The following is a 144,179-nucleotide window of genomic DNA, read 5'->3' as shown; positions in this document are numbered from 1 at the left end:
TGTTGTCGGCCTTTCTGTGTGGTCTCTATTGCGCCACATGGGTTGTGAGGCGGTTTCATTATTCGCACTCCGTATTGAGATCCTGTATAGTTTGTGGTGTTATATGAGCAGGATGGCTCTCGAGATGCAGGTCATTTATTGCACCTTAATCATGCTTGACTTTTGTAGGGTAATGGCGCTATCTGTCTCTCCAGGGATGGTATTGTGCAGTTGGCGTGCTTGTGGTTGACATTCGGGTATTTTGTAGGTATAAGAGTTTTGGCTTGATGGGTACTTCCCTATTTATTGTCATGTGTGGATCGGGTGGCACGTCGCCACGAGTATGTTGTTTGGATCGGGTTGCACGCCGCAATGGTATCATGTGTGGATTGGGGTGCACACCGCAACAGTATGATGTTGAGTACAGTTCCCCATACCTATTTCTGCATGTCTTATTTCTCATGTTCTGAGAAAGATTCATAACACCTTTTCGCTTGTTTAAATTGCCACGTGGGTTGAGTAGTTCTTTCCAGAGTTCGTTTTTCCTTATGTATCACAATTGAGTTTGTGGCTTATTGTCACATGGTGGCATTATATGAAACTTTTTGTAGTGATTGTGGTGGCTTATTACCGGAACGACTTGTACTGGGTGAGGCGAGATTTTTGGACCTGGGATAAGTGCGATCAGAATTATATGAGGCATATTAAAGAGCAAATATCGTTATTTGGTTCATAATGAGGTAATGGTTCCTGTCAGGAGGAGGGACTAAATGATTTGTTGATTATACAGTTGGTTATGAATTTCTACACATCTCTTCCGTCGTGGCAGTACTGCAAGAGTTGGAATAGGACTTATATGTGTCATGAGGTGTGTTGTGAGCATCAGATTCATGGAATTTTGGCTATTATTGTTAGAGGATGTTATTGCGGTCATGTGAATAACGCGGTGCATGGTGTGAATTTAGTGAGATATACAATCAGTAGTGGTACATCGTGTAGTGATTGAAATAGTGTTTGTATGTTGGAAACAGGCCTAGTAGAGAATTTCGGATTTTGGAATTTGGCTCTAAGGCTTATTTGCCTAAATAAAAGGGAGGATCTTCAGATTTACTCGAGCTAATGTGCTCAACTGAGTTGTGGTAGCATGGGTAGGTGCACAAGGGTTAAACAATAATTTTGGATAACTCCAGAGCAGTTCTAAGCACGTTCGAGGACGAATGTATGTTTAAGTGGGAGAGAATATAACGACTCGACCGATCGTTTTGAGTTCTAGCACGTCATTCGGCAGTTTGAGGCCATGAGTAGCTTCATTTCAGGTATTATGACTTGTACGTGTCGTCGGAATTGAAATTCCAGAAGTTCAGAGTTGATTTGGAGACAAAACAAATTTCTAATTTCGGAAGCCTTAAGTTGGAGGAATTGACTAAAGTATGAGTTTTGAGTAAACGACCTCAGAATCGGTATTTGAAGGTTCCAACAGGTTTGTATGATGATTTTGGACTTGGGCGTATGTCCGTAGCGGGTTTTGGATGACCTGGGAGCGTTTTGGCGCGTATTATGGAAGTTGGCATTTTGGAAGAATTTTCTCAGATTTGAGTTGAAGTGCATTTCAATGTTATCAATGTCCGTTTGGGATTCCGAGCCTGGGAATAGCTCTGTATGGTGATTCTGGTCTTAGGAGTGTGTCCAGAAATTTATTTGGACGTCCGTAGGTCATCTCGGCGTCAATTGGCGAAAGTTGGAAATTTGGATAATTTTTTAGAAGTTTGACCATGAGTGGACTTTTTGATATCGGGGTCGTATTCCGATTCCGGAAGTTGGAGTAGGTCCATAATGTCATTTAAGACTTGCACACAAAATGGCGTCATTCCGAGTAGTTTAAGTACATTTCGGTGCATTGGGAGTAAATTGAAGAACTTGAAGTTGTTAAGTTTGATTCAATTGGTTTTGGGGTGTGATTTTTAGTTTTAATTTATTTCGGGCTTTCCGAGAGTTCGAGCAAGTCCGTTTTATGATTTCAAACTTGTTGGTATGTTCGGGAGGGGACCCGGGGGCCCCGAGTGTCAATCGGGCGAGACTCAGACCGAGTTGGAAATTTGGAGCCAAAGCTGAAGCTCCCAGCTGCTGTCAGAATCGCACCTGTGCTTGGCCAGCCGCAGGTGCGAGCCACGATCTGCAGGAGCGAAGAAGAGGAGCGGTTGCTGGGCACCGCAGATGCATGAAGGGAACCGCACCTGCGAAGGCGAAGGTGAGAAAGGGGTGTAACCCAGGTGCGGAGGAATGCGCAGGTGCGGCTTATCGACCGCAAAAGCGGTCTCGCAGAAGCGAGCCGATGACCGCTGGTGCGAGCGAAGCCGGCTAAGGGAAAACCACATCTGTGAGGGCATTTTCGCAGATGCGGAGACGCAGAAGCGGCTTGAGAGCCGCAGGTGCGAAAATGTTGTCTGGGCAGAACGTTAAAATGGGCGAGGCTCAACCATATTTTGCCCATTTCTCTCCATTCTTGGGCAATTTTGGAGCTTTTTGAGAGGGGATTCCAACTAGCAACTAGAAGGTAAGTTAAGTCTACACACTTTGAGTTAAATACATAGATTGTGGGTAGATTATAACCTGTAAATCTTGGAAATCAAGGGTTTAGATGAAAAAACTAGATTTTTACCAAAATGAGATTTTAACCACGAAAATAGTTATGGAAATGAATGAAAATTATATATTTGAGTTCTTGAGATTATGGGTAACGTTTTCCTCCGAAAATTTCCAGAATCCGGGCAAGTGGGCCCGGAGTGAATTTTAGGAATTTACCATTTTGGATAAGGTAATTTATTTAATAGTCTAATTTCGAATTTTCGAATATGTATAAATTATTTTATATTACATTTGGATAGTTTCTGATTTTTCGACACCGAATTGGGATTTTTTTATGCGACGTGGTGATCGGGAAGTGGACTTTCAGACAAGGTAAGTCTCTTGTCTAACCTTGTAAGAGAAAATTTACCCCATAGGTGATTTAAATTAATAAGTATTGCTAATTGTGGGGGGCTACGTACGTACGAGGTGACGAGGGTCTGTGTGTAGCTACTAATATTGCTAAAGTCCAGGTAGTTTAGGACTCAAATCATGAATTTTTTGTGATAATTGTATCCTTATTTAATTAAAGCAATAGAATTATGTTGCAAATTGTTAGAGGAAGTGGTAAAAGAGTGAAATCTCACATACTTGAAATTTTATTCAGAATATTTAACTGTTGTAGAAATTTGTACATCCTCCTGCGTTAATCTCAAAAAAATATGTGTGTATATATAATATAATATAATATATATATATATATATATATATATATATATGTATATGTATATCATTCTGGAGGTTCATAAGAAAATGTCCTCCTTTCTTGTGGAGCGGGCCGAACGCCTCGGCAGTATAGATGCATCTATGGATCGCTCTGCACGTCCCTCGGCAGTGTACACGACACTCTGGATCGGGCCAAACGACCTCGGCAGACATCGTACCTAATAATAATAATTACCCTATAGCTTGATATTTTATTGCAACTTGTGAAGCAATTTGATAAATGGGAAATTATTGGAATTTAATGAATTAATTATTTCTGCTGGTTAAGGAACATTATTTTCATTTCAATAAATCATGTTGATTTAAATATTTCCATTCTAATATTATTGACCCTTAGTGAGTGTCAAAATCGACCTCTCGTCACTACTTCTTCGAGATTAGGCTTGATACTTACTGGGTACACGTTGTTTACGTACTCATGCTACACTTGCTGCACATTTTTGTGCAGGTACGGATATGTCTAGAGGCCTTGTGATCGTAGAGGTGTGGTTAAAATGCGGGGACTTAGGTGAGCTGCATTCTATATTATGATCCGCAGCAAATAGAGCCTCCTTCAGAGTTATTTATATTTTCCTGTCTAATTTGTATTCCGGACAGATGTTGTATTTTATTTTACTCTCTAGTTAATGCTCATACACTCGTGACACCGGATTTTGGGAGTGGTTATGGGTTGTTTAGTAATTTAGTTGCTAAAATATTTATCACTTACTCTAGGAATTCTATCTTTACTATTTAATTGAAGAAAATTTTGATTCAAAAATACTAAAATGAGTAATTAAATTAATTAGTCAAGGTTGGCTGGCCTGACAGCGGTGTTAGGCGCCATCACGACCTTTAATGGATTTTGGGTCGTGACACCTTTGAGCGAGGTAAGTGTCGTGGTTAACCTTGACTTGAGGGAATATGGCTTGTTTGTCTATTTGCTACATGTTTAAATGTTGGGGAACAACGTATATGTGAGGTGGCGAGTATTTATGCGTTGTAGTCGGGTTAAAGCATGCGGGCGGGGCTTGGTTTCTTGCAATTATAGCTTCCTTTGTTCATGTTATTCATGTTTAGACTAGTATTGTTAAATTGATCATTCTTATCATGTTTATGGATCTTCTGGTGATAATTGAGTATTGATTCCGAAGTTAAGGTTGATATTGTGGAACCAAATATTGATCTAAGGCTTGTACTTGTTATTCTATATCCATGTTGTTATTTGTTCATTGCATTATGATAAGGGAGTGTTAATGCATGAAGGATGATTTCGTGCCATATTATGAGTGTTAATGAACGAAGGGGGATATCGTGCCATATTGTGAGTGTTAATGCACGAAGGGTGATGCCGTGCTATATTGTGAGTGTTAATGCACGAAGGGTGATGTCGTGCCATATTATGAGTGTTAATGCACGAAGGGTGATACCGTGCCATGTTATGAGAGTTAATGCACGAAGGTTGATGTCGTGTCGTTTCTATTGATTTTATGGTGAGGTTGACAGTAAAACCATGAAGGGTGATGTCGTGCATTGTTTCCTTTACTGTGTTTACTTGTTCTTATTGATTCATAGTATATTGACTGTTCAAGTTACCATTCTGCTGTAGTTCTCTATCTCGTATTCCCCTCATCATGTTTCCCCTCCCAATAGTATATGTCTAGCTGTTATTTGTACATATACTGTTAAATTGCACAGGTTTGTTATGTCGGTGTCTTGTCATAGCCTCGTCACTACTTCATCGAGGTTAGGCTCGACACTTATCAGTACATGGGGTCGGTTGTACTGATACTGCACTCTGCACTTCTTGTGCAGATTTTGGTACCGGCCCTAGCTGATCGTGAGGCTTAGTAGCTTGGATTTGCTGTTAGGAAACCCAAGGTAGATCTGTTGGTGTCCACAGACCCTGGAGTCTCTTCCTAGTTTTATAATTTACTATTTCCTCACTTCAAAATAGTGTATTTTCCATTTTCAGACTCTGTTTGTAGTAAATCATAGTAGCTCGTGAGTTGTGACTCCAAATCAGGGTGGTAGTAAATAATGAAGATGTTATATTATTCTGCACTCGCTGTATTTCATTTTAGCTTCCTTGTTGTAATTTACTGAATTGAATAAGGATTAGCTTAATAATTCTCTAACGTCGGATTGCCTAGCAAGTGGAATGTTAGGCGTCATCATGGTCCCGACAGTGGGGATTCCGGGTCGTGACATCAACTGGTGCAAAGCATAAGCATTCACTCTACCTTCCTGCATTAAGACACACCCAATACCGATCTGTGAAGCATCACAATGCACTGTGTAAGACCCTGAAGCTGAAGGCAAAACTAGAACTAGAGTTGTGGTCAAGGCACTCTTGAGCTTCTGGAAGCTCTTTTCACACTCATCCGACCACTTAAATGGAGCACCTTTCTGGTTCAATTTAGTCATAGGCACCGCGATAGACGAGAAGCCCTCCACAAAGTGACGATAATACCCGGCCAAGCCGAGAAAACTCTGAATCTCAGTAGATGAAGATGGCCTGGGCCACCTCTGAACTGCCTCTATCTTTTTCGGATCTACCTGAATGCCCTCACTGGACACCATGTGCCCTAAGAATGCCACCGAACTAAGCCAAAACTCACACTTGGAGAACTTGGCATAAAGTTTCTCCTCTCTTAGCCTCTGCAATACAATACCCAAGTGTTGTGCATGCTCCTCCTAGATACGTGAGTACACCAGGATATCCTCAATAAATACCATGACAAATGAGTCAAGATACGGTTGAAATACGATATTCATCATGTGCATAAATTATGCTGGGTATTGGTTAACCCAAAATACATCACAAGAAATTCATAGTGACCATATAACGGGTCCTGAATGTCGTCTTTAGAATATCCGAATCCTGAATTTTTAACTGGTGATACCCAGACCTCAAATCAATCTTAGAGAACACCCTCACTCCCTGAAGCTGGTCAAATAAATCATCAATACGTGGCAAAGTATACTTGTTCTTGATTGTTACTTTGTTCAACTGCCTGTAGTCGATGCACATCCGCATAGTACCGTCTTTCATTTTCACAAATAGAATTGGTGCACCCCAAGGCGACACACTAGGCCTAATAAACCCTTTATCAAGAAGTTCCTGATGTTGCTCTTTCAATTCCTTCAACTCAGTTGGTGCCATATGATATGGAGGATTAGAAATGGGCTGAGTACCCGGCACCAAATCAATACCAAAGTCAATATCCCTGTCGAGTGGCATACCCGACAGGCCTGCAGGAAATACATCCGAAAAGTCTCATACTACCGGTACAGAGTCAATAGTAAGAGTGTCCGCATCAACATCTCTCACAAAGTCCAAATATGACAAACACCCCTTCCCAACCATCCGTTGGGCCCTCAAGTAAGAAATTACCCTACTGGGAACATAATCTAGAGAACCTCTCCACTCGACCTTCGGCAATCCTGTTATCGCCAACGTCACGATTTTTGTGTGACAGTCCATAATAGAATGACATGGAGACAACCAATCCATACCCAAGATTACGTCGAAATCCACCATAATAAGCAATAAGAGATCAACTCTAGTCTCCAGTCACCCAATAGTTACCAAACATAACCGATACACATGGTCCACAATAATAGTATCTCCCACCGGCGTAGATACACGAACAAGTGAAACTAAGTACTCATGGGGCACATCTAGATAATGAGCAAAATATGATGATACATACGACTATGTGGAACCAGGATCAAATAATATAGAAGCTTCCATGTGGCATACTGAGACAATACCTGTGATTACTACATCTGAAGAAACGACATCCAGCCTGGAAGGAATAGCATAGAATCGGGCCTGACCGCCACCTGATTAGCCTCCCCCTCTTAGGCAACCCCTAGCTGATTGAGCCCTTCCCCGAGCTGACTGGGTGGGTGGTGGAACCGCCGGTGCTGGTACCATCAGTCGAGAACTCTGTTGTGGAGTCCCACTCAATAATCTAGGGCAATCTCTTTTGATATGATCCAAGTCCTCGCACTCGAAACAACCCCTCCTCTGATGGAGCTGCTGGTCCTTATAACTTGAGGTACTACCTGTAAAATCCTGAGCAGACGAGGCATGGTGAGAAATCTATGATGGTAGTGCACTGAATGAGGACTGGCTTGAGCAAGCACTGTAAGAACTGTGGCTATCTGATACACCACGCTGGGCTGAACGAGCCATTTGAGCGGGCCTATAAGGACGACCCCTGCTGTGATAGTTTTGTCCCCCAGAAGGAACACTGTTAGAATTACCCGGACCATGAGACCTCTTGGCCTCCCTCTCCTTAATACGGACCATCTCTAGTTATCAAGCACTGTCAACCACCACATCAAATTTAGCACCTACTACATTTCCTAGAGTCATAACAAAATAGAACTACTGGTTGAGGCCATTAATGAACCTCCTTATCTTCTCACTCTCAGTGGGAACCAACCAAATTGCATGACGAGCCAATTCTGAAAACTGAATCTCATACTGGGTCACTGACAAGTCCTTCTATCGTAAATGCTCGAACTACATGCGTAGTTCCTCTGTGCGGGTCTGTGGCACAAACTTCTCCAGGAATAATACGGAAAACTCATGCTATGATAGTGGTGTTGCACCAACTAATCTACTATTCTCATAAGTCTCCCACCATCTAAAGGCTTCTCCAGTTAGCTGAAAAGTAGTAAATGAGACCCCACTGGTCTCCAGAATACTCGTTGTACGAAGAATCCGCTGGCATCGGTCAAAGAAATCCTGAGCATCCTCTGACTCAGTTCCATTGAATGATGGAGGACGGAGTCTCCCAAACCTCTCTAGTCGCTTCTGCTCCTCATCATTCAAAATAGGACCCACCTGGGCCTGAGCAGTTACAACCGGCTGGACTAGTAGTGCCCCTGGTATCTGAAGTCTTTGCACTACTTGCTTTGTAGTATGGGCGACAGGGGTATGAGTGTCTCCTGTAGCCATAGAAGTGGTTGGTGCGGCTTGAGCCAAAACCACCTGAGCAAGGCCAGTGCAAATAGTCAATATCTGGGCTAACGTCTCCTGAAGGCCCGAAATCATAATAGGCATAGTTGGTGCCTGAGCTGGTCCCGATGGACAAACTATATCCGGAACCTGCTCCTGAGCTGGAGCAACTGTGGTTCTACAAATGCTGCTCTAACTATTGTGCGAGCTACACCTCGACCTTTACCACGGCCCCAGCCTCTCGTGGCCCTAACTGGTGGAACTGGTGGCTGGTCGTCCGATCCGGTAGTACGTGTCCTCACCATCTGTGAGAGAATAGAATAATAGAATTTTAGTTTCCGAAATCAACAAATTCGCATGACAGAATACAAGAAAGTGAAATTTTTCCTAAGGGTTCGACAGCTTCTCGAAGAAAAGTACAGACGTCTCCGTACCGATCCGCAAGACTCTACTAAACCTGCTCATGACTCGTGAGACTTATGTAACCTAGGCTCTGATACCAACTTGTCACAACCCAAAATCACACCTGTCGTGATGGCGCCTATCTTAATACTAGGAAAGCTGACAACCTCAATAAATCACAAATTTCTTTAAGTTTGGAAACATAATATTTAAATTTAATAGAAAATTCCATAAATACTGATATAAATATACTCCCAAAATCCGGTGTCACTGAGTACATGAGCATCTAAATGATAACATAGTCTTATTGATTAAGAATATTGTCTGAAAATATAGAACAACACAAATAACTGAAAAGGAAGAGAGTCATGGTCTGCGGACGCCAAGCAGCTACCTCGATAGTGTTCAATAGATGAATCCTCGAATCTAGCAACCACCGTATCCGAAAGTACATAGATCTGCACACGAGGTGCATGGTGTAGTGTGAGTACAACCAACTCAATAAGTATCGCAAATAAACAAGGAAAGTGAAGAGAAGCTTAATTTGTTGAACTCACTATTTAAATCAATACAACTATATCCTGCTCAACAGTATTTTGGCATGTAGGGGAAAGAAAAAAGGTAAATCGGATAAAGATCAAGAAAACACAAGTTTCACACATTGCACGGACAACTCACGTGCAACATGAATAACTCACGTGCCAATAATATAATATATAGATCTGCACGAACAACTCACATCCCAAAGTATCATACAATAGCAATAAAGCAAGGGTACAAGTATATAATGAATGAAATAAGATTCTCATGTCCCTGGACTGGTATAAATGACATGCTAAAGTGTAGGCATGTGCAAAGTGTGCTATAGTAACTAATCCGGGAATTTCATCAATGAAAACTTTTTATCAAGTTTGTCCCAGGATTTAAACCTCTGAGTAATCACATCATGGTTTAATCAAATCGCATAAAATGTTACCACATATTTGTTATTGAAGCTAAAAGATTAACAGTCGTTTCAGGGCTTATAGGAGCCCAAGCACAACCCAAACATAAATACACAACCCCGATGCCTGCACATGGGACCATCCCCACACATGTGCGCACCCAAAAGTATGTGGCTATCACAACAATTCAGGCAACTAGTGTCTTAACCGAGATTAAATACGATACTTACCTCAAGCAACTCAAATCACTCCCCTAGCAAGCCCTTGGCTCACGAATCGGCCTCCGAACACCTCGAATCTAGTCACAATAATTCAATACAATCAACACAAATTATAGGAATCAATTCCATATGAAATTACTAAATTTTCCGACAAAATCTAAAATTTAACTCAAAATTTATTAGTGGGGCCCACATATTGGAACCCAACAAAAGTTATAAAATATGAATGCTCATTCAACCACGAGTCTAACCATACCAAATTTACCAAATTCCAATATCAACTCGACCTTCAAATTCTCAAAATTTTATTTTCAAATCCCTAGGCCCAAATCCTCGAACTTCACCTCAAAAATACGTAATCAAGTCGAAATACTCAATGATAATTCAATATTATTGTCTAACAATGATCACAAGTTACCTCAAGCTCAGGTGGATCTCCGCTGATTTTTGTGACTGTTCGGACTAATTTTCAGATTGTTTCTAAACAGATTTTCGGATTTGTTTGGCGTTAGTTTTTTTTTTTTTGGACAGTTTTTGAGTCGATTTTAGTGGTTATTTTGTGCTGTTTTTTGGGGCTGCTTTTTGACTGATTTGAGCTGTTTCACAACAGATTTTTGTGGCTGCTTTGGAGGAGTTTTTGGTAGTGTTTTTTGTATTGTTTTGGAGCTGGTTTTAGGTGACGAAACAGTGAGGTTTAAAAGCTGATCTATGGATAAAAAACATGAGCTATCATTGCCTTCACATGATGAAGAGTTAAGCATGAGAATGGCGATGAAAACAAAATGTTATTTGGGTGGAAAACAGTGCTCACTATTTTATTATTGCCCGGCTCTCAATTCTCTCTTTTCGTTTTTTATTTCGTCCCCCCTCCCCCCTAATGTTAAAAGCCAATTATATAATATAGTATGATGTGTGAGTTGTTAGAGAGGAAGAGTGGGGAGGTGGAAAGTGAGGTGTGTGTTATGAGGAGACGTGAGGGAAATGGACGTGAAAGGTTGGAAGTTAGGCTAAAAAATGGGAATTATCAAAACTCTATTCCGGAGTCGTTTACACATAAGTCAACATCTGATCAACTATTTCAACTTAAGCTTTCATCCTTGAGACTAAGTGTCTCAATTCATTCCGAAACCTCACCGGACCCGAACCAATTACCCTGGAAAGTCACATAACAAGTGTAAAGCACAAAATGAGCAGTAAATGGGGGAACGAGGCTGTAATACCCAAAACGACCGGCCAGGTCGTTACAGATTATCATTTGTAGATGCCTTCGCCGGAATCGAAATAATATTCATATGTCATGCATTACTTTCAAATGCCAGATCCAATAGGCATGATACTGTTAATAATAATAACAAGTGGTGTATCATCATCAATTTTATTATGAGGTCGTATAACTCTCTTTAGATTTGATATACCTCTTCAAACAACTGAAATAACCATCACAAATATATCAAAGTATATCAATAGCGCTAAACTTTATAAGGAAATCCAAATTGATAATATGTGATGAAGCATTTATGGCTAAGCGTCAAAAGATCAAAATAATTTTCTAGAATTCTAGAGATATATTGGATATCAATGAACCGTTTGGTGAAAAAGTAATAGTTTAAAAGGTGATTTTTGTCAAGTACTATCAATAGTTCCAAAATCGACGAAAGCAGAGACCGTAAAAGCTAGCTTGCCAAATTTATACTTATGGCCTCAAGTGAAAAAGATTCAAATGACAAGAAATATAAAAGTAAGAACAGATCCAACATTCAGTGACTAATTGCTTCCAGTCAGAATGAAGAAAAACATCCAACAAAAGATGATTTGGTTCTTCTAGAACACTTGGTTATCAACCCCAAGGGTAATAGTAGTGCATTTAATAAGGAAAATATTTCCGTCATTAGATTAAAACACAATTTGTGCAAATTACATGATAGAAATTAAAGAGTTAACTTAGCTAGCAGAAATGAAAATGTGTTGATAACTAAATAAAAGGTTGATTGCTAAGTTTTATGGTAAAAATACAATATTTTTTAGTTTTGACTCAGCAGAAGATGATTGATACCAACAATTACTAACAAGAAGAATACTTAAATACTTTAATATCAAATGGCCTTCTACCATTCATGTTTATTGTCAAGTTCATTATTTCTTACGTATATTAGTGTCACGACCCAAAATCATAACCTATCATGATGGTGCCTATCTCGATACTAGGCAAGCCGACAACCAAAATAAACCACGATTTCTTTTTAAGTTTGAAAATATAATATTTAAACACAATCTACAAGCCTCGCAAATACCGATACAAACACTCCCAAAACCCAGTGTCACTGAGTACATGAGCATCTATGTATTACAAGTCTGGGAAACCCGGTCAATAATAATCCAAGACCAAATGCCAATAAATAAAAGGATAGGGAAGGAGAGACAAGGTCTGCGAAACATAGCAGCTACCTCTGAATCTCCAAAAAATCAACTGTGTGAAAGAATCAACACCCACTGTGTCGGGGATCACCTGGATCTGCACACGAAGTGCAGGGTGTAGTATGAGTAAAACTAACTCAGTAAGTAACAATAATAAATAAAGAACTGAAAGTAGTGATGAGCTTCTCAACTAAGTCCAAACACAGTACTTTCCAACATAAAAAGGTAGGCATGCTTTCAAGTTTACCATTTAAAACTCCACAGAAATTTTATAACAACTTCGAATGGAATAGAAGAGGATGTCTTTTAGAAATTTTCCAAAACAGTGATATATGACAGCTGATATGCAGCAATAATGAAATCAATGCATCCTCTCAGAGTAACAGTCAGTCAGTTCTCCCATTCACTCCAACCTCACAGTCACTCTTTCCTCACAGTCACCCATTCCTCACAGTCACTCATCACTCGGCACTCGGCACTCGGCCTCAGTAGGTACCTGCGCTCACTGGGGGGTGTGTACAGACTCCGGAGGGGCTCCTTCAGCCCAAGCGCTATATCAAGCCAATCATGGCATAAATCAATGAAACATACTGCGGCGCGCAGCTTGATACCATAAATATCCTTACAATTAGGCCCTCAGCCTCACTCAGTCATCAACCTCTCCAGTCTCTCGGGCTCAAGATGTCATGAAAATCATCCCAAAATGATAATATGATGTATTAATAAATAGCAACAGAAACTGAGATATGATATGAAATAAATGAACAGGACTGAGTGTGAAATTATAATTTGAACATATAATTCAACCACAGAAATGACCCCAATGGGTACCAATAATAGCAGCATATGTCTAAGCATGATTTTTAATACGAGTCTCAGCTCAATTTTCCCTAACACGTAGAGAATGTACAGATATCAACAGATAATTCAACTACACAGTCTCATGGAATTTGACCAAGTCACAATTCCTACGGTGCACACCCACACGCCCGTCACCTAGTTGTGCGCCGCCTCAAAATCAATCACATAACACATAATCTAGGGTGGCATACCCTCAGGACCAAATTTAAAACTGTTACTTACTTCAAACCATGTAGTTCTTTATTCTGCAATGTCTTTGCCTCGTGAACTGGCCTCCAAACGCCTCGAATCTAGCCACAAATAATTCGATTCAGCCAATAAAATTTATTGGAATTAATTCCATAAAAAATTATTAATTTTCCATCAAAATCCGAAATTTAACTCAAACATCGCCCGTGGGGCCCACGTCTTGGAACCCGACAAAAGTTACAAAATCCGGAAGCCCATTCAACCACGAGTCTAACCTTACCAATTTTACCAAAATTCGACCTCAACTCGACCTCCAAATCTTCAAATCTTATTTTCAAATCCCTAAGTTCAAACCCCCAATTTACACCTCGAATACACGTAATCTAGTCGGATTATTCGATGATAATTCAATATTATGGAGTAGAAATGATCACAAGTGACTTACCTCAAGATTTCCCGTGAAAACATCGCTCACAATTGCCCAGCCTGAGCTTGAAATGCCCAAAAATGACAAAAGCTCGGAACCCCTCTATTTTTGTACTACCCAGGGGTTTCCGCTTCTGCGGGAATTTGTGCGCATCTGCGGACACGCTTCTGCGAGGAGCTGTCCGCTTTTGCGAAGCTGCCTCACCAAGCTCCCTTGCGCTTCTGCGATCGCACGCCCGCAGGTGCGGGGCCGCTTCTGCGGCTACCTGTCGCTTCTGCGATCGAAGCCTCAGTCACTCCTGGACGCATCTGCGATGGAAGGCTCGCTTCTGCGAGCTCGCACCTGCGATGCAAATTCCACATGTGCGATTATATCAGATGGCAGAAACCTTCAGATTTTCTTCTAAGTCCGAATTCGATATGTTAACATTCCGAAACTCACCCGAGGCCCCCGAGACCTCAACCAACTATACCAACAAGTCCTAAAACACCATACGAACTTAGTCGAACCCTCAAACAACGCTAAAACCACGAATCATACCCCAATTTAAGCCTAATGAACTTTGAAATTTCAAGTTTTCCACAAACGACGCCGGAACCTATCAAATCAAGTCCGATTGACCTCAAATATTGCACACAATTCATAAATGACATAACGAACCTATTAAAAGTTTCAGAATTGGATTTTGACCCCGATATCAAAAAGTCAACCCCCCGGACAAACTTCCCCAAAAAAATTAACTTTTGCCATTTCAAGCCTAATTCCACTACGGACTTCCAAATAATTTTTTGGACACGCTCGTAAGTCCAAAATCACCATACGGAGCTATTGGAATCATCAAAATTCGAATCCAAGGTCGTTTACACATAAGTCATTATCTGGTCAACTTTTCCAACTTAAGTTTTCAATTATGAGACTAAGTGTCTCATTTCACTCTGAAATTCTTCCGGACCCGAACCAACTAACACGGTAAGTCATAAAATAACTGTAAAGCATAACTTGAGCAGTAAATAGGGAAACAGGGTTATAGTACTTAAAACAACTGGTCGGGTCGTTAGATTCTCCCCCTCTTAAACAAACGTTCATCCTCGAACGGATTTAGAATCATACCTGGAGTCTCAAATAGGTGTGGATATTTGCTCCGCATCTCCTGCTCAATCTCCCAAGTAGCTTCTCCAACTGACTGTCCTCTCCATTGTATCTCAATGATGCTATGTTCTTTGACCTCAGCTTTCAAACTTGCCGATCTAAAATAGCCACCGGCTCCACATCATAAGTCAAATTACCGTCCAGTTGCACTGTACTGAAATCCAGATTATGAGACGGATCCCCAACATACTTTTGGAGCATGGACACATGGAACACTGGATGAACACCTGATAGACTAGGTGGCAAAGCAAGTTCATAAGACACCTCTCCAATTGTCTTAAGTATCTCAAAAGGCCCAATATATCGAGGGCTCAACTTTCCCTTCTTCCCGAACCTCAACATACCCTTCATGGGTGAAATATTGAGCAGAACCTTCTCCCCAACCATGTAAGCAACATCACGGACCTTCCGGTCAGCATAACTCTTCTGTCTAGACTGCGCCGTGCAAAGTCGCTCCTGAATCGATTTAACCTTCTCCAAAGCATCCTAAACCAAACTAGAACCCAATAGTCTAGTCTCACCAGACTCAAACCAATCCACCGGAGACCGACACCGTCTCCCATACAAATCCTCATACGGAGCCATATGAATGCTCGATTGGTAGTTGTTATTGTAAGCAAACTCTGCCAATGGCAGAAATTGATCCCAAGAACCTCCAAGCTCAATGACACAAGCGCGTAGCATATCTTCCAATATCTGAATAGTGCACTCAGATTGTCCGTCCGTCTGAGGGTGAAATGATGTACTCAACTGAACCTGTGTGCCCAATTCTCGCTGCACTGCTCTCCAAAACTGTGATGTAAACTGCGTGCCTCGATCTGAAATGACGGACACTGGCACACCGTGTAGGCGAACAATCTCGCGGATATAAATTTCAGCCAACCGTTCCGAAGAATAAGTAGTACCAACTGGAATAAAATGCATGGACTTAGTCAATCGATCCACAATCACCCAAACAACATCAAACTTTCTCAAAGTTTGTGGAAACCCAACTACGAAATCTATGATAATACGCTCCCATTTCCACTCCAGAATTTCAAGTCTCTGAAGCAATCCTCCCGGTCTCTGATGCTCGTACTTTACCCATTGACAATTTAAACACCGGACTACAAACCCAACTATATCTTTCTTCATTCGCCTCCACCAATAGTGCTGCCTCAAATCCTGATACATATTTGCGACACCTGGATAAATGGAGTACCGCGAACTGTGAGCTTCCTGGAGAATCAAATCACGCAAACCATCTACATTAGGCACACATAGCCTACCATGCATCCGTAATACACCGTCATCTCCAATAGTGACTTCCTTGGCATCACCGTGTTGAACTGTGTCCTTAAGGACAAGAAGATGGGGATCATCATACTGGCGCTCTCTGATGCGGTCATATAAAGAAGACCGAGAAACCACACAAGCCAAAACTCGATTCGGCTCGGAAACATCCAATCTAACAAACTGGTTGGACAAGGCCTGAACATCCAAGACTAAAGGCCTCTCTGCTACTTGTAAATATGCTAAGCTGCCCAAACTCTCCGCCTTACGACTCAAGGCATCGTCCACCACATTCGCCTTTCCGGGATTATAGAGAATGGTGATGTCATAATCCTTAAGCAACTCCAACCACCTCCGCTGCCGCAAATTAATATCCTTTTATTTAAACAGATATTGTAGACTCCGGTGATTGGTATAAACCTCACAATGGACACCGTACAAATAATGCTGCCAAATTTTCAAGGCATGAACAATAGCTGCTAACTCAAGGTCGTGGACCGGATAATTCTTCTCATGTACATTTAACTGTCTGGACGCATAGACAATCACCCTACCGTCTTGTATCAGCACTGCGCTGAGACCAATACGTGATGCGTCATAATACACAGTATAAGACTCTGAACCTGTAGGCAACACCAATACTGGGGATGTAGTCAAAGCCGTCTTGAGCTTCTGAAAGCTCACTTCACACTCATCTGACCACCTGAACCGAGCACCTTTTTCTGTAAATTTAGTCATAGGAGCTACAATAGATGAGAAACCCTCCACGAAGCGACGATAATAACCAGCCAAGCCGAGAAAACTCCGAATCTCAGTAACTGAAGATGGCCTGGTCAAACTCTAGACTGCCTCTATTTTCTTTGGATCCACCTTAATCCCTTCATTGGACACTATGTGTCCCAAGAATGCCACTGAACTAAGCTAGAATTCATATTTAGAGAATTTGGCATATAGTTTCTCCTCTCTCAGCCTCTGCAATACAATACCCAAGTGTTGTGCATGCTCCTCCTGGATACGTGAGTACACCATGATATCATCAATAAATACCACGACAAATGAGTCAAGATACGGTTGAAATACGCTATTCATCAGGTGCATAAATTATGCTAGGCATTGGTTAGCCCAAATGACATCACAAGAAATTCATAGTGACCATAACGAGTCCTGAATGCCGTCTTTAGAATATCCGAATCCCAAATTTTTAACTTGTGATACCCGAATCTCAAATCAATTTTGGAGAATACCCTCGCTCCCTGAAGCTGGTCAAATAAGTCATCAATACGCGGCAAAGGATATTTATTCTTGATTGTAACTTTATTCAATTGCCTGTAATCAATGCACATCTGCATAGTACCATCTTTCTTTTTCACAAACAGAACTGGTGCACCCCAAGGCGACACACTAAGCCTAATAAACCCCTTATCAAGAAGTTTCAGAAGTTGCTCTTTCAATTCTTTTAACTAAGCTAGTGCCATACGATACGGACGAATAGAAATGGGTTGAGTGCCCTACACTAAATCAATACCGAAATCAATATCCCTATCGGGTGACATACCCGGCAGGTCTGTAGGAAATACATCCGAAAAGTCTCTCACTACCGGTACTGAATCAATAGTAGGAGTATCTAGATCAACATCTCTCACAAAAGCCAAATATGACAAACACCCCTTCCCAACCATACGTTGGCCTTTCAAATAAGAAATTACCCTGCTGGGAACATAATCTAGAGAACCTCTCCATTAGACCTTCGGCAGTCCCGGTATCGCCAACGTCACGGTTTTTACATGACAGTCCAGAATAGCATGACATGGAGACAACCAATCCATACCCAGGATTACATCGAAATCAACCATACTGAGCAATAAGAGATCAACTCTAGTCTCCAGTCCCCCAATGATTACCACACAAGACCGATATATAAGGTGCACAATAATAGTATCGCCCACCGGCGTAGATACACGAACAGGTGAAATTAAGGACTCACGGGGCATATCCAGATAATGAGTAAAATAAGATGATAAATATGAATAAGTAGAACCAGGGTCAAATAATATAAAAGCTTCCCTGTGGCACACTAAGACAATACCTGTGATCACTGAATCTGAGGCAACGGCATCTGGCCTGGCAGGAAAAGCATAGAATCGATCTTGACCGCCACATGATCGGCCTCCCCCTCTTGGGCGACCCCTAGCTGACTGACCCCCACCCCACGCTTGTTGGACAGGTGGTGAAGTAACTGGTGCTGAAGTCGTAGTCTGACTCCTCTGTTGCACTGGACCTCCCGAGCGGCGAGGACACTACCTCCACATATGCCCAAATTCACCGCACTCAAAGCAGCTCCCTGGTACTGGTGGTGGTGCAGACTAAATCGGGCCCCGATAACTAGAATAACTGCTAGAAGCACCCGGTGCAAATGAACCCTGAACTAAAAAGGCACGGGACGAACTCTGGGCTGGGAGGGCACTGAGAGATGACTGGCCCTGATGAGAACTATATGAAACATGGCTGGATGACGCACCACGGTGAACTGTATGACCCGTCTGAGCGTGTCTGTAAGCAAGACCCCCACCGCGGTAAAACTGACCCCAGGGTAAGAACTATGTGTCTAAGCATGATTTTTAATACGAGTCTCAGCTCACTTTTCCCTAACACGCAAAGAATGTACGGATATCAACAGATAATTCAACTACACAGTCCCATGGAATTAGACCAAGTCATAATTCCTACGGTGCACACCCACACGCCCGTCACCTATCATGTGCGTCACCTCAAAACCACTCACATAACACATAATCCGGAGTTTCATACCCTCAAGACCAAATTTAAAATTATTACTTATTTCAAACCGTGTAATTCTTTATTCAGCAATGTCTTTGCCTCGTGAATTGGCCTCCAAACGCCTCGAATCTAGCCACAAATAATTCGATTCAGTCAATAAAATTTATTGGAATTAATTCAATAAGAAAATATTAATTTTCCATCAAAATCTGAAATTTAGCTCAAATATCGCCTGTGGGGACCACGTCTCAGAACCTGACAAAAGTTACAAAATCCGGAAGCCCATTCAACCACGAGTCTAACCATATCAATTTTACCAAATCCGACCTCAACTCGACCTCCAAATCTTCAAATCTTATTTTCAAATCCCTAAGTTCAAACCCCCGATTTACACCTCGAATACACGTAATCTAGTCGGATTATTCGATAATAATTCAATATTATGGAGTAGAAATGATCACAAGTGACTTACCTCAAGATTTTCCGTGAAAACCTCGCTCAAAATCGCCCAGCCCGAGCTTGAAATGCCCAAAAATGGCAAAAGCTCGGAACCCCTCTGTTTTTGTACTGCCCAGGGGTTTCCGCTTCTGCGGTATTTTGTGCGCATCCGCGGACATATTTCTGCGAGGAGCTTTCCGCTTCTGCGAAGCTGTCTCACCAAGCGCCCTTGCGCTTCTGCGATCACACGCCCGCAGGTGCGGAGTCGCTTCTGGAGCTACATGCCACTTCTGCGATCGAAGCCCCAGCCACGCCTGGACGAATCTGTGACGGAAGGCTCGCTTCTGCGAGCTCGCACCTGCGATGGAAATTTCGTAGGTGCAATTACATCATATGGCAGAAACCTTCAAATTTTCTTCAAAGTCTGAATACAAGTAATCTGGCCCTGATTAGAACTATATGAACCATGGCCGGATGAAGCACCACGGTGAACTAGACGACCCGTCTGAGCGTGTCTGTAAGAACGACCCCTACAACGGTAAATCTGAACCCCGGGAGTAAGAACTATATGTCTAAGCATGATTTTTAATACGAGTCTCAGCTCAATTTTCCCTAACACGTAGAGAATGTACGGATATCAACAGATAATTCAACTACACATTCCCATGGAATTTGACAAAGACACAATTCCTACGGTGCACGCCCATACGCCCGTCACCTAGCATGTTAGAGAATGTACGGATATCAACAAATAATTCAACTACATATTCCATGGAATTTGACCAAGTCATAATTCCTACGGTGCACGCCCACACACCCGTCACCTAGCATGTGTGTCACCTCAAAACCAATCACATAACACATAATCCGGGGTTTCATACCCTCAGGACCAAATTTAAAATGGTTACTTACTTCAAACCGTGTAATTCTTTATTTGGCAATGTCTTTGCCTCGTGAATTGGCCTCCAAACGCCTCGAATCTAGCCAGAAATAATTCGATTCAGTCAATAAAATTTATTGAAATTAATTCCATAAGAAAATATTCATTTTCCATCAAAATCCGAAATTTAGCTCAAAATTCGCCTGTGGTGCCCACATCTCGGAACCCGACAAAAGTTACAAAATTCGGAAGCCCATTCAACCACGAGTCTAACCATACCAATTTTATCAAAATTTGACCTCAACTCGACCTCCAAATCTTCAAATCTTATTTTCAAATCCCTAAATTCAAAGTTCAAACCCCCGATTTACACCTCGAATACACGTAATCTAATCGGATTATTCGATGATAATTCAATATTATGGAGTAGAAATGATCACAAGTGACATACCTCAAGATTTTTAGTAAAAACCTCGCTCAAAATCGCCCATCCCGAGCTTGAAATGCCCAAAAATGGCAAAAGCTTGGAACCCCTCTGTTTTTGTACTTCCCAGGGGTTTCCGCTTCAGCGGGATTTTGTGCGCATCTGTGGACACGCTTCTGCGATGAGCTGTCCGCTTCTACGAAGCTGCCTCACCAAGCGCCCTTGCGAGTCTGCGATCACACGCCCGCAGGTGCGGGGCCGCTTCTACGGCTACCTGCCGCTTCTGCGATCGAAGCCCCAGCCACGCCTGGACGCATCTGCGATGGAAGGATCTCTTTTGTGAGCTCGCACCTACGATGGAAATTCCACAGGTGCGATTACATCAGATGGCAGAAACCTTCAGATTTTCTTCTAAGTCCGAATTCGATCTGTTAACCATCCGAAACTTACCCGAGGCCCCCAGGACCTCAACCAAATATACCAACAAGTCCTAAAACACCATGTGAACTTAGTTGAACCCTCAAATCACCTCAAACAACGCTAAAACCACGAATCATATCCCAATTCAAGCCTAATGAACTTTGAAATTTCAAGTTTTCCACAAACGACGCCGGAACCTATGACCTCAAACTTTGCACACAAGTCATAAATGACATAACGAACCTATTAAAATTTTCAGAATTGGATTTCGACCCCGTTATCAAAAAGTCAACCCCCGGTCAAACTTCCCAAAAAATTCGACTTTTGCCATTTCATGCCTAATTCCACTACGGACCTCCAAATAATTTTCCAGACACTCTCCTTAAGTCCAAAATCACCATACATAGCTATTGGAATCATCAAAATTCGAATCCGAGGTCGTTTACACATAAGTCAATATCTGGTCAACTTTTCCAACTTAAGTTTTCAATTATGAGACTAAGTGTCTTATTTCACTCTGAAATCCTTCCGGACCCGAACCAACTAACACGGTAAGTAATAAAATAACTGTAAAGCATAACTTGAGCAGTAAATGGGGAAACATGGTTATAATACTCAAAACGACCAGAAAGTAAGAATATCTACAGGAATGGGCAGGTCTGTAGGAAATACATCCGGAAAGTCTCTCACTACCAGTACTGAATCAATATTAAGAGTATCTACATCAACATCTCACAAAAGCCAAATATGACAAACACCCCTTCCCAACCATACGTTGGGCTTTCAAATAAGAAATTACCCTACTGGGAACATAATCTAGAGAACCTCTCCATTCGACCTTCGGCAACCCTGGTATCACCAACGTCACAGTTTTTGCATGACGGTCCAGAATAGCATGACAAGGAGACAAACAATCCATACCCAGGATAACATCGAAATCAACCATACTGAGCAATAAGAGAGCAACTCTAGTCTCCAGTCCCCCGATGGTTACCACACAAGACCGATATACACGGTCCACAATAATAGTATCACCCACTGACGTAGATACACGAACAGGTGAAACTAAGGACTCACGGGGCATATCCAGATAATGAGTAAAGTACGATGATACATACGAATAAGTAGAATCAGGGTCAAATAATATAGAAGCTTCCCTGTAGCACACTGAGACAATACATGTGATCACTGCATCTGAAGCAATGGCATTTGGCCTGGTAGGAAAAGCATAGAATTGGACCTAATCGCCACCTGATCGGCCTCCCGCTCTTGGGCGAACCCTAGCTGACTAACCCCCACCCCGTGCTGGCTGGGTGGGTGGTGAAGTAACTGGTGCTGAAGTCATAGTTTGACTCCTTTGTTGCACTGGACCTCCCGAGCGACAAGGACACTACCTCCACATATGCCCAAATTCAACACACTCAAAGCAACTCCCTGGTACTGGTGGTGGTATGGATTGAATCGGGCCCTGAGAACCAGAATAACTGCTAGAAGCACCCGGTGCAAATGAACCCTGAACTGAAGAGACACGGGACTAACTCTGGGCTGGGAGGGCACTGAGAGATGACTGGCCCCGATGAGAACTATATGAACCATGGCCGGATGACGCACCACAGGAAACTAGATGACCCGTCTAAGCGTGTCTGTAAGAACGACCCCTACCACGGTAAAACTGACCCCCTGAAGGAACACCGCTGAAATCACCTGGGCCACGAGACCTCTTGGCCTCCCTCTCTCCACGTTCCTGACTACGGACCATCTCTATCTGCCGAGCAATGTCAACTACCTCATCAAAAGTAGCACCAGATACTATCTCCCGAGTCATAAGTAATCGTAGCTCATATGTGAGGCCATCAATGAACCTCTTAATCCTCTCCCTATCAGTGGGAACCAACCAAACTGCATGACGATCCAACTCAAAAAATCTCATCTCGTACTCCGTCACAGACATGTCATCCTGACGTAACTGCTCAAATTGTCTGTGCAGCTCCTCTCTGCGAGACTGCGGCATGAACTTCTCCAAAAAGAGAATAGAGAACTCCTTCCATGTAAGTGGTACTGCACCAACCGGCCTGCGCCTCTCATAAGCCTCCCACCATCCATAGGCAGCTCCAGAAAATTGAAAAGTAGTGAACAAGACCCCACTGGTCTCCAGAATACCCGTTGTCTGAAGAATCCGTTGGCACTTATCCAGAAAACCCTGAGCATCCTTTGACTCAGCACCGCAAAATAGTGGAGGTCGAAGCCTCCCAAATCTCTCAAGTCTCCTTTACTCATCATCTTCTATAACAGGGATTACCGGGGCCTGAGCAGTTACAACTGGCTGGGCTGGTAGTACCCCCGGTATCTGAAGACCCTATACTACCTGATCTAGAGTATGGGCTACAGGGGTATGAGTACCTCCCCCCAGCCTGAGAAGTGGCAGGTGCGGCCTAAGCTGAAACCACCTGAGCAAGGCCAGTGCAAATTGTCAATATCTAGGCCAAAGTTTCCTGAAGGCCTGGAATCGCAATGGGCACAGCTTGTCCTGTCGACTCAGCTAAATCTGGAATCTGCTCTTGAGCTGGAGAAACTGGTGGTACTACTGGTGCTGGTCCAACTGTGGTACGAGCTACACCTCGGCCCCGGTCTCTACCACGGCTCCGGCCTCTCGCAGCCCTAGCTAGTGGCACGGGTGGCTGACCGTCCGATACGATAGTACGTGTTCTCACCATCTGTGAGAGAATAGAATAACAGAACTTTAGTTTCCGGAATCAACAAATTCGCACGACAGAGTACAAGAAATTAAAAAATTTCTAAGGGTCCGGCAGCCTCTTGAAGATAAGTACAGATGTCTCTGTACCGATCCACAAGACTCTACTATGCCTGCTCATGACTCGTGAGACCTATGTAACCTAGGCTCTGATACCAACTTGTCACGACCCAAAATTTTAACTTGTCGACATGGCATCTATATGGATACTAGGCAAGCCGACAACCTTAATAAACCACGATTTCTTTTAAGTTTGAAAATATAATATTTAAACACAATCCACAAGTCTCGCAAATACCGATACAAATACTCCCAAAATCCGGTATCACTGAGTACATGAGCATCTATGCATTACAAGTCTAGGAAACCCGATCAATAATAATCCAAGACCAAATACCATAAATTAAAGGATAGGAAGGAAAGACAAAGTCTGCGAAACATAGCAGCTACCTCTGAATCTCCGAAAAATTAACTGTGTGAAAGAATCAACACCCATTGTGTCCGGGATCACCTGGATCAGCACACGAAGTGCAGGGTGTAGTATGAGTACAACTAACTCAGTAAGTAACAATAATAAATAAAGAACTGAAAGTAGTGACGAGCATCTCATCTAAGTCCAAACACAGTACTTTCCAATATAAAAAGGTAGGCATGCTTTCAAGTTTAACATTTAAAACTTCACAGAAATTTTATAACAACTTCGAATGGAACAGAAGAGGATGTCTTTTAGAAATTTTCCAAAATAGTGATATATGGCAGCTGATATGCAGCAATAATGAAATCAATGCATCATCTCAGAGTAACAGTCACTCAGTTCTCCCATTCACTCCAACCTCACAGTCACTCTTTACTCACAGTCACCCATTCCTCACAGTCTCTCATTACTCGGCACTCGCACTCAGTAGGTACATGTGCTCACTAGGGGTATGTACAGACTCCGGAGGGGCTCCTTCAGCCCAAGCGCTATATCAAGCCAATCATGGCATAAATCAATGAAACATACTGCGGCGCGCAGCTCGATACCATAAATATCCTTACAATTAGGCCCTCAGCCTCACTCAGTCGTCAACCTCTCCAGTCTCTCGGGCTCAAGATGTCATGAAAATCATCCCAAAAATGATAATATGATGTATTAATAAATAGCAACAGAAACTGAGATATGATATGAAATAAATGAACAGGACTGAGTGTGAAATTATAATTTGAACATATAATTCAACCATAGAAATGACCCCAGTGGGTACCAATAATAGCAGCATATGTCTAAGCATGATTTTTAATACGAGTCTCAGCTCAATTTTACCTAACACGTAGAGAATGTACGGATATCAATAGATAATTCAACTACACAGTCTCATGGAATTTGACCAAGTCACAATTCCTACGGTGCACGCCCACACGCCCATCACCTAGCATATGCGTCACCTCAAAATCAATCACATAACACATAATCCAGGGTTTCATACCCTCAGGACAAAATTTAAAACTGTTACATACTTCAAACCGTGTAATTCTTCAATTTGCAATGTCTTTGCCTCGTGAATTGGCCTCCAAACGCCTCGAATCTAGCCACAAATAATTGGATTCAGTCAATAAAATTTATTGGAATTAATTCCATTAGAAAATATTAATTTTCCATCAAAATCAGAAATTTAGCTCAAAAATCCCTCGTGGGGCCCACTTCTCGGAACCCGACAAAAGTTACAAAATCCGGAAGCCCATTCAACCATGAGTCTAACCATACCAATTTTATCAAAATCGGATCTCAACTTGACCTCCAAATCTTCAAATCTTATTTTCAAATCCCTAAGTTCAAAGTTCAAACCCCCGATTTACACCTCGAATACACGTAATCTAGTCGGATTATTCGATGATAATACAATATTATGGAGTAGAAATGATCACAAGTGACTTACCTCAAGATTTCCCGTGAAAACCTCGCTCAAAATCACCCAGCCCGAGCTTAAAATGCCCAAAAATGATAAAAGTTCGGAACCCCTCTGTTTTTGTACTACCCAAAGGTTTCCGCTTCTGCGGGATTTTGTGCGCATCTGCACGCTTCTTCGAGGAGTTGTCCACTTTTGCGAAGCTGCCTCACCAAGTGCCCTTGCACTTCTGCGATCACACGCCCGCAGGTGCGGGGCCGCTTCTGCTATAGAAGCCCCAGCCACGCCTGGACGCATCTGCGATGGAAGGCTCGCTTCTGCGAGCTCGCACCTACGAAACATCAGATGGAAGAAACCTTCGGATTTTCTTTTAAGTCCGAACTCGATCTGCTAACCATCTAAAACTCACTCGAGGCCCCCGGGACCTCAACCAAATATACCAACAAGTCCTAAATCATCATACGAACTAAGTCGAACCCTCAAATCACCTCAAACAACGCTAAAACCACGAATCATACCCCAATTCAAGCCTAATGAACTTTGAAATTTTAAGTTTTCCACAAACGACGCCGGAACCTATCAAATCAAGTCCGATTAGCCTCAAACTTTGCACACAAGTCATAAATGACATAACGGACCTATTAAAATTTTCAGAATCGGATTTCGACCCCGATATCAAAAAGTCAACCCCCGGTCAAATTTTCCAAAAATTTGACTTTCGCCATTTAAAGCCTAATTTCACTACGGACCTCCAAATAATTTTTCGGACACGCTCCTAAGTCCAAAATTACCATACGGAGCTATTGAAATCATCAGAATTCAAATCCGAGGTCGTTTACACATAAGTCAATATCTGGTCAACTTTTCCAACTTAAGTTTTCAATTATGAAACTAAGTGTCTCATTTCACTCCGAAATCCTTCCGGACCCGAACCAACTAATATGGTAAGTCATAAAATAACTGTAAAGCATAACTTGAGCAGTAAATGGGAAAACAGAGTTATAATACTCAAAACGACCGGCCGGGTTGTTACAATTAGTGTCACCATATATATAATAGACTAGGTTAAAATTGATCTTCCATTGCATATAGGTTGATTTTGAAAAAAAAATATGCTCGTCATGCTACTGAAAATTTTAGATCCCCGAATAGCTTATGTAATAGTATACATATAGTATATAGAAGTTTTGACAATAACGTAATACATGCAGAAATTATGATACTGGTCAATGTGCTTCTAAGTATGTGTTTATCCCCGAAATCAACTTTCGTCTTCCGAAATTAAAGAATTGCTTTTTAAATTTGTGTAAAGATATTAATATCGACAACAAGAGTTCTGGCTATGGCAGAACAACCAAAGTATTAGAAGAAAATATACACAAAAAAATATCGTCTACAAAGAAGTGTTCGGTAAGATACAATCACATTAGATACCTTTAAACTATAATTATCTGATTAACATGACTAAATTAACCATTTGTGCAAGTTCTGATGATGTCTTTTCATTTTGAATTCACGTATTATGCTAATGTAATAATATTTTTCAGCATTTAGATGATTGTTATATTATTATATATAAAATTTCTCTCATTAATTAATTTTTTTTCATCGTTCATATAAATAAATATTTAAACCATCATGTGCCATTATTAACGTGCAACGCACGTTTATAGATACTAGTATATTATTATAAAAGCATGAATATAAAATTGGTGTACAAAAATATCCTTTAAAACTAAATTAATCTTCAATTATAAGTTGGATAAAATTGTAATATTCAAAGTCCTTCCCCAAATTTAGGAGTTTGGTAACTTCATAATTCCTTAACGAGAACTTGAGTTTTAAAATGAAACTAACCAAAAGAAAAAGTCAATATTAGACGCTCTTTTAGTTCTCTCTCATTGCATATTCCATATCGTCAATTTCTTCTCTGCCACTTTCAATCCTTTCTATAAGTGTAATACACACATTTTACCCAAAAATTTAGTTCTCCTAGGCCAAAAGCACTTTATTTTTTATTTTTTTTTAAATTTGAAGTTTTGGCCAAGCTTTTAAGAAAAAAGTAATTTTAAATAGAAGCAATTGTAATTTTGGAGAAGGAGAAAAAAGTAATTTCCCTCCAAAAGCATTTTTTTTAAAGCACCTTTTGAGAAAATACATTTAGAAGTATTTTTTAAAAGATTGGTCAAACACTAATTACTACTCAGAAGAGAAGCAGAAAAGGTAGTTTTTCTCCAAAAGCACTTTTTGAAAAATATCTTTTGAGAAAATACACTTAAAAATACTTTTTAAAAGCTTGGCCAAATACTAAAAGAGTGTTTGACTAAGCTTATAAGTTAGTCAAACCAGCTTATAAGCATTTTTCGGCTTATCTACGCGTTTGGTAAAGTTAAAAGTATTTATAAGTCAAGTGCTTATAAGTCAAAAATAAGCCAAAAGCCCTAAACTGGTCACCCCAGCTTATGAATTTTTAGCTTATAAGCACTTTAAGTTTGACCGAGATTTTTACTATTTTATCTCTAAAATATTCCTTTTTAGAAAAGAATTCCCATAGGCCACATCAATACTCACTGCCTCACGAATGTTTTCAACCTAAACCCGCTGCTTCTTCAAGTATGCAATTCTCATTGACTGTTTGAGGTAAGCAAATTTTCTATTCCTTTGCATATTTGTATCTATGTGATTGTGTATTAATCTTTAAACTGTATGTAATAAACGGGGATATATCAAATTTGTCTACACTATTAGGACTTTAAAGTCAATTTAATAATAAAATCTCTTTAAATTCATAATTGAATATGAAATTCCAATCGTTGTAATTGGACAATTACACTGGATAAACAAAGTGAGACTCAGATCCCAATTGGATAATTAACCGGATTAACAAAGTGAGAATCAAATTTTTATCACGACGACAAACGTGAAGAGCAAAGAAATTAGAACTAGCTTGATTCAGAAATGAAGTATGAAGGAACGGTAAATAGAAACATAAATATATTTCCTTCTCAATCCATACTCCTCCTGCTAATTCTAATTTTTTAAAGCAATATGACCGGCTCATGAATGATTGAATGAGCATTTTTTTTTCAAATGACTTTTATTATTTATTTTTGGAAAATATTGCGTAATAAAATCCAAGAGGAATTTTAGTAAGGGTTTACTGAAAAATAAAGATAGATAAAATATGACATGAATAGCAGGTAGAGTCAAATTAGGAGTCCACATTTTGTACTTGTGTGAGTCTTGCACAACACTGTCCGTTTATAAATAAATATAAATAGTCTAGAATCCTAGAATTTGTCTACGTTAGTTTTAGATAGTTTGGGCGAAGGGCGGTGTAACGATCCGGCAGGTCGTTTTAAGAGTTGTAACCTTGTTCCCCCATTTACTGTTCATGTTGTACTTTATAATAGTTACGAGACTTGTCGGGGTAGTCGGTTCAGGTCCGGTGAGATTTCACAATGAAATGAGACACTTAGTCTCAAAATTGAAAGCTTAAGTTAGAATGATTGACCAGATGTTGATCTTTGAGTAAGCGACTCCGGAACGGAGTTTTGATGATTCTATTAGCTCCGTTAGATGATTTTGGATTTAGTAGTGTGTCCGGATTTTGGTTTGTAGGTTCATAGTAGAATTAGGCTTGACGGCGAAAGTCGGAATTTTTGGAAAGTTTGACCGGGACTGGACTTTTTAATATCGGGGTCGAATTCCGATTCCGGAAGTTGAAAAAAGTCTGAAATGTCAAATGTGACTTGTGTGCAAAATTTGGGATCAAACGGACATGTTTTGATAGGTTTTGGCACCGTTTGTAGAAATTAAAAGTTCAAAGTTTATTAGACTTGAATCTATGTGTGATTAGTATTTTTGATGATGTTCGAGGTGATTTGAGGGCTCGACTAAGTTCGCATCGTATTTTAGGACTTGATGGTATGTCTGGTTGAGGTCCCGAGGGCCTCGAGTTGATTTCGGATGGTTGTCGGATCGATTTGAAGTTAGAGGGAATGCTGAAGCTCACCAACTTATAGTGTAATCACACTTGTGGAGTGGGGATCACAGGTGCGTTCTCGCAGAAGCGGCCAAGGAGGAAGTGAGCAGAGGTCGCAGGTGCAGGGTTATTTCCACACCTGCGTGATCGCAGATACAGCGTTAAGGGCGCAGAAGCGGAGGGCTCGCGGGTGCGATGGGAATTTCCGCACCTGCGGTTGCGCAGATGCGAGGCGAGGACCGCAGAAGCGGAGGCCCAGCTCCAGTGGTTCACCGCAAAAGCGGAATTGTGTTTGCTTCTGTGACACCGCAGATGCGGTTAAGTGTCCGCAGAAGCGGAAAGGCTGGGCAGAAAGTTAAATACAAGGGTTCACGATTTTGGCTTCATTTCAATCACGGTTTAGGCGATTTGTGAGAGGGTTTTCGAGGGGATTCTTGAGGTAAGTCCCTTGTGCTCATTTTTTATCAATAATATTGCTTCTGTAACGACCCGACTTATCATTTTAAGAATTTACGCCTAGTTTAGTGACTTAAGGTTTCGAGCAGCCTCGCAATATGTATTACGGCCCGCGTGTGTGGTCGAGTTTGATTTACTGATAATTCGGGGTGATTTGTAACACATAGTCCCTAAAACGGAAGCTTAAGTCTTAGGATTTTGACCGTAATTAGAACTATGTGAAGACGACTCCAGAATGGAGTTCCGTCGATTCCGTCAGCTCCGTTGGGTCATTTTGGACTTAGGAGCATGTCCGGACTGTGAATCTGAGGTTTGTAGCCAATTTAGGCTTAAAATGGCGAAAGTCAAATTTTTTTGAAGTTTGACCGAGGGGTTGACTTTTTGATATCAGGGTCGGAATGCGATTCCGAGAGTTGGAACAGCTCTGTTATGTTATTTGGGACTTGCCTGCAAAATTTGACGTCATTTCCGGGTTGGTTTGATAGATTTCGGCACGAGTTTTAGAAGTTGGAAGTTTTTGAAATTCATAAGTTTGACTTGTGGTGCGATTTGTATTTTCGGCATAATTTGATGTGATTTGAAACCTCGATCGAGTCTATGATATGTTATGGGACTGGTTGGTATGATTGGACGGAGTCCCGAGGGGCTCGGGTGTGTTTCGGGGTGGTTTCGGACCAAATTGGAGATGTTTGGACTGCTGTTGTTGAAATCTGGTTTCCTTCTTTGCGAACGCGAAGGGAGTCCCGCGTTCGCGTAGAAGAATTTGAGGGGCTGATGGTATGGCCTTCACGAACGCGAAGCGTGGAACGCGAATGCGAAGGAGTTGGTCAGATGGTCATCGCGAACGCGACGAGGAGTTCGCGAACGCGAAGAGGAAATGATGGGGCAGAAATAGTTTGCCTTCGTGAACGCGATGAGTAGGTCGCAAATGCGATGAAGGATTTGAGGCAGTTGGGTTTTGGCCTTCGCGACGCGAAGCAGTGGTCGCGAACGCGAAGAAGGCCTATCTGGGCAGAATTACAAGTCCCAAAAATGGGGGTTTGAGTTCATAACTCAAAGATCAAATTAGGAGCTCGGTAGAAGGCGATTTTTGGAGAGATTCTTGCGTGGGTGTTTGGGGTAAGTGATTCTTATCTAGTTTTGATTAATTTCCATGATTATGTCTTTGAATCCATCATTTAATTCGGATTTAATAGAGGAAAAATCAAGATTTTTGTAAAATCTTCCAAAATCCAAACTTTAAGATTTGGAGGTCGATTTGTTATTGGAATTCGATAAAATTGGTATGGTTCAATTCGTATTGGAATGGGTGTTCGGATTTTATGAAAATTATGTCGGGTTCCGAGAGGCGAATCCCGCGTTGACTTTTGTTAAATTTTGGAATAAAATTTTAAGTCGACGTATTACTATCCGGAATTATTTCTGATAAATTTTAATGAAGTTGTACAATTAATTTGGATAGATTTGAGCGGTCCAGAGGTCAATTCAAGCAAGAAGGCTATTTTGGAATATCGGCCTAACTTCAAAAAGGTAAGTATCTTGCCTAAACTTGTGGGGGGAACTACCCCTTAGGATTTGAGTCATCTATGCTGATTGTAGTCTGTGTACGCGAAGTGACGAGTGTGTGCTCAGACTTATTTGTGGAAAGTTGGCCTTTTAGGGTTCTTATGTCCGTACATTCACCGTGTATGATGTTGATCTTGATACGCTTGAATTTCTATTTGCTAGTTTCACCTTTACATACTTTGATTAGAGATAATTGCTTTAGGATTCACTCTTACTACTTATCTGACCCTTATTCGACGTAACCAAAGATTTTACCTCTTCTATCGTCGTGCTATATTTTTCATAACTGCTTATCTTTAATTGAAATTATTATTTTCTCATCCTATAATTGTTTAGTCTTAATTAGAGTTATGATTATCTTCCGTTGCATATCCTTACTTGAATTGTGAATATTTCCCGTAATTGCTCAACCTCAAAAGGAGTTTAGATAATCTATATCTTAGTTGACTTGCCATTATTTGGAACTATTTGACTCGTGTCGGCTTCTTATCGTTGACTTGAATATTGTGGAATCGTTGCTATATTTTGTTTTGTTTTCCCTTGTTAAGATATTCTCCTTATGCCTAGCATTCTTCACTGTGGTTATTCCTCGTGAATGAGTTCTACCATTCTTGTGATTTAAGCTCTCGAGTTGATTTGCTCGCCGTACCTTGCATCTTTGTCATTGTTGCTTTTGTACTTGTTGTGGTGATGTACGAGGTTTCTGTCGTGCTATAGTTGTTATCTCTGTTGTTTGCTCTGCATATTTAAATTGGGACTACGGATATATTTCGGGAGATCTCCCAGCACTGCATATTTAAATTGGGACTACGGATGTATTCAGTGAGATCCCCCAGCACTGCATATTTAAATTGGGACTATGGACGTATTCCGGGAGATCCCCCCTGTCTTGCATATTTACTTTGGGACTACGGACGTATTCCGAAAGTTCTCCCAGTACTGCATATTTAAATTGGGAGTACGGACGTATTCCGGGAGATCCCCTTGTCTTGCATATTTAATTCGGGACTACGGGACGGTATCCCGGTAGATTCTCTTGTGGTTATATCTGTGTTCGGAGCTGCTAATATTCCATGCTTAGGTGTCACAGGGTGACTTATACTCGAAAGTTATTACTGGAAAGTTTATATTTGAAAGGTTCTTATCTTGAAAGAACTATATTTGAAAGATATTTATTTGAAGGAAAAATATTTTTAAAAAAAATCTTATTGGAAGGGATTATATTCTAAAGACCTCAATTTAAAAACTTACGGGTGAAAGCTTACACTTGAAGGATTTGACTAATTTATTGGGGTTTGTTAGCTGAGTCCTGATGTGAAAACTATTGCAGTTGCTGAGTTACTACTTGCCTTTACTGTATTGTGATTTTTGGATTTGGGTTGTGCTTTCGTTCACTCTTCTGTGTTTTATTCTGGTGTTTCGATGTTACTTGCTGTTTTTCCTTCCTTATTGCAGTTGTTAAGTCGTTGGCCATATCGTGGGGTCCTTAGATAGAGGTCATGTTATGTCATCCCTATACTTATGCTTGTTCAGTTTATTAGACCAATGGGTGTCTTGACTAGTCCTCGTCACTACTTCACCGAGGTTAGTCTTGATACTTACTGGGCACCGCTGTGGTGTGTTCATGCTACTCTTATACACATTTTTGTGCAGATCCAGGTATCGATCGTTAGTAGTTGTGTGGATCCTTGATGAGGAGACTCAAGGTAAACTTGCCGCTGCATTCGCAGGTTTCGGAGTCACCTTCCTATTTTGTATTTACAGTGTTTTTACTTACTTCCGAACAGTTGTATTTAGAAGTGATAGCAAACTTTGTAGAGATTATGACTTGTACTACCAGTTTTGGAAAATTGTAAATTTTGTAAAGATTTCTATATCGAGACTGTTAAATTTCCTTTGTTATTGTTACTACTCAGTAAATGTTAGGCTTACCTAGTCCCTAAGACTAGGTGCCATCACGATACCCAACAGAGGGGAAATTGGGTCATGACAGTTGGTATCAGAGCTCTAGGTTCATAGGTGCTACAAGTCATAAGCGAGTTTAGTAGAATCTTGCGGATCGGTACGGAGGCGTCTGTACTTATCTTTGACAGGCTACAGAACTATTAGGATAATCTCACTTCTTTTATTCCATCGGGCGACTTCATTGATCTCGAAGTTCGAACTTTTATCATTTCATTCTCTCACAGATGGTGAGGACACGAGCTGCAGTTGCTGATAACGTTGCCCCGGAGCGGATGTCGCTAAAGGCAGAGGTAGAGGCCGACGAGGAGCATGTGCCGCATCCAGAGTAACTCCAGAGCAGCAAGTTCACATTGGTCAGGTTCCGGGTATAGTACCAATATAACCCGTTATTCTGGTTCAGCCTGAGGTCAGGCTAGAGGCATCAGAAAAAGAACAAAAGAGGCTTGAGAGGTTTAAGAAGTATAACCCACCTACTTTCAGTGGAACAACTTCAGAGGATGCCCAAGGATTTCTAGAAAAAGTGTCACCATATTCTCCGCACCATGGGTATTGTGGAAGTGAGCGAAGTTGCCTTTACCACATTTTAACTGTCAGGCGCAGCATATCGGTGTTGGCAAATCTATGAAGAAGGTAGACCAGCCGATGCAACACCACCAACTTGTCTCAATTTTCGGAAATGTTCTTGAACGAGTTTGTTCCCCAGACTCTTCGAGATGCGTGACGCACAGAGTTTGAACAGTTGCGTCAGGGCACTATGGCAGTGTCGGAGTATGCTATCAGGTTCAGTGAGTTAGCCCATCATGTACCTATCTTAGTTCCTACAATCAGAGAACGGGTCCGCAGATTCATTGAGGGGCTTGATTATGATATTAAAATATGCATGGCTCGAGAATTGCAAACTGATGCTTTATTTCAGCAAGTATTGGAGATTGCAAGGAAGATTGATGGTGTTTTAGACGAGGAAAGGGATTCTAAAGAGGCCAAAAGGTCTCGAAGATCTGGAGGGTACAATGGATTTTACTCTTCAGCTAGAATCAATTATAGCGGGGGCTCGAGCAGTCGGGCAGCTTAGTCCACACATCAGATTACACGGGGTGCTCCAGTTTATAGTGCACAACCGACATGAGATTCTTAATGTGGTTATTCCAGTTATCCGTCACAGACTCAGTACGAGCAGCCGCGACCTCAGAGGGGTTGTTATGAGTGTGGTGATACTAGGCATATCATGAGAGATTGTCCCAGACTTGGGAGGGGTGGATTTCATCAGAACACTCAAGCTACAAGCTTTATTCCAGTTGATACTCTACATGCACAGTCAGCTAGAGGTGGAGGACATGCGGGTAGTGGGAGCCTAAGAGGTGGAGGCCCGACCCGTTGATTTAATCACTATGATTTGGCTGAGGCCAATACAACAGATGGTGTCGTCAGAGGTACGATCCTGATTTCTATTATAAAAGGATATTTTTCCTTTAATTTGATTCGGTTCTGAATATTGAGGTGAATCCTCCTATTATGCTCCACTTATGGGTGAGCTTCGTAAATTTGTGACCCACTTATATGCGTATCCCTGTTGGGAGATTTAAAGATGTGAGCTTGTGTCTGACACTTTATTTTTGTGCACCATTGAGGGCTATAAGTCCAAAAGCAAAAATTTATTATTTAATACAGTGGGTTTAATGTGTTTCAAAATAATTGATTCCAATTTTTATGAATTGTATGCCCTACCGGTATGAGGGCTCATTATATGTTGTGAAAATTGTTTATGAAATATATTAAAAAGAAGAAATAAAGGAAATTGAAAATTCCAGTCGGCACAATGTGCAACAAAATTGTGATTCGGATTTGAGGACGAGATCCTCACATTTTTACATGATGTGAAATATTTAAACTGGGCTACAAGTCGCGGTGGAAGTTATGTAAGGACGAGGTCCTTGTGGTAAAATATTTATGAGCTTAAAACTTTTCCCTTTGTGAAATTAATTTGTACAATAATATTAATAGAGAGTCATGCCTGTTAGGCTTATTTGATAATTCTTGTATATTTTTCTGTTCATATTTAGCCATTTTCGTGCTGTAAACATTGAGTTTTAGCCTATGAGGTGAGTGCCCAGGTGGCGTTAAATATGACTCATTAATCCGAGTAAGTAATCATGAGGTCTTTATGCCTCACATTCTGTTGTCAGTATTGTGAAAATTTGAAATGAGGTGATGGCTAATATGAGATTAATTGATGATGCTGGAATTAATTATGAACAACTTTTAAGACCAGAGATATGGTGATGAGCATACATATGATGTGCTTTATGTCCTGATATCATTATGATAAGGCAATGCTGAGATTAATGTTATTGATATATACCCTGTGGTATTTTATTGGGCTGTGGATATGTTGTTAGGAGTTGTTTGGGTGTTACTCTAGTAGGTGGATAGGCCCAATTACAGGGGAGACTCTGCCGAAATTTCTAAAAAAATTGGGAGTTAGTAAAAATTTGGGGGATTGAGATTTGCAAAGGAAGAGATAAATTATGTTATGTGTTTGAGGGCGAATGATCCTAAGTGGGGAATAATGTAGCACCCCCGAAAAAATTTTGAATTACTTCAACACTATTGAGAAAATTTATATGTGCATAGGCACGACTTGCTATAGCCAGTTGAGACTAATATTGTGCGTTGTTGTGAGAAATCAAGCATTATGGAAATGATTGGAGAGTTAGGGACTTTGCTTTAAAGCTTATAAGAATGGAGAAAAAAATAATCTCAATTGAGATGGTGTTGTCGGACCCGTGTTAAATTGCGGGAATGTAAAATCACTCACAAGTATGTGTGCAAGAATATACTCAGTAATTTAAAGTCCTCAGAAAGATTCTTAGCACGTTCGAGGATGAACATTTGTTTAAGAGGTGGAGAATGTAACGACCCGACTTGTCATTTTAAGAATTTACGCCATGTTCAGTGACTTAAGGTTTCGAGCAGCCTCGCAATATGTGTTACGACCCACGTGTGTGGTCGAGTTTGATTTACGGATGATTCGGAGTGATTTGGGACACTTAGTCCCTAAAACGGAAGCTAAAGTCTCAGGATTTTAACCGTAGTCGGAACTGTGTGAAGACGACTCCGGATTGGAGTTCCATCGGTTCTGTTAGCTCTGTTGGGTAATTTTGGACTTAGAAGCGTGTCCAGACTGTGAATCTGAGGTCTGTAGCCAATTTAGGCTTAAAATGGCGAAAGTCAAATTTTTGGAAAGTTTGACCGGGGGATTGACTTTCTGATATCGGGGTCGGAATGCGATTCCGAGAGTTGGAACAGCTCCGTTATGTTATTTGGGACTTGCCTGCAAAATTTGACATCATTTCCGGGTTGGTTTGATAGGTTTCGGCAAGAGTTTTAGAAGTTGGAAGTTTTTGAAATTCATAAGTTCGACTTGTAGTGCGATTTATATTTTCAGCGTAATTTGATGTGATTTGAAACCTCGAGCGAGTCCGTGATACGTTATGGGACTGGTTGGTATGGTTGGATAGGGGCCCGAGGGGCTCGGGTGTGTTTCGGGGTGGTTTCGGACCAAATTGGAGTTGTTTGGACTGTTGTTGCTGAAGTCTGGTTTCCTTCTTCGCGAACGCGAAGGGAATCACGCGTTCACGAAGAGGAATTCGAGGAGCTGATGGTATGGCCTTCGCGAACGCGAAGCTGTGGACGCGAACACAAAGAAGGAGCAGGGCAAGCCTTCGCGAACGCGGCCAAGGCAACGTGAACGCGAAGAAGAAAGGAAGATTTGGGCATGGGGTCATTTGGCCTTCGCTTACGCGAAGCATGGAACGCGAACGTGAAGGAGTTGATCAGATGGTCATCGCGAATGTGCTTGAGTATGCGAACGCGAAGAGGAAATGATGGGGCAGAAATAGTTGGTCTTCACGAACGTGACGAGTAGGTTACGAACGCGATGAAGGATTTGAGGCAGTTGGGTTTTGGCCTTCGCGAACGCGAAGCAATGGTAGCGAACGCTAAGAAGGCCTATCTGTGCAGAATTAAAAGTCCCAAAAACGGGGGTTTGAGTTCATAACTCAAAAATCAAATTAGGAGCTCGGTAGAAGGCGATTTTTGGAGAGATTCTTGCATGGGTGTTTGGGGTAAGTGATTCTTATCCAGTTTTGATTAATTTCCATGATTATGTCTTTGAATCCATCATTTAATTCGGATTTAATGGAGGAAAAATCAAGATTTTTTGTAAAATCTTCCAAAATCGAAAGTTTAAGATTTGGAGGTCGATTTGTTATTGGAATTCGATAAAATTGGTATGGTTGAACTCGTATCGGAATGGGTGTTCGGAATTTATGAAAATTATGTCAGGTACTGAGAGACGAGTCCCGCGTTGACTTTTGTTGACTTTTTGGAATAAAATTTTAAGTCGACGTATTACTATTCGGAATTATTTCTGATGAATTTTAATGAAGTTGTACAATTAATTTGGATAGATTGGAGCAGTATAAAGGTCAATTCAAGCAAGAAGGCTATTTTGGAATATCGGCCTAACTTCAAAAAGGTAAGTATCTTGCCTAACCTTGTGTGGGGGAACTACCCCTTAGGATTTGAGTCATCTATGTTGATTGTAGTCTGTGTACGCGAGGTGACGAGTGCGTGCTCAAACTTATTTGTGGAAAGTTGGCCTTTTAGGGTTCTTATATCCGTATATTCACCGTGTATGATGTTGCTCTTGATACACTTGAATTCCTATTTGCTAGTTTCACCTTTACATACTTTGATTAGAGATAATTGCTTTAGGATTCACTCTTACTACTTATCTGACCCTTATTCGACGTAACCAAAGATTTTACCTTTTCTATCGTCGTGCTATATTTTTCATAACTGCTTATCTTTAATTGAAATCATTATTTTCTCATCCTATAATTGTTTAGTCTTAATTGGAGTTATGATTATCTTCCGTTGCATATCCTTACTTGAATTGTGAATATTTCCCGTAATTGCTCAACCTCAAAAGGAGTTTAGATAACCTATATCTTAGTTGACTTGCCATTATTTGGAACTATTTGACTCGTGTCGGCTTCTTATCGTTGACTTGAATATTGTGGAATCGTTGCTATATTTTGTTTTGTTTTTCCTTGTTAAGATGTTCTCCTTGTGCCTAGCATTCTTCACTATGGTTATTCCTAGTGAATGAGTTCTATTGTTCTTGTGATTTAAGTTCTCGAGTTGATTTGCTCGCCGTACCTTGCATCTTTGTCATTGTTGCTTTTGTACTTGTTGTGGTGATGTACGAGGTTTCTTTCGTGTTATAGTTGTTATCTCTGTTGTTTGCGCTGCATATTTAAATTGGGACTACGAACGTATTCCGGGAGATCCCCCAGCACTACATATTTAAATTGGGACTACGGATATATTTCGGGAGATCCCCCAGCACTACATATTTAAATTGGGACTACGGACGTATTCTGGGAGATCCCTTCTGTCTTGCATATTTACTTTGGGACTACGGACGTATTCCGGGAGTTTCCCCAGCATCGCATATTTAAATTGGGACTACGAACGTATTCCTGGAGATCCCCCTGTCTTGCATATTTAATTCGGGACTACGGGACGGTATCGCGGTAGATTCCTGATGTTGGGCATATTTCGATATGTGTTGATGTTACTTTACCCATGTTTTAACCGCTTTTTGATGCTATTTGATCTTTAAAATGCCCAACATGGTTTAATTATTGGTTTTATGACTAATTGAGTTGTGTGTGGTGAATTAGGGTGTTTGGAGTGCAAAAATATGAAGAAAAGGTGCTCTAGGTAGAGGAAGAGAGATTGGATGCGTCGCATCCAATCTAGAAAAAGATCAGTTCGCGCACCCTTAGCAGTGAAGTCAGCCCATAGCATCCGCCATAGCATCCGCACCTGGGCAAAGCTGAGATGGAGGAACTAGGGGTGGATGCGTCGCATCCACCCTCGCATGCAAAGCTGAGAAATAGAGGACAAGGTGGATGCGTCGCATCCACCTTCGCAGGCAAAATTGAAATGGAGGACGAGGTGGATGCGTCGCATCCACCTTAGCATCAATCCCTGAAGCCGATTTGGACTAGGAATAGGAGAGCTTTGGCCCACGACTTTTGTACGCAATATATAAGCCAAAAACGCCTCCTTTAGGTAATCTAACATATTGGGAAGGGGGAAAAAAGCCACGAAAAAGCTGTGGAGGCCGGAATTCATCAAGTTTCTTCTTTCTCCCACCAAACTTAGTAATTTTTATGTTTCTTTGTATGATTTGTTGTTTGGCTACCATGTCTATATGGAGCTAAACTTCACGTTCTAGGGTTGTGGTTCTTTCATGACTATTGTTATTCGGATATTGATTTTGACTTCTTGATTTATCATATTAGTTTATTTATTCAATCTTGCGCTTAATTATTTAATTGCTTGATCACCAATTGAATATGATCTACGAATCTAGAATTGAACTCGAAAGTGAGAATTCTAGATTGCATATAGGATTGAGTAGAGCAAGTTCTTGAACTCGGGCATCGGGGAACGGATTCGTGGTTAGGATAGACATATACCTAATTGCCTTGCTTGGTTGATTTACAGGAATTATAAATGCGTTCTTGTTGATTCTAACTCCATAGACATATAGGCGTTAGGTTAGCTTGAATAGGCGAGTAAGAACTCGACAGATTCTTATGAGCAATATTAACCCTGTCAACCAATAAGCTAGATAAATTAGTCGGTCAATTCAATTGAAGAATACAATAGGATTGTTAGATAGCCCATAACCCTAGATCGTTTTCATTACATTGATATCATAAAAATCTGCTCTTTCTCTGTTCAAAGTTCATTATTTATATTTTTCTTATTTAATTAGCTTAGAATAAAATATTTTTAGATTTATTTCTTGTTTAGATAATTGGGATAGTCTAATTTAGTTAATAGTTAATCATAAGTCCTCGTGGGTTCGACATCCGACTTTTAGTCACTTTATTACTTGACGACCGCGTATACTTGCGTGAGTGTGTTTGGTCGCAACAAGTTTTTAGCGCCGTTGCCGGGGACTTAGAAATTTGCTATTTTTCTAGATTAGACATTTTTTTTATCTATTCATGTTTTTTTTTATTATTTTATTTTAGTTAGTATTTTTTATTTATTTTAGCATGGCATCTTGGAATAAAAATTGTTCGAATGATGGTTATTCTTATTTTGATGATCCTTGTCCATATTGTGGAGGACCCCACTGGTGGAAAAATTGTCAGAATGTTCCCAGGAGCGAGTTGTGCGCACAATCTCAATCCTTTGAGTGGAATATTTGTAATATGTGTGGTGGTCAAGATGGCCATTGGGATGGTTGTCCTAATTTTGTTCATCCTTCTCTGAGCCCTTATTATGATCTTTCTAATGATATTTCTGAGTTTGATAGGGGCAATGAAGTGCAGGATATGGAGCCTGATGCATATATTAGGGATATTCTGAGGCAAGTAGCAGAGCAACAGGATGAACTCAAAAAAGATATGAAAAGAATGAGGGCAGCAATCACAAGAATGAAGGCCAATATGGAAGAATTGAATGAAGAGAGCGAGTACCAGCAAGAGAAAATTTTTGAAAAAGAGGAGATTTTGAGCCAAACTTGGCTGGCAGAACAGGCTGAAAAGTTAGAAATATATGAAGCTCAACATGAGGAACTTACTGATGGGATGAGACACTTTATAGAGGGAAGATCTAAACTGGGACAAGGGATCTATAAATTTGTCACTACTATTCACGACTTGCAAGATAAATTAAATGCAAAGGTTGTTGCGTCTATCGCCCAACAAAATAGTAATGAGTTGTCAGAAGCTGAAAAGGAGCTTATACGCCAAATTGAGGAGCTAAAAGTGGAGAGCCAATCATTCGAGCATATTTCTGTTGATGATGCCCATGTTGAGAAAAGTACACTAGAGCCATGCGAGGTAGCAGATAATGTTATATTTGAAGACTCTAATGTGTGCACATATGAGGATATAAATAGTAATACAATTCTAAAGTTGGGGCGTGTTGGTCCTCATTCTAAACATTTTTCGACATTGTATTTGGATGATGACATGGAAATCGAGTCATCTAAGCCTTTGGAGGAGTCAATGGAAGAGGAACATGATGCCTATATTTTTGAATTTGTCATGCCAAAAAGCAAAAAATACATTCCTCATCTAAAGGCCGAGAAGTATAGAGTGAAAAATTTATTACTTGGCCTGGTTATCATTGTAGCCCCACCACTGGAGCATAGCCGCAAACTGGATGCCATGTTAGGGGCTCAATTCATAAGTTCGAGGTGGAGGCAAAAAGTGGTTCACGTCGTGCCACTACGTTAAATCAGGCGCTTGTTGGGAGGCAACCCAGATTTACTGCTTTCTTTTATTTTTGTTTACTTTTTATTTTATTTTATTTTTATTATTTTGTAGTATTTATTTTTGTTTTGTAGGATTATGAGCATAGGAAGCAAAGCCATTAGAAGAGTGCAAAAGCGAGCTAGATGGTGAGGACTAAGTGTGGGGTGCCCACACAAAGGACGATGCCTGGGGAAGTCTGAGTACCTCGTGAGCCGCTATTGCTTCGGCCTTTGGCCTACCAGGGAGTCTCGTTTACCCTCTTATTATTTATAGTGTGCATTGAGGACATTGCAAAATTTTAAGTGTGGGGTGAGGAGATTGTTTGGATGAGTTTCTGTGCTATTTTAGCTTAGTTGTAGTACTCATTCTTAAGTGTAGTAGCTTTTGTGAAGGAAAAAAAATGAAAAATTAGAAAAATTGGACTTTTCCCGACGATTGATCTCCTAGACAGTTTTCTTGAGGGATTAAAGTCTAAACAAAAATTCAAAATATGTCTTTTAGCTTTCTTTAGGTAGTAATAATCCCCTGTGATTTTTCTTTGTGCCTCGGTTCTTTTCCATGGGATGTAGTTTGAACCGGGTAATTTTTTTCTTTCCGAGTAGATTAGGAATTTAGGGAATAAAAGGAGCAAGAATGATGAACCTAGGTGCCCTTGACTTGTTTGATAGTAACATATTTATACTTTCGCATGTGTAGTATCTTCTGTATGATTTGAATTTATTGATGATGCCTTGTTAAATTGGATAGCATGTTTTGTGGTGCCTATGTCTCGTTTTCTTGACTTGTGTTCACCTTGTGTTTAATACTTAATATCTCGTGGCTCCGTGAATACTTGCATTATTTAAGAGTCGGAATGTGATCGTCCTTAGTGAGTCATGTGCCATGTGTGGTAAGGTTTTTGTGTAGTCCATGTAGTGTACTTGTGTCTAGAACTTGCCCGGTATGTGAGTTGAAGCGAAATTTTAGGTGATGCTCGATTTGAAAAATGATTTTAGGCTTTCTTTGATCTTTTTGAGCTTATTGCTTATCACAAATAAAATCTATCCCTAGTTAACCCTTTTGAGCCTGTAGACCTTTTATTTGCTACCCACATTACAAGCCTATACCCTTTTTATTCTTAATTGACATTATTTTGATCCTTTTACCTCTTAAAGCACTTTAATTGTTAGATGAGCGCTAAAAGAAGTAAGAAGGGACTAAGTGTGGGGTGACTTTTGAGTGGAACCAATGAAAGAAAGAAGGGTGCACTTATTTTGTAAAATAATACACCACTAGCGGAAATTGAAAGAAAAAAAAAGAAGAGAAAAATCTGGAAAAAAAAGAAAGAAAAATATAAATGAATAAATTGTTGTCTTGTTCTTGCTAGTGGGTATGAATTAAAGTAGTGCTTAAAGAAAGAGGAAATATTGTTTGGAGTGATATTATTGGTGAAATTGAAAGGGTGTTGAAGAATTCGCGCTTAAGTTATTTGATAATGTGTTAAAGTGCTTAGGAGGGTGAGTCACTATTCCTTAAATATATCCTACCCGTCCCTTAGCCCACATTACAACCATGAAAAAGTCCTAATTGATTTTAGATCGAGCGAGCTTACATTAGTAGAGATTTACATTAAGGGCAAGCCTATGGTACCAATTACATGCATGTGACTTCTTTTGTGAGAGTGAGCAATTTTCTTTGTGAGCATGAGATTCGAATGTGTGGATTGATTTTACTCTCTCTGCTTTTGTTGTGAGGGCACATGGTTTCACGAGGGATAGGTAACGTTATTAGACTTCTCTATGATGTTGGGTGTTCAAGCCATGAGTGCATTGTGACATTGAGTTAGTTTTTGAGGTTAGGAGTGTTGTGAGCATGTTGTCTTTGTTTGAATATTTTTAAAAGAATGACACAAGTAAAGGTAAGTGCATATGATGCATATTCTAGAGCCTAGTTGTGGCAAATGACCATGGTCATAGGTGTAGTATGCTTTGAATGATAAGAGCTTAATTTTGTTTCGTCTACTATAGTGATGGTTTGTTCGAGGACGAACAAAGGTTTAAGTGTGGGGTGGTGATGTTGGGCATATTTCGATATGTGTTGATGTTACTTTACCCATGTTTTAACCGCTTTTTGATGCTATTTGATCTTTAAAATGCCCAACATGGTTTAATTATTGGTTTTATGACTAATTGAGTTGTGTGTGGTGAATTAGGGTGTTTGGAGTGCAAAAATATGAAGAAAAGGTGCTCTAGGTAGAGGAAGAGAGATTGGATGCGTCGCATCCAATCTAGAAAAAGATCAGTTCGCGCACCCTTAGCAGTGAAGTCAGCCCATAGCATCCGCCATAGCATCCGCACCTGGGCAAAGCTGAGATGGAGGAACTAGGGGTGGATGCGTCGCATCCACCCTCGCATGCAAAGCTGAGAAATAGAGGACAAGGTGGATGCGTCGCATCCACCTTCGCAGGCAAAATTGAAATGGAGGACGAGGTGGATGCGTCGCATCCACCTTAGCATCAATCCCTGAAGCCGATTTGGACTAGGAATAGGAGAGCTTTGGCCCACGACTTTTGTACGCAATATATAAGCCAAAAACGCCTCCTTTAGGTAATCTAACATATTGGGAAGGGGGAAAAAAGCCACGAAAAAGCTGTGGAGGCCGGAATTCATCAAGTTTCTTCTTTCTCCCACCAAACTTAGTAATTTTTATGTTTCTTTGTATGATTTGTTGTTTGGCTACCATGTCTATATGGAGCTAAACTTCACGTTCTAGGGTTGTGGTTCTTTCATGACTATTGTTATTCGGATATTGATTTTGACTTCTTGATTTATCATATTAGTTTATTTATTCAATCTTGCGCTTAATTATTTAATTGCTTGATCACCAATTGAATATGATCTACGAATCTAGAATTGAACTCGAAAGTGAGAATTCTAGATTGCATATAGGATTGAGTAGAGCAAGTTCTTGAACTCGGGCATCGGGGAACGGATTCGTGGTTAGGATAGACATATACCTAATTGCCTTGCTTGGTTGATTTACAGGAATTATAAATGCGTTCTTGTTGATTCTAACTCCATAGACATATAGGCGTTAGGTTAGCTTGAATAGGCGAGTAAGAACTCGACAGATTCTTATGAGCAATATTAACCCTGTCAACCAATAAGCTAGATAAATTAGTCGGTCAATTCAATTGAAGAATACAATAGGATTGTTAGATAGCCCATAACCCTAGATCGTTTTCATTACATTGATATCATAAAAATCTGCTCTTTCTCTGTTCAAAGTTCATTATTTATATTTTTCTTATTTAATTAGCTTAGAATAAAATATTTTTAGATTTAATTCTTGTTTAGATAATTGGGATAGTCTAATTTAGTTAATAGTTAATCATAAGTCCTCGTGGGTTCGACATCCGACTTTTAGTCACTTTATTACTTGACGACCGCGTATACTTGCGTGAGTGTGTTTGGTCGCAACAATTCCCCTGTGGTTATATCTGTGTTCGGAGTTGCTAATATTCCATGCTTAGGTGTCACAGGGTGACTTACACTCGAAAGTTATTACTGAAAAAGTTTATATTTGAAAGGTTCTTATCTTGAAAGAACTATATTTGAAAGATATTTATTTGAAGGAAGAATATTTTTTTTTAAAATCTTATTGTAAGGGATTATATTCTAAAGATCTCAATTTAAAAACTTACGGGTGAAAGTTTACACTTGAAGGATTTGACTAATTTATTGGGGTTTGTTGGCTGAGTCCTGATGTGAAAACTATTGCAGTTGCTGAGTTACTATTTTCCTTTAATGTATTGTGATTTTTGGATTTAGGTTGTGCTTTCGTTCACTCTTCTGTGTCTTATTTTGGTGTTCCGATGTTACTTGTTGTTTTTCCTTCCTTATTGCAGTTGTTATGTCGTTAGCCGTATCGTGGGGTCCTTAGATAGATATCATGTTCTGTCATCCCTATACTTATACTTGTTCAGTTTATTAGACCAGTGGGTATCTTGACTAGTCCTCGTCACTACTTCATCGAGGTTAGTCTTAATACTTACTGGCCACCGCTCTGATGTGCTCATGCAACTCTTCTGCACATTTTTGTGCAGATCCAGGTATCGATCGTTAGTAGCGGTGCAGATCCTTGCTGAGGAGACTCAAGGTAAACCTGCCACTGCGTTCGCAGGTTTCAGAGTCACCTTCCTATTTTTTATTTGCACTGTTTTTACTTACTTCGAACAGTTGTATTTAGAAGTGATAGCAAACTCTGTAGAGCTTATGACTTGTACTACCGGTTTTGGGAAATTGTAAATTTTGTAAAGATTTCTATATCGAGACTGTTAGATTTCCTTTGTTATTGTTATTACTCAGTAAATGTTATGCTTACCTAGTCCCTAAGACTAGGTGCCATCACGATACCCAGCGGAGGAAAATTGGGTCGTGACAGTTTCCCCATTGATTTTCCCACCTAGATGGTGTGTATTTAAGGTGTAAGTTTGGAGTTTGAGACTAGGGATTTATATGGTTTGATTTGGGGATTTGGGTGACGAATTGGTGTCGGATTTTGATAAATTTAATATGGATAAACTCGTGGTTGAGTGGGCTTTTGGGTTTTGTGACTTTTATCTAATTTTGAAACGTGGACCCGGGGGCCGGCTTTTGAGCCGATTTTTTATTTTGATTAATAACTTAGCATTTTCTTATGGAGTTGATTCATTTAGCCCGTATTGATTTTATCGTATTGTTTATGGCTAGATTCGAGGCATTCAGAGGGCGTTTTGCAAGGCAAGGGTGTGTTGGAGTAGATATTTGCTCGTATTGAGGTAAGTAACATTTCTAAATTTGGTTCTGAGGGTACGAAACCCCTAATTACGTGTCATGTATTTGGTTTTGAGGTGACACACATGCTAGGTGACGGGCGTGTGGGTGTATACCGTAGGAATTGTGACTTGGTCAAATTCCGTGGAACCGTGTAGTTGTATAATCTGTTATCTGTACATTCTCCATGTAGTAGAGAAATTGAACCACAAATCATGTTTAGACTTTGTGTTGGCACTGTAGGGACCCACAGAGGTCGTGTGCATGTTGAATTATCTACTAAATTGCTATTTTGTACTCAGTCACAGTTTTACTTGTTTATTATATCTTAGTCTCTATTATTCCTTGCTGATACATTATATCATTATGTTAGGGCTGACTTACATGACTACTGAGAGACCGAGAGACTGGAGAGATTTATGACTGAGTGAGGCCGAGGGCCTGATGGTGAGATAGTAATACTGTAGCACGTGAGTTGTCCGTGCGGATCCAAATATTATACTGTAGCACGTGAGTTTTTCGTGCAGCACATGAGTTGTCCGTGCGGATTATAGCGTTTGGGCTGAAGGAGCCCCTCTGGAGTCTGCACATACCCCCAGTGAGCGCAGGTACCTACTGAGTGCGAGTGCCGAGTACTGAGTGAATGGGAGGACTGAGTGACTATGGCCCTGAGAGGATGTATTTGATTTCATTATTATTGCACTTAACTGCCATGTATCATTTTCTTGAAATTTCTGAAAGATATTACACTTTGTTTCACTTAAACTTGTCATGGAATAACTGTTGACCTAATTTATCGAACTTGAGAGCATGCCTACTTTCCTATATTGAAATCACTGTAATTGAACTATAACTATGAAGCTCGTCACTACTTTTAGTTCTTTATTTAGTCTTGTTACTTACTGAGTTAGTTATACTCACGTTACACCTTGCACCTTGTGTGCAGACCCAGGTGCATCCGATCACGGCAGTTGCTGAGTTGCGGAGTTCGGACTCTCGGAGACTATTGAGGTAGTTGTTTGGCGTTTCGCAGACCTTGTTTCTCCTTCCCTATCTTTTCACTTATTGTATTTAGTTTCAGATTGTCAATGACAGTATTTTCCGGACTTGTGATGTATAGATGCTCATATACTTAGTGATACCCCGATGTTGGGAATTTCCGTGTTGTATTTTGGATTTCTATCCCGTTTATGAAATTTATTATTGTTTAAACTGCTGAAATCCATTTTTTGTTAAAAGTGTTAGAGTAATTTTGTAAATAACGGCTTGCCTAGTACCGCAATAGGCGCCATCACGACAGGTTAGGTTTTTGGATCGTGACAAGTTGGCATCAGAGCCTAGGTTACATAGGTCTTACGAGTCATGAGCAGGTTTAGTAGAGTCTTGCGGATTGGTACGGAGACGTTTGTACTTATCTTCGAGAGGTTGCCGAACCCATAGGAAATTTCACATTCTTGTATTATTGTCGTGCAGATTTGTTGTTTTCGGTAACTAAACTTTTGTATTCTATTCTCTCACAGATGGTGAGGACACGTGCTACCGGACAGGATGGACAACCACCAGTACCACCAGCTAGGGACACGAGAGGCCGGGGTCATGGTAGGGGCCACGGTAGAGGTAGAGGTACAGCTCGTACAGTAGCTAGAGCAGCACCTGCAGATCCACCAATTGCTCCAACTCAGGAGCAGGTTTATAGATGTAGTTGAGCCAGTGAGGCCAGCTCAGGCACTAGCTGTGCCCATTGTGATTCCAAGTCTTCAGGAGGCGTTAGCCTAGATATTGACAGTTTGCACTGGTCTTGCTCAAGTGGTTTGGCTTAGGCCGCACCAGCCATTTCTCAGGCCGGGGGAGGTATCATACCCCAGCTGCCTATACTCCAGAGCACGCGATGCAGGGACTTCAGACACCGGAGGTACTACCCGCCTAGCCAGTTGCAGCTGGTCAGGCCCCGATCATCCCAGTTGTGGCCGATGATGAGCAGAGGAGACTTGAGAGATTTGGGAGGCTCCGGCCTCCATCATTTAGCGGTGCTGAGTCGGAGGATGCCCAGGGCTTCTTGGACAAGTGCCAGCGGATGCTTCGTACGGCAGGTATTCTGGAGACCAGTGGGGTCTCGTTCACTACTTTTCAGTTTTCTGGAGATGCCTTCAGATGATGGGAGGCTTATGAGAGGCGCAGGCCGGTCGGTGCAGCACCACTTACATGGCAGGAGTTCTCCGTTCTCTTCTTGGAGAAGTTTGTGCCGCAGCCTCGCAGGGAGGAGCTGCGCAGATAGTTTGAGCAGCTTCGGCAGGATGGCATGTCTGTGACTCAGTACGAGATGAGATTTTTTGAGTTAGCTCGCCCTGCAGTTTGGTTGGTTCCTACTGATAGGAGAAGATCATGAGGTTCATTGATGGCCTCACGTATCAGTTGTGGTTGCTTATGTCTAGGAAGAGGGTATCTGGTGCCACTTTTGATGAGGTGGTTGACATTGCTCGGTAGATAGAAATGGTCCGTATCCAGGAGCGTGGTGAGAGGAAGGCCAAGAGGCCTCGATGTTCGGGCGGTTTTGGTAGTGTTCCTTTTGAGGGCAGTCCTACCACAGTAGGGGTCGTCCTTATAGGCCCGCTCAGACGACTCGTCCAGCTCATCGTGGTGTATCAGCTAGCCACAGTTCTTACTATGCTCACTCAGGCTAGTCTTCATTCAGTGCACTACCAGCGCAGAGTTCTCACCATGCCTCGTCCGCTCAGACTTCTACAGGTAGTTCCTCGGGTTTTCAAGAGCAGTAGTTCTGTCAGAGAAGGGACTGTTTCGAGTTCGGAGACTTTGATCATATCAAGAGAGATTGCCCTAGGTTGTTGAGTGGGGCTCCACAGCAGAATTCTCGGCCGATGGCACCAGCACCAGCAGTTACACCACCCACAACCAAATCGGGGTGAGGCTTAGTCTACTAGGGGTCGCCCTAGAGGGGGAGGCCGATTAGGCGGCGGTCAGGCCAAATTCTATGTTATCCCTGATAGACCAGATGTTGTTATCTCCAATGCAGTGATCACAGGTATTGTCTCAGTATGCCACAGGGATGCCTCTGCATTATTTGACCCTGGTTCCACTTATTCCTATGTATCATCGTATTTCGCTCATTATCTGGATATGCCCCGTGAGTCCTTAATTTCATATGTTCGTGTATCTATGCTAGTGGGTGATACTATTATTGTGGATCGTGTATATCAGTCATGTATAGTGGCTATTGGGGGATTTGAGACTAGAGCTGATCTCTTATTGCTTAGTATGGTGGACTTCGATGTGATCTTGGGTATGGATTGGCTGTCTCCATATCATATTGTTCTGGATTGTCACGCTAAGATCGTCACATTGGCGATGCCGAGGTTGCCAAGGATTGAGTGGATAGGTTTTCTAGACTATGTCCACAGCAGAGTGATTTCATATTTGAAGGCCCGGCAGATGATTGGGAAGGGTTGTTTATCTTACTTGTCCTATGTGTGGGATATGGGTGCTGATGCTCTTTCTATTGATTCTGTTCTGGTGGTGCGAGATTTTCCGGATGTGTTTCCTACAGACCTACCGGGCATGCCGCCCTATAGGGATATTGATTTTGGTATTGACTTGGTGCCGGGCACTCATTCCATTTCTATTCCACCGTATCGTATGGCACCAGCTGAGTTAAAAGAATTGAAGGAGCAGTTTCAGGAACTCCTTGATAAGGGGTTGATCAGGCCTAGTGTATCACCTTGGGGTGCACTGGTTCTGTTTATGAAGAAAAAGGATGGTACCATGCGGATGTGCATTGATTATAGGCAGTTGAACAAAGTTACAATCAAGAACAAGTATCCTTTGCCGCGCATTGATGATCTATTCGACCAGCTTCATGGAGCGAGGGTGTTCTCTAAGATTGACTTGAGGTCTGGGTATCACCAATTGAAGATTCAGGACTCGGATATTCTAAAGACAGCATTCAGGAACCGTTATGGTCATTGTGAGTTCCTTCTGATGTCTTTTGGGCTGACCAACGCCCCAACAACATTCATGCACCTGATGAACAGTGTATTTCAGCCTCATCTTGACTCATTTGTCATAGTGTTCATTGATGGTATCCTTGTGTACTCTCGTAGCCAGGAGGAGCATGCCCAACATTTGAGGACTGTGTTGCAGCGGTTGAGGGAGGAGAATATTTATGCTAAGTTCTCCAAATATGAGTTTTGGCTTAGCTCAGTGGCATTCTTGAGGCACGTGGTGTCTAGTGAGGGGATTCAGGTGGATCCGAGGAAGATAGAGGCGGTTCAGAGTTGGTCTAGACCGTCCTCAGCTACGGAGATTCGGAGCTTTCTCGGCTTGGCCGATTATTATCGTCGCTTCGTGGAGGGTTTCTCGTCTATTACATCGCCTTTGACCAAATTGACCCAGAAGGGTGCTATTTTCAGATGGTCGGGTGAGTGTGAGGAGAGCTTTCAGAAGCTTAAGACCGTTTTGACCACAACTCCAGTTTTAGTTCTACCTTCGACTTCTGGCTCTTATACAGTATATTGTGATGTGTCTCAGATCGGTATTGTGTGTGTCTTGATGTAGGGAGGTAGAGTGATTGCTTATGCTTCACGTTAGTTGAAGCCTCATGAGAAAAACTACCATGTCCATGATTTGGAGTTAGCTTCCATAGTTCATGCATTGAAGATTTGGAGGCATTATCTATACGGTGTTTACAGATCATCGGAGTCTCCAGCATTTGTTCAAACAGAAGGATCTGAATTTGAGGCAGCGAAGATGGTTGGAGCTGCTAAAGGACTATGATATCACTATTCGTATCATCCCGGGAAGGCCAATGTGGTGGCCGATACCTTGAGTAGAAAGACAGTGAGTATGGGTAGCCTTGCATTCATTCATGTCGGTGAGAGACCTCTTGTAGTTGATGTTCAGGCCTTGGCCAACCAGTTAGTGAGATTAGATGTCTCGGAGCCCAGTCGGGTTCTAGCTTGTGTGGTTTTTGGGTCTTCTTTATATGATCCCATCAGAGAGTGCCAGTATGATGACCCTCATTTGCTTGTCCTTAAGGACACGGTTCAGCACGGTGATGCTAAAGATGTTACTATTGAGGATGATAGAGCATTGAGGATGCAGGGTCGGATTTGTGTGCCTAATGTAGATGGGCTACGCGAGTTGATTCTTGAGGAGGCCCACAGCTCGCGGTATTCCATCCATCTGGGTGCCGCGAAGATGTATCAGGACTTGAGGCAGCATTATTAGTGGAGAAGAATAAAGAAGGATATAGTGAGGTTTGAAGCTCGGTGCCTCAACTGTCAGCAGGTAAAGTATGAGCATCAAAGACCGGGCGGATTGCTTCAGAGGTTAGAGATTCCAGAGTGGAAATGGGAGTGGATCACCATGGATTTTGTAGTTGGGCTCCCACGAACTTCGCGAAAGTTCGATGCTATTTGGGTGATTGTGGATCGGCTGACCAAGTCTGTGCACTTCATTCCAATTGGGACTACTTATACTTCAGAGTTGTTGGCTGAGATTTACATCCGAGAGATTGTTCACCTTCACGGCGTGCCAGTGTCCATCATTTCAGATCGGGGCACGCAGTTCACATCACAGTTTTGGAGGGCCGTGTAGTGAGAGCTGGGTACCCAGGTTGAGTTGAGCACAACGTTTCACCCTCAGACGGATATGTTACGTGCTTGTGTCATTAATTTTGGGGGTTCTTGGGATCCGTTTCTGCCACTCACGGAGTTTGCCTATAACAACAGCTACCAGTCGAGCATTCAGATGGCTCTGTATGAAGCTTTGTATGGGAGACGGTGTAGATCTCCGATGGGTTGGTTTGAGCCTGGTGAGGCTAGGCTATTGGGTACTGACTTGGTTCAATATGCTTTGGACAAGGTTAAGATAATTCAATAGTAGCTTCGCACGGTGCAGTCTAGATAGAAGAGTTATGCCGACAGGAAGGTCCATGATGTTGCTTACATGGTTGGGGAGAAGGTTCTGCTGAAGGTTTCACCCATGAAGGGTGTTATAAGGTTCGGGAAGAAGGGCAAGTTGAGTCCTCGGTATATTTGGTCGTTTGAGGTCCTTCAGTGGATTGGGGAGGTGGCTTACAAGCTTGACTTACCACCTAGTTTGTCGAGTATGCATCCAGTATTTCATGTTTCTATGCTCCGGAAGTATGTCGACGATCCGTCTCATGTTTTGGATTTCAGTACAGTTCAGTTGGATGGCGATCTGACTTATGATGTGGAGCCAGTCGTTATTTTAGATTGGCAGGTTCGGAAGTTGAGGTCAAAGGACATAGTTTCAGTGAAGGGGCAGTGGAGAGGTCACCCAGTTGAGGAGGCTACTTGGGATACTGAGCGAGAGATGTGGAGCAGATATCCACACCTATTTGAGACTCCAGGTATGTTTCTAGACCTGTTCAAGGACGAACATTTGTTTAAGAGGGGGAAGATGTAACGACCCAACCGGTCATTCTGAGAGTTGTAGCCCCGTTCCCCCATTTACTGATCCTGCTGTACTTTATAGCTATCATATGACTTTCCGAGGTTATCGGTTTGGGTCCGGTGAGATTTCAGAATGAAATGAGATACTTAGTCTGAAGGTTGAAAGCTTAAGTTAGAATGATCGACCGGATGTTGATCTTTGAGTAAACGACTCCGGAACAGATTTTTGATGGTTCCGTTAGCTCCTTTAGGTGATTTTTGACTTAGGAGCGTGTCCAAATTTTGGTTTGGAGGCCCGTAGTAAAATTAGGCTTGAAATGACAAAAGTCGGAATTTTTGGAAAGTTTGACTGGGAGTGGACTTTTTGATAACGGGGTCGGATTCTGATTCCGGAAGTAGGAGTAGGTCTGTAATATCAAATATGACTTGTGTGCAAAATTTGGGGTCAATCGGACGTGTTTTGATAGGTTTCGGCACCATTTGTAGAAATTGGATGTTCAAATTTTATGAGGCTTGAGTCTATGTGTGATTCGTGTTTTTGATATTGTTCTAGGTGATTTAAGGGTTCGACTAAGTTTGTATCATGTTTTAGGACTTGATGGTATGTCTGGTTGAGGTCCCGGGGGCCTCGGGTTGATTTCGGATGGTTGTCGGATCGATTTGAAGTTAGAGGGAATGCTGAAGCTCATCAGCTTCTGGTGTAATCGCACCTGCGGAGTGGGGATCGCAGGTGCATTCTCGTAGAAGCAAGAAAGGAGCCTCAGAAGCGACCAGGGAGGAAGTTATCAGAGGTCGCAGGTGCGAGGTTATTTCCGCACCTGCGTGATCGCAGATGCGGCGTTAATGGCGCAGAAACGGAGGGCTCGCAGGTGCAATGGGAAGTTCCGCACCTGCGGTTGCACAGACGCGAGGCGAGGACCGCAGAAGCGAAGGCCTAGCTCCAGTGGTTCACCGCAGAAGTGGAATTATGGTCACTTCTGCGACACCGCAGATGTGTTTAAGTGTCCGCAAAAGCGGAAAGGCTGGGCAGAAAGTTAAATACAAGGGTTCGTGATTTGGGCTTCATTTCAAGCACGGTTTAGGCGGTTTTTAAGAGGGTTTTTGAGGGAATTCTTGAGGTAAGTCCCTTGTGCTCATTTTTTATTAATAATATTGCTTCCCCGTTGATTTTCCTATTTAAGGTGTAAGTTGGGAGTTTTAGGTTAGGGATTTAGAGGGCTTGATTTGGGGATTTGGGTGATGAATTGGTGTCGGATTTTGATAAATTTGGTATGGATAGACTCGTGATTGAGTGGACTTTCAGGTTTTGTGACTTTTATCAAATTTTGAGACGTGGACCCGGAGGCCGGCTTTTGAGCCAATTTTTTATTTTGATTAATAACTTAGCATTTTCTTATGGAGTTGATTCCTTTAGCCCATATTAATTTTATCGTATTATTTATGGCTAGATTTGAGACATTCAGAGGCCGTTTCGCGAGGCAAGAATGTGTTGGAGTAGAGATTTGCTCGTATTGAGGTAAGTAACAATTCTAAATTTGGTTCTGAGGGTACGAAACCCCGTATTACGTGTCATGTATTTGGTTTTGAGATGACGCACATGCTAGGTGACGAGCATGTGGGCGTGCACCGTAGGAATTGTGACTTGGTCAAATTCCGTGGAACCGTGTAGTTGTATAATATGTTGTTATCTGTACATTCTCCATGTAGTAGAGAAGTTGAACCACAAATTATGTTTAGACTATGTGTTGGCACTGTAGGGACCCACAGAGGTCGTGTGCATGTTGAATTATCTACTAAATTACTATTTTGTACTGAGTCACAGTTTTACTTGTTTATTATATCTCAGTTTCTATTATTCCTTGCTGATACATTATATCATTCTGTTGGGGCTGACTTTCATGACTACTGAGAACCCGAGAGACTAGAGAGATTTATGACTGAGTGAGGTCGAGGGCCTGATGGTGAGATAGTAATACTGTAGCACGTGAGTTGTCCGTGCGGATCCAAATATTATACTATAGCGCATGAGTTTTTCGTGCAGCATGTGAGTTATTCGTGCGGATTATAGCGCTTGGGCTGAAGGAGCCCCTCTGGAGTCTGCACACACACCTAGTGAGCGCAGGTACCTACTGAGTGCGAGTGCCGAGTGCTGAGTGAATAGGAGGGTTGAGTGATTGTGGCCCTGAGAGGATGCATTTGATTTCATTATTGTTGCACTTAACTGCCATATATCATTTTCTTGAAATTTCTGGAAGATATTACACTCTGTTTCACTTTAACTTGTCATGGAATAACTGTTGACCTAATTTATCGAACTTGAGAGCATGCCTACTTTCCTATGTTGAAATCGTTGTAATTGAACTATAACTGTGAAGCTCGTCACTACTTTCAGTTCTTTATTTAGTCCTGTTACTTACTGAGTTGGTTGTACTCACGCTACACCCTGCACCTTGTGTGCAGGCCCAGGTGCATCCAGTCATGGTGATTGCTAAGTTGCAGAGTTCGGATTCTCGAAGACTATCGAGGTAGTTGCTTGGCATTTTGCAGACCTTGTTTCTCCTTCCCTATATTTCCACTTATTGTATTTAGTTTCAGATTATCATAGACAGTATTTTCCGGACTTGTGATGTATAGATGCTCATGTACTCAATAACATCCCGATGTTGGGAATTTTCGCGTTGTATTTTGGGTTTCTATCCCGTTTATGAAATTTGTTATTATTTAAACTGTTTAAATCCATTTTCTGTTAAAAGTGTTGGAGTTATTTCGTAAATGTAGGCTTGTCTAGTACCGTGATAGGCGCCATCACGACAGGTTAGATTTTTGGATCGTGACAGATGGACACTAAAACGTGATGTGTTATTTGTATTTCATTCCAATCCAATTATGTCTCTAATCTCCCACCTACGGAAGGCACTAAACGTATTGCCACTCCGATGTTAATTCACGAGACAATTCATATTTTTATGAAGCTTAAATTCAGGTATAACTTTTAGACTCTTAGAAGAATAAATCTAAATTGTCGCCTACGTACCCACCTGCTTAAATTAAGAATAGAAGAATTAATCATAATATATATATATATATATATATATATATATATATATATATATATATATATATATATATATATATGTGTGTGTGTGTGTGTGTGAGAGAGAGATCAATGTATAATCAATATATACGTTATTTCTTCAAAAAAAAAAATCAATAGTGAATTCGATTGTCTATGTATAAAACTTTTTATATTTTTAGGTTTACATATCCCAACTCAAACAAAAAAATTCAAATATGATTGAAATCAGTGTCGAGGGAAAGAAGAACCTAAATCTTTTGATCCTTTAATTCGAGAAAAATAAAAACAACTAACTTAAATGATCTATCATTTTAATATAAGTTTTATAGACATACGCACAATGCACGTACATAGAAACTAGTTATATAAAAAAGCCAAAGTAATTATATAACCGAGGGTAAAACCTTATCCATTCTATTTCTCGCTGGACCCATCCTTGTTCCATATTTCTCGTTCCAAAAAAACCGACGTAAGGCTACTCTTATTCCAACAATCGCCATTAGTTTTCATACGAAATTTTCACTTTTCTTCAGTATATAAACCCAGCAAACAAATTGGCAATAATTATATCCATTCACAATGATGCCACTGCCACATATCATTCTACTCTTTAACAGAGTGCCGAAAGCTAACAATATCAAGAAATGTACATTATTCATGAAAGGGAAAGTGTAAAGCTTAAACTAAATATTAACCCAGGATCAGCTCCTGTCACCCCATTTTGAGAGAAGTTGATTGCAATCTTTAAAAACTTCTCCAGCTTTTGTTTTGCCTAGATAAGTATTAGAGGTGCCAAATTTAGCATTTTAGCCTAGAGAAATGTAATCCGACCAACCAACCCAAAAACGTGTTCTATTAAGTAATCTGAAAGCTTGGGTCAATTTTGACAACTTAAGATCGCTTAATTTGATCCATAAGAATACTTAGCTTTGATGTTTACTTCTTCCTTTACACTGTTTTTTATTTCTATTCATGAAGAAAAAACAATTTTCTTACTTGGTTTGGTGATTAAAAAAATTTTAAAAAAAATTAACACATGAAAAGAATGACTTTGAGTTGGATTGGTTGAGTTACAATCTATTGTTTTGTCCAAATAAACGAATTCATGACCCAATAAAAAAACTCAACATATGACTGTGTCCGCTGCCCTCTAAGTTTTCGCAGATATTAGTTTAAGAATTTTCAAACTAATTTATATAATAAGTCCAAACAAAAGAAAAATATATATATAAACAATTTCACAAAAAGGTGTAAACTAACTGAAAAGCTAGTTGTCATTTGCATGCGATATATCACGGACTATTAAAAACGCATTGGACCATTCCTTTTTAAAAATTGAGGTTATTGATCCAAAGCATATGCATTATGATCGAACCAAAACACCTTTAATAATCCGATCTCTTCATCACGCACACTTGTTATTGTCTTTTCCCTTTAAGATTTTGTCAGAATTTGTTTAATGAATAAAAACCAAAAGCTATCCTATCTAGGGTATCTCCTTTGTAAGTCAACCTCAGACCTAAGGCCGCCCTTGTCTACTTGCATTAACTCATCTTTCCAACTCATAATATTTGCTTTCTGCAGTTATAAACACACAAAGTACACAACATATGATTAATTATTGGCTGTGTAAAGGTATAATTCAGAAGCATGCTTGTTTAGAAGCAAATTAGTGAAAATATTAAAGCAGAGCAAGTAGGAGTACTACTAGCTAGTATTTTTCAACAGACTTTCCAGCTTACATATCATCCCCTTTTTCTCTTTCGGCAAAGCATGTCCTCATGCTCTCAATTGTTTCATCTTGTCCTTTTGATATTAGTTAATAGATTATTTCATTTTTTGTTTGTTTGAAGGAACTTGATATTAATGGATATGATTTAAGAAGTTTGAAGTATACATTGTGTATATAGGTAAAATATTAGGTTTTAGCGGTATATAACATATATTGAATATCCTTTGTTCGGAATTCTTTTTCATTTCTTTCAAGTTTGCACATCGTTAGGAAATTCCTAGCTTCGCTACTGATTATAGCTAAGGTGTGAGCCTCTTCAGTGACTCTCTAGTGATATCCCCTTTTTCAGCCTGACATTACAAAGGTAGACTTCATCCACCGGACGCCCTTCTCCAGTCACCAATATTGGCATAAAAAAAGTAGGAATGGATAAATAACACATAAATCGAGGATTATGCGAATCCTCGAATATATATGAAATGGAATAAAGATGGACCAAACTACTTATGAATGTAACCCAATTAACATCAATACGGTCACTATAATATGATGTATCCAAAGTGAAAACAAGCTAGTAAAAAGTCTTCAGGAAGTCAGTATAGAATGTCAATTGAACAATTATTGGCCCTTCAATAAAAGATTTTACTCTATGTAATGTGTTGATTCTTGATCAGAAAGACAATATGAGTACTGGAATTTTTAATTCAATATATGATTTATGTTAGGGTTTTTGCCCTGATTTTTTTATCATATTTAAGTTTTACTTTTATCTTAAAGGAAAGTCAAAGTATTACCATAATTGCTTTTACTTTTCCTGAAAGGAAAATTTAATTCTCTTCCATATTTAATAGGTCCTTTTCTTGAAGGAGAAGTTTCGCACTTCTATAAATTGAGGATCCCTCCTTTACACATAACACAATAGCATCCACAATATAGTTATTAAAAGAGCTTAGTTTAGGAGGAAATTTTTCTCTATATAGTTTCTTTTTCTCTTATATTAATTTTATCATATATATAGGTCAATTGATCAAACTACATTAAAGTATTATGTCTCTTTTAATATACCTTTTTGTGTCGTCTGATTTATCGTTATCATAATTGCTTTGTTAACTTTCGTATGACGCCTTGTTATTTTCGATTCCAACAGTTTATAAACAAATAGAATTAAAGACAATTTGAGAATTGGAAGATGGTCTCGAGCTACTTGTATAACTTATCACAAATGACGTGAATTATTCCTGCTTTCAAACTTTTGCACCTTTTGTTTGCCCATTGCTGCCATGGCCACTTTAAAATGCAGTCTATTAATTAGTGAGCTCTTTATCTCTAAGCGTTTAATGGGAAACTATTATTTAAACAATATATAATGTACTTTAATTTGGCATATGGCCTTTTCAAGGAAGATGGCGTTATCTAAAATCACAAGATTATAATAATAGCAACACATGAAAAGTCTACCATCTTTTCTCTTTGCTTTTTCTGTCCCCAACTCAGCAAAACAAGGATGAAAAGATTGACTCCTTATCCTAGAAAGGCCACTTTCAATTGTCTTGATTTTTAATTTATCAATTTCTCTATCCTCATCTTGCCTATTTCTCCTTTTATTCCAACAATTCCAACAACTACAATGGCACTTTGATTTCTCAAGGTCCTTGCACTTTGTTATACCTAACGCATCATTATTCATTCAAGATCAATGTCTCGGACAAATTTATGAGCTCAACATAATAAACGACATAAACAAAAATAATCATTATATCTTGGATTAGAAGTAGTTTTTTTAAAAGAAGAAGAGATTTTATTGATGAATTTTCGTGGGTACAGTTTTGTTTATTATCTCTTGATTCTTCTCTCCAGGTCGTTTTTCGTGATTCGAGGACTTAAACAGCGTATTTTTTGAACGTATGATGATTGGAACTTCTTTGGGATGTATTTGATCTCCATAAAAAGGAAGAACATCCATTGATCACTTCGACGGCTTTGAGAAAGACAATATTTGATGTCTTTAATCTTTTTGTGAATATTTCATGAATTTATGTAATTTCGAGATGACTAGAAGTAGTTCAAATTATTGCAAGTTGAAAAAGGATATGTAAATTACAAAACGCGGTCTTTTAAGGGGAACTCAATACTTTTTTTCTTTTGAAAATGATATAATCTTTATTATATATATATTTTTTTAAAATTTTCAATTTAGTGGGGTTAATGCCTGCTCCATTGCAGGTAAAATGTACCGCCCTCCACCTTTGCTCTTTAAAACTCTGCTCTTGATGCTGCATAATTGGCCCTAACTAATCTAATCCATTCCAGGTGAAGAGTGAAAGAGCCAAAACAAAGCTACAGCTTGAAAATTTATTTATACTTTCTAACCTTTTTTTCTCGGACTTATAAGTTTGCTTGATTTGAAATGGCTATAATTCCATTCTAATATAGTACTGCTTTTGATTAGGGTAAGTCAAAATTGAAACCAAGATGGGTAAGCACATGGTTAAGGATCAAAAAAAATCCTCCTAACCCACATGGAGGCTGAGCCTAAAACGGCCCCACATATAAAGGTTCCAAGCAATAGATTCTGCAAAAATATCCACACACCCCACAACCCAAAATCATCAAAGTCATCATTTCATTTCAATTGGGGGTTGTGGTTGTGGACGCGGGTGGGATCGGGCCGGATCCAGGATTTAAATCTTATGAGTTCAATTTTTAAGATTTTTAATATTGAACTTATTATATTTTTATGGATTTATATCTACTATATATTTTTATAATTTTAATAAATTTCACTCCGCGTAGAAAATTATGGGTTTAGTTGAATCCGTCGATGGAACACTACATCCGCCTTGGGGTGAGTCAGAGATAGATTATGAATTTTAAGTTTTATGTGTTCAACTTTTAAAATTCTTATCATTGAATTTATTATTATATAGTTAAAATTATGAGATTATATCCACAGAAATATTTGTTAAGCATAATTTTAGTAAAATTTTATATATAAATTTATGTTTCGCATCTGCCAAAATACCGTAAACTTAAGGCTCTGGGTCTTGCACTTGGTCTCACTGTACAACCTCCCACGTGCCAATCTTGTGAGAAGTGTGGGCTTTTTAGCTTTCTTAATCATAGAAATAAAGTTAGAGATGAGTAACTTTATTCATTTGGTATGTAGAGGGCCGACAACATAGGCCTACCAATAAAGCTACTCTCTTCCTCTCCTCTCTCTCTGTGTATGTGTATAAAGCCATTCCTCAATGGGCCCTTCATCTTCAGTATCAAAATTTTAATACTACTCTACACAACACTTCATGCACGTGTGGATCTCATTATTACTAACTCACCAAACGTTTCAGCATTTAATTAAAATCAATTTTAGTTAATTATTGAGTGGAGATCTGTGTATGCATTGCCGCAAAATAGTGGAGTCTGGTATTGAGTTGAGGAGCAAATAAATGATAGTAGTACTAATTTGAAGTATCAGATTGCTAAGGATTTCTGGCCACATAAGAGAAGAGACAGAGAGACCAAAAAGAAGACCGATGTCAACTTAATACGATGAATGCCCTTAGATCAGCGAGGTGATAGATGACATCCTGGATTGCTCAGCTGACGTGAATTATCATCATAAACTCTTTCGTTCCAATTTATGCGTAGACCGTAGTTACGTGTTTATTAATCCGTTTCAAAATAATATACCTTTTTTATAATTTGAAACCAATTTAATTTTCAACTTCTCGTTACACCCTTAATGGCATACTATTTAAGAATACAATTAAGTTTCTAAAGTTTTTAATTTGTTTCTTAAATTTGGGTGCATAAGCGGTCAATTACGCTATTGAAATTGATGGAGTAGCAAACTAAATTCATTTAGGACTATGTATGTGTCACTAAGATATGTCTCTCTCTTACATTAATTCCGATATATATCAAGTTGGGGTTGGCAAGAAATCGAATAATTGCGGAAATCGCATAAAAGAAAATGAGAAATAGAAGGTTCATGATCAGAGGAAGAAATGAAGGAAAACTTGGTTTACTCTTATAAAGTATACTACAGTATATTTGCAATGTACGTCAAATTAGAACTTCTATTTTTGAAAAGTATATAACACATTAACACTATCCAAAATAATTACTAAATCGTAAAATTTCGAATATTAGTAGAATTAGTGGAGTTTAATTATGAAGATTTTCCTGTCATAACGTTTATGTATTTGGATAATGTGCAAGATAGTAATACTTTTAACATCTGATCTAAAATGATTAAAATATCATTCTCTTACATTTTCTTTCATCAACATTTTGTTCCCCTCCATGTGAGTTGTGACTACTTTTTCTTGGGTACAAGAATGTGACAATTCTGTTCAATATGCAAGTAATATTCATTGTACTCCACCAATCCCAATTTAGATTTCTGATTTAATTTGAGTATCAAATACTATTACGGGTAAGAATTTAAGTTTTATTACTCCTTCTATTCCGTATCATTTGTCACTTTTCCGTTTATGTATATCCCAAAACATTGCCACGATCCTAAAAAAAGGTCACCTTATGTGTGCATATAACTTATATTTTACGAGTTTATTTACTTCACACGAATAGCTTACCTTTATTTTTTTAAAGTGTTTGAAAATACACAAAAGGCTGTTCTTTCAATTTGTTTTTAAAAGGGTATATTTGAATGAAAGAATGTTCAAACATTGGAGATAGAGTTTTTGAAAAGAATTTAGCTTGTTTATACATGAATTTTTACAGGTTACCTAAATGATCAGAATTTAAGTTCTATGTATGTACGGCATCAAAAAATATTTACACAATCAAATTACTTAAAAGATAATAGCTAGTAATTCAATTTAATAATATTGATAACTTAGAACAAATTGTAAGTTATGACCGGCTATAACAAATTAGTTACACATATGTCGGGAAAAAATTACACTATTAGTTTATGTAGACTGAATTTAAAAAATAACTATAATTAATTATCCATATAATAAGTGAAATTAGTTACTTAAAAACTATGATAGATCAACAACCTATTACAATATATTGAATTACACTCGAATTACACTAATAGGTGAACATTTATTGTATATTGTAGTGTATGTAAGTTAAGTCCTTTGAAAAACTTGCACATCTTGAAGACTGAATGAAAGTCCAAAGCACCTTTTTTATAGTATATATTTTAAAAATATCGAAAAGTGTAAAGAAAGAAACTTCCTAAGTTATTAACATATGTAATCCTATAAGTAAATAGATAATAAGACATTTAATTTGGGACAGAAAAATTGATTAATCAAAGAACCATAATATTATTTACTGAAGACGAGAGGGAGAGGGAATATACACCGTGAGCTTTATGCCGTGTAATAAGTATTTATACTTTAGGCCATTTATAAATACTATATATGAAAAGCATTGTAATTCGATTTACCACAAAATAAACTACTCCTATATTAATAATAATAATAATAATATACTGATCTATTTTATACTATTTGTGTATATAACTCAACTCCGTACAAGGTATGTATATATATTGCGGGGCTAAGGAGGAAGATGAAGTGACCCACAGATGAAATTGTACAAATTCACCTTTTTTCCTGAAATTTGTAATGACATTTTTGGTGGTTTGTGTACGTCCACTTTAACCCATGCAAGTAGGTAATGGCTTTGTCTCTCCCACTAGCAAACCATCCATGTGATCTGGCTTTCTGTAATTTCTGTATGTATATATACATATCACAAATATACTTACTTTCATATATATGGCACACCCAACCCCACCCCCGTCTTGTTGTCAAAATAATCTATCGGTTTCTAAAGTCGTTTTCTCTTTGTTGCTTCTGCTTCTGCTTCATTCATTATCTCCATAACGTCCTCCTCTAAAAAGTTTAAGTCCTTTTTTAGGGCTTCCCCAATTATTGACTTCATTTATTTGTTCATATACCTAATTCCTAGCTTCCTCCACAGACAAACCACAGACTGATCATTTCGAGCTTTGAAGCACAACAAAAAGTACCTCTCTCTCTCTCTCTCTCTCTCTCTCTCTCTTTATTCCAATTCTTTGAATACTGAAACTCATAAGGTACACTACTCCTCTTCTTCCATTTCATCTTGGCCTTTTTCGTGCTTAGATCAAATAATTGTTTGAAAAGATATCTCTCAGTGTTTTTGGATTGTATTCTTGTGCATTATATTCCTAGCTAGCTATGATGATTGATCTTTGTATAATTTTATGTTAAAGTTTTTTTATTCTCATCACCATCACGTACGCTCTAGCTCTCTTCCAATAATACGCTAAGTTTCTCTCTCTTCCTCTGGGCACTCGATCTCTGTATGTGTCTGTCTTTCTTATCGAAATCATTAAAACAGTTTACATAAATATATTTTTCCTGGGGGTATGTATGAACTTAATTAGTTACCGGTCATGTCTTCTGTTCTGATCTTCCAAATTCTTTTAATCAGTTCCCATTTCTTCTGCTTAATTCCTTTTGTTCAAAAACTTTTCATCTCCCCTCTCAACTGGTATAAATCTTGACCAATAGTACCCAAATGCATGCATTTTCAGGTCCTTCTACTAATACATAAGATACTACACCTTCGAATATAGGCAAGAGACTAGGCAAGCTAATGATATCTGAGTCCTATTAGCCGTATATATAACGAAGTTCTTCAAACAGAGAAAATAAGAGAGGAAATTCTTACTGAAAAATACAGGAAATGGCGTTTAATTAGTTAGCTACTCTCTCCTTTTGACTTTCTTTGGTTTGAACATGTCTTCTTCAACTAGCTAGGTCAAAGGAAAGATTTATAGCTTAGGATCATATAAAGACTAGTTTAATCAGAAAATCTTTGTTTTTTGTTAACCCGTAGTTTAGTAACGTGACAAAGCCAACGTTAGATTGCCTTTTTCTCCTTTGAATATTTTTGGTGAAGTAATTATGAATCTCATACGTCTGATTCTGATGATATCAGTGGAATTAGTATCAAAAGGTTGCATGTATTATGTAACTACTTAACCTTGGAAAAGTGAACATGGTACAATCACTAGTTATTCTTAATGTAATAATTAATATATCCTCTTAGTGAACATGAGACTTATATTTTTGGATTATTCATTTTTGAATTGATTCAATAATCTAATGCGGTAAAGTTAGTGTGGAGATCCATTTCTTAATTGTCAATCTATTTCGTCGCAACTTAAAATTCTTGAAATGATGTGCAACTGAAATAAGAGGACCTTCTCCCTGATTTGTCTTTATTTTTACTAGTTTTCTTCTCTGCCTTGGTTTGTTTTTTAGGAGTAGTTTTCTTATTCTTATCTTAATCACACAGTACCTAGTGTACTTTTACATTAAAAATATTGCAGTTCACTTGTAGTTACCGGGATTTCAAATAATCTCTTTGAAGTGTATGCTAACCCCATGTATATACTCTATAAACAGAAGGAGTCCATACAAATTCAACCTAATTTAAAGAATTTGGCTGTTGATATTATCCTTATATAACCGGTTAAACTGTACTAATTAGTAAAAAAATTGTTTACTAGATGGATATAAGATAATATATTTTTACTTTAGTCATTTTGCATCTATAACCCTACTTCCCATCCCCAACTCCCTTCTTTTCCCAACCACTTTTACTTCTATTCATGTGTAAACAAGGTAAATTCCACATTCTTCTTTTAGGCTAAAATATGGTTATCAAGTGACGCACATCCTAGAATTCCAACTGCATTTATAATAGTTTAATGCCCGTTCTATCATAATTTGTAGTTTCATTAATACTCTCTATATCCCATTTTAGTGACACTATATTAATGGTGCAATGCACTTAAAGGTACTACTTGACCAGTATTTCTATACTATTATATAAATAGCAATAAAAGAAAATGGTAAAGTAATAGAAAAGTTTGGCTGGAACATAAAACAACATATCAACTTAGATTTGATTAATTAGTTGGCTAGATTATTTCTAGAAACATTCGAAACTTGTATAAAATAATATTATTAGTAGGATAGTCGTGGTAAACTACTTCAGATCTCAAAATGGAAAGAGCGTTGTATAAATTGGTATGGATGGAGTATCAACTTCATTTTCACAGATAGGGGAAAAAATAAAATAAAGAATACACTTTGGATTTCATCATTTGACCTAGCAAAATCTACATCCATAGTTGGCACTCAAGCCAGAGTATATTTAGATGATGATAGATATCCTCTTTAACCTTTCTTTCTGGGTAAGCTACAAAAATAGAAGCAAAAAAGGTGGGAATTTTAGGGCTTTTCTTTTTTGCAAGCCTTTTACAAAGATTCTTACCAATTGATTACTGTATGTCTTTTCTGAAAGTCAATACTTTGGTTATTACATGAATTTTGCATAAGCATCTAAGGCTTGCTTATGATTAAACTCAAGGCGGGCGCCCAGATACCTATATATTTTTGTAAAGTTGAATCATATTTGTTAAGAACTACCCTTTCAATTCTATTTTATATAACACACTTCCCTTTTTACTCAATCCTAAAAAGAATGACAACTTTTTATATAATTAAAAATAATTTTATTTAAACTTTTTACTTATCCTTAATTAATGACATGATTTTATAGCAACTGAAATGTCCATAGCATATTTTAGACCACTAGTTTTTTAAAATCAATCTTTCCTTTCTATACTCCACACACAGTCAAATACCTTCGCACAAAACGGAATAGAAGGAGTACTTATTTTCAGCGATGATTTTAATTTACGGAAGGGGTCCGCCTAACTTAAGTTTACTAGGTGGATTATTTAAGTTGTATACTTTGATAATATAAATATATTCGGTATTAATTATCATTTAAGTTGACTTCACTATGTGAGATTATACCTGATATGTTGTTGTTATCGTTTAACCTATTAAGACATATTAGCAATAACATTTTTATGATATCACCAATACGAATATTAATACTTATCATAGATATTTACCCGCAAACTTGAAAGTAACATATTGTCTAAATATTTTTATATATGTAATTATGTGTATAGGTATCCTAACTCTTACATTACTTCTTGACAGCAACATATTATTCCATTTCAACAAGATCAATGGAGGAGCAACAGAAGGAGCTGCACTTTCTACCTAATCATCCAAATGCCGTAGCTTCCTCTTCCTGGCCGTCAGATTCTTCAGCAAACTATAATATCCGATCATCAGAATCAACAGAAGCTCCATCTTTGGACCTTCAACTTTCAATTAGCGTAAGACCTATAAAACCACCAACATCAGATCAAGGTGTCCTAGTAAATCATCAGGATCACTACACCGACGTCCGGTTCGACTCCGGCTACGTTGAGGCACTGAAATGGCAAGCTGCTGAGCAAATCCGGTTGGCTGCAATAGAGAAAGCTTATGCGGAGCGTGTGAGAGAGCTTACTAGGCGAGAGATAGAAATGGCTCAGTCAGAATTCGCACGTGCCAGGAGTATGTGGGAGAGAGCTAAAGAGGAAGTTGAAAGGGCAGAAAAGTTGAAAGAGAGAGCAACTCGTAGGATTGATCCTACTAATTGCATGGAAGTTACTTGCCAATCTTGCAGTTTAAAATTCCGACCTCATTAATTAATCTATTGAGAGAAATAAATTAAGATGTTAATTAATGAACGTGCTTTCTAATAAGAGTAACTAATATACTTTGAGTTTGAAGGTTTTTGGCTGAGAAAAGATAAAAGAGCTGAGGGTAAATGATGATGTGTAGAATGCATTCTTTTCTTGTGATTGGAACTGCAAAACTTAAGTGGAATAATTGTATGATTCTTTTGGTTTCTGTTCTTTTCCTTGAACAATTGATTTATAAATTATGTAGTATCCTTGGCTCTGGCAGAATTTGATTCTTCCTTTCTGGAGGTAATGGAGTCTTCATTATATCGGAAACATATGACAATATTGCGTTGTTTTTGTGTTGTACACAGTTTTGAGTTAAGCTTTCGGCATGTATTTAATTTTGAGTAATTTTTCATCCAAATACTATCAGCGCTTTTGCTTTATTAGTTACTCCCATCTCCCAATTTATGTGATGGTATTTGAACCGACACAAAATTTAAGAAAAAAATGAAAAAATTTAAGATTTATGGTCTAAAATAAGCCATAAACATTTGTATGGTTATAAATTATCTCATTAAGAATAAAATGAGAAGTATTAAGTTAATTTACTATACTAAACAAAAAAATATTATTTTTTTGAGATTAACTGAAAAGAATGCCACAGGAAATATTTAAAATGAAATAATACTCATGTTCGTCAACTCACACAATATATTTGATAAAATGGACATTGGGCGCATTTCAATCCAAAAGCTAACTTATGAGGTGAGGATTATCCAACACCATATAAGGAGACCAAGGACCCCAAATCTCACCTATCTGGGACAACTCAACAATATTTGCTAATACAGTAATACACTGGTAGCAGTATTTTTAGTTAGTTAATGTAAGTTATGGCAACTAGCACTTTATCCTACATTCAAGTATATATTAACATGGGTCATTTGATAAAAGAATGTTTTTTTTTTCTTCACATTGTGTGATATAATTTGACTTTGGAGGTCAAAGCACTACATTCTTTTACGATGACGATTCGCTACGCTTTTTCTTATTTCGTAGATCTAGTTATTATGATAGGTAGCGATGCGATCCCTCCTTGGAATCTCTGTGGATACACGCAATCAATTTGAAGGATCAATGGTCCTATTTCACTTTTTAACAATCAATTTTCTAATTATTTAATTAAGATTGCGAATGTCATGATTACACTGGGTACGTAACTGATCGATCACTTAAACTACAAAATAATTTAAAACCCAAAAGGGAAAAAAGATAAAAATGTAAACCAGTAGAGAGATCAGGAAGAATCCTTCTAAAAACGACATTCAACAGTTCAATTGTAATGTACTTAAAATATATTAATAAAAAACTTGAAAGAAAGAACTATAGATAATAATTATATTGAAAGCTGCAGAAGTGAAGCTCTTATATTCTAGTTTCAAATTAAAAGAAAGTCATCGAAATATTGTCCTAATAATGTGACAAAATGGAGAACTAAAATAACCAGATAATAATTGTACATTTGTTGCTAAAATATGTGCGATCTGCCATTGATGAATGAGCAATGAGCTCAATCCTCTTTCTGCGAAATACAGAGCATATGAAGAACGAACTAGAGAAGGGGAGAAATATCTAAAAAATGATAACTTCTGCTTCTATTCATTTACAATGTATGGTATATATACAAACTAACTCCACTAACAACCTTGAGCTGGATCTGTTAATTTACAGTTGTCAGACTAACTAACTAACAGTGCAGCTACCTAACTAACTAACAGTAACGACCTTAACTAACTAACAGTAACACTTCGTAATACTCCCCCTCAAGCTGCAGGATGTAAGATGTTAATCACACCAAGCTTGCCTAAGAGATGATTATGTTGAACTTGACTTAGTCCTTTGGTAAGCAAGTCAGCCAACTGATCCTTAGTGTTCACATAGATTGTCTACACAATTCCATCTTTAATCTTGTCTCTAATGAAGTGGCAATCTATCTCGATATGCTTAGTACGTTCATGAAAAATGGGATTAGCTGCAATCTGTATAGTCGACTTGCTGTCACTCATAACTGCAATAGGTATCTTGACCTCTACTCCTAGCTCTTTGAACAAGCCTAGCAACCAAGTAACTTCTGCTACAGCTGAGGCCATGCTTCTATATTCAGCTTCTGCTGAACTCCTAGATACTGTCTGCTGCTTTTTTGATTTCCATAAAACTAGGGATGCACCAAGTTTGATCACATAACCAGTGACAGATCTTCTTGTGTTAGGGTAGACTGCCCAGTCTGAATCACACCAACAAATTAATGATGTAGTAGGAGCTTCTAATCTCAACCAAATGCCTTGGCCAGGAGATCCTTTCAGATACCTTACTACCTTTAGTGCAGCTTCCCAATGAGATCTCTTTGGCTGCTGCATGAACTGAATTAGTGTGTGGATGGCATAACTAATGTTTGGTCTGGTGGTAGTGACATACATCATCTTCCCAATCAGTCTTTGGTATGAACCAACATTATTCAGAACTTCATCACCTTTAGCTCCAGTTGTTGCATCATACTGAAGTGTGGTGAGCTTTAGGTTTGTTTCCAAAGGAGTTGCAGCTGGCTTGGTTGCATTGAGCCCCATACTGGATATGAGTTCTAAGACATACTTTCTTTGGTTTAAGATTATTCCTTCCTTGGACCTTAGCACTCCAATCCCTAAGAAATACTTAAGCTCACCTAGGTCTTTCAGCTTGAATTTATGATGAAGGACATGTTTTGCTTCAGTTATCAGTGTCTTATCATTACCAGTTATGAGTAGATCATCAACATACACCAGGATAATCACTAGACATGTACCCTTTCTTAAGGTGAACAAGAAGTAGTCATGGTTACTTTGCACAAAACCCCCCTCTGTTAAAGCATCAGACAACTTGATATTCCATTGTCTTGAAACTTGCTTAAGCCCATATAAGGACTTAAGCAGCTTGTATACCTTCTGCTCCCCTTGTCTTCTGAAGCCTTCAGGCATGTCTATACACACCTCTTCACAGAGATTTCCCTGTAAAAAGGCATTGTAAATATCCATTTAATATAGGTTCCAACCTTTGGAAACAGTTAAGGCTATTACTGATCTCACTATGACCATTTTCACTACTGGTAAAAATGTATCATGGTAATCAAGTCCTTCTTGTTGACTATATCCCTTTGCAATAAGTCTAGCCTTGAACCTTTCCACTTCACTATTAGCTTTATACTTAATTTTATACACCCACTTGGACCCTACAGTATATTTGTCATGAGGTAAGTCAACTACTTCCCATGTTATGTTGTCTTCTAGTGCTTTGACCTCTTGTTTCATAGTTCTATCCACCTTGTATCCTTCACGGCCTGCCTAAAGTTTTGAAGTTCTACCAGATTAGAAAAGTTTGCTAAGTAGGAATGGTATACGGGAGTAGTTCTTTCATAAGACAAATAGTTTTCTATAGGATATCTGTTATTTGACTTCCCATGTGCTATGTAGTCCTTCATCCAGATGGGCTCTCTAGGTTCTCTAATTGACTTCTTGATGGGAGGTTGAGGTCCTTCTGCTTGCATGCTGTCAGATGATGGATCAGTCATAGTGTTCATGGGATTTGTTTCTTTTGCAATTGGTTGAGAGATCACATTCCCTTCTTCTGTGGCTACTTCTTGTGCTTCTGCATTTTATACTCCTGCATTCTGATCCTGTTCCTCATTGATATGACTGACTTCTGAAGTAGGGACATCATAGTTAGGTTGTTCTAAGAAACTAAGATCCTCTAAATCAGTTTCAATAGCAGTTTGACCAAAAGGAAATTTTGATTCCTTGAAGACCACATCTCTACTGACAAAGAATTGTCTTGTAGCTAGTTCCATCAGAATATATCCATTTTGTCTCTCAGAATATCCCATGAGCACAGCTGCCTTTGCTCTTTCTGCAAATTTATCCCCTTTTGGAATGACTGTTGCATAACATAGACATCCTATCACCTTTAGATGTGTTAATAATGGTGGTTTTTTTTGCATTTACTTCATATTGGCTCTTTCCTAGAAGTGTTAATAAAGGAAGTCTGTTTATCAAATACACAGCAGTTGTAACATACATGCCCCAATATCTAATGGGCAATTTTGACTGAAACTTTATGGCTCTTGCCACATCCAGAATATATATGTGCTTTCTCTCCACAACACCATTCTGTTGTGGAGTATGAACACAGTTACTCTGATGCAGAATTCCTAGACTCTGCAGTAAGTCCTTGCACTGAGAGTTGAAAAACTCTGTGCCATTGTCTGATCTCAAGATTTTAACCACCTTACCAAATTGATTCTTTACCATAAGCAAAAAATTCTTAATTGCAACTATAGTTTCAGATTTAAGTTGTAGTAGATAAATCCAAACATATCTACTGAAATCATCAATAACAGTTAAAAAATAGTACTTTTTGTCAAAAGTAGGAATCTTATAAGGTCCACAAAGATCCATATGAATAAGAGAGAAAGGAGCCTCAGCTCTAGATGTACTGTTAGGAAACATCAGTCTAGTTTGTTTGGCTAATGGACAGACTAGACAATTATTCAATGATTCACTATTTACTTTCTTACTTAGCAAGGTGAGATTCTTCATGGCTGAAAGGGATGGGTGTCCAAGTCTTTGATGTCATAGCCTGCAATCTTCCTTTACTGCTGCAGCAACCACTATGCCTTGTTGTGCCTTATTGATGCCATTGACCCCTCTGAATATGTACAAGCCTCCTGTCTCCTTACCAATCCCCTTCACCCTGTCACTGTAGAGGTCCTGAAATAATACAAAGTCAGGATAAAAATTTACTGAGCACCAGAGTTCCTTGGTTAGTTTGGAGACTGAGAGGAGGTTAAATTTGAATCCTGGAGCATAAAAGACATCATGTATTGCTTTATTTCCAAATATGGCAGCCCAACCAGTAAGTGCAATAGGAATCTTATCTCCATTAGGTAAGTGAACTGCATTACTAGAAGTTCTAGTAGTTTTGTTGTCATTCATCAGTCTATAATTGAAAGTCATTATGTGATGACTGGCACCAGAATCTACAATTCACTCGTCTAAATGATCTTTAGACAAAGAATCACTAGTTATACCTGCCATGTTGACTTGACAGTCAGAAGTTGTATCCTTGTTCAGTAGCTCAAGGATCTGTTTGTATTGCTCCTCCGTGAAATATGGTGCTTTCCCAGTTATTCCTCCTAGTGCATCAGTAGTTGATGAAGATCCTTGAGAATGAGCATCAGTGTTTCCAAGCACATTGTTGGTTGTAGTAAAGTGTTGGTGAGATCCATGTCCAAAGCCAAACTGACCCCCATTGCCATGACCATATTGACCTCCATTGTTGTTACCAGACTTCCTCATTGCCTTGAAGTCTTCAGGATATCCAACAATCTTATAGCAACTCTCCTTAGTGTGATCTTTTAGGCCACAGTGCTCACATTGCATAAAGGGCTTCTTGCCTTTGTATCCTTGATTTCTTCCTACCTGCATAGCCATTGGATCATTCTTCTCGTTTACTAAACCTAGCCCCGGAGATTGTTGAGACTCATCTTCTATCACCATGGCATAAGCTTGGTTCAGCGAGGGTTCATTAGTCTTCAAGAGGATCTATCGTCTAGCTTGATCATATGAATCATTCAAACTACTAGGAAATTGCAGAAGCCTTTCTTGTTGGAGATGCTCCTTGTATTCTCTCGAGTTTGAGGTTGGCACTAATGCATCATATTCATTCCATAGACTCTTCAACTTAGTAAAATAGCTTGAGACTGAGTCAGTTCCTTATGTCAAATTGGCAATGGCTCTGTGCAATTGGAAAATGCGCATTCGATTCACCTTATCAAATCTTTCCCTCAGTTCTTCCCAAACAAGGTGTGCATTCGAAGTATATGCAATTCCACTTAAAAGTTCAGTGGAAATTATATTCATGAGCCACGATAAGACAATGGCATTACAAGTTTCCCATTGCTCATTCAATTCAGCTGTGAATGTCTCCTTTGTACAAGTCCCAGTCACAAGCCCTAACTTCCTCTTTCCTAGAAGAGCAATTTTTATCGTCCTACTCCATAAACTGTAACTTTCTGATCCTGTAAGCTTCACATGAATCAGAATAACTCCAGGAGTATCCGATGGCCCAAAGTATAGAGGATGAGTATACGGAATTGTAGCTTCCGCCATTGATGAACAGAGAAATGAAATTGAGCTAATTGAGAAGAAGAAACAGATTACCTAGATAGAGATAATCCTCAAAGATTAAGAGTATCGGTGGCTCTGATACCATGCTAAAATCTGTGCGATCTGCCATTGATGAATGAGCAATGAGCTCAATCCTCTTTCTGCGAAATACAGAGCATATGAACAACTAACTAGAGAAGGGGAGAAATATCTGAAAAATGATAATTTCTGTTTTTATTCATTTACAATGTATGGTATATATACAAACTAACTCCACTAATAACCTTGAGCTGGATCCGTTAATTTACAGTTGTCAGACTAACTAACTAACAGTGCAGCTACCTAACTAACTAACAGTAACGACCTTAACTAACTAACAGTAACACTTCGTAATATTTATACTAATTAATAAGACTTTTACTACAACTAGCTAATTAGTTCTGATTTTGAAGTTGGATAACATCCCTGACTTGAAGAACTGAAAATTCAGAATCAATCAATACATCCACAAAGAAAAGATTGGCCAAAAGTCATTAATTAATATTGTTTCAATTATTTAAGTTTCACAACAAAGAAACAGAGGAAAAAACAACTGAAATTTTCAAGGCCGAAAAAGAAATGGAGAAAAAAGGAAATAATAGTATGAGAATAAAGATAGTTTTGACTAAAGAAGAGCTAGTTGCTTCAGTTGAAACTCAAAGAAGGGAAAAGTTTCGACGATTTTTTGGAAGAAATAAAAAGAAGAGAAAGAAAAGATCAGCCCATACCAAAATTAATTTAAGTGAAGGTGTCATTATTCGAGGAGCAAAGAGTTTTTTTTTAATTATTGATTACAATTTTCTCAAACTTTTAAAATATTTTGAGGAGTTCTTGTTAATCAATATTTGTAAGTGCCAGGCTAGTTCAATTATGACCTTGTATCTATACTTTTGGTATCACCTTGAGGTTGTTTTATTTTTAAAAAAAGTATATCTTCGTAGAGATAATTTGGTTTATATATACATTTTGTTAATTAGGACTTAAGTATGTTATGATTCCCTTCGAGTACATTTCCCCCCATTCTTTTAAAGGCAAAACACAATACTTGCCGGTCGGCTGAAACTAATGGAAAAAGTATATAATATATATATATAATACACATATATACAAAAAAAATATATATTTTGTCGGCTATTATTTTTTTGGAGCGAATAAGTATATACATTTCTCTTGTTTTAAAGGCTCCTGGGATGAAAATTTAAATGTCAGAATACAGAAAGAAATATGCTCTCTTTTATGTTGAAATATACAAAGTACTTCACTTCCTCTCTTGTTTGGAGTAAGAATTAAACCTTCATCTTTTTCATGCTTTCCTTTTCTTCGCAAGAGATTCTCCGTTTACAAATGATGCTTTCCGGATAAGCCAAGATTTCTAGACGATTCTGCTCTTTGCTTCTTCCCTCGATTGAGCTTTGTCTTTTGCGTTTCATTCAAACTTGTGTTTTGTCTTTTTCCTTTCAACTTATATTGGTATATATATATACCATGAGTCCATGATTTCTGACATTGACTGCTGCTGTTGTGATTAATTTCTTGACTGGTCAAAATAGCTCCAGACAAATATAAGATGAAAACTTGCAAACAGCTTTTGCATTCAGGCAAAGCCTACAAGAGAAATAAATACCGCTCTGACTCAAAAAAATGCTGTCCTTGCTCTTTTTTCCACCTTGCAAGATATGAATTTTAACAATTAAAAACAAAAGTAAAACTTTTGAGGGGGCATTCCGAGAATCGAACTCGGGACCTCTCGCACCCAAAGCGAGAATCATACCACTTGATACAAGGAAAGCCAGTACTTTTATTATAAATTCTAATGACTCAAAATGGTAGCTCGCTTTTGTACTGAATTGACTTGCCGCATTCCAGTTACTTAACATTATGAATACTGATCGATAAAATTCAGTAGATATGGATAAAAAGAAGGGGTAATTCCTTTGCGGTAAATAATTCTGCCCTTTCAGTTTTTTCTAAAGAAAACGGATAATACACCAAACATAATTACCAATGAATTCACCAATAAGATACACTCACCAAAGTTCACATTAAGAAATGGACAAAAGTGACTATCTTTGGTTTCATGGTTTGATGATTTTGGAGAAATGCCAACTACTCCTATTTTAAGTTAAAAGTACCTAATAAAGAATTATTTTTTAAAAACGGCCAAAGCCATATGTTACGAGAATAAATACATTTTGTCTCGGTACAGTCATTTAATTATTCTTCCAAGCGATCGAACTTAACCAGTCCGAATTTCATTAACTCCACAAATTCAATGTCCCTCCTTACTAAAGAAAAAATAGAGAAACAGAAAACAAAAGGCGAGATGAAAAGAATATCTTAAGACTTCCATTGGATTTAGTAACACAATCTACAATAAAACGATTAATGCATTATAAAATCTATTCAAATAACGAATTCGTTTACATCTATAATGATGCTCTTTAGCATCTCAGAAAATGTGACCACTGATCATCGTCGTTGACGCCTCGCCCTCAAACCGTAGTATGGGGTGACTGTTCTGTGCGCAGAAATTAATAGAACTACATGAAAAGGGAAGGATTTAGCTAGCTGGTTCATATCTGCATACACAATCATAAATATTCCCTTTAACCAACTTTTGTGCCAACCGCTGATTCTTCACCATAGCAAGCTGCAAAATCACATACAGCATGTCAAAGAAAGAGAGCGCTTTATACTTTTAACAGTATTCAAGGTAACAAATGTTTGAGTTTTTAATCTGTTTCAATAAGCCACTAATAGGAGATCATGCCTAAATAAAATATGAAACAACGCTCAGTTTAACTTATTCATGGAAGAAGGTACTTATCGAATCTCCATTAGATATCCACGAGATCTAGCTCTATGAAAATATGCAGAAACCATCTTCAAAACGTTTTAAGAGACAGGTATAATCATTACCTTTAGAGCATCACATTTGAACTTTGCATTATAGTTGGTATGCAAAGATCGGCCCATCCCTTCCAGAATTACCTGCATCGCCAGGAAAAGAAAAAAAAAAGCACATCCTTAATGAGTTGTGCTTATTTTCTGAATGATATAGTTTGTACATTTAGGGTATAAAAGAAAGGAGCGGAGCACTATACCAGATCCGCATCTTTGGCTGCAGCTGCTAACTCTGAGCTCACTTGCCTCAAGTCTATGCATGGACTGCCACATCCATTCTCCACAACCATCAGAGGAACGGAAGGCGTATCTTCCTTATAACCATCTTGGATGTTACTCATAGCATCCACAAGTAAGCCTCCTGCTTCAGCTGCCCCTCGAAGAATATCGCAGTGCTATAGGCCAAAGCAATATTACTGAGCTAATGAGGTATTATGTATAAAGAAAAGAGGGGAAGGGAGAGAGAGCTTTAAAAAATTATACTACAAATATTCCCATGCCAAATATGCCTTAATAGTACAAAGATTCATTTTCTTTTAGAGAACAAGGTTAAAAAAAAGCATTCTTTCTCCAAAAAGGGGAAGGAGTTCGGCAAGAGAAGCTATAAGTCTCATTACAACTAATAGCAATTTCTTGGAAAACATTTTGATAACCAAGAGAGAGAACTTTATTAAAAAATACAATTCCATACACAGAGAGAAAGTGAGAAGAAAAAAAACTATGGTTATAGCTCTGATTTTTTTCCTATACTTTGTGAAGCAATTTCTTGAAAATCAACATACCTTAGCAGCCTCAGCAACAATATCAGGCAACTCCATTGCAGTAACATCATTTAGTGCAGGAAGTGAGTTCGCTACCAGCACAACCTGCATAAAATTTCTGAATATATGAATTTTGGAACCTAAAAAGTTCAGCATATACGAACGATAGGAGATAGGACAGGATCATACAGAGCAAACAAGGTAGCAATTGAAAGTAGTTATTACATGTTAGATAAACATTTATCTTGAACATTATCAGATATGGAATAGTATCTCTAATTTAATAAAGCTTAGATAATGGAAATATAAGGTAATTTACCATGAAGCAACTGAAGCGAAACATTTTTTTTGTTAAGAACATTAAAAAAATTAGATTCATTTAAAGGCAACACATTAAAAAATTTAGATTCATTTAAAGCCAACACATTCAAAAATTTAGATTCATTTAAAGGCAAAACATTCTAAAATTTATATTCATTAAAAGGCAAACCATACTTCAGTTCCACGCCGGAGAAGTTCCCTTGCAAGGGGAAGCATCCCTAAAACAATATCCGCACCCGAGTTGTCAACAAAAAGCAGTGCTCTTTTATGTGGCTGAGGCTTTCTCTCACCAGACCCTAACATTCTCTCTTTAAAAGCATCAAAATCATCCACCTGAACACAAGAATGGCATTCAAATGCTTCTCTAGCAGTAATGAAAAAACAACATTAATATATTTTTTCCTTTCACTTGCCCGCCATGGTCTTTGCATCTTCTTGCGACTCATTCTGTAGATCTCAATAATTGTTCCTTTGTGATAGAGATCAACACAGGCACGTGATCCCCAATCAAAGATATTTGCAGCAAGAACACCTTCGATTAGTGTAAGTAGTCTCATATCCTACAAGATAGAAACTAGACGTATTAGCAAATAAAAAAAAATACAAAGCATATATTTAATGATCTACCTAACCTACTTCAACGGAGGAGAAAGGGAAAAAAAGAGTAGCAAAGGAAATATATGAGAGAAGACATACCTCAGTCATGCTGTCAAGCTCCAGCAGAAGATCAGGTAAAACTGCAAGTGAAGCTTCATTCTCCCTGTAAGATATTCAATGGAGCTGGTACGATAAGCATATTTGCTTCCAAGATAATAGAACAAGAATATGTCCTTCCATATGAGGATACCTTTGTTTAATGGTTCGGTATGCATCAAAAAAGTGAAACTCTCTCAAGCATTCTTCTCTTAGCTCCAAAAGGTTGGCGAGTCCTAGCTTTCCATAAGCTGCAGGTTCCTCCATCAATCTGTTAACAAAATAGATAGTCTTTTAAAGCAACTTTACAAATACTATTGGGAACTGTTAACACTCCTATTAGCTCTATACACTCCTGATTTTTCACTAACAAAGTTAGTTCTTCCATTTTTGAATTTCTCTTTTCAAGATCTAGAGTTAAGGTAATTATCTTATGAGCTTAGAGTGAAGTAGTTCCGCTCTTTATCTTAGAGATATAGCCTTAGGCCCCATTTATTTTCATTAAGATTAAGATATCTTAATCTGAATAGACATTTGAATATTATAGCATTTAGACCTAAACACTGAATAAATAAGACTGCGTTTTCAGTATCTGAATGTGGGTAGTTTATCTTAGTTTAAAAACTACTATAGAATTCACACAAATTACAAATAAATATTATATCCACAAAATAATACAAAATATATTAATTAACATGGTGTTATATAAATTGTTTTCTTTGATGAAACACACTCAAAAATCTAGCAGAGATGGTTGGCAGTGGATGGTGGTGATAGTCGTAACTGTATTATATAAGATCAACTAACTCTCAAATGTCCTACAGAAGAACAAAAATTATTACAAGATTAATTAACATAGTTATTATAGGATTAGGCCTACATAACAATAGGAAAAAAAAACATCTAGAGATGGATATGGAACAGGGAATACAAATAATACCTAGCCAAGTGTGCTGAAAATGCCCTTGCAAATGCATCACCCCTTCTTTTTGCATCGTCAGTTCCACCCTCACTAGCCACTGCCTGAAATTCAAGTATTAGCTTCTCAGACCATGAAAATATGGGAGACTTTGCAAGTTAATATAGAACAAATATAAATAGTGATGCACATCACACAATTCAAAACAAATGACAATGATTTCCCTTTATTGTTCTAAACAATCAAAAGATTGGGTATGACATTTTATGAAATTGAATGAACAGTTGAAGCACAAATTAGTTCCTCGACCTAGGGGCAGGGACAAGAAGAGATGGAAATCTTCAATTTGAACCTCTCAAACCTAGTTTTTGCCTGAACAAGAAAGATTTCAGGTAAGGCTTTAACCCTATCAGAACTTTCAAGTCAACCTTTACATCTTTTTTCTAAAAAGATAGTACAAATCAAGCCTCCCCCTTGAGCTACCACTGTGTTTGACCAGAGGAGCTTTCGTGGAGGCATTTTGAAAAAAGTACTGCAGTCTTCCTCTCTTGGGCTGAAACAGGGATTTTGACATGATTAAATGGTCAATGTTTTACCTTGTCAACAAGGTCCGACAAATGCTCAGATAATACAGTGAACCAGTACCTACAGCACAGACAAATTTTAGTCTAAGAAAAAGAAATACAACAATAATAGAAAGCAGGCTTGTTTGGCTACTATAGAAAAATAAAGCAAGTTCTTAGTGTGTAATTTAACTTACTCTAGCTCACCGTGATCTGAGAGGTCTATGGTATTTGGCTCGTATCTGCAAAAGACCAATTCAAAACTCGGTAAAAAACGCAATATTCTTCAAACCATTGCTCCAGAAATACGTAAAAACACAATATTCTTCAAACCAGTAGTGCCCAGAAATAGTAATACAATCTTTGCCCTGCCAAGCACCCTCTACATCTACACAAACGATGAAAGATTTGGAAAAGAATGGGGCATTTCTAGAACTTTTAATATGAGAGTACTCTGCGAGCTAACCAAGTCAGGAAACCAAGATAAATAAAGAGTGACAGCCCCTTCGAAGGAAACAAAGAAATGGAACAAAATTACAAAGAAGATAACTAGAAGTAAGAAAAGTAACAAAAAATAACCAGAATGTACAGAAAGACAACGACTGCAACTAGGAATTATGAAAGACCAGCTCAACTAAAGAGCTGCACCTTTTGTTGAACCACACAAAATATGCAAAAGATCTGCCAGAAAGATCATCTTTCAGTAATCACTTACGTTCTTGGATCTGCTAAAAGTGGGAAAACTTCCAAAGATGGGACCAGATGCAGTACCCCAACATTTAATTTGCTCGCATCAGGTCGAAGAACTCCTTTAGATGATGGAACTTCAAAGCCTCCAAGGCCGGTAGTAGCTGGTGGAGCCATTGGAACAGGAGCAGTGATTTCAGTTCCCTTTCGTACAAATTTCTCCATCCAAGATATCTGAAATAAAAAACAGTGTTAATGAGAGGAGAACAAATTTTAAGCTATCATTATCACGAAGTGGTTACACCACAGATATCTGAAATAAAAAAGTGTTAATGAGAGGAGAACAAATTTTAAGCTATCATTATCACGAAGTGGTTACCCCACAGAATATATGCTTTGTAGCTTTAGGCATTTATTCCTTATTTAACACAAAAAGAAATTATACTCCTCAGGAAAAAAAAGTTTCCATGTCTTGCATTCAGAGCTACTTGCAAAAATCTATGACATAAGAAGCAGCTTAGAAACTCCATTCTAGAGCAAGAACTATATTGTCAAATCAGTTACTTTACGGAACTTTTTCAGGGCATTTCAAATTGTTGAAGGACGCTACTGATAACAGTCTAAGTCATACAGAAAACTAATCACATTCAAATAAAATACAGCTCGTCAAGCAACTACGGAGGAGGAGGAGGAGAAAAAGCAATTAATTACAGAAGGAATGTTTCTCCAACCATCTCTACAAGCAACTCTTTACCTATCCTCAAAACAGCATTAACAACAAGATTATTCATATTAATTGCGGTGTATATTGGACTAACTGAGTCAGTTTAGTAAGGTGACTGGAAACCTTTGCTCAGCATATGAAGCTTCAACTTATATAGCCAACTTCATGTGCCTTTTCCCATGCCACTTCCCATTATTCTACTTGTATGTATCTTTAGTCATAAATGGGTACCATACTCCCATCATTGCTATCATTATCACGAAGTGGTTACCCCACGGAATATATGCTTTGTAGCTTTAGGCATTTATTCCTTATTTAACACAAAAAGAAATTATACTCCTCCGGAAACAAAAGTTTTCATGTCTTGCATTCAGAGCTACTTGCAAAAATCTATGACATAAGAAGCAGCTTAGAAACTCCATTCGAGAGCAAGAACTATATTGTCAAATCAGTTACTTTAAGGAACATTTTCAGGGCATTTCAAATTGTTGAAGGACGCAACTGATAACAGTCTAAGTCATACAGAAAACTTATCACATTCAAATCAAATACAGCTCGTCAAGCAACTACGGAGGAGGAGGAGAAAAAGCAATTAATTACAGAAGGAATGTTTCTCCAACCATCTCTACAAGCAACTCTTTACCTATCCTCAAAACAGCATTAACAACAAGATTATTCATATTAATTGCGGGGTATATTGGACTAACTGAGTCAGTTTAGTAAGGTGACTGGAAACCAGTACTCAACATATGAAGCTTCAACTTATATAGCCAACTTCATGTGCCTTTTCCCATGCCACTTCCCATTATTCTACTTGTATGTATCTTTAGTCATAAATGGGAACCATACTCCCATCGTTGCTATCATTATCACGAAGTGGTTACCCCACGGAATATATGCTTTGTAGCTTTAGGCATTTATTCCTTATTTAACACAAAAAGAAACTATACTCCTCCGGAAACAAAAGTTTTCATGTCTTGCATTCAGAGCTACTTGCAAAAATCTATGACATAAGAAGCAGCTTAGAAACTCCATTCGAGAGCAAGAACTATATTGTCAAATCAGTTACTTTAAGGAACATTTTCAGGGCATTTCAAATTGTTGAAGGACTCTACTGATAACAGTCTAAGTCATACAGAAAACTTATCACATTCAAACCCATTACTTAGTGCACGAGAGTTTAAAACTTTAAAGTAATACTTGCCTTCTCATTCAAATCTCCCAGCGGAGGGCCATGAACATTCCCTCCAATGTATGGTGCACCCATCGGGAATCTTTCCACTAACTGATGGACCATCAGGTCATCTAAACCATGCTTTTCGTAGCTCATAAATGCACCCAGAGCTCCCAGGAAACCTTCATGTCGCAAAAACATAGCTTGAGCGTCTCCCTTGGACCTATTGAAAGATTTGGAGCAAGGGTGATATTAATGAAGAGATAATAATGAATGAAAGAAATAAGCACATGCTTTGGAGGAGGAAAGAAAGAACTTATAAAAGACCTAGTGATTGTGTTTAAATAATGATGCCTAGTATAAATTATCAATTTCTCACCAGAACTGAACAGCAAAAGAGATCGTGTCCATAGTGTAAGCGTGACCTCGTATGAAAAATCCTCCAAAGAATATCCTTTTGAGTCCAAAACGCAGTGCATTAAGATAAGCTATCTAGAAAATGTAAAGATAAATTTCATGGTTAGGCAACATATACTAGTACATCGAGCAATGACTCATTTCCTGGAAGCTATTCATTAAAAGGAAGGAATCAGAAATATAGCTAACCATTTTTTTCCATTTTAGGATAAAGTAAATATAGCTAATAATTGAACAACTGACAATACGCATATGGAGAACTTGAAAGGATAAATCAAGGGAAGAAATTTGCCTGATTCTCAATTATTCAGGCACTCATCTTGTTTATTTATTGTAGGTTAACTTTTAACAAGCTGACGGTCATTTGTAGTCTTTTATCTTTGATCGCTTTTTGGTCTACACATATAGCCCCTACTTGTGTAGAAGATTGGGCGTCTTTTGTAGAGAATCATGTTCTGATGTAAATTCTCTACTTTTTGGTATACTTCTTGTATGCGGGAGTTTTTCCTCCCTTTTGATTAATACAATTTATCTTATCAAAAAAAAACAAGCTGTCGGTCATACGTAATAGTAAAATCTTGATGTTCCAGAATGTGAACTACAGAAGCATGCAAACAACGGTTTCTTCTTCCAGTTCCATTCTATGAGATCAATTATTTACAAAATTTGTCACAAACTGTCACTTATGGACAAAACAGGATAGACTAAAATGTACTTAACCCTATATATCAAACTTGAAGTAAATGCTTTTTAGAATTGTAGGGATCTTAACCATGGAATACCTGACCAATATTGTATGAAATCATTCGCAGGAGGGATAGAGAGATATCTTCAGGCTTATAATCTTCAAGCTCCTTGTTTTCTGAAATGGCCTTCCCAAAGCTCGAAGCGATTGTTGAAGCTGAAAGTCCAATCTATACAGATATTATAGATCTTGAGTAGATAATCATTAGGATACATAGCAAATACGAACCAAGTAAACCAAAAAGAAAAAATAACTACAGGCACTCAGGAGAAAATCATGATCTTGATATGACGACCTGATTAAACCCTATGTAGACCACTAAGGTTCAACTATAATCAATAAAACAAATCCTAGATAACGGATCCTACTCCATGAGAACGTACCTTTGAGTAATCCATACCACCATAGATGTCACCAACAAGCATGTCTATGGTACTATTGTCTCCACGCTGACTGAGCTCTAGCAGTTCATCAAAACTGTAACAGAGAATTGACAGAATCGATTATAAGTATGTAATTTCTAGCCCATAATTAGAGTGTTTAGGAATATTCCATAACTAGTCGGATCTGGAAAAGTATCCCATTGGCACTCATCGAAAAAATGGAATACAGTCCCATCGTGCGAAATAGTGATGCTGTTATCTTTTTCTACCCTTTGTACTTCTCACTACCTTCTTGGTACTATTTATGATCAAATTTACTTCACCTTATCAGAAAAAGAAAACGAGTGCTGTGAGAGAGAGAGATTGCGCTCATGGATTCTCAAACTTTCTACTTCTCTCTCTATTTATTCTATTCAAACATGAAATGCAAAAGAGGCAAAGGCAGAACATAGTCCATATGCTGCGTAATCAAAAGTACCTCTTGCACTTAGTTAACAACCTTCCCAATCCCCAATATGTACCACCTCCAACATTCGTGCCACTGACCCGCTGAAACTCCCCATCCCCATCAACCTATAATAATGCAAAAGGAAGACATTTAGCAGTTACTCCAGTCTTTTATGAGCCCAATAATACCAAACAAGAAAGGAAACAAAGTACCTTAATCATGCTAACACCAGAACCGATGTTCACAAGCAAATATGGAAATAGTTCATTCTGGTCTATCTGCACAAACTCCTTGTGACCCTCCATATGCGTAAAAGCTTCATGACGGATTGCCTATTAAAAAGCAGTCTTCAGCAATATAATCAACAAATGCAATAATGTAAGCAAAAGTCAGAGATCATTGTCTAACAACCCCCAAGCTAAACTATGTTAAACTACGAAAAGCTGCGGCCAAAACTGCCTGAATATGAACATCCAACAGATACAGTATATTTTTTCACATGGAAAATAAAGTAGAAGATAACTCCTGAAATAACTTCTGCAAAATAAAGTAACAGCTGTGGCCAAGGAAGAAATACTATATGTTTTGATTTCAGTGATATATATGAAAAATGGTGTGATTTCCGTGATATATAGGGAAGCAGTGAGCTTCCACAGGTCACTGATATATAAAATATGCATAAAAATGTAACCCCCATAAAGGAAATCTTCTTGGACAACTTACTGATCAGATACTGGAGCACAATTATATTAGTGCTTCCCATGTGAAATCAGAACTTAAACCAAGCAAAAGATGGGAAAAACATTATACTCCCTCCGTTTCAAAAAGATTGTCTTAGTTTGGCTTGGCACAAACTTTAATAAAGAACGGAAGACTTTTGAGATATGTAGTCTTAAATAAGCCATAACATTTATGTGGCTGTAAATCTTTTGAAACTTATGGTCTGAAACCTGCCATAGCATTTGTGTGGCTATAAATGCTTCCTATTAAGGAAATATTGAAAGGTGTCAATCTTTTGGAACAGACTAATAAGGAAATAGTGCCAATCTTTTTGAAACAGATGGAGTAGTAGACACTTGAAACATGACAAAGGAAGTATAACGACAAGGAGATGAAAGTATGAGAACAACCAAGAGAGTCCTCTTTAAGTACATACCCACTATGCAATTATATATTTATAAGAAAGAAACTACATGTGCAAACAAAGGAAATGAAAGAGCCATGCAATTATATGTTTGTAAAAATAAAAGTATCTGTCAAACAAATGACTGAGAGAGCCTGTAAGCCTATTCCGCATGTACAGCTGTATCAAGAAATGCAAAATTCATTACATTCCATCAACAATTGATAACAAAGACAGTAGCAGAATATTATTGATTTTTTTTATTAGGACGACTAGTTTTCCAGCTTCACGTTCTGATATATTCAAAAGTCAGTTTCCTTCAATAGTAGCTAGGAAATGCAGAAGCCTACAAGTAAAAGAAAAGTACAAACATGCAGATGCAAAGACCTATGAAGGAATTATTTCATTCATTAATAGCATCACACATGCAGATGTAGGCCTGCAACTACGTCAGAAATCAATTAAGCCTAAAATCTTTTATTATTAATCAGATCTTTGAGGTGAAGGCAGAGTTCACAATAAAGAAAACACTGGACTGTCTGCATTTTTCTTTAGTAAAATACAAACAACAATTACGTCTTTGTACTTCTCCCAAGAGAAATGCAATCAAGAAAGCAACATTTGAAGCACGGTACTCAATCACAAAAATGTATTGGATCTAACGCTGCCAAGATAGGAGAAATTGCAGAGTAAAACAGTTAAGCAAGAAAAGTTTCATTTTAAGTCTATTGAAGTTCCGTATGGACATATAGCAATAGCCAAACAGACAGGAAATTATATCTTACCTTGAGTAAAAAGTTTGCACCAGCAACAAGACAATTCATCTCATCTTCTTTCTCTATACTGACTCCCAGCCTTTCCTTGAAAAGATCAGCGAACTTATATGCCCCACCACCTGTAGCCTTTTCACAAAACCAAATAAGTTAAATAGGCATGTGAATGTATGTGTAAATTATAAATAGTAATAAGTAGCAGCAAACTGAAGTATAAATCAATCATCAGTTATTATACGAGTAGAAGTACTAGCCGGACAACAGCACTGATGGTAACCAAATTACCAAAGTATGGTGGATTCTATTATTACCATAATCATCAGAGAAGAATGCAATCAAAATCGCACTAGGCCATTGGTAAGTTTCCTATTAGAAGTTTCTTGCAAAGGTCAAGGGGCCTTTTCCAGACAAGAATTATGTGCCTTTCCTAAGTCAGGCAATTATAAGTGAAATATATGCCAAGATGATCCCGTAGGTTAAGTAGCTCAAAATTATCTAATTAATTACGTCTTCTGCTCTTTGTCTAAGAGTCTACAGTTTAACAGGCAAAGAAATTGAGATTGAGATTTTGTGACACATCCATGCACCCTAACCCCCCTCCACCCACCCACCCACAAACAAGAAAAAGAAGAAGCTACTATCAATGTAAGATAAGAGCTACTGTTTGGCAAAAAAAAAAGGGTACAATTACGAAAGCTAGTTTGTTCAATAAAACTGATCTAAATATGCTTGTACGGGGGTATATAGAATCAATGTCTCATTACATAAAGATCTCAGGGCATAGTATGCTCTAACAAAACCAACTGACTTAATTAGATTCTCAGTGACCTAATTCTTTAGTTTTTCGTTATCTCTCTTTTCTTTGACATTTAGTTTGAGAACATTCTTCAAGCCTATTTGCTTCTTCCTCCATATAACTCAACTTTGATCGAATTAAAATGGGAAGTAGTCATCCTGGCTCAACAACATTGATACATAGTAAATAAATAAATAAACAAAAGTGACCCTCTAACAATTTAAGTTTTTAGATAAGCTGGTCACAAAACTCATCATCATATTAGAGAAAACAAATGTCCTAAGTTTAAATCTCACTGTGATCATTATCAAAGAAGCATCTTCATGTGTTTTGCCCAAAGAATAATATACCATTCAAAAAAAATAAAAAAATCTCCCCTGCAGACGTGAGAGAGTGTGCTATTAAATAACTAAACCAATAAAAGTTACTTCTGTCTCGTGATTTAAACTTTTAGATGAGGTTGTCACACAATTTGACAAGTATGATGTTTACCTTAATTACTGCATTTTCACTTTGTGGGGCATCAGAAGGCCAACATCGTGAATCCATCCCTAGCCAACAAGATTATCAACAAATGTAAAGACAGTTATCTGTGCTCTTGCCAATGCAAGTGCTTCTGATCAAGAACAATTGAAGATCACAGGGAAATATAGTGCATTTACAAAATTAGCAATTTGAAATTATGGACAATTGAAAGAACTATACCACCACGGTGAAGTTGCTTGGAATATATAAAATCTAAGCACTCATTAAGTTTTGATGTCTCAAATTTCACAAAATGAAGCCTCCCTCCGAGGATAGGATAACTTCTCCTGCTGCCATTAGAAACACCCAATCTCTCCTTAACTTTTCTTTTTCTCCTGTCATCCACCTGTCGGTCGGCATGTCTTGAAAAGTAAACCAGCTTGATAAGAGAGCCTGGATTAACAAAATCCACAGAAAAGATCAAGCCAGAACCAAAATAATTCAGTTAATCATATCGCACATCAAACTCAGCACCAGTGCAAGTCAAATTTGACGACACCCCAAGAGTTAACCACAATACTATCAGTGGTAAAACCAATTGTTTTATCCAAGTTTCATGTTATCATAGGTTATAAAAGAATAAAGAGGAGGAAATTTTACCACCAATATCCAGAGCCAGATGGGAAATATCATCAGACTGATTAGGCAACAGAATAGTGGGATCCTTCTCCTCAAAATTGCCCTGAATTGCAGCACCACTAACATCTAGCTGTGGGCGAGAAGATGACCGATGAATTGATGAGCTCCCAGGCAAAGGAGCCATATCTTTCTCTCCTCCTTTCTCTAAAACAATATCCTTTTCAGAAATCTGTTGAGTTTCCTCATTTATACCGTCAATTCCAATGTGAGGAGGGTGGTCCTCTGTTGTTGGACTAGCCATTAACTCTCTCTCTCTCTCTCTCTCTCTCTCTCTCTCTCTCTCTCTTTGAATTCCCTTCCTACCTGCTTCCTAAATCCAAAGAATACTTCATAAGTCAAATGGGTCCAATTTGGTTAGCGCACTTGTTTTAACTCCAACATAATCAAGTTCACCCACCAAAACTGTTGTGTGAGGATTGGCACCAACAACTGCATCAAATAACAAATGGAGTATAGTTGTTATACACGGAAGTGAAAGTCAATATCAACTTTTCAAAATTGGTTCTTGTCTACCCAGAACCCATTTGCAAAAATAATAACACTAACTAACTTTTAAGAACTGGGGATTAAAAGTATATGACAGGCTGTATTTTTTTTCCCTACTAGTCGCTGTTAATAAAGTAGGCGAAGATTAAAGTTAGAATTATTTCAGCACTTTAACAATAAAATCATGGCCGTAAATGTTAGCTAGTGTAGTCATCATGAAAGAAAAAGAAAAAGTAAAAGGTGAATCAAAAGGAAATATGTGACACAAATTGGGAAAGAGATGAAAGAGACGGAGCAAAATGATCATACAATTGAGTGTTAGGGAACCCAACTCAGACAGTCAGACCCAGTTGTGGAGGATTTTAGTAGAGAGGAGTTGTTGAATCTTGGGGAATGTGGAAAGAGTGATTCGCGCTCTAGTTGTGCGTGCGCAGCTATTGCTTTTTTATTTTATTTCCTTAGGAGGAGTATGGGTATTTCTTTTCTTTTATAGGAAACTAATTTTTGCTCCTCTCCTTGTGTGATTGGAATATTGGATTAGGTTTTGGAAAAAGATCTTTTGGAAAATGTTTGAAATTTCAACGAGAAATTTCTTTTTGTACTAACAGTATAGAAGATAGTATTATATCACACAAAAAGATTACAAGTAAATACACATGCAATCTCTCATTGACTAATAAGCTTAAAACAAGGCTTCTCTATTCGTGAATATCTTTAGTTCTGATCAAAGAATTTATTTAATCGTTCAATTATTGTTGTGACATATATACATTCGTTTTAAATTTGACAGTTCATGGCATATTCTAATAAGATTAAATTTAATACTATCTCCGTTTCAATTTATGTGAACTTTGTGCATGGAGTTTAAGAAGAAAAAAAATCAACTTGTGATGTAAAATGAGACACATATATTTCGGTCAAATGGTTTTGTGACCCATTATATACAACGGTCCCAACGGTCCCATATGTTTTGAGACACATATATTTCAGTCCTCTTTACATATAACGGTCCCAACGGTCACCGTCTGTACACACCGTCCGCCGTCGATACCCAACGGCAACAGCAGGTAGCTCCCTCCCCCTCTCTCTCCCTCCCTCTCCCCCCCCCCCCCCAACCCACAGTTGCCGGCAAATAATAGTACCGCCGACGACCTGACTTTCGATAGCAGCAACAACCGCATCTCAACAGGTAACTGCAGGTCCTCTGACCCCTCTTATCTCCCCTCACAATCTTGTTCTTTTTCGGGACAGGTGCGTGAGCGGCATCACTATTTATCACACTTGTAGCTTCGACCTGATCCAACAACTCGGGGAAGTCTCCGGCGACTAAATTCCTCGAGGACAAAACCAGGTCCTAACGTTCCTGCTCTATTACTTTATATTGTATATTTGTTCTTTGTTATTAGTTGTGTGTATCGAGTTCATTGTCTGCTCTTCCTTGTTAGTTATGTGTATCTTGCTCCCTTTGTGTTCGCCAAGATTTGTTATATATCTCTTGTGTTCTATTATGATACATGTAGTTGGATTGATCGTTCTAGGTAGACTTGTGTGCTTTTCGGTACTCGCTACTTGATTTCTTTGTTTTTAAGCCTTCGACCTCCTAGCTTATATTCTTTTGTTGTCGCTCTTTGCTTTTTAGTAGTAGTTGTTACTTAATACCCCTTAGGCTATAGTGGTTGTGGTGAACGATGTGAGAACAAGGTCATGTCCTCGGGTGGGGCGGGGGGCGGGGAAGGGGTTAAGGGAGCCTCTAGACTGAGATGTGGGTCCTGGAATATAGGGACGTTGACAGGGAAGTCTATAGAGTTAGGTAAGATCCTTCAAAATAGGAAAATCAACATAGCATGTGTCTAGGATACTAGATGGGTAGGTACTAGGGCACATGATGTAGACGGGTATAAGTTGTGGTACTCAGGACTCTTTGGGGGCAAGAATGGCGTAGGTATTTTAGTTGACAAGGAACTCAGGGAGTTAGTGGTCGAGGTTAGGAGGGTAAATGATAGGTTGATGAGTATTAAGCTTGTAGTTGGAGGGTTTACTGTTAATGCGGTTAGCGTGTACGCCCCTCAAGTAGGACTAGACCAGGAATTCAAGAGGCAATTCTGGGAGGATTTGGACGAGCTTATGTGAAATATCCCGCACTCTGAGAAGCTTTTAATTGGAGGGGACTTCAATGGCCATATTGGGGCTAATGCTAGGGGCTATGATGGTGTGCATGTAGGATTTGGTTTTGGGGTTAGAAATGAGGAAGGTACCTCACTGTTGGATTTCGCTAGAGCTTTTGACTTGGTGGTAGCCAACTCGAGTTTCCCGAAGAGAGAGGAGCACTTAGTCACCTTTCGGAGTTCGGTGGCCAAGACCTAGATTGATTTTATTTTCTATAGAAAATGCGATAAGGTCTATGCACAGATTGCAAGGTCATCCCGAGTAAGAACCTCACGACCAGTATAGGCTTTTGGTTATGGACCTGGAGATCAAGAGGAATAGGAGGAAGAGGGCGGTGTGCAGGAGACTTAGTATTAAGTGGGGTAACTTGACTAAGGACAAAGCTCAGGAGTTTGAGGAGAGATTATTGGCTATGAGGGCATGGAGGAGTAGGGGGACGCTACTAGGACGTGGACCACGACAACGAGTTGCATTAGGGAAGTTGCTAGAGAGATTTTAGGGGTCACAAAGGGTTATTATGGGGGTCATAAATGAGACTGGTGGTGGAATGGAGAGGTCCAAGGTAAGGTGGACGCCAAGAAAGCGGCTTATTTGAAGCTTGTGGAAAGTACAGACGAGGAGGATAGAAAGATATATCGGGAGTGTTATAAGAAGGCAAAGAAATAGGCGAGGTTAGTAGTTACGGCGGCCAAGGCTACGGCGTTTGGACGTCTGTACGAGGAACTCGGGGGCAGGGCGGGGACAAGAAGCTATTCCGGTTGGTCAAGGTGAGGGAGATAAAGGCCCGAGACTTGGACAAAGTGAAGTGCATCAAATACAAGGACGACAAAGTATTGATAGACGAGGCACATATTAAACGAAGATGGCAAGCATACTTCCATAAATTATTGAACGAGGAAGGGAACAGAAGCATTGTGCTCGGTAAGTTGGAGCACTCCGAGAGCTAGCTTTTTTTTTATACTGTAGGCGTATTAAGGCAGAAGAGGTGGAGAGGGCAATGCGTAAGATGAACGAGGAAAGAGCGACGAGACCAGACGAAATCCTGGTGAAATTCTGGAAGAATGCGGGCCGAGCTGGCTTGGAGTGGCTTACCGAGTTGTTTAATGTTATTTTTAAGACAAAAAGGATGCCCGAAGAATGGAGGTGGAGTACGATGGTTCCATTGTACAAGAACAAGGGCGATATCCAAAATTGCAATAACTGCAGGGGTATAAAGCTGTTGAGCCACGCTATGGAGGTCTGGGAGAGAGTGGTGGAAGCAAGGGTGAGGAGGATCATGTCTATTTTCGAAAACCAGTTCGAATTCATATTGGGGTGGTCGACGACGAAAGCTATCCATTTGGTGAGGAGACTAGTAAAACAGTATAGGGAGAGTAAGAAAGACTTGCATATGGTGTTCATTGACCTTGAAAAAGCGTACGATAAAGTCCCGATTGAGGTTCTATGGAGGTGCTTAGAAGTTAGCGGCGTCCCGGTAGCGTACACTAGGTTGATTAAGGATATGTACGAGGGTGATAAGACTTGGGTGAGGACTATGGGAGGAGACTCAGAACACTTTCCAGTTACGATGGGGCTGCACCAGGGATCGACTCTTAGCCCTTTCCTATTTGCCTTGGCGATGGGCGTGCTGACGCAACGCATCCAAGGGGAGGTGTCTTAGTGCATGTTGTTTGCAGATGATATAGTGCTGATAGACGAGATTTGATGCGGGGTCAATGCGAGGTTGGAGGCTTGGAGACAGACCTTAGAGTCCAAAGGTTTCAAGTTGAGCAGGACCAAAATAGATTACTTGGAGTACAAATTCAGTGGCGTGACCCTTGAAGCTGGCGTGGATGTGAAGCTCGAGACTCAAGTCATCCCCAAGAGAAGTAGTTTCAAGTATCGCGGATCTATTATAGAGAATAACTGGGAGATCGACGAGGATGTCACACGTCGTATTGGAGCGGGATGGATGAAGTGGAGGCTTGCCTTCGGTGTTCTTTGCGATAAGAATATACCGCCTAACTTAAGGGTAAATTTAACAGAGTGGTGGTTCGACCTACCCTGCTATATGGGGCGGAGTGTTGGACAGTCAAGAGCTCACATGTGCAGAAGATGAAAGTAGAAGAAATGAGAATGTTGAGATGGATGTGTGGGTATACCGGGAGGGATAAGATTGGGAATGAAATTATTCGGGACAAAGTGGGAGTGGCCTCGGTGGAGGACAAGATGCGGGAGTCGAGGCTGAGATGGTTCAGGCATGTTAAGAGGAGAAGCGTTGACGTTCCAGTTAGGAGGTGTGAAAGGTTGACTATGGCGGGTTTGAGAAAAGGTCGAGGCACACCTAAGAAGTAATGGGGAGAAGTGAATAGGCAGGACATGGCGAGACTTCAAATCACTAAGAACATGACCCTAGATAGGAGGGTGTGGAGGTCGAGGATTAGGGTAGAAGGTTAACAGGTAGTTGAGAGTTTTCCCCTTTCTTACCAATAGTATTAGTAGCACACATATACTTTCCTATATCTCTGATTTATATTACACCATGTTGTTTAGTTTGTTTCAGTTATCGTATTCTCTTGTTATTACTATTTTAGTGCTACTCACTCTGTTCCCTCCCCCCCTCTTTCTACCTCCTTCTTCTTCTTCTTCTTCTTCCTACTTTCCTGAGCCGAGAGTCTATTGAAAACAACCTCTCTACATTCACTAGGTAGGGGTAAGGTCTGTGTATACACTACCCTCCCCAGACCCCAACTATGAGAATATACTGGGTATGTTGTTGTTGTTGTTGTTGGTTTTGTGACCCATTACAAACTTGCTTCTAGTTTTATAATCCCATCTTTTTTTTACTAATGAGAAATTTGTTTTTACACACAATATATCTATCTTTTACATGAAAAGATCTAAAAAGACACTTTCTTAATTTCAATATTATAAAAGTCATAAAGGCCTACTTCCTCTATATTTTGTGTGGCTATATAGGTAAATTGCTTCCAAATATAGAAAGGGATCATTCTTTTTTGTACGAACTAAAAAAGAAATAAATTCACATAAATTGAAACAGGAAGTATTTTTCTTTACTTCTCCTTTCAAGTACTTCTCCTTTCAAGTAAAGAACGAAAATCGTCTTAAAATGAAACGTAATTAACGTTTTAAATTTTAATTTAATTTATCCTCTTTTAGTTTTCTTTCTTGTGTGCTTGAATCTGAAAAATCAACTTCATGAGTCACAATAATAAGTGGTTGACAGAATATCAAACCAAAGTCGCACAAATCGAAAAGTGAAAATTCGGTATGGGATAACACCTTTTTTTTTTAAAATGCAGAAAATACCAAACTCAAGTATTTCAAAACCGACGGACGAACCCCGCTATAAATATCACTATTACAAACCAAACAGTCATAGAGCCAATTTACATCTATGAAAATCCAAGAGACACTACATACACGTACATCCCTGGATCTTCGTTCTTATGCTCAACTTCGTTGCCGGAAGCCTTTTATTTCAACTACTATACCAAGCATAAACTGCTTTTTCCATTCACGCATTCTCTGCCTTGTCACTTAACTTTGCATTCTTCGACACATAATCCTTCACAGCAGCCTTAATTGCATCCTCAGCAAGCATGCTGCAGTGCAGTTTAACAGGTGGAAGGGAAAGATGTTTCGCTATTTCCCTGTAGTAAAGTCAAATATGTTTCAGAATACATCTCACAGCCTAGAAAAATGCAGACTACCAAATAATCTTCTAGCAGGTTGCACAGACATCAACAGCAGAAAAATGCAGACTACCAATTTAATCTTCTATCAGCTTGCACAGACATCAACAGAAAAGGTCAAAATACTTTACATCTGTTTCAACATAAAGAATAGATTTGTTCCCATAACCTATCTAATCATGTCACCCCATGGACATACAAATAAAAACAAAGGTGGATCCAAGATAATGGTAAGGGGCCGATAAGAAGACAAGTAATTATATCTAAGACTACTGACATATCGCACTGCTTGGGATATAATAATGTTGCAAAAGATGAAGTTGAACTATGCCATCCATCGTTAATATAACATAATAGCAACAGGCGCAATGGAAGCACAAGCTTGCACGGGATCCCAGAAAAGCAATTCTTTCAATTTCAAGATGGTACAAGTTTTCTTCCAGGTATAGTTGAAGATAGTCATGGTACGGGAACTTCAGTCTCCTAAGAGCATATATATACTCTCAAAAAATGACAATCATGGACACAAGAATAGCCAAAAGATTTAGCATGCATGATCATTAGATTCAAGCAAAAACTTCAAAGAAGATGGAAATGGAATTAACTTTGCCTACCATATGCCACTCGTACTACCTCTGGCTTTGAACCAGAAGCCTTGGGTGCGTTCTATTTTTATTTTTCAGGTAAGTTTCAATAAGCTTATTTTCTGAAGTTTTTTGATGAAGTAAGGTATTTCATTGGAAAGGCACCAAGGGGATGGATAGGTAGAAAAGCAGAAATACAGAAATACATGAAAAAAGAGTTTGTAAGACTTATCCAAAGGAAAAAAGTGTTTTGTTAGCCCCTTTACGCTGTGTCAATCTATAAATAGGGAGCTAACAAAGTACAAAAGTGGTCAGTGTTAATTTAGGGGGTAATTAGTCCAGCAAAAAAGATTAAGCAAAGAATTAGCTTTGAGAGAGTGATTTGGAGTTGAGATTCCATCAAAATATTTTCGGTTCCTTTCACTCCAAAACACCAAAAAATAACTGCAGGAATCATAACCAAGATTTTCTTGATGGCCATATCAACTCTCCAAAGACTTGGGTATACCTCTCTCAAGAGTTTTTTTTCCGAAATTTCAATAATTTCAAATCTAAAAAATTCTCAAGCTCAATTCACTCATTCTTATTTTAAGGGCCTACTTTCTAATAGCCCTGTTATAGGTGGGCTGATATGCCCGCTGTAGTAATCTCATTCTAAATTTTATTAACCCCAACGCCCACCTCCCCACATTTGCTGAACTGACATATACAAGATTAAGAAAACCATTAACCTCCAAGTAGTTAAACCTTATTCAGCAAACATGTTTTAGGGTGTGGGAAGGATAACGGAAACACTGCAACAAACCAGATGATAACACAAAGTAAATTTATCATTTGTTTAAATCTCCGGGAGCAAAATTACTCAGGTAACTAACTACTGAGAGGTAATACTCGGTGGATCAGCCAACGTGCATGCAAGCAAACCCCACCCCCCAAAAAAAAGAAAAAAAAAAGGGGGGGGGGGGGGGGGTGTAAGCTGCCTGGCTAGTGGCTACTCTGGTCAAAATGCTAATTAAAAAAACAGCTATTTTGAAATCTGAAATCAACTTGGGAGCCCCCCAATATACTCTTTGCCATTTCAAAATCAGTATTGGTATTGGCCAAGGTAAGAACAACATAGCAGGTCCATTAAATTGTGACATATCACATAAATTTGACGAAGCAGGAACTACTTAAAAAAATCTCGAAATGGAACTCAAAGTTCAAGACGTATAACTAAGAGAAACGACTGTTCAATTACTTATAACTGGACAATCAGAAACCTAGCTATGTACCTAAAAAAACACCCAAAAAGGTTCAAAGGACTTACGTATTCTTTATGGACAGTACTTCCTCCATCTGTTTTCCTTTCACCCATTCAGTTGCTGAAAATTGGAAATTTAATTAAGAATCATCACCACACATCTAAATAGCATAAGATGCTCAATAATATCAGTTTATGAAAAGTTGAAATATGATACAATTAATTCTGTAACACAGATGGGAAACAAATTAAAGTATGTGAAAAGCGGAAACAAAATGAAGAAACGTACCTACGGAGGAGGAAGCAATAGCAGAGCCACACCCGAAGGTCTTGAAACAAGCATCCGTAATTTTCCCGGTCTTATCATCGACCTTGATTTGTAGCTTCATCACATCGCCACAAGCCGGAGCTCCGACAAGACCCGTACCGACTGTGGGATCGTTCTTGTCAAAGGACCCCACATTTCGGGGATTATTGTAATGGTCCACCACTCTTTCATGATATAGCCGCGGCAACACCCCACGCGCCACCGACGATCGTTGCCCTAGCCCCAGAACTCTGTTTCCGACTTGCCTCAACATCTTTGTGATTTGCCCTAATTGATTGAATTTGGGAATCAAATGGATGGATGCGTGTGCAGTGTATATATTTGAGGTTCCCGTTTGGGTGGAAGGTTAAGAGAGGCGGTTCGGAGAGTCGAAGCAGACAAGTGGTTGATTTTATCCAGATTTAGACGAAAATGGATTGGGCTCAATATGTAGAATGACATATTGGGCCTATGCAGCTTACGCCTGTAGCTTAGCCCTTCATACTTGGGCCTAAGTTGTTCAAAAGTGGGCGAAGTGCAGCAATAGCCACTTTTAAGCCCGCTATTTAAAATATATCCATAATTTATAATGTATTTAATGATTATCCAATTCACCCAAATTTTAGAACTAAGTATCCTGAATTTAAAAATTCAAAACTTAGCGTTTTGATAGTGTCCTGAATTTCTGAACTACTAATTTAAAATTTAGGGCATAAAATTCGAACTTCGGAACACAATTTTCGAACTTTAGGACACGATGTCCTGAAGTTTGAATTTTGAGGTTTAAACTCTAGGACATCGTGTCCGAAAGTTTGAGCAAAATTAGCTAATCTTTAAATACATTGTAAGATATTGATATATTTTAAATAACATGCTTAAAAATGGCTACCTGGTCTCATTTCTACTTCAAAAGTCCACCAGATAATTCGGTGCCAAAGCGAACTGATTAAGAAGATTTCTTTCATTTTACAACTGAATTCTTCATTTTAAAATTTTAATGCTGGTAGAGTAGCCGCAAAATATCAAAAGAGCCAAAGTTCTTGCATTTCACGTAGTTCTGTTTAGCTGTAGTTTGTATCTAAATATTTTTTTAAAATAAAAATGAGCCGATCCATCCTAAAGGACTGACGAAAGACTTGATTGGTTATCCCTTGACCCATTTAATAGCCAAGGATGAAGAGGCAATCACATAGCCACATTAAAATGGACAAAGGCAGAGCTAAGATTTAAAGTTTGTGGGTTCTGAACTTCACACCGAACTCATAGCATATTTTATTTATTGGGTTCGCATTATATATTAATACAAATTTAATATATATAGAATCTATACAAAAATTAGTTTAGGTTCGGCCGAACCCGTAAAAAATACCCTACCTCCGCCCCCACAAATGTCTGAAACGTGCATCGATCACTTTTTCCTGATTCTTCATCAACCTTGATTACATCACCATCATAAGCAAGGCATCCAGTGGCGTACATTGCATTATAGTTACATATTCAATTAAATCCATAATTTTCGAAGCAAAACATAAATATTAATTTTAAATTGGAGACCTTCATCCGATGATTGATGATGATGGGATATACAAAGATTAAAAAGGTAAAGAGGTCAACAAAGTAATGGAATAAAGGATTGAAAAGGACGTAGAACCTAGTTTGATCACCTACAAGATGCTAATAGATGGATACTGCTTGCATGGTAAAGATGATAGAGCAAGGCTAGTTTTTGATTCCATGATAGAAGAGAGTATTAAACTTGACATATTTTAGTGATAATATATTAAAAATAACCAGCTAATTATTTTTAGGACAATGTTTATATTAGCTTAAGGACTTGACCTCAAAGTCCTTAGCTTCGTTCAAACAACTACTCCGGTTTGGAGAGGATTCAAAGCATACCTAAATATTAAAGATTAAACATACTCATGTAAGGTTCCAACTCAATCTGTTTAACCAATTGTAAAGATCATCCTCCAGTCCGCTAGAAAATTAGCTGGTTATTAGCCGGTTAACTTTAACAAAATTTAGGTGCATTTAATATGTTTCTGTTAAAGTTATTCGGTTTGAAGATTTTAAAACCATTAATTAATTTTGTTTCTGTTTTGTTGTTAGCAGAAATGACAGAAATAGTAACCCCTGTGGTTGGCTCTACGAGCAATATTGCTACTTTCAGTCGTTCTGTGCCACCACCGGCTCCGGCAGGAAAGCCCGAAATTTTTTTCGAGATTGATTTCAAACGTTGGCAACAGAAGATGTTCTTCTATTTGAATACTTTGAGTCCACAGAATTTCATCAAGGAGGACGTTCCGGTTCTGCCGGAATCAACTCTTGATAATGAACGTTTTATTGTGACTGAGGCATGGAAGCACTCAGATTTCTTGTGCAAGAATTACATTCTTAGTGGATTGGAGGATGATCTTTACAACGTCTATAGTAATGCAAAAACTTCTAAAGAACTATGGAATGCGTTGGAAAAGAAGTATAAAACCGAGAATGCCGGTTTAAAGAAGTTTGTTGCAGCCAAGTTTTTGGACTATAAGATGGTAGACAACAAGCCTGTGATTACCCAAGTTCAAGAGCTGCAAGTTATAATTAATGATCTCCTTGATGAAAGTATAGTCTGAACTAATGCTTTTGTTGAAAGTATTGATTTTGTTACTAATTACGAATTTTTTATTGAAGGTTTTGCCATCAATGAGGCATTTCAAGTTGCAACAATGATTGAGAAGTTGCCTCCTTTATGCAGAGACTTTAAGAAGTACTTGAAATACAAGTGCAACGAGATGAAACTCGAAGATCTCATCATTCGATTGAGGATCGAAGAGGACAATAAAGTTGCAGAAAAGAAGACACGTGGGAACTTAACTATTATGGGAGCAAATATTGTTGAAACTACTCCAACTAGTCCGAAGAAGCGGAAGAAGTCTTCTGGACCAAACAACTATCCCAGTAAGAAGAAATTCAAGGGAAATTATCACAACTGTGAAAAGTTTAGACACAAAGTTGCAAATGTCGTGCTCCAAAGAAAGAAAAGAAAAAGGGTCAAGCAAATATGGTTGAAACAAATGATGATATTGATGACTTGTGCGCTATGTTGTCTGAATGCAACTTAGTGGGAAATCCTAAGGAGTTGTGGATTGATTCTGATGCCACCCGCCATGTTTGTGCTTTTAGAGAAGCATTTGCTTCATATGCTCCCGTTGGACCCGGCGAGATCATTTTTATGGAAAATTCTGCAACAACCAAAATTGAAGATTATGGAAAAGTATTCCTGAAGATAACCTCTGGCAAGGTGGTGACTCTGAACAATGTTTGTCATGTTCCTGAAATACGGAAGAACTTAGTTTCCATTTCACTTCTCGTCAAGAACGGGTTTAAGTGTGTTTTTGTTTCAGACAAAGTTGTAATAAGTAAGAACGCAATGTACTTAGGAAAAATGTTACCTTACTGAGGGCCTTTTTAAGCTGAATTTAATGGTTGTTGACAATAATAAAATTTCAGCTTCTTCTTACTTACTTGAGTCAAATAATTTATAGCATATACGTTTGGGACATGTCAATTATAAAACCTTACGAAAAATGATTAATTTGAAAGTATTGCCTATGTTTGAATGCGACAAATCAAAATGTCAAATATGTGTGGAATCTAAGTATGTTAAACATCCTTATAAGTCAGTTGAAAGGAATTCAAATTCTTTAGACTTAATTCACACCGACATGAAATCAATACCATCTCGCGGTGGAAAGAAGTATTTCATTACTTTTATTGACAACAGAACTCGATATTGCTATGTTTACTTACTTAATAGTAAAGATGAAGCAATAGATGCATTCAAACAATACAAAAATAAAGTTGAAACGCAACTTAACAAGAAAATCAAAATGATAATAAGTGATAGGGGTGGTGAATACGAATCTCCTTTTAAAAGAATATGTTTAGAATATGGAATTATTCATCAAACAACGGCCCCTTACACACCCCAATCTAATGGGATTGCGGAAAGAAAGAATCGATCATTAAAGAAAATGATGAACGCTTTGTTGATAAGTTCTGGTTTGGCATAGAACTTGTGGGGGGAAGCCATTCTTACGGCTAACCGGATATTAAAACGAGTACCCCATAGCAAAACGCAATCCATTCCATATGAAAAATAGAAATAAAGGAAGTCCAACTTGAATTATTTTAAAATGTGGGGGTGTTTGGCAAAAGTGCAAGTTCCTAAACTCAAAAGGGTAAAGATAGGATCGAAAACTATTGATTGTGTTTTCATAGGATAGGCAACAAATAGTAAAACATATCGATTTCTGGTTCATAAATCAGAAAATCCCGACATTCATAATAATATGGTTATAGAATCAGATAATGCTAAATTTTTCGAAAGTATATAACCGTATAAAAAGGAATGTGAGTCGATTGGTGAAGGATCTAAACGACTTCGGGAGGAAACAAAAGAGAGTATGTATAATCAAGAGGATCCAAGATGTAGTAAACGTCAAAGAACGTCTACTTCATTTTGACCAGATTTTGTGACTTTCTTATTGGAAAATGAGCCTCGAACATTTAAAGAAGATATGACTTCTTCCGAATCATTATTTTGGAAGGAGGCAGTCAATAGTGAAATAGAATCCATACTGAATAATCATATATGGGAATTGGTTGATCTTTCTCCAAGCAATAAACCATTGGGTTCTAAATGGATTTTTAAGAAGAAAATAAAAGATGATGGTACTATCGACAAATATAAGGCAAGACTTGTGGTCAAAGGGTATAGACAACGAGAAGTTCTTGACTATTTTGATACATACTCTCCAGTTACAAGAATTACGTCCATACGAACGTTAGTAGCATTAGCTGCGGTATATGGTCTTGAAATTCATCAAATGGACGTTAAAATAGCCTTCTTAAATGGAGATTTGGAGGAAGAAATTTACATGGAACAACCTGAAAGATTTGTGGTTCCAGGTAAAGAAAAGAAGGTATGTAGACTTGTTAAGTTGCTTTAAGGACTAAAACAAGCACCCAAACAATGGCATGCAAAATTTGACCAAACAATGTTGTCAAATAGTTTTAAAATAAAAGCAAAACGGCCTCCTGGCCACTTAAACTTGCACCTGATTGCCAACCCGGTAAAGAAACTTACAACTTTCCCATTTGAACACCTCAACTCATATATTTGTGAACTAATAAACCCCTCTAACCATTGGCCATGCTTATATGGCTGGAGCAGAGGTGACCTGGCCAAAGTGCGTGCAACTCACATAACTAACATGCGTGAGTACAATAGTTTTGGATTAAAAAATTATAAAACCAGGAAAAAAATAGAAATAAAAAAGAAAGAAAGAAACTCCCTTTCTTTACCGTACCTTCTTCCCCGACCATCCCCTGCTTTGTCCCCTATCCTTCCACTCAAAATTCATTTTCTCCATTTTACTTCCAAATTAAACGCAGCAATAACACTCCTTCCCCTTCTTCCCCGGCTCACCCCCCTTTCTCCCCTTTCCTTCTACTCAAAATCCATTTTCTTCTTTTTACTTTCAAATTAAATGCAACAATTCTTTTTTGTCAAAAGCACCTTTCAATCTTCTCCCAAGCTATTCTTCTACTGAAAGTCAAGGGTATGTTGAAAGGGAAGATTAAGAATAGAACAACTAATTGAGTCTTTGTTGCTTTTTCCCTCCTTTTTTTGGTCTCTGCATAGATAATTTCTAGTACTAATTTTGACTTATTTGTGGCAGTGTGATGGTGTTGGTAGCAGAGATGTGAGCAAGAAGTTGATATGATATGGTGGCGTTGGCTTATATGCAGTAGGCCATGAAGAAGCAAAGGAAAGAATAAAATTAAAATTTTGATAAATTGGTTAAAAAATGGGACCCATAAATTACACCAACAAATAGTCTTATAATATGACGTGGTAAAATGTCAGTGCGTTTGATATACACGCTCCGTTTGAGGGGTTTGTTAGTTCACAAATATATGAGTTGAGGTGTACAAATGGAAAAGTTATAAATTCCTTTACCGGATTGGCAATCAGATGCAAGTTTAAGTGGCCAGGAAGCCGTTTTGCCTAAAATAAATGAATGTGATAAATGTATGTACATTAAAAATGTTACAAATCACATAATCATTATTTGCTTATATGTGGATGATATGCTGATAATGAGTAATGACATTGCCAATATAAATGCGACTAAGTGTATGTTAACTAGCAAATTTGATATGAAAGACTTAGGAGTTTCCGATTTAATTATGGGTATTAACATCCATAAGACTCCTCAAGGTCTGGCATTGTCGCAATCTCATTACATTAAAATAATACTTGAAAAATCAAGTACTTAGATTTTAAAGTTGAATCTTGCACTTGCAAAGAACAAAGGCCAAAGCATATTATAATTGAATTATGCTCGTGTGTTGGGATATTTAATGTATATCATGAATTGTACTCGACCAGATATAGATTGTGCTATAAGTAAATTAAGTCGATAAATGAGTAATCCAGGTCAATCTCATTGGATGGGAATGAAATGAGTTTTGGGATATTTAAAACATACCCAAGACTTTATTTTGCACTACAGTAATTATCTTGCGGTGATTGAGGGATACTGTGATGCAATTTGAATCACCGGTTCAACTGATTCTAAGTCCACAAGTGGATATATATTCACTATTGGTAGATGAGCGGTATCTTGAAAGTCGTCCAAATAAACGTGTATTGCCCGCTCTACAATGGAGGCTGAATTTATAGCTTTAGATAAAGACGGTGAAGAAGCTGAATGGCTCTGGAATTTCTTGGAAGATATTCTATTTTGGCCCAAACCGTTGGCACCAAATGCATACATTGCGATAGTCAAGCGGCAATTGAAAAGGTTGGGAGCGTTATGTATAATGGTAAATCTCGTCATATACAACAAAGACATAAAACCGTTAGGCAACTACTCTCTAGGGGGATCATCGCAATTGACTACGTAAAGTCAAGCGACAATGTGTCAAATCCACTTGCAAAAGGCCTAACTAGAGAGGTAATTGAAAGATTATCGAGGGGGATGAGACTGTGATCGAGGACAAGTCATTATGATGGTAACTCTATCTAGAAGACTGGAGATTCCAAGATTTAGGTTCAAGGAGATCAAACAAAGTCATTAATGATGGTTCAACATTGTCAACTAAAATTTTTGGTCCATTCTCGTGATGTGACAATGTTCAGTACCACAGATAAAACAGTAAGGCTTTTTCATGATTTCTAAATTTGATACGAGGTATATCAAAGAGTGTATCTACGGGATGACATGTTTAGGAATCACGTATGTAAGTGTGAAGTGTTAGCCGCTTCAAGGAGAATTTTGCAAGGCCAGTTCTCTACGTACTTATGAAACCAGGCGATGTTCATGGCTAAAAAAAACACAACAATGAGAACCAAAGACGGTTAAGGGTTGATTGTGTGACTTATGGTTGTCTAGGTATACACGAAAGTTCGACGGTTCAAAGATATCAAATCTACTGATTGATCGAGTAGATCCGACATAAGTTCGCTACGGAAAGTTCAAAGGGAAACCTACTTATTCAGATGCGATTAATCCTTGCTTGTAAATCACACAGTTTTTCTTGCATATTTCCGTGATATAGCCATTCTCCATTCATGTGGGGGATTATTGGGTTTAAGCTTCTTAGAGCTTAAAATAGAGTGAATGGGACATTGAGGGAAAATGAATTTTTTTTGAATTTTCCTCTTTAACAAAGGGACATTGTCCCATATTGGAGGAGGAAAAGAGTTTTGATGGATATATATACAATTGCACTTCTTCTAGTTCTTAAAGCGTTGAGAATAAGGCAAGCCTCGCGTCGTCGTCGTCGTCGTCGTCGCCGCTCGTTGGGTGGTCAAATGATTTGATTGATTGATTGATTTTTTGGACCAAATTTATTTGTTAATATTAACGCAATATTAATTAATCCAAATTAGACCGTTTCTATAACGGTAATCCAATTTTTCTTCGTTTTAATTTTTCCGTTATAATTTGAATTTGGCGGTTTGCATAAATGGCCATTTTATAAAACAGCCATTTTGAGTTGCAACCTTACATGAAGAGTTGTAACTCTTCAGTATAACCCAACATTTTTTCTCCTTCTCATTTCTCCATTGTTTTAACAGAAAAGAAAGCAGTAAGTGTGATTTACTATTGTTCTTTACGTTTGTTGTCATTGGGGTTTGAAGTACCGCTACACCAGTATTGGTAATCCGTTATATCATAGGAGGAAATAATCCTAAACCTCAGGTACTAGGAGGGGATTAAGTTCCTTAAAAAAACACTATGAATTCAGTAGGTTCGGAATAATTCTGTTCTTCAACATTCTGGTTTTATATAATTTTTTTTATTTTTAAATATATTTTCGAATACAGAATATTAATACTTTACTTTTACTATTTGCTATGCTATATTCCATACATGGTTGACCTTCAATAAAAGTTTCATGCGTCCTCCTACGATATAACTTGAGGTAATAATTCACGTATCTCAAAACTCCTCCACTCAAAGCTAAGATCTGGACATTTCAATTGTCACTTGCTTCTGATAAGGGAAATGAGAAAATCTTTTGTCATTATGTTAATGTTACATCAATGAGTACATCCAAATAAAAGTATGTATACTTCTTTCAATTCTAAAATTATAGTACGTAGGAAACATTAAAAAATGTCACTTTAGTGATGATCAATGCTCTATTTTTTATAATTGACTGATAATTGAGAAAAGACATGAAGTAACAGAAATAGATTGCATTAATGTCATATAGTAATAGGATGTTCTAAGTTTCTTTTTAACTTTAATTGTTAAATAGATTAATTCTGTGTCTTTTAGAAATTGCAGGTTCCAACTGAACTCAAGCCCACTTTAGACCAAGACGAAAAAAAAGAGCGCCTACATTCAAAAAGGAACAAAATTTTAGTGATTAAATTTGGAATCATTCAAATAAGCGAGCAGTACATTCTCAATGTATAAACTTTTTTTGAGTAAATTCCTCTTAATATATCCCTTAACTTTTAAGAGTTGAAATCATGGGCGGACCAGGTGGAAGAGGAGGAATCGACTGCGAAGAAAACCTCGGTATGGGACAACTTTGATATTTCTAAAATCTCTAATGCAGTATTAATTCAAATTAGAATATGTATCTCCAACTGTACAAGAAGATTCGAACATAGTTGAATTAGAATTGGAGGATATAGAATCGTAAGTAGAATACTGGAAAAATGATGTTATTTGCTATGTCCTAGGAGCCTATCCCCCTTTTGCTGTTATTAAAGGGGTATGTTCAGAGGCTATGGGGTAAATATGGCTTGAATAAGATTGTCATGTTGAAGAATGGGATTGTGTTGGTTAGATTTGACACTGAACTGGGCAAGAATGATGTTGTGCAATGTGGCATTTACCACTTCGATAACAAGCCTTCATTGTGAAAGCTTGGAATCTCTGACATGGAGTTCACAAAGGAGGAACTGTATACAATTCCAATTTGGATAAAACTACCAGGTCTGGACTTCAAGTATTGGAGCAAAAAATGATCGAGTAAAATAGGTAGCTTGGTAGGGAAGCCTTTAATGGTGGACCAAAATACTGAGAGGAAGATAGAGTTGAAATTTGCTAGGCTATTGGTGGAAGTGGATATGGATGCAAAACTGCCAGATACCATCCTCTTTAGAAATGAAAGGGGACACATATTGTAGGGCAGAAGGTCACCTACGATTGGAAGCCTACTCTATGCCAATTTTGTAGGAAATATGGCTATTCAGAGGAAATTTGTAGGAAAAAGAATCCTCCTCCTAAACCAATACAGAAGGAGACTAAGAAACAGGGACCTAAGGAGCCTAGAGTACCAGTTATGCAAACTGGCACAACAGAAGAGCAAACTGATACAACAAGAAAGCAAATACAATGACAATCGAGCAGTGTATTGCAGGAGGTCAATTTAAATATATGGTGGATTACTCCTGGAGGAATTGGTAAAAGTCAAAAAAGTAAGGGCCAGGCTATTGAGAGTAGTAATTCATTTCAGGTATTAAATAAGCTAGACACTATGAAGCTTAATGTAGCTGAAGATAAAGAGAATATGGGAGATCAGGTCATCCCTCATGCTAGGGATGGTTAATTGCCTAGCATGGAATGTAAGGGGGATAAATGCCCCAAATAAGTAGAGGGAGGTGCATCTCCTCTGCCATGAAGAAAAACCTGGAATAATTGGGCTGTTAGAAACTAAAGTAAAGAAAGATAGGGTGGATCAGATTGTAGGGAAGATGTTCAATGGTTAGTCATATATCACCAACCTCAACTCTCACTACAATGGTTATAGAGTCACTCCAGTACTTATTACTGTTCAAGTTGTATCATGTGAGGTATTCTATGTTCCTTTGCAAATGAAATTTGGAATCTCATTTGTGTATGCATTTAATACAAGAGAGGAAAGAAAAGGGTTATGGAAATATTTAGTGAACTAATTGTGTGGCTGTACTAAGCCATGGATAGTTGTAGGGGACTTTAACTATGTACACATGGAAGATAGAATTGGTGAAAATCATGTTACATGGGCAGATGTGGTGAATTTCTTCAATATTTTAGGAACATTGAGACATAAGCTAAGTAAGATAGAGAGTCCCTCATTCAAGCACAAAAGCAGTTGCATCTGCAGATAAAGAGTCTCCAACAGGATGAATTTTAGACGTACCAAAAGTTCAGGAGGTCCTCATACCTAACAGAGGTATATTTGCAGCAGAAGAGCAAAGCCAATTGGATAAAGCTGGGAGATGATAACACTGGCTATTTTCACTCAGTTGTCAAGCACGACAACCTCAAAGTGTGACTCAATTGAAAGATGCACAGGGTAATTGGCAATCCAATCCAGATACAATTGCACAAATGTTTGTAGACTATTATGAAGATCTACTGGGGCATGAGGCTGATTATAGAGAAGAAGTTGTTAAGGAATTCCTAGCTAATGGACCAATCTTATCAGGTGACCATTTAATTTAGCTGTTGAAGCCTTTTGAAAAAAGATAGGTTAAAAGAGCTATATTTCAGATAGAGAGCAACAAGAGCCCTGGGCCAGATGGCTATAGCAGTGGGTTCTTTAAGGCTGCTTGGTTAATTATAGGTGTAGACATATCTACTGCCATATTGGATTACTTTCAGAATGGCAAACTACTGAAATAATTGAATGCCACTTGCATAACTTTGATTCCTAAAATACTAGAACCAGAAGCAGCTAGTCAATTCAGACCAATCTCCTATTGCAATGTACTTTATAAATGCATCTCCAAGATGATTTGTAGTAGACTTAAGGATGCACTGAATGAGCTTGTGGTAGACAACCAGTCAGCTTTTGTGCCAGAAAGATCAATGCTCCATAATGTGCTAATTTGTCATGATTTACTAAGGCACTACAATAGAAAAACTACACCTAGATGCTTGATGAAAATTGATCTGAGGAAAGCATATGACACGGTCAGCTAGGATTTCTTGACAGAGGTACTGCATGGGCTAGGTTTCCCAACTAAGTTCATCATATTGATAATGAATTGTGTGTCAACCCCTAAGTTCTCTGTTAATATGAATGGGGAGAGACATGGCTACTTTGAAGTTAGAAAAGAATTATGACATGATGATCATATATCACCACTACTATTTATTCTAATAATGAAGTACCTGTCAAGGGTGTTCAAAAGCACGGGTAGCCTGCCTGATTTTTATATGTATCCAATGTGTAAGAAGTTGAGGCTCACACACTTGATCTTTGCTGATGATTTAATTTTATTCTGCAAAGGTGAGGTGGGATCAGTGAAAAGAGTGGTTGAAGCTTTAACACACTTTAGCAAGGTCTCACGACTAGTTGCTAATATGGACAAATCCAGAATACGATTAAATTCGGAATACCAGAATACTAGTTGCTAATAAGGCCGGGATATCTGAGGAGGACAAAAAAGAGCTGTTGGATATAGTAGGCTTCAGTGAAGGATCATTTCCCATTAGATACCTTGGACTTTCTCTATCACCTAAGAAGTGGAGTAAATTAGAATGTCATCAATTGGTTAACAAGATTACTAGCAGAATCAAATTTGGCTACTATAGGAAACTTCCATATACTGGCAGACTTCAAGTGATCAACTCTGCCATATTCTATATCCATAGTTTTTGGGGTTCAATTTTCATTCTCCCACAGAGTGTATAAAAGAAGTGGACAGGATCTGCAAAGTTTTCCTATGGGGAGGTATGATGAGAAGAGGAAGATCTCTCTAGTAGCTTGGGATAAAGTTTGCTTGCCAAAATGTTGTGGAGGTTTGAATGTTAAAAGGTGTAAGGTAGGGATGTGCATGGATCCGATCAGATCGCATTTAGCACATTTTGGATCGAATTTTCGAATTTCGGATTCTAGAAAATGCAATTCGAATCCGATCCGAATTAATATCGGATCGGATCGAATTTTAAAGTTTGGATCGGATCGGAATTTTAAATTTCGGATCGGATTATTATGCCTCAAAGTTGCAAATTCATATATATATTTTCTTTGTAAAAGAGGCAGTACACTAAAAAAAATTCATGTTTATACAATTATGAGAGTACTATGGTGCCAATAGAGCTAAATTCATCAATTGTAAAGGTAATAAATTGGAGAAAAATGAAAAGGAAGTACTAATTCTCCGAATTAAAGTTTAAAATTTATAAATATCCTAATAATTTCGGATTTTGGATCGGATCGTATAAAAATTATAACAATCTAAAATCCGAAATTTTAATAAACACAATCTGAAATTTGATCCAATCCGAAATTCAAAATCCGAAATTGAACGGATTAGTTCAGATTTCGGATATCCAATCCAAATGAACAGCCCTAGTGTAAGGAGTGGAATAAGGCTTCAGTTGGGAAGTTGCTTTGGCAACTTATTGTGAAAAAGGACAGGTTGTGGGTGAAATTGGTACATGGACTATATATAAAATCAGATTCAAGTATCTGGACTAATACATCCCCTCAGGACAGTAGCTGGTATTGGAGAAAGTTAAATCATGACAAAATTACATCAGATATCACCTGAGCCTACAGCTCATCCGAAAATGACCTATATTTGAAGCCCTAACCTGGTTTGGTCCAGGTTGTACATATTTTGAAATTTTCTTTTCACCTGTTAGCCCATAGTAAATTAGTAACGATAATTCATTTTTTTGGATTTCACTCTCTCTTCTTCTCACTTCTTCTACATATGTTTCAAGGGGTCGTCCGCCATTACTGCTTCTCCCATTGTGTCACCAGTTGTAATGTAAGAAAATTGAAGAGTAGAAGTCCACCATTGAAGGCCATTCAAAGTGTCGCTTTCGAAAATAGGATTTTTTTTGAGTTTGTTAGTTGTTTGGATTGGATGTTGTTCCAATTGATTGAAAATATCAAAAGGAGTTCAAAATTTAAATTTGAAGTAATTTGGAGTACATTTGAGCAAGATTTGAGTTAAATTTTAGAAAAAACGCAAGGAACAAGACGAAGTCAGTTTTTTTTATATAATTATGTATAATCTTGTATAATAGTGTATATGAGTGTATAAACACATCTTATACACTTTTATACACCTTTATATAAGCTTCTGTAGACGAATTTCTTTCACGATTTTCAGTTGCAATTCTTGTTTAAAACCAGTCCAAATCTCCATTAAATGACTTCAAATTTTATATACAACCTCCTTATACTATTTCTAACAAGTTTAAATAACACTCACTCCAAATTTCTCACAAATCAAATTCGAAATTTAAACCCACATATTTAAGCTTGTTAAAAATCTAATTTTCACCGCCGAAATGGATTTGGTTTGTTGAACTAATATTTGAGTCACAGTTACTTATTCTAAAATTAACTTAAAAACTTGAGCAATCTTTTTTAAAAATTGAATTGTAATTTCGAGAACCTATTGGAGTTGGATGTTGAATCTTAGCCTATTATTTTTGGGCTAGTTGGTTGTAAATTGAAATATGGGCTATAAAATTAAAAAGTAGGGAGCCCAGATGTTTTTATGTGAAATTTTCCCTTAAATAATTTGAAGCAGGAAATGCATAACTGGTTTCAGCAAGATCAGTACATCTTAAGCCATTCAGGACAATACTCAATTACAAAGAGTAACCTGGCTATTATTGGAAATCACAGGAAACTAGAAACTGCTCACCTTATTTGGAATGCAATTGCTCAGCCTAAACACAGACACTTGGCTGGCCTATCAAAACAGGTTGCTAACAAGGGAAAGATTACAACAGTTGCACATCCCAGTCAATGATACCAATTCCTGTATGTGCAATGATCAGGTTGATGAAACTGCCCATCACCTGTTTATGGAGTGTAGTTGGTCTAAAGAAGTGAGAGTTACCGTAATGCAATGGGCTGGTATTCAATTGGCTGGAGGAGATGTGGCCCTAGTTCTAAGGAGTATAAAAAAAAGGAGAAATGGAAGCAATTCAAAAAGGAAGTAGTTGCAGCTATTCTGGAAGCACTCATCTACCACACCCGAAAAGCTAGAAATTGATTTTTTTTTTTAGAGGAACTAATGTAAATACTGAGGTTACAGTTGTACAGATTAAAAAAGAAGAAATAGATAGGCTGAAAGTGTGTACGAACTCAAGGAAAGCACGGAAATGTAGTGGTTTTCAGACAATAGTTGTATAGTTCAGATATGCTGAGGCCATTGCTCACAGTTTCTTGTGAGGAGGTGCTCTTTAGTTTATAACTGTTTGATTGATATTAATGGTAATTCACAATGTCACCAAAACAATTTTTTTTTTTTTAAAAAGTTAGGAAACAATACCGTCTCTATCTTTTGAATAAGAACGATAATCCTTAAAGGTTAAGGGGCTCCCACCGGGGATATATGACATCTAGTGTTTCTTAATTAATGAATTAAAGAAATTTTGAAAAAAAAAATCCATTAAGGAAACAAATAAGTAATTAGTAAATAAATTAAATCACTGTCGTAATGATTACTCAAGGTGCCGTTTAGAAGAAAAATAAGGTAAAAGATTTTTTGGCCAAGTTTTGAAGTTGTGTTTGTTTGATACTTTTTGCAAAAAAAAAAAAAAAAAAAAAAAAAAATTTAAAACTTTGAAATTTGTTTTAGGTTTAGGAAAAAATTAAAAATTAAAAAAGCTAGCTTTTAGGAGTTTTTCAAGTGTTTCTTGATTTCAAAGTTTTAACAGAAAAAGTGACCCCTTTTGTTTGCCAAAACTTATCCAAGAGCACAAATTCCCAAAAAAGAAAATCATCTTATTTTCCTTCCAAAAGGTTTGAAGAGAGCTTTTAGGTAGCTATTTGAACGTGTAAATAAGTTTCGTCTTTTTTTTTTTTTTTTTTCTGGGTTGGTCTTCGTCAAGGTCTAAACTAAACTGTCCTTTTGCATTCGCAAATAGCTGTTCTTTTTCTCTCATTTGGTGCCCCAAACCAGGAACGGATGTATCGTTATAGGTACGGGTTCAATTGAACTCAAAACTTTCGACACGAAATATAAATTTAGGTGTAAAAATTTATTAAAATTATAATAAGTAGTAGAGATGAACCCATAAATTTAAAATTATAATAGGTTCAATGCTAAAAACCTAAAATTTGAACCTATAAACTTTAAATACTGGATCTGCCTCTGCCTCTGCCCCAACTCCTGAGATCAGTTCCATTTCAAATTTTAAATTCTTTAAACGACAAAAAAATAAAAAATAAAAAATTAACGCTTATATAGAGAAAGATGTTCTTGACAAAAGAACATGTGGGGACTTAAGTGCTAATAAATAAAATAAAATAAAATAAAATAGAAAAAAGAAAGAAAGAAAGAAAGGGAGGAGGAAAGAGAAAACTCTATGAATTTTAATTTTTTTTATTCTAAAAAATAAGATTTAGATACGAAGAGAAGCATCTTTGCATATACAGCAGAAAATACACTTTCAATGAGAGAGCGAGTTTAAATGGTAGGTATTATGAGCATAAAAGCTCGTTGAGGACATTTAAAAAAAAGGAATTCTCACATTCTTACGAACTTGATAACATAATCTTTATTTTCTAAAAGCAAAGATAGATGTAGCTTTATTTTTTAGTTTAAAAATTAAATAATTTTTTTAAATTATATCTTGCAGTACAATGAACCAAACACCCAACAAAAAATAATTCATATATTACTAATTTATGTATTATTAATTTTTACATTACTAATTCCTACATTATAATCCATGTATAACTAGTTTTCAAACCAAATGACCCCTTATTGTCTTTGATTACATAGTCGCAGAGAGCGAGTTTAATGGTACGAAGGCGTCGTTTTTTTCAATTTTTGTGCTTGCATCAAACAAATTTGGTACCAAAAGAGACCTAATCGTAAAATATCTATATCTATATCTATATCTATATCTATATATTTATATCTATATTTATATTATTATATAAGAATGAATACAATATTAGTTGACTAAAATATTTCTAAAATATTTCTAAAATATTTCTACAAAGACAATTACTTGGTGCGTAAAATTGTAATATTCCAGTGCCATACTAATCCTATTTGGACATTAACAATGTGCAGTAGAATAAATTTGCATGGACTTTCAAATCTTTGTTTGAATAGGAAAGAAGTCTTTGTCGGGCCTTTTTATTTTTTTGCCTATTAAATAAAAATTATATTAAACTTAATATTACCGTATGCTTGCTATAATACTATGCATTGTGTGCATATTATGGAACATGCGATCTTTACATATGGGTCATTCTCAATCTATTTTTCTTTATGGAGATCTTTCCTTTTTATCAAAGAAATCACCACCAGCTCTAAAATCTCCATCCCATTAATTACCAACATGGACATAAATGTCTCAAATTGTTGAAAATTAAATTTGGCATTTGATTATATTTTTAGAAGTCCATACAAATTCATATTTGTCACGACCCATTTTCTGAACAAGCCGAGACCGGCACCCGATCACTAAACGTGACCGAGCGAACCATCTACGCCTATCAAATCTATTATAACTTCAAACTTTATATTCAACCATGCAATACTTTAACCAAATACTTTTAGTTAATTTAAATATCTAAAATAGACCAACTCCAAAACTTTATTCGTAGTAACCAATGAAATACTGCTAAGTTATTGTCAAAAACATCTGAATCTTAACCCACCGACTGTCTATGAAGCCTCTACTAATAAACTGACACACTGCTCAGGACATTAGATTTCCTGGCCAGTTCTCTAAGTAAGCAAAGAAATAACTAAATAATTACGACTCAAAGGAGTACTCCACGAACAAAAGCGGAGCTCACCAATAGCACTGGAAGTGAGGGAAGTCCTAACCCGTAACCTGCCCGCCTGCAAAACCGGTTCCTACGTACCATAGACCAACGTAGGTTCCCAAAAGAGAACGTCAGTACCATCCATTGTACTCAGTGAGTCTCAACGACAGGGGAATAAACTTTAATAAAGTATACATTACGAGCAAAGATTCTAAATGCATGGAAGACATAAAGCTTCTAAGAAGATTTCTAAAATAATTGCATAATAGCAGTTTATGAATATTCTAAAAGAAATTCTTTTCTTCTTCTTTCTTATAAAAAAAAAATACTTCACTTTATACTTCGGGAGTTCCAACTATCCTGACTTAATTCTGTCTCAGTCACCGTGTGATCGGTACGGGTTCGATCCCAACCTGATCGAATAGGCCCACTCCACGAGGTGCCACTCCATTCATGATTCTCAGTGCTCATGTGTCATACCTTAGATGGCTAGGTAAATTCTCAGCAACGAGACCCTTGGCTCGTGTGCTCCCTACTTTGGCACAAGTAGTTTGAGGAAGTCAACGCCTTGATCAGCACCCTCGGCCTGGACGATGACCCCTTCTCAGAATAGAGGATACTCCCAAAAATATTTTCTTTCTAAAACTTCTTCTTGTGACTTTTCAAGTCTAAATCTTTTCTAAAACATCCTATATATAATCATACTTGTATCCTTAATTGTAAAGCATGGCATAAAAATAAAATAAATATTCAAAAGTATATCTAAAGATTCTTGCTCCTTCATGAATTTTCAACATGAAAATAGCATATAAGAATAACACAAAAATCTGAAAATTTATGCACGTATATCATAATAAATCATCTAAACGTTAGCTAGAACAATTTTAAGTTAATAGGTACTCACTCGCTCCAATTAAGTACATATAAACTCTTTTAAGCAATTCATCGAACACCTTATATGCGTGTTTTTGTGAGTTAAACCACTTTAGTAAAGAGTTATATCAACTCACCTCAAAACTCCTTGAGCCAATATGTAGGCCCCAGTTCAATTTATACCCGTTAAATAATTGATTCTATAATAATCGGTGAATTTTAATTAATTTTAAAGTTTCACACCTAAGCATAGAATTTACTGTTGATATAGAGGAAGAAGGGAATTAACTATTCAATTTTTACTTATTACCATTGTAGGATAATTGACAATAGAGAATTTTACATACCTAAGTTCAGGAATTAGTGATTGGTAAAGAATCCTAAAGTTTTATTTTTAATGTCCGCGTCCGCGTGCCTTGCGTGAGCGTGAGCAGAACAGTGTTCTGTTTCTATTCAATTCTTAAAGCCCTTTGTTCCTTTGCCTTAAAGGGCTAAGGCTTGTCACGCTTTTGCCTGCCAGGAGCCCTTTATGGGCTTAAGGCTCACGTGCCCTTTTTCTTTTGTTTTCCTTTTTTTTTTTTTGGACTAAACTAGTATTTAATTATACCTATTTTTAATAATTAATAACATTAAAATTATTAATATTTCCCTAATTGTATATCCAATTATTTATATATAGAGAAGTAATTCAAAATCAATCACAAGGGTTTAAATCCGTAATAGAAGTATAATTTAAGATGCAAAAAAAAAAAAATTAAATTAAATTCTATATTTAGCGTGTCTTGAAACTTTTATAGATTTGAGGAGTGTTACAATCTTCCCTCCTTAAAAACATTTGTCCTCGAATGTTGCTAGGGCCTTATTCTTAAACTAACAATCATTCCTTAGGTCCTTGAACCTCTTAAGTTTTCTTAGCACTACTCACTCTTTCAAGGGACTCAAAATTTTGGCTAACTCCCTAAATTTTCAAAAATTTCGGCAGAGTTTTCCTTGTAAATTGGACTATCCAAAAAAATATCCCTGTCATAAATACCACAACTACACCAACAATAACCAAATATACCATAACAAGACATCCATAGGCACCATATACAGCTCATAAATTAATTACTCACACTCCGGCAATGAGGTACCACAATAACCAACAAGAATCTAAAGCACAACACTTTAGCAAAAGTAAATCGCTTTAATGAGTTAAATGTACTCTAGCATGGCACTAAATTATTAAATAACTAAATATACTCTCATAAAAACTAAATTACTTCAACAACTAAGTATAATTTAGCAAAGACATAAACACATGCTAACTTGTATTTAATAAATAAAATATAAATGCCAAACCAAACCTAGGTTCACATACCTTTTCCTCAAATAAATATGGATATTTCTTCCTCATATCTTCCTCGACCTCCCACGTAGCCTCTTTTGAATCATGATTACTCCACAAAACTTTTACCGATGCTAAATCTTTTGTTCTCAACTTTCTTACTTGCCTATCGAGAATTTCTATAGGTACCTCTTCATAAGTCAAGCCTTCTTTAATTTCTATGGTATCGGCAGGTATTATATGCGACTCATCATGAATGTACTTTCTAAGCATAGACACATGAAAGACATGATGAATAGAGGACAACTCAAAGGGAAGCGCTAGCTCATAAGCCACGTTTCCTTTCTTTTCTAGAATTTCATAAGGTCCGATAAATCTAGGACTAAATTTCCCTTTCTTACCAAACCTCATAACTCCTTTCATTGGTGAAACTTTAAAAAATACCTTGTCACCAACCATGAACTCTAAGTCACGATGCCTCTTGTCAGAATAAGACTTTTGATGACTCTGAGCCGCTTTCAGTCTTTCTCTGATTAGCTGAACTTTCTCTAAGGCCTCACAAACAAACTCTGGACCAATCAACGGCACCTCTGGTGGTTCAAACCAACCCACTGGAGACCTACATCTTTGCCCATACAACGCTTTATAAGGAGCCATACAAATGCTGACATGATAGCTGTTATTGTAAGCAAATTCTATAAGTGGCAAATGATCATCCCAATTACCTCCAAAATCTATAGCACATGCTCGCAGCATATCTTCGAGTGTCTGAATGGTCTTTTCTGCCTGACCATCAGTCTGTGGATGGAAAGCGGTGCTCAAATTGACCTTGGTACCTAATCTTTTCTGAAATGCCTGTTAAAAATGCAATGTGAATTGAGGGCCTCTATCAGATATGATTGAAACTAGAGTACCATGCAATCAGACTATTTCTTTGATGTACAACTGCGCATACTGCTCTGCGGAATCTGTCATCTTTACTGGTAGGAAATGAGCGGATTTTGTGAGTCGATCTACGATAACCCAAATTGAATCATGCTTACGGTATGTGCGAGGTAGACCTACTACGAAATCCATATTAATCATCTCTCATTTCCACTGTGGTATCTCTATATCTTGAGCTAGGCCACCAGGCCTCCGATGCTCGGCTTTGACTTGCTGGCAATTCAAACATTTAGCCGCATGACCTGCTACTTGCTTCTTCATGCCTTTCCACCAATACAACTCTTTCAAGTCCAGATACATTTTTGTAGCACCTAAGTGGATAGAGTACCTCGAGCTGTGAGCTTCTTCCATTATGGCCTTTCTCAGACCATCTACATCAGGCACACATAACCAATCATTCAACTTCAAAACTCCGTCACTTCCTAGAGTGAAAGCAGTGATTTCTTTGTTTCTGACTCCTTCTTTTAACTTCAGTAAGTACGGATCTTCGTCTTGCTTAGCCTTAACATGCACAACAAGGGAGGATTGCGCTAAGGCATAAGCAGTTATACCTCCTTCTTCGGTCTCATCCAATCTAATTTCATCATTTGCTAGTTTTTGAATTTCTCGACCCAAAGATCGCCTTTGTACTGCAAGATGGTCCAAGACACCTATTGACTTCCTACTAAGTGCATTTGCTACCACATTAGCTTTGCCCGGGTGATAAAGGATATTGATGTCATAATCTTTCAATAGCTCGAGCCACCTTCTTTGTCTCAAATTTAATTCTTTTTGCTTGAAAATGTACTGGAGGCTTTTGTGATCTGTAAACACTTCAGAATGCTCGCCATAAATTAGTGTCGTCATATCTTTAATGCAAACACCACTGCTGCAAGCTCCAAGTCGCGTGTGGGGTAGCTCTTCTCATGATTCTTTAACTGCCTGGAAGCATGAGCAATAACTTTTTCATTTTGCATAAGAACACAACCAAGACCCACTCTAGAGGCATCACAATACACTTTGAATTCCCCCGAACCTGCCGGCAAGGTTAACACAGGTGCAGTGCTCAACCTCTTCTTTAACTCTTGAAAACTCTGCTCACAAGCGTGTGACCACTGGAACTTAACTGCTTTCTGAGTCAACTTAGTTAATGGAGGTGCAAGTGAGGAAAATCCATCTACAAATCTTCTATAGTAGCCAGCTAATCCCAAAAAACTCCTGATTTCGGTTGGCGTTGTCGGCCTAGGCCAATTCTTGACTGCTTCTGTCTTCTGAGGATCTACTTTTATGCCTTCACTAGATACCATAAACCTGAGGCTCTGATACCAAGTTTATCACGACCCATTTTCTGAACAAGCCGAGACCGGTACCCGATCACTAAACGTGACCGAGCGAACCATCTGCGCCTATCAAATCTATTATAACTTCAAACTTTATATTGAACTAGGCAATACTTTAACCAAATACTTTTAATTAATTTAAATATCTAAAATAGACCAACTCCAAAACTTTATTCGTAGTAACCAATGAAATACTGCTAAGTTATTGTCAAAAACATCTGAATCTTAACCCACCGATTTTGTCTATGAAGCTTCTACTGATAAACTGACGTACTGCTCAGGACATGAGATTTTCTGTCCAGTTCTCTAAGTAAGCAAAGAAATAGCTAAATAATCACGACTCAAAGGAGTACTCCACGAACAAAAGCGGAGCTCACTAATAGCACTAGAAGTGAGGGAAGTCCTAACTCGTAGCCTGATCGCCTGCAAAACCAGTTCCTATGTTGTACCGCAGACCAACGTAGGTTCCCAAAAGAGAACATCAGTACCATCCATTGTACTCAGTGAGTCTCAACGACATGGGAATAAACATTAATAAAGTATACATTATGATCAAAGATTCTAAATGCATGGAAGACATACAGCTTCTAAGAAGATTTCTAAAATAATTGCATAATAGCAGTTTATGAATATTCTAAAAGAAATTCTTTTCTTCTTCTTTCTTATAAAAAAAAATACTTCACTTTATACTTCGGGAGTTCCAACTATCCTGACTTAATTCTGTCTCAGTCACCGTGTGATCGGTACGAGTTCGATCCCAACCTGATCGAATAGGCCTACTCCACGAGGTGTCACTCGCTTCATGGTTCTCAGTGCTCATGTGTAAATTCTCAGCAACGAGACCCTCGGCTCGTGTGCTCCCTACTTTGGCACAAGTAGTTTCAGGAAGTCAACGCCTTGATTAGGACCCTCGGCCTGGACGATGACCCCTTCTCAGAATAGAGGATACTTCAAAAAATATTTTCTTTTTAAAACTTCTTCTTGTGACTTTTCAAGTCTAAATCTTTTTTGAAACATCCTATATATACTCATACTCGAATCCTTAATTGTAAAGCATGTCATAAGAATGAAATAAATATTTAAAAGTATATCTAAAGATTCTTGCTCCTTCATGAATTTTCAACATGAAAATGGCATATAAGAATAACACAAAAATCTGAAAATTTATGCACGTATATAATAATAAATCATCTAAACTTTAGCTAGAACAATTCTAAGTTAATAGGTACTCACTCGTTCTAATTAAGTACATATAAACTCTTTTAAGCAATTCATCAAACACCTTGTATGCGTCCTTTTGTGAGTTAAACTACTTTAGTAAAGGATTATATCAACTTACCTCAAAACTCCTTGAGCCAATACGTAGGCCCCAGTCCAATTTATACCCGTCAAATAATTGATTCTACAATAACGAGTGAATTTTAATTAATTTTAAAATTTCACACCTAAGCATGTAATTTACTGTTGATATAGAGGAAGAAGGGAATTAACTATTCAATTCTTACTTATTACCACTGTAGGATAATTGACAATAGAAAATTTTACATACCTGAGTTCAGGAATTAGTGATTGGCAAAGAACCTAGAATTTTATTTTTGATGACTGCATGCCTTGCGTGAACAACACTGTGTTCTGTTTCTATTCAATTCTTAAAGCCCTTTGTTCCTTTGCCTTAAAGGGCTAAGGCTTGTCACGCTTTTGCCTGCTAGGAGCCCTTTATGGGCTTAAGGCTCACGTGCCCTTTTTCTTTTGTTTTCCTTTTTTTATTTTGACTTTAACTAGTATTTAATTATACCTAATTTTAATAATTAATAACATTAAAATTATTAATATTCCCCTAATTGTATATCCAATTATTTATAAATAGAGAAGTAACTCAAAATCAATCACAAGGGTTTAAATCCGTAATAGCAGTATAATTTAAGATGCAAAAAAAAATTAAAAAAATTAAATTCTATATTTAGCGATTCTTGAAACTTTTATAGATTTGAGGAGTGTTACAATATTAGTCAATGTTTTAGTGAAATTCATATTTGTTTTATACATTAGATAATGTTTAACTAATATAAAAAAGACATTAATACCAAATGGTTTAACTAAATCCTGATTTTAATAAAATGGCCAGTTGATGATAGAAATGAAATCACTACTTATTTTATGGACTAAATAATATTTAAAATTAAAAATAACGGTATAATGGAGGGAATTGAACTTCAAAAATCATAGATATATTCACACCCTTTTATTTATTTTATAACTATATATATAATCATTTATTATAAAAAAAATTTCACAAGGAAAGAGGTATTGATACGGATTAATATATCCCAGAGTTTGTTTTCTACTTCATTAGACACAAACTAATGCTTGATTGAAGATGTAAATTAAAAAAAGTGACAAGTCATCGAATTTTTACAACTAACCTTAATATTAATTTACTGGTGAATTCAGCTTTATGAGATTATTTGTAGCATGTTATGTAGCCTCAAAACCAAAATAAGATATTTTGTGAAAAATATCCATGCATGATGGATGGTTGATGTAGTAACTACTAACTCTGACTATACAGTAATACATTAATATAAGAAAACGATAAATACTCTATTTATACGAGAAGCAATGGTAAAATTAAAAGTGCAAATGTTCTTAGCATGATAATAAATAATCAATGAGTTGTGTCATATCATCTAAGAATGAAATTGATGTTGGTTTATTTGGTCACAAGTTTTAAGACATTGAGTACCGTATTTTGCTCCTTCATATTTGAGGCGTGACATAAGATCACACATATGTCAAACCAGAGTGATAATACTAAATTAACAAGAAAAAAATTAATAATCTGTGATGAAACACCTATATCCAAGCATCAGACAATAGAAATAGTTAGTGGCGTTTTAAAACTATATTTGTTTCACACAAATAATTTTATATTGCACTTTCAAAACGAGTATCAAAATCGACAACAAAATATTTGGTCAGAAACCATAGCGAGAGCGACAAAAGGAAACAAACACTAAAAACATCATCCTCATTAAAAATCTCAGGTAAAACATGATCATTCACATTGCATATTTTGCATAATACATACAAAAACTAATTAACTTAACTAAACGATCATCTTTCTAGGTCCAAGTTATATCCAATCATTTTGTATTCAGTATTATGGTAATTTAATAATATTGTTTACAATATTTAAATGATTGTTGCAATTTTTTATAGCAATGCTTTACAAAGGAGTCTTTTTTCTTTTATATGTAGCTTTTTAACAATTTAATGTGTTATATTTTTATTTAAATAACTGATAAAAAATTTACGTGCAAAGCACGTACATAGAAATTAGTACCAGAAAAAGAGTGAATTTTAACTTCCCATCCTTATTTAAAAATTAAAAGGTTATCTTTACCCTTTTTATCTTTTATTTACCGTAAGATATTATTGAATAACTGACTCAACCAACAAGCAGAAAACAACAGAAAGCAACCAGATTTCTGATAAAGGGTTTTTTTCTCGGCCAAAAAAATATCTTTAAGGAGGATTAGGTATGGATAATAGACACAAGTATTAAAAAGTTTATTCATTTATTATTTTAGGACAATGATTTTCTCATTTAATTTCTACGTTCCCATCTATCTGATGTATTACACATTTTTTTTTTGATAGTATGTATTACACATTTCTATATGACGACCAATTAATTATTCGATCAGAGACAACGACATACTCTATCCCTTTTGTTTTTGTATGAATAAAAGGCCTACGATTTGATTATCAGAAAATGCTTAGAATTATAGTGATGAATAGCAAGTATTCGTATATATATAACAACAACAATAAAAAAAAAATCCAGTAAAATTTTACAAGTGGATCTGGGGAGGTGTATACGCAGACCTTAATTACCCCTACTCTGGAGAGGTAGAGAGTCTGTTTCCGAAAGACTTTTGGCTCGAGCAAGTATTCGTATAGAAACGTAAAAAGTTATTATAAGCTTTGAATGGAAGTCCTGGTAAACGGTAGCAGTAACTCTAACTGTCCTAACATAGCGAAATTCCTTGTCGCATAAGTAGCGATCTGCATAAATGGTGTAACGACAAAAAATTGAATTATCCGTGAAGATGCACAATACCAACGGTTAGACGGTATAAATAAATATATGAACAGCAAGTGTCCATGCGCGAACGAATCTTTAATTTCCTCATTTTATGCTCATGGGTGGGATGTTCAAAGTCAAAAGTTGAGCTTAATCGGCACTATTAATCAAATAAGATGAGCTAGACTTTTCGTTGTATACGTATTCATTATTTAAGTAAATTATATGAAGATTAATTCAGTACAATCCTGCATTGAATGTGAAAGGATGCCAAATTACTATAAATTCTTTATTTTTCTACCGACACACCAAATTAAATATGATTATAAGTCGTACAACTGGTTGATATTGTCTATATGAGTCTTATATTTTTTAAGCAAAATATTGCATAGATTCAGAGAGATTGCGAGTCTTTCAGCATAACTGATGTTACACTAAAAGCTCATGTTTTGCATGTAAATTGTCTTCCATTATGCCTCAATCTTGTTAAATTTAGTGTGAATATTTATGACTCGAACTTAATAATAATCTTTTTATGTGTAGGGGTCAATCGAATGTGCTATAGAAGGATTTGCATAAATTGAAACTAAAATAGAAGAATTTAGAGGAGTACGATTTTTTGGCATCCAAGTTTGAGCCAGATACAATTCAAAACGCAAAAGACAGCACTACACAGAGTTGGGCGCTCAGCTTTGCTCAGACGTGGTTCAAAACGCGAACGCGGGAAACTTTTCCTATTGCAACTAGAACTTGGTAGTTTCAACCCTACATGCCCCCAACATATATAAAAGGGGTTCTAAACCTATTTTTAGAGGGGGGAGACATTATTGGAGAGACAAAAGGCTACGGGAACACTTGGAAGCAACGAATCACAAGAGTTTTCTTTCTGTTCTTCCTTAATCTGTGGTTTAATGCTTTAAATTCTTATCATGATTGTTAGTATGATTATGAATAGCTAAACTCATTTATCTAGGGTTTGATGGAACCTTTTGGAGGATGATTTTATGTTGCGTTTAATATAATTTTGCCTTTGGATTTTCTATACTTGTTCAACTACGTGATTATCTTAGTTGATTGAAGGGCCCTCAATTGACTGTACCTATTTAGTGTGTATTGCTTGAAAAGTGGTACATATTTAGATAGTTGTTGAACAACATCATTCCTAATGTATGTGAGGAATCGATACAGAGGGTTTAAAGGCGGGATTAGTAATAACGAAACCTCGGTGCGATCTTAGTGAGCGGTTAATTAGTGTCGCTAGCGTAGTCCGGAAGAATACGTCTAGTAAATTATGGTAGTTGCTCGGAAGAGAATTACGACACCCGAATTACTCAAGATCGGTAGAGAATACTTAGGCGAATTTATAGAAAACGTAGCGGGAGGATTCCGACAATTGGGGAGATCATAACTCTGGGATTTTCCAATATTCTCTCCAACCCTTAATATCTTTAGTTGTTAACTTACTATTTTAATTTATTAATTAATTCGTTAGACATAAGAATATTTATATTTACAGCTTAAAAATTGTTCGAACTTGTCTTCTTAGCGATATTTAACAATTACAGCAAAACCTTAGTTTTTTCTGGGATTCGACTCCGGACTCTTAGACCGGATAATATTTGCAGCGACCGCTTAGCCTTTTTTATAAGGCATAGTTGGGCGTGATCAATAACTTAATTATTTCTATGTGAATTTAGATATAGCACGTCTCTTTTAATACCTTGGATTATTGTGATTTCATATTTACAAACCGTCGCATCTAGATGTTTACACAGGAACTGACTAAGTAATATAACACACTATATTGCATTAGATTTTTCCCGTTAATGTTTGTTTAAGTACCTCCATAACGACCAAAGGCAGATATATATCAATTTATATCTATACTATATTAAAAGCACGAAATTTCTGTCGAAATATCGTTCGCTTTTTTTTTTTTTTTTTTATATCATTTTTAAGTGCATTTTATATTGGATATAATTGTAATTGTATCTAATAATATTCGTTTTTGGGGAAAAACCAAAAGTTGTCGTATATGATCATTTTCTTTTTTTAGGATTCTTTAAAGATTTAGGATTTCCTCCAAGAATCGTGGTGTATTACCTTTTCTTTGTTTAGCATTCTAGATTTAGAATTCTTTTATACCAATGTTACTTATGGTGTATCTTGTCTTTATTTAATTTTAGGATCCAATTTAGGTTTATGTTATCAAAAGTGCTGTAGGTTTAGAATTCTTTTATTTTTAATCTTAATTGCTCTATAAAAAGAGTCTAATCAAGATATTACTACAAAGTTTCAACAACTTGAGTTTTATCGGAAGATAACTTTAATAATATTTTCAACTTCTTTAGAGCGTATTCAATAAAAATTATTTTTTGATCCGATTGCACTCTTTAAAAATATTTTTATTAATTATGTGTGTGTTGCAGTAAAAGATCAACAATTGTTGATTCTTCAAGCTGATCTTCGAGCAGAAGCACGAAGTCCTATGGAAGTGTCGTTTGCCTTTTTAACTTTTTATAAGTGTATTTCACGTTGGATAAAGTTGTAATTATAAACAACTAATAATTTAACAAAACATATGTAATTAACTTGTCGGGTTTTAATTGGAGCCTTTCTTTATTTTGGTTTAGTATTTATTTAGATTTTAGATTCTTTTACCAATTAATGTTACTTGTATTGTCTCTTTTCTTTGTTTAGGTTTAAAATTCACTTTAGGTTTGGTACCCTTAACAATAAATTGTTCCACATTAACGTGTTAAGGTGCAAGAACTTCACCTTTCATGACATTAACATAAAGGCTCCGGCCGAATGCATAAGACAAAGTCACATATTGGTATTGGAGATGACTGCATATCGATTTGTAGGGAAAAGCTAGGCTTAGGATTTAACAATTAATATCGAGGTATGTGGAAATTTCAGATTGTGACAGGAAGAAGGTAAAGAGTGACTTGTGATTAAGGTAAATTTCAACCCTTTAGTCGTCTAAAATATGTCATTTTATGTAACTTTTATATCCAATGAATATATTTTATGTAGTTCGCACGTATGTTTTATTATGTAATATTACTGTGTCATTCATCAATCTTATAGCATCTCAAGTTTTGCTTCTAAGATAGATTGTTTATACTGAAATCATCAGATGCTACTGTTTGCTTTCTATGCTTTGGGTTAATTAAGAAAATTTATACTAAATTCATTCGGCACCTTGTGATGCCTACGACTATAGGATAGAAGATTTATGTTTTTTTTCTTTTTCTTTTTTCTTTGTTTGTTCTTATGCGTTTGCTTTGTGGTTTTTTCTCCATAGATATTAACTTCTTTACAATCTAACTATAGGTAATAAATACTAATTCTTTATGCAGTACTTGGTGGCTCTTAAAGTCTTGATATATTTAGAAGATTTATAATACAAATATGTCTTAATATAATCTAGGGAATGAGGTTAAATTTTGTATAGGAATTCAAAATCCAGGTATACTTTTCCATAATCTTATTAAAAAGTTAGAAAGCATATTTAGACAAAGAACATAGTGTGATGACCCAATAGGACATCTTATGTTTTAGAACTTAATTCTGCACTTTGAAGCCTCAAATACCTCATTTTATCCCTTCTCGATTTACGTGTACAGTCTGGGTATTTTTCCGAAAAGCTTTTATGTTAAAAACTAATAAAAATATAAAATTTCTGCCTTAAAAGCCATTTGAGTTGACTTTGGTCAACGCTTTAAGCAAACGGACTCGGATACGTATTTTGACTGTCCCGATGGGTATGTATCATGATTTGGGACTTGGGCGAATATCCGAAATCGAATTCGGAAGTCCCTAACTCGAGTTATCGCATTTTGTTGAAATTTGAAAGTTTAAAGGCTTAGTGAATCTAACGGTTTGATCGATGTTTGAAATTTTTTGATACCAAGTCCGTATTTTGGTTCCGGAACCCGGTATAGGTTCATTTCTATATTTATGATTTGCCTGTCAAATTTGGTGAGAAACAAAGTTGGTTTGACGTGATTCGGACGTCCGATTGTTAATATAGCAATTTTAAAGTTTTCTTGAAAATTTTCTTTGATTTGGTGTCCGCTTCGTAGTTCTAGGCATTATTTTGGTGATTTGATCGCGCGAGCGAGTTTGCATGATATTTTTAGACTTGTGTGCATAGTTGGTTTAGAGCCCCGAGGGCTCGGGTGAGTTTCGGATAGGCTACATAATGAATTGGACTTAGAACATTTGCTGGTGTCTGCAATTTCTCGGAACTGGCCTCTGATCTCGCATTTGCGAGATCAGAGTTCGCATTTGCGAACATTTTCACCTTCTGTCATGCTCGCATTTGTGAGCCATTTCTTCGCATTTACGAAGTGTGCCTGGGTCAGCCTCGGTTCGCATTTGCGATCATGAGGTCGCATTTGCGGAAGGCCAGTATTCGCAATTGCGAACAATGTTTCACATTTGCGATGGGAGTTGGGAGGGGTATTCTTCTCATTTGCGATCACTGAGTCGCATTTGCGATCCAGCCAGAGTTCGCATTTGCGAACTATTCTTTGCATTTGCGAAGAAAGCAGAGGTGTGATGGTTCTCGCATTTACGATGAATTCTTCGCATTTGCGGGGTTCGCATTTGCGAACCCCAGGTCGCAAATACGACATCTGCAACTGGTCAAATATGACTTAGACGAGATTTTTGGTTCATTATTCAAATTTTTAACTAAAACCTTAGAGGCGATTTTTCCAAGACTCTTTCTTCCCGAAATCGTTGGTAAGTGATTCTAACTTATTTCCTTTCAATCTTTCACTATTTTTCCATAAGATTTCAACCTAAAATCTAGTATTTTTATGGTGGTAATTGGGGGTTTGAGTAAAAATAGAAATTTTTATAAAATGGAGATTTAGACCTCAAATTGAGGTCGGGTTCCAAAATAAATCACATAACCGGGCTCGAGGGCGAATGGGTAATCGGGTTTCGGTTCGAATTCTGGGTTTGGACCAAGCGGGATCGGGAGTTGACTTTTGTTGACTTTTTCAATACTGACCTAAATTGAATCCTTTGCAATCGTGGGTAGTTTCTAAGGCTTAATTTGAATCATTTGGTTGGTAATTTGCTAGATTCTATTGGTTCAGAGGCTCGTTTGAAAGGCAAAGCTGTGATTGAGCTTTGAGTGGACCTTTGGAGTGAGATAAGTATCTTGCCTAATTTTGTTGAGGGAATTTTTTTTACTATTTGACATTGTTTGCTACATGCGAGGGCAATACATATATGAGGTGACGAGCATATATGCATGTGCGAGGGTTAACCATGCTCGGGGGTAAATTATGTTACTCCCTCTATTTCAGTTTATATGAACCTATTTCCTTTTTGGTTCATTCCAAAAGGAATGACCCCTTTCTAAATTTGAAAATAATTTAGCCTAAACTTCCAATTCTACCCTTAATGAGAAGCTTTTATAACCACACAAATACTCAGGACCCCTTTTTGACTTGTTTAGGACCACAAATTCTAAAAGTCTTCATTTGTTCTTAAACTCCGTGCCTAGTCAAACAGGTTCACATAAATTAGAACGGAGAGAGTATAAATTGTGTCTTGTAGAATCACGTGACCCTCTTGCCTCATGCCTTACTTGACTCCTAGATACTAAGAACATAGTATTAAATGTTAGAACTAAGACTTAGCTTATTATAACTTGGTCGAATTTGACGGAATTCTGAGAATACATTGGTGTGTTTAGTTCGGTCATCAATATGCATAATCATTAATACATTGCTACGACCGATATTCTTGAGATACTAGATTCTATACTTGTGTTGTAGATCATTTTTTAGATTTATTAGAATACTTGTATAATAAGGTTCTTGCGGGTTTATTAAACTATTGTTGGCTTGAAAAGTTGTGATTGTGATTCATTTGGAATATTCATTTAAACACTCTCCCTGACGCTATTTATGCTTCCTGCCTTATTTGTCGTTGATATACATATGCTTGGTAAGGAAGAGTGTAAAGCACAAAGGGTGATGACGTGCCTTTGTTTATACATTATCATGTGAGGGAGAGTGTAAAGCATGAAGGGTGATGTCGTGCCATATTATTGAGTGTAAAAGTATGAAGGGTGATGCCGTGCCATATTATTGAGAGTAAAAGCATGAAGGGTGATGTCGTGCCATATTATTGAGAGTAAAAGCATGAAGGGTGAAGTCGTGCCATATCGTTTGTGAGTAAAAGCACGAAAGGTGATGTCGTGCCAGTTCATTTATATTATCATGCATTATGTTGTGAAATCTTACCTTTGTGTATACGTTCATGCCATTACATTGAGCTGTTATTGTTGTATTTATGGTTCTTATATGACTTGTCATTAATGCCATGTTCTTGTTCTTTATCTTATTTGTCATTGCGTCATTCATGCCTTCTACTTGCTAAACTTGCAAATATCATGCCTACTTCCTGCTGTCATAATTATATCTTTGCCGTATCTATTTTGGTTGCACTTAATACATGCCTTCTACCGTGTTAATCATTCATGCTTCCACTTGTTAACGCATAAAGATCATGTGTTCCCCTCTTATTCGTTATATTTGTACTTATGCCTCCACCATGCTAGTTAGTTGAAGTTATAATCATTTTTCCTGATTGTTGTCATCACCTCTATACTTTCCGCCTAGTCTGTTACTGATGCCCTTATGTACATTTTCGCTGCTTGCGTATTTCCTACTTTGTCATTTCTGTTATCGGCATTTCTGCCATCCGGTTAGTACTGTTGTATGCATATTTGGTGAGGATGAGATAAATAGACGAAGGGTGTTACCGTGCAATTGACTTGATATCAGAGTATATTCCTCACGTTATGAAAGTTATGGGGTGACTATTGTGGTTTATTGGTTTCGCTCTAAGGAAAAGATTGGTTGAGATATTGGAAACTGTTGAATTGTGATCTCTTCTAGTACTCTGTTATTGCTTTGTACATTCGTTTCGTGTACTCTATCTTGTTATACTGTAGTATAGTTCTATTGCTAGATTTTGGTGCAGATTTTTATTAGTGAGCATCTTTTTACTAAAAAGCCTCGTCACTACTTCGACAAGATTATACAAAATACTTACTGGGTACATGGGGTCGGTTGTACTCATACTACACTTCTGCACCTTGCGTGCAGATTTTTGGAGCGGAGCTGCTGGTGATGTCGGGAGCTGACCCTGAAGATGTTCGTGCATTCCGGATATAGCTGCCACTTGTCCTTGGTAGCTTTAGATTTTGTTAATTTGTTTATGTAATTTTCAAACAGATCGTGTAATTATCTGTATCAGCTTTGTAAATTCCAAGTCTTAGAAGCTCATGATTCGTACTACCAGTTCTTGGGTTAATTTGTAAAAGTTCAGATATTCCTTCACTATCTTTCCTATAATTTCATCTGGCTTGCATTGTTGGTTGGTTGGCTTACCTAGCAGGTCAAGTTAGGTGCCATCACAACTTGTTATTTTTGGGTCGTGGCAAGTTGGTATCACAACACTAGGTTCGTAGGTTCTACGAGTCATGATCAAGTATCTAGTAGTCTTTCGGATCGGTATGATGACTTCCATACCTATCTTCGAGAGGCTGCAGGGCATTTAGGATAAACTTCCCATCTTTCTTTCCTTATCGTGCAGCATTGATTCAGCTTGGAGCGTAACTATTTGAATTCCTTCTACGCTTTCTTATGCATGTGCGAGCGCTCGGTATCGGCGGAGCATCGACGACTTGTGAGTCCATGGATGAGATGTGAGATATGATTCATGTGTGCGGATGATGGGTCAGTCTGGAGGACTTGAGGCCGAGTTTTGACTGCAGCTTGAGCACGGGTATTTCGGTCGTGTGAGCATGTGCTTTTAGACTTATACATCCGGTAGTTTCCCTATGAGTGAAATTCGTGGCAGGCGAGTGGTTGGATGACTAAATGACGAGTAGAATGTGACTACGGGCTATGTTCAGATAATTTGAAGATGACGAGAAGAGTCTTCTTGGGGTGTAAAAAAGGGCTAATGGGTGCTTGATTTCTGTCTTGATGTGGCGTATAGTCTCGAGTTGTGAGTAAATTGAAAGGTTTTCATGTTGTTTAATTGTGATACGAATTTGATTCTCATCCCTTATTGATGAGTTCAGACCCAGGAAGATTAAGTGGTGGCATAGCAGTTGTGGCTAGAGTTTAAGATTTACATGGGATGGTGTCGAGGCTCGCGGTTTTTCTATATCATTGTGGATTATGCATTTTATTAACGAGAAGACTAAGTGGTGGAGGAAGCGACTTTAGATTCACAGAAGGTCTCTTCAGAGCGGGTGCCTCGGTTGTGGTACTTTGGGATTCTAAGAGGGAATGCAGTGACTTATAGGCCTTAATGCGGTGTGGTTTTTATGCTAGAATATCTTATGGCGAGTTTGGGGTAAGGATCGTGGCATTCTCGCAAGGAGGGGTATCAACTTGAGGGTAATTTGGAAGGAACTCAGAGAAAACAGGACGGTTTGATAGTAAATTGGATCAACACGGTAATGATATGATCAGTTCTTTGGGTACTTATGATGTGGTAGGTCTCCACAGGTGTTTCATGGCAATGATCATAGGTTTTGGGCAATTGCGTGGCTTGGTTGAGTTAGAGGGATTGTTCTGATAGCTTGGTTATGTGCAAACGGATTCCAAGGGGTTCTCGATGATTTCTATCACGGTTCGAGGTGAATATTTCCTACTGGTGTGAGGAACATGTTGCGTATTGGGATTTCCTTATGGATGAGATCAAATAGAAGGTTTCTGACTGATTGGGATTGAGTTTTGCATGTGCAAGGTCACGATTCAGTTTTGAAGGGAAGGTCATGAATTCTTAGACAGCACTGATGGTTTCAGATGTCTAGATGGATGCTATTACTACTTGGTATTGCCTGAGAAGGGTGTGCATTTCATAGGGCGCATTGTGTTTTGACTTACGGATTCCTCATTGATATTGCGGTGCTCGCCTGGTTAGTCAACTGCTGAGATTCAGATTTTGTTATGTGGCATGAAAGAATTATAGAAGTATTCCTCGTGGGATGATCGTATACGAGAGATATGTTAGACATTTGGGCGGTGAAGTTGGGATCGGGTAGGGTGATTCGTGTGTTCTATGGATTTGGAGACTGGGAGTTCTCAGAAGCATATTGTTTCGTGGTTGTGGACTGTGAAATATGTCCAAAGCTAGCCAGATGATAGTGTGTGTTATGGTTATGTCCTTGTGGACTTTTGGAGGGCTAATTGTCCGTTCGGGGATGACCGAAGTTGATTTGGGGGGACATTGGTAGGCGCAATGAGGATGTGTATTCTGTATCAGATCGGATTTTCTTGCTCCTACACAGCTGTTACCACAGATATATCGTCGGGTGGAATAAATGCTATTTGCGCCTTGGTCCGTGTTACGTGTTCCTCTCTTATGCTATGACGGATTGTGAAAGTTGCATGGTTCTTCGCACGCATATTGTAATTCAGTTTAGGCCTCATGGCGCTATGGGCGAGATGGCCTTCGTGATGTTGATTTGCTTATTGCACCATAGTTGTGCTTGTCCTTTTCAATATCGTTTGTTCCTAATAATTTTCCCACAGTTATATTTTGTGCACTCTATTGTGCTTGATATTGACGCATATGTGATTAGTGAGCCCGAGTATTATGGCTCGATGGGTACCCTATATAGATTGATATGATGGAATCGGATTGCACGCCACAACGGTATTGTGATGAAATATAACTCCTGATGCTTACTTCGTGTAGTATTACTTTCACCTTGTTGAAAATAGTTAATAGGAAAATGCTAAAATTTCCTTGCCTGCTTATCTTGTTTAGTAGTCTTCTTATTTAGCTCTCTTACTGTTATCTGTCATGTCTGAATTATTACTTGTTGGCGTTCGGGGCCGTGTTGTGTGGGGCTCCATATGATTATTATTGATACTTGTCGGCGGGGCTGCTTGTATTGGCTGAGATAAGGTTTCTAGACTTGAGATTTGCACTATTGTATTGGGATGAGGAAGGTTTGAGAGAATAATACCATATTTTGCTGAGGATTTGGGGCAATGGCTCTGGTCAGACGAGTGAGTTTCTTGGCTTATTGATCAGATGAGTGGTTAAGAGGTTATGCGTGTTTCTTTCATCATCGACAGAGTATGAAGGTTTTGAACGAGGCTCTAATCGATATGATGTTTGCTACCGGCACGAATTTGTTTTGGGGCAGTAATGGTGGTCAGCAGCTCCTGCTGTGAGTGTCTGAGTGATGGGGTTGTACCATGTGATTTCATCTTGAGGTTATAGTTATGACCTAATACAACCTGTTCGGGTTTATACAGTATGTAGATGTGAGATTCGGGTCTTATAATGAATTCGGGATGTTAGAGATTGGGTTCTAAGGTTTAAGGACCAAGGTCAAAGTAAGGATCTCTAGTCATATTGCGTTGGTTGGCTTATATGGAGCAGGGTGACGTGGGATCACTTCCGGGTATATGCATAGTAAGGTTACACTGTGGTTTGATAGCTTTGGAACGACTCATGGCACGTTCGAGGACGAACGCATGTTTAAGTGGTGAAGAATGTGATGACCCGATAGGTTATCTTATGTTTTAGACTTAATTCTGCGCTTTGAAGCCTCAAATACCTCATTTTAGCCCTTCTCGATTTGCGTGCACAATCTGGGTGTTTTCCCTGTAAGCTTTTATGTTAAAACTAATAAAAATATGAAATTTCTGCCTTAAAAGCCATTTAAGTTGACTTTGGTCAACGTTTTGAGCAAATGGACTTGGATCCATGTTTTGATGGTCCCGATGGGTCCATATCGTGATTTGGGACTTGGGCGTATGCCCGAAATCGAATTCAGAAGTCCCTAGCTCGAGTTATCATATTTTCTTGAAATTTGAAAGGCTTAATGAATATAAAGGTTTGGTCGATGTTTGAAATTATTAATACCGGGTCCGTACTTTGGTTCCGAAATCCGGTATAGATTTATTTCTATATTTATGACGTGTTTGTCAAATTTGCTGAGAAACGATGTTGGTTTGGCGTGATTCGGACGTCCATTTGTATAGCAATTTTAAAATTTTCTTGAAAATTTTCTTTGATTTGGTGTCTGATTCGTAGTCCTAGGCATTATTTTAGTGATTTGATCGCGCGAGCGTGTTCGTATGATGTTTTTAGACTTGTGTGCATAGTTAGTTTAGAGCCCCGATGGCTCGAGTGAGTTTCAGATAGGCTTCGGAGTGAATTGCACTTAGAACATTTGCTGGTGTTTGCAACTTTTGGGAACTGGCCTCTGATCTTGCATTTGCGAGATCAGAGTTCGCATTTGCGAACATTTCCACCTTCTGTCATGCTCGTATTTGCGATCCATTTCTTCGCATTTGCGAAGTGTGCCCGGGTCAGCCTAGGTTCGCATTTGCGATCATGAGGTCGCATTTGCGGAAGGCCAGTGTTCACAATTGCGAATAATGTTTCGCATTTGCGATGGGAGGTGGGAGGGGGATTCTTCGCATTTGCGATCACTGAGGCGCATTTGCGATCCAGCCAGAGTTCGCATTTGCAAAGAAAGCATAGGTGTGATGGTTCTCGCATTTGCGATGAATTCTTCGCATTTGCGGGGCTCGCATTTGCGAATCCTAGGTTGCAAATGCGACATCTGCAACTGATCAAACATGACTTAGACGGGATTTTTGGTTCATTCTTCAAAGTTTCAAAACCTAAAACCTTAGAGGCGATTTTTCCAAGACTCTTTCTTCCCCAAATCATTGGTAAGTGATTCTAACCTATTTTCTTTCAATCTTTCACTACTTTTTCATAAGATTTCAACCTAAAATCTAGTATTTTCATGGTGGAAATTGGGGGTTTGAGTAGACATAGGAATTTTTATAAAATGGGGATTTAGACCTCAAATTGAGGTCGGGTTTCAAAATAAATCACATAACCGGGCTCGGGGGCGAATGGGTAATCGGGTTTCGGTTCAAATTTCGGGTTTGGACCAAGCGGGCCCGGGAGTTGACTTTTGTTGACTTTTTCAATAATGACCTAAATTGAATCCTTTGCAATCGTGGGTAGTTCTTAAGGCTTAATTTGAATCATGTGGTTGGTAATTTACTTGATTCTATTGGTTGAGAGGCTCGTTTGAAAGGCAAAGCTGTGATTGAGCTTTAAGTGGACCTTTGGAGCGGGGTAAGTATCTTGCCTAACTTTGTTGAGGGAATTTTTCCTACTATTTGACATTATTTGCTACATGCAGGGATGATACATATATGAGGTGACGAGCAAATATGTATGTGTAAGGGTTAACCATGCTCAGGGGTAAATTATGTTATAAATTATGTCTTGTACAATCACGTGACCCTCTTGCCTCATGCCTTGCTTGACTCCTAGATACTAAGAACATAGTATTAAATGTTAGAACTAAGACTTAGATTATTATAACTTGGTCAAATTTGACAGAATTCTGAGAATACATTGGTATGCTTAGTTCGGTCATCAATATGCATAATCATTAATACATTGCTCGACCGATATTCTTGATATACTAGATTATATACTTGTGTTGTAGATCATTTGTGAGATTTGTTGAAATACTTGAATAATAAGGTTCTTGCGGGTTTATTGAACTATTGTTGGCTTGAAAAGTTGTGATTGTGATTCATTTGGAATATTCGTTTAAACACTCTCCTTGACGTTATTTATGCTTCCTGCTTTGTTTGTCATTTATATACATATGCTTGGTAAGGAAGAGTGTAAAACACGAAGGGTGATGACGTGCTTTTATTTATACATTATCATGTGAGGGAGAGTGTAAAGCACGAAGGGTGATGCCGTCCCATATTATTGAGAGTAAAAGCACGAAGGATGATGCCGTGCCATATTATTGAGAGCAAAAGCACGAAGGGTGATGCCGTGCCATATTATTGAGAGTAAAAGCACGAAGGGTGATGCTGTGCCATATCATTAGTGAGTAAAATCACGAAGGGTGATGCCGTACCATGTTATGTGAGTATAAAGCACGAAGGGTGATGCCATGCCAGATCATTTATATTATCATGAATTATGTTGTGATAGCTTTCCTTTGTGTATACGTTCATGCCGTTATATTGAGCTGTTATTTTTGTATTTATGGTTCTTATATGACTTGTCGTTAATTCCCTGTTCTTGTTCTTTATCTTATTTATTATTGTGTCATTCATGCCTTCTACTTGCTAAACTTGCAAATACCATGCCTACTTTATGTTGTCATAATTATATCTTTACTGTATCTATTTTGGTTGCACTTAGTACATGCCTTCTACCGTGTTAGTCATTCATGCATCTACTTGTTAAGGTATAAAGATCATGTGTTCCCCTCTTATTCGTTATATTTATACTTATGCCTCCACCATGCTAGTTAAAGTTACATTCGTTTTTCCTGATTGTTGTCATCACCTCTATGCTTTCCGCCTAGTCTGTTACTGATGCCTTTATGTACATTTTCGTTCATTATTGCTACTTGCGTATTTTTTACTTTGTCATTTCTGTTATCGACATTTCTGCCATCTGGTTGGTACTGTTATATGTATATTTGGTGAGGATGAGATAAATGCACGAAGGGTGTTGTTGTGTAATTGACTTGATATCAGAGTATATTCCTCACATTGTGAAAGTTATGGGGTGACTATTGTGGTTTATTGGTTTCGCTCTAAGGAAAAGATTGGTTGAGATATTAAAAACTGTTGAATTGTGATCTCTTCTAGTACTCTGTTATTGCTTTGTACATTCGTTCCGTGTACTCTATCCACCTGGTATACTGTAGTATAGTTCTATTGCTAGATTTCGGTGCAGATTTTTATTAGTGAGCATCTTTTTACTAAAAAGCCTCATCACTACTTCGACGAGGTTAGACAAAATACTTACTGGGTACATGGGGTCGGTTATACTCATACTACACTTCTACACCTTGCGTGCAGATTTTTGGAGCGGAGCTGCTGGTGATGTCGGGAGCTGACCCTGAAGATGTTCGTGCATTCCGAATATAGCTGCCACTTGTCCTTGGTAACTTTAGATTTTGTTAATCTGCTTATGTAATTTTCAAACAGATCGTGTAATTATTTGTATCAGCTTTGTAAATTCCAAATCTTAGAAACTCATGATTCGTATTACTAGTTCTTGGGTTAATTTGTAAAAGTTTAGATATTCCTTCACTTTCTTTCCTATAATTTCATTTGGCTTGCATTGTTGGCTAGTTGGCTTACCTAGCGGGCCGAGTTAGGTGTCATCGTGACTTGTAATTTTTGGGTCGTGACACATAGTCTAAAAGAGATATTAGGTAGATGCAATAGCATAGCGTATTACTATCTTTTACAATAAAATATCTATAATTAGAACTACTATATAAGAACTAAACTAAATTATCATCGTCTTTGCAGGTTTAGAAAATATCATTTTTTTAACACAACTACTGAAACACTCATTTTTGTCATAAAAATAAATATAGTGTTGCATTTATTTTAATGTTAATTGCTATTTTTATACATGATTCATTCTTTTTATATATAACATTTTTCATATTGACGCGGTATACACATACGAAGCACGTAGTACTCTAAAACTAGTAGTTTAGAAATAATAGAGCTTGCTAATATATTCTCAGAGTTTATTTATGTACAAGGCAATGCATCCATTTTTAATAACTACAACTTATTGCCTAAATTTAGAATGTTATTATATAAGCCAATGAATTTTAGTGGACGTTGGGTTTTACGAGAGGCAGAGCCAAGATTTGAAACTTATGGGTTTGGGAACTAACCTTTTTAAGTTGTTAGGTTTTAAATTAATAATTTGTATATTTTTAATATTTTTTTAAAAGATAAATATTGAATTTGAATCAAAATTATTGGGTTCGATCGAAACCGACACTCTAATTTCCCCTGGTTTCAACTGTTGAGCGTCGCCTGACTGCATATTAGGAGCCGACGCTAGCGCCCCTATCTCCTGTTAGGAACACGACTAAGTTTAATTAAGGGATTTTTCATTTTTAGTCCGCATCAGAAATAATTTATATTTATTAGTTAAAATAATATATAAAATTTATATAATTTTTTTTATATAACATATAAAATATATATGTATACAAAAATATACAATATATATATATATATATATATATATATATATATATATATATTACTATTATTTTGAGAACGGCTATACAGTGTTATTTAATTGATTAAGTACGATGCAGAATGCATGATACAGACTGATGTTGAAGAAGAGTTTACCTTGCCAACAAGGATGGCTAATTAATAAAGACACGTCAATTGCAATTATAGATTTGACACCCTAGTATTATAGGAGTAGGGGCCGTTTTGTTTATGGGATTAGGTGGGATATTCTAATTTAAAATTTGAGTTTAATTTTACCCGGTATTTTGTTGAAGGTATTAGCTAAATCAGGACAAATTTTATATCATAATCTTGATATTACTTATCACATCCAAAAAAATAATCTCAAAATTATAATTTCGAGATTGTATTGTTAATCCTTGAATAGCTCTCCTCAGAACCACGACCCTTATAACTATTATACAGCTGAGAAGACTTCAATTGAATAACAATAATGCAATTGAATAACAATAATGGTGGGACCCAAGCTCACCTGATCCATGCATGGTAAAATCAAGGACTAAGAAAATTAATATTTTTGCATAGTTGCTAATATATATAGGGGGATATATATTACAGATATGAAGGCTGCAAAACTGATGAACTAATTAAATGAACTTTTTGCAGACATGTTCCCTTTATTAAATTGTATCAAAAGCTCTTTCTTCTCTTTATCTTTTTCAAGTGTTGCTTTACTTGTTGTGAAGAATTGACTGGATTTTAACCTAAACTATTCGAATAGCTGGTTCATATATTTATTAGAAACTATAGTTAACATTAAAAGGAACATATTAAAGCTATTGCGTATATATATATATATATATATATATATATATATATATATATATATATATATATATATATATATATATATATATGAATTTCTTTGTTTCCATTTTAAGCAACATTCATAAACAAGTTGAATTATTTTAAGCAATCTTAGGAATGCATCATTTTCCAACACTGAATAGTATCAACACATTATCTAAAATGACTACGACAAAGTGGTTCAAAATCAATACTCCAAATACTTAAAACATATATTTATCTCATTTAAGGGACAGGCAGCAAACACAGTGTTATCTTATCACCAACTTGTGTCAACTGTACCCCAAGAGGGAAAGGAAAGTGGTTTGCTAGTGGCTTCAAGTGTGTGTATGTGTTGTGGGGGGGGGGGGAGGAAGAATTGGACAGAACAAGTTAAACCGAATATATAATATAAAGCTTTGTTACTTTGTTGAGTATTAGTTTAATATAGCTATAATATTGTAGCCATTAATTTAAGGAGCATGGGGCTTAAAAGTGTAGCAAAAAAAAAGGATGTATCTGTCACTTTCCACTTAATAAGGGGCCTTCATGCAATCCTAGGTTTGTTCCCCCCCCCCCCCCCAAAATCATCGTTCAAGACCTAATTAATCAAGACTATTCCTCTTTACTTAATGAAAAACGATTTATAATTTTTTAATTGCTAACTAAAAAGCGGATAAAAAACAAAGAACCTACACGTAAAAAAAAATGGAAGACAGTTAACCTAATCAAGATTCAAAATTCGAAGTTTATAGGTTCGTACTACGATCTTAAATTAATATATAATAATAATTCAGTTTACGGTCAATTTTTTTTTTATATTTACTTAATACACATATAAAATTTGGACAAAAAGCTACTAAATTCATGTAAATCCACTAGTCTTGGTATTGGATCCGCTTCAACCGTAATCGTTGCCTGACCTAGACAAGTGGTTTTAAACCGAAAACTTCTGTTAGGTTCTTAGTAGCAGTCGACAACCCCAAAATGAGTCGATCCCCGGTGGCAAAAATCATCTCAAAGCTGAAGTATTCGATTTTGACTTCGTAGAGCCGGTGCTGTTGTTGCCTGCGCGTAGGGCCGTCCCTCACTTCTGTCCCGGGGCGCTAAGGAGCTTTTGTTTTTGCAACAGACGGCAGTGTTTTGCTGACGCCTTGAATCAAGATTTTATTGCGTTCATTTCGTTGGCAGAAATAATCCATTCCATTCGAGGCTTCGAGGAACCCAAAAACGAAATATTTTGACTTCAGAATCAATGATAGATAGACAAGGCCCTACCATTAGATTGATAAAAATAATGTACATCCGCCCCTACTTGTATTGACACATACTGGCTTGTTGTAGCCGCATTAATTTTTATAAATATTAAAATGAGATGAACTTAATATAGCGAAATGACTAGTAGTGTATAGTCGATCAAAATTAATTGAAGCGTAATAATAGTTAAAACACTGTTGGTTTAATGGTTACCTCTACAAATTGTTAGTAGTACTTTAGTCAATTATCGAAGATGACTTTGAGAAAATAAATTGTGACTTGTGTCGAGAAATAGAAGCGTACAAAATACCATTGTTCGGCAATAGAAGTAGGGCCTTCAAAAATTTAACCTGATACTTGAGGATAATTAAAATGAATGAAAACCTAGTAGAAAAAGAACAATAATGTGACAGGAATATATTTTTATTGAAAAATAAAAAATAATATATTATTAATATTTGGTAAGTTATCTCGACACAGTTGGTTTTGCTGTTTTGCAGTTGGTAAGTGCTGTTTTAATTTTTTTTTCTCCATAAAATATCAAATCAGAATACGATTACTGTTAAAAAATCTTCTTGAACAACAGCTATTTAAAAACAAATTATATGCCACTATCTATTTCCCGAAAAACTTAGTGGGTGTTTGGATTGACTTATATTAAGTACTTATTGGCTTTTAAATATTTTTTTAGTTTTTGTAGTATTTGACAATAATAAAAAGTGCTTAAAAGCATTTATTTTTAGGCATGAAAAGTACAAAAATAAGCCAAAAGTCAAAAGTTGGGTATTACTAACTTATGATTTTTGATTTTTAGCTTATAAGCTACAGTACTTTTTAAAAGCCAATTCAAACACCCTCTTAGTATTAATTTCAAAAGGTATTTTCACTTTTCAAAAAATTCAAATGAATAATAATATACGAAAAAAGGAGTTTTGTTATGAATATATTATATTATGGATGTTCATTTAGTACTCCGTTGTAAATAAGTTTCCTGAAGAAACTTATTCATATGAGACTCCGCCATAAATATATTTATCTATTTAGTACTCTATTGGAAACAAGCCTCCTGAAGAAGCTTATCCTTTCGGTACTCCGTTATGGATAAATATTACCCCCGGTAGAAGATTATCTATATCTGGTACAATGAGATTATCCTTTCGGTACTCCGTTATAGATAAATATTATCCGGGTAGAAGATTATCTATATCTGGTACAATAGCAGCTTACACAGTAGCTTGGAGTAGCAGCTTAAACAACAACTTGGAGTAGCAACTTACACAACAACTTGCAGTAGCAACTTACAAACAGCTTACACAGCAGCTTGCAGTAGGAACTTACACAACAACTTCTTTTCTTCTATGAATAGAGGAGATTTCAGTTCATTATGTACATCAGTTTGAAGTTGAATAATATTTCAGTTTCTCTCTATACTTGTCTTTACTTTACAGTCTTTATTTTATAACACGTTATCAGCACGAGACTCTGCCATCTCGAGCAAATACTTTGAAATTATCAGAGGTACGAACTTTCTTTTCCAAATAATGTCAAATCTTTCTAAACTTGAATTTGTAGCCCTGGATATATCGGGCAAAAGCTACATGTCTTGGATGCTTGATGCTGAAATTCATCTTGATGCGATGGGTCTGACAAACACCATCAAGGACACAAATCAAACATCAAACCAAGACCTGCCAAAGCAATGATATTCCTACGTCGTCACCTTGATGAAATCTTGAAAATGGAATATCTCACTATTAAAGATCCAGTCATACTGTGGAATAATTTGAAAGATAGATATGACCACCTGAAGATGGTCGTTCTTGCATATGCACGTTATGATTGGACTCATCTAAGGCTACAAGATTTTAAATCTATTAGTGAGTATAATTCTGTTATGTTCAGAATTATTTTTCAATTAAAATTATATGGTGATATTATTATTAATCATGATATGTTAGAAAAAACTTTCACCACTTTTTATGCCTCGAATATACTCCTGCAACAGCAATATCGAGAGATGAGATTCAAAAAATATTTTGAACTTATCTCACATCTTCTTATAGCCGAGCAACATAATGAGCTATTAATGAAAAATCATGAAAGTCGACATACTGGTTCTTATCCATTCCCTGAAGTGAATGAAACGAACTTCCACCAAGCTAAGCGTGGAAGAGGTCGTGGCCCCAGTCGTGGTCATGGTCGTAGTCGGGGAAGAAACTCTAATCATGATAATAATAATGCACTAAAGAACCTTCCTCACCACCAGCAGTGGAAAAGGAAGGAACAAAAGTATGAAGTGGTGCAAGCAACAAATTCAAAAAATGCATGCGATAGATGTGGAGGAAAAGGGCACCGGTCACGTACATGTCGTACGCCAAAGCACCTGGTTGAGCTTTATCAAGCCTCCTTGAAGAAGACAGAGAAAAAGGCTGAAGCAGATTTTATTTCCGAAGATAATTTGGATGCATTTGGATGTAGCTGATTACTTTGCACTCCCAGAAGGAGAAACACGTCATGTGATCGGTGATGAATTTGTAGAAATATAAATATTTTAATTTTTATTGTTTATAGTAGATAGTATGGTTATGTAATTGTTGTACATAAATAAAAAGTTATGCTTTGATAATGATGTTTACTACTCCCTCCGTTTTAATTTATGTGAACCCATTTGACTGGGTACGGAGTTTAAGAAAAGAGAGAAGACTTTTGAACTTGTAGTATAGAATGAGGCACATATATTTTGTGTGGCTATAAATCATTACATAAAGGTAAATTATTTTTAAATAAGGAAAGAGGTCATTCTTTTTGGCACGGACTAAAAAGGAAATAGGTTCACATAAATTGAAACGGAAGGAGTATAATTTATTTTGTTTATGTCATTTTGAAGAATATGGATAATCCTCAAATTATGTTTAGATCAAAGACCAATCATGAAGATATTTGTATAATTGATAGTGGAACAACTCATGCCATATTTAAAGATCAGAGATACTTTTCTTATTTGGATAAGGAAAAAGCAAATATTTCAACAATTTCTGGTAGTATAAGTTTGATTGAAGGTTCCGGAAGAGCCATTACATTTATGTCTAAGGGAACAAAACTTATTATAGACAATGCATTGTTCTCCTCCAAATTCCGAAGAAACTTGTTGAGTTTTATAGATATCCGCCGAAATGGGTATCATGTTGAGACGATAGATGAAATGAATGTAGAATATTTTTGTATTACAAAGAATATTTCTGGCCAAAAGTGCATTGTAGAAAAGTTACCAACTATATCTTTTGGCTTATACTATTCAAAGGTTAGTACAATTGAAGCACACTCTATCGTAAAGCAGAAGTTTACTTATTCAAATACTTTTGTGCTTTGGCATGGCCGTTTGGGCCATCCTGGATTAATAATGATGAGACGAATTACTGAAAATTCGAGTGGGCATCCATTAAAGAACCTAAAGATTCTTACAAATGATAAATTTTCTTGTGATGCTTGTTATCAAGGCAAAATGATCACTAGACCATCACCAATGAAGGTTGGTATTGAATCCCCTACCTTTTTAAAACGTATACATGGGGATATATATGGACCTATTCACCCACCAAGTGGACTGTCTAGATATTTTATGGTCCTAATAGATGCATCTTCAAGATGGTCTCATGTGTGCCTACTATCATCTCGCAACCTGGCGTTTGCAAAGCTATTAGCCCAAATAATTCGATTAAGGGCATAATTTCCAGATTATCCTATAAAGGCTATTCACCTTGATAATGCTGGAGAATTCTCATCTCAAGCTTTTGATGATTATTGTCTATCAGTTACGATAAAAGTTGAACATCCTGTAGCTTATGTTCATACTCAAAATGGCCTTGCAGAGTCATTTATTAAACGCCTGCAATTGATAGCAAGACCACTAATTATGAAAATAAAATTTTTCACTACTGTTTAGGGTCATGCTATCTTGCATGTAGCATCACTTATCCGTCTTAGACTGACACATTATAATAAATACTCTCCGTCATAATTAGTTTTTAGTTATGAACCAAATGTTGCCCATCTACGAATTTTCGGATGTGCTGTATATGTGCCAGTAGCACCACCACAATGCAGTAAGATGAGCCCATAGAGAAGGTTAGGAATATATGTTGGGTTCGAATCACCCTCTATTATTCGCTATATTGAACC

At 37.7% G+C, this 144,179-nt stretch overlaps 4 protein-coding genes and 1 long non-coding RNA gene across 7 annotated transcripts; 2 read left to right on the top strand and 3 right to left on the bottom strand.

Annotated features, from left to right (window-relative positions):
- The first annotated feature begins 63,873 nt into the window (after positions 1–63,873).
- On the top strand, positions 63,874–67,953 carry LOC104096245 (uncharacterized). Of its 2 annotated transcripts, none has more exons than XM_009602594.4 (2): positions 63,874–64,106; positions 67,151–67,953. In XM_009602594.4, exon 2 carries the CDS (start codon positions 67,180–67,182, stop codon positions 67,687–67,689), a length of 510 nt encoding a protein of 169 aa, XP_009600889.1. In that variant the 5' UTR covers positions 63,874–64,106; positions 67,151–67,179; the 3' UTR covers positions 67,690–67,953. The 2 variants fall into 2 exon arrangements, with proteins under 2 accessions (XP_009600889.1, XP_009600888.1); XM_009602593.4 differs by having other exon boundaries at positions 63,875–64,176.
- Positions 67,954–76,228: 8,275 nt separating this feature from the next.
- Positions 76,229–89,434, bottom strand: LOC104096246 (pantothenate kinase 2). 2 transcript variants are annotated; one of them, XM_018770849.2, is made up of 24 exons: positions 89,295–89,434; positions 88,897–88,928; positions 88,461–88,809; positions 88,041–88,253; positions 87,828–87,886; positions 86,552–86,668; positions 84,856–84,975; positions 84,674–84,768; positions 84,196–84,289; positions 83,850–83,981; positions 83,030–83,142; positions 82,681–82,873; positions 80,781–80,986; positions 80,263–80,307; positions 80,099–80,147; positions 79,524–79,606; positions 78,738–78,854; positions 78,587–78,650; positions 78,304–78,450; positions 78,065–78,223; positions 77,591–77,674; positions 77,009–77,203; positions 76,824–76,895; positions 76,229–76,554 (listed from the first exon to the last, which is right to left on the bottom strand). In XM_018770849.2, the coding sequence occupies exons 3-24, from the start codon at positions 88,738–88,740 to the stop codon at positions 76,465–76,467; spliced, it is 2,727 nt and encodes a 908-aa protein (XP_018626365.1). In that variant the 5' UTR covers positions 88,741–88,809; positions 88,897–88,928; positions 89,295–89,434; the 3' UTR covers positions 76,229–76,464. The 2 variants fall into 2 exon arrangements, with proteins under 2 accessions (XP_018626365.1, XP_009600891.1); XM_009602596.4 differs by having other exon boundaries at positions 89,318–89,429.
- Positions 89,435–94,422: 4,988 nt separating this feature from the next.
- Positions 94,423–97,400, bottom strand: LOC104096247 (iron-sulfur cluster assembly protein 1-like). Its single transcript, XM_009602597.4, has 3 exons — positions 96,963–97,400; positions 96,740–96,794; positions 94,423–94,804 (listed from the first exon to the last, which is right to left on the bottom strand). The coding sequence occupies exons 1-3, from the start codon at positions 97,252–97,254 to the stop codon at positions 94,669–94,671; spliced, it is 483 nt and encodes a 160-aa protein (XP_009600892.1). The 5' UTR covers positions 97,255–97,400; the 3' UTR covers positions 94,423–94,668.
- A 16,674-nt stretch (positions 97,401–114,074) lies between these two features.
- On the bottom strand, positions 114,075–120,399 carry LOC104096248 (uncharacterized). Its single transcript, XR_011415218.1, has 3 exons — positions 120,268–120,399; positions 120,058–120,120; positions 114,075–114,345 (listed from the first exon to the last, which is right to left on the bottom strand). It is a non-coding gene; the product is annotated as an uncharacterized lncRNA (long non-coding RNA).
- A 21,687-nt stretch (positions 120,400–142,086) lies between these two features.
- LOC138908367 (uncharacterized) lies at positions 142,087–142,482 on the top strand. The gene has a single exon (XM_070199029.1). The coding sequence runs from the start codon at positions 142,087–142,089 to the stop codon at positions 142,480–142,482; it is 396 nt and encodes a 131-aa protein (XP_070055130.1).
- The last annotated feature ends 1,697 nt before the right edge of the window (positions 142,483–144,179 follow it).

The sequence above is a fragment of the Nicotiana tomentosiformis genome, chromosome 3, assembly GCF_000390325.3.
Source record: "Nicotiana tomentosiformis chromosome 3, ASM39032v3, whole genome shotgun sequence".
Lineage (NCBI taxonomy): Eukaryota > Viridiplantae > Streptophyta > Magnoliopsida > Solanales > Solanaceae > Nicotiana > Nicotiana tomentosiformis.
This window is presented reverse-complemented; position numbering and strand designations above follow the sequence as displayed.

Coding starts and splice junctions, on each gene's coding strand:
- LOC104096247 (XM_009602597.4), bottom strand. CDS start 97,254: ATGTTGAGGCAAGTCGGAAACAGAGTTCTGGGGCTAGGGCAACGATCG. Junction 96,795..96,962: donor TATTGCTTCCTCCTCCGTAG/GTACGTTTCTTC, acceptor TCCAATTTTCAG/CAACTGAATGGGTGAAAGGA. Junction 94,805..96,739: donor GTACTGTCCATAAAGAATAC/GTAAGTCCTTTG, acceptor ACTTTACTACAG/GGAAATAGCGAAACATCTTT.
- LOC104096245 (XM_009602594.4), top strand. CDS start 67,180: ATGGAGGAGCAACAGAAGGAGCTGCACTTTCTACCTAATCATCCAAAT.
- LOC104096246 (XM_018770849.2), bottom strand. CDS start 88,740: ATGGCTAGTCCAACAACAGAGGACCACCCTCCTCACATTGGAATTGAC. Junction 87,887..88,040: donor CAAGCAACTTCACCGTGGTG/GTATAGTTCTTT, acceptor CTTGTTGGCTAG/GGATGGATTCACGATGTTGG. Junction 78,451..78,586: donor AGCTTGACAGCATGACTGAG/GTATGTCTTCTC, acceptor TCTATCTTGTAG/GATATGAGACTACTTACACT.
- LOC138908367 (XM_070199029.1), top strand. CDS start 142,087: ATGAAAAATCATGAAAGTCGACATACTGGTTCTTATCCATTCCCTGAA.